Source organism: Plectropomus leopardus, chromosome 15 (assembly GCF_026936395.1).
Source record: "Plectropomus leopardus strain MGB_pleo_1.0 chromosome 15, ASM2693639v1, whole genome shotgun sequence".
In the NCBI taxonomy this organism is placed as follows: Eukaryota; Metazoa; Chordata; class Actinopteri; order Perciformes; family Serranidae; genus Plectropomus; species Plectropomus leopardus.
In genome coordinates, this window is record NC_142190.1 from 28,633,837 (window position 1) to 28,778,015 (window position 144,179).

Consider the following 144,179-nt stretch of genomic DNA (forward strand, 5'->3'; position numbering starts at 1 on the left):
AATGTGAGTTGGAGACGCTCCTTAAAGTATATTTTTTGTGCAAAATGGATTTACAGTTTCCATTTGTTAATTTCATAGATCGCATGCATCATGCACTACAGTTGTAAATGAACGCAGCAGTGCGCTGGGGAAAAGGTGAGGCTGATCAAGTGATTTCAAACTTTACGCACATGTTTATTGACATAATTTCTCAAACACAAACAGGGGCTTGTTGGAAAGCTTGTAATTTGTAGTTTAATCTGAAAAAACCAGCAAGTCACTAACCAGTGACATTATGTCTGTGAAGACATGATGATATTTGGGGGCGCACATGCTGAATGCGCATCAGGGGGATTAATATTAGGACAATTAAACGAATAATTATTTACTCACCTAGAAGCCACCCATCGCGCACGTTGCCAGCTTGTAGCATGTTCCCAACCATGCTGCTCGTTAGAATGAATGAATCCTGCGTTGATCCAGGCCATCTTGCCACATTGTTTGTTAATTGCATTTGCGCATCACGTATGATCTGTACATTGATCAGATGAAAATGCTTCCTGTTAACATAAATATATTCATCTTTTATAGCAATGTGTATGCAGTCGAGAGCTCCGATTACATTAGGAAAACCGGCTCTCGCTGCAAATTGCGCTTTAATGTTGGCCTATTCAGCTGCATTGTATGGGAATTTGATATACCTGGCTGACATGTGGATAATTCCGTCCCACACAGCTGGCATGGCTTGGCTCAGGGTCTACTGTCACTGTCCCGATAGGTCGACCAGCTTCCTCTGGAATGCCCCTGTCGCTAGGAAGCCCGGTGTGGTCAGCATCCGTATGAGCAGATCAGCGCATGGCTCCTCACAGTTCAGGATTGCCCTCGGAAAACTTCAAACGGCTGATGAGCCACTCGTCATCGTGTGCCCATTTGCAATATCTTCTAATAATGCTAATTGTTGTTAACATTATTATCTGCAACATTTTGTGCATGCTTTTATATCCACTCATCTAATTGACGAAGGTGGATGTGTTAAAGTTCATCAGTGTGTCTCTGATGTGCACATCACTCAGAGGAGTAACCATTTTGATATTGTTAACAGTGTCCCAGTATCACCTATAAGTGTCGCCAACGGATCAAAAGCAGTAGACATGCATATGGCAGCCATGAAGCTGGCGTGGAGCACCACACATTTCCACGGTCATTTCACTCTTAATACATCGGAACGTGAATGTGGAAAAGGGCGAACACCATGCTTTTGTGCGTATGCACCCTTTGTACATGAGGCCCCTTGTCCATTTGTTTTGGAGAGGAAGAGACCTTGGTAGATAATTTGGCTCCAGGTGAAAACATACTGAGTAATGAACACTGAAGGAATCCTAACCGACACAAGTTTCAGCTGTATTATACACTATATAATACACACTGTGCACTAAAATCATTGTCTCATCTTAAGACAAAATGACCATATGAAATCTATGAAATGATCCAACTGTGCTTCTCAAGTATATATATATATATATATATATATATATATAAAGGATTTCAAATTCCAAAATGGACTGGTTTGTTTTCACATACACTTTTTATTTTGCATCAAAGGATTGAAAAAATGGCCCAACTGTATGTGGCTGCGTATTCCTGAGGGCAAACCAATCTGGCAGGTAAAGATTCTTCAAAGGGAGAGCCATCACCAGAACAATGATCAGAACAAAACCATCCAAACGAGTGGAAAGACATCATGTCGTGAATCTCATTGGCAGAAAAATGCTAATTGGCTGCATTTTATAAACTGGAGAAGGTTTTCAAAACATCTTCAAATTTGGCAGTTGATTGAGTCTATACATGTTTGTATGGTGATGGTGAAAGTCAATATCCATTCAACAATGTAATACATTAGAACAAATCTAGTATAGTTTCTTTGATGTTTAACATCATATATATTGTTCTTTAAACTCTGCATCTCATTCGTCTTCAGGTGACATCAGGATATTTTGGCCTGGACATTTCCCTTCACTGTCATATTGTCCTTTCAATATTGCACTGTCACTATGTCATTGTATGTAATTGGAAACAAAATTAACAAAACAAATATATATATAATTTTTTATTAACATACTCTTTTTTTTGGGGGGGGGGTGGCAGGGACATGCCACCTATTTTCCTACATCTTTGCTTTGGATATCACAATTGATGTGTTGCTTTGTTACCATAACATAATGTTCTGTTAACCATTTTACTGAGAACTGTTGTTAGTATAATGCATAATAGGATTCCCAGCAAGTCCTGTGAAACACAGTTTGTTGTATTGGCTTATTGTTTCCAAGTATTTTCCTGTGTTTTTTCCTTGTAAATCTCAGTATATGAGTGTTTCTTAAGACAATTATAGTACAGCCAAGTATATATCTTCTGTTTAGGTTCTGTTTAACATAGACATCCCTCTTTGCCATTATGATTCTCCTCCTCAGCTCAGCTGACAATGGGTTTGTGCTTATTTTCACCAAAAACGCTCTGTGCAAAGTACATCGATACAGTAGCTTCATCAAAATAAGCTAAAAGTTTGAGCATTAATGAAAAATCATTCACAGTAATAAATCACAAAAGAGACAACATTGGGTTTGGCTTGCATAGCAAAGCAAAAGGAAGAGAAAAACATTAAAAAATATATTTACAAATTATGCAAGTCCTTTTACACTTTAGTTGGTCATTTTGTTGTGATTTTTCTTCTTTGTCTCCACTGTGTGAATCTTTGTACACCATGTGACAGAAAAAAAAGAAGCGGACATATAACATACCGTTTACTCTTTTGAAGAGGGGGGATGAAAATAACACTGTGAGACTGGTGTCTGTGTCTGTACATGACATTTACAGCTCTGCATTTTTATCTTGCACTCTGTTCCTTTGTCTTCGTTCTGTCTCCTCTCTGTCTTCCAAACATCATTCTGTGTCACTCGCAGAGAGAAAAATCTCATGGCGCTTACAAACAAGGTGTCCTGGGACAGGCAGCAACTGCAGGGAATGATGCTTCACAAAGACTCTGGAAGAGCAGACACAGAAAACCAACAATGTTAAATTTAGGTCAAATCAAATTTTCTTAATATCTATATATCTGTATTTCTCGATTCCACATTCGATCTCAATTGTGGTATCATACAACTCTACTTATTGAAAATGGTGGAGCCATGGAAGGATCACTAAACAAGCTAACCAGGCACAGGCCAAGGGGCCCAGTGTATCAGTGAGACACAAAATAGCTGCAGAAACAAACACAATGAACACAAAGAAACACAAAAAGTCTAGAAAGAGATGCAAAGAAACTGCAAAGACACAAAAGATCTGGAGATGGACAAAACAACCACACAGAAACACAAAATATCCAGAAAGACATGCAAAGAAACTGCAGAGACACGAAATAACTGCAGAAATGCACAAAAAGACCAAAAAGGAAACACAAAATACTTTTAAGAGATGCAAACAAACTGCAAAGAGACACAGAATGACTGCAAAAGTCATTCCATGTATCCCTATTGAGATGTATATTATATAACTGCACTGTAATGCTGTCACAACTGACTAGAGGACGCAAATCTTGGTTGTCTTTCCTTCTTTAAAATTTGTTGAAGAAGTAACAGCCATAATTTAAAATTTATCATTTATTCTACAATTATTAAACTGCATGGCGTTGTCGTTTTATCAATCAGGGTAATGCAAAAAAAACAAACAAAAAACAACTAAATGTCAAGAGTAAAATCTGAATATTGTTTCTCTCTGCAGATATGGTTGATATGTGTTTGCGTTAAATTATACCATGATGTGTAATGAGCACACAAATGCACCCTTGTGAGGATTAACACCTACAGTGTTCCCTTTTCTCTGTGCTGTTTGTTGAAGGATGCCCATTGAGGGAGGGATCTGTGCCAGGTCTCTTGTGGGAACCTCTACCCAGGGTGGCCCTGTTGGATGTTGTTGTGCCGCTCCAGGAAGCCATATGCTGACGCTCCAGCGTCGACACGGTCACCATGCACTCCTCAGAGGGGTCTGAGGCCGCAGCTGCCCACGAGCTGTTCATGCGGGAGCCCACGCTGTGCAGGGACTTCATGGCCGGTGTGTGGGCTGTTGGAGTGGATGGTAGATGAGGGTATTTGGCAAAGGATACAAATGAGACATCATGATAGAGGCGCTCCTGGCTGAATTTACAATAATAAAGGATTCTCTGGCAAACAAAGGCAGGCGGAGAGAGTAAGAGACTTAACTCACCGTCTGTGTTGGTGTCTCTTCGTCTGGGTAGAGTCCCGACCTTGCCCGTCTGTGGTTTGAGGCCAGTCAGTGGTGCCCTCTTGTGGCCAAGGCTATGTGTGCCCTGCTCACCATGGTCTGCTGAGCCAGAGCTGCCTGAGCGGCACTGCTGCGAGCTTTTAGCTGCAGAGAGAAAGTTCACAAAGATAAAGATCTGGCTAAAAGTGCCTGAAGAAGAAGGGGGGGTTGTAACCTTTTTTTCGTATTTATAACTTGATAAACTGTTTTTGTGTTGTGTTTTTTGGCTATTTTCTTTGATAGGGCAGATAGCCTAAAAGGGAGGAGAATGCAGCAAAGGGCTGCTTGTTGTAGTGGAACCCTCTCGGCTGCTGAAGACTCACTAAGATTGTTAGATAAAGTTTGTTCAGCTGTCATTCAGTCTTAGCTCTTTTTTTGGGGTTTCAACTAATTCCTCAAGCAGAAGGGTGGCAACCTCTGAGGCTGGAAAAAGGAAGCAGATGCGGAAGTGCCAAAAGTTGCAGTTCATCAAATGTCCACATAAGGCTGACTCTGAAACAAAATAAATCCTCATAGACCTCCACATTAAATTGTCCAACTTTACAGCTGAAATAGACATGTTTACAACCTGGTACAAACTAAATGTAACACATATTTAACATTTAGAAACCTGAGCAAATTGTCTCAATTTCTTTCAAGGAAGGCAATGACCAATTGAAGAAGAAGCAAGAAATTAACAAGAAATTTGTAAAAAGTACAAGAAAATTATGTTAAAATTAGCAATTCAATTTAATGAAATATTCAATTTCATTCATTTTTAAAAATATATAACAAAACAAAATAGAAGAAGAAAGTTAAAAGGGGTCTTAAAATTTGTAATAGTTCTTTAATATAATTTAATGATGTAATTGTGATAATTATAAATGTAATTTTCCCCCAGCTTTTTCTTTTTTCCCTGGACATTTTTCCCTCTCTTATTTCAAAATAGTTTTCTATCAATTTTTGGAACATTTCTTACCAAACCTATGGGTGACATCACAGTAGCTACTCTGGTAGCTCTTTATAGAATCTATGGTTGCAACACCTCTTTAAAAGGTATTACAACCATCTCTATTCACATCAGCCATTGTCAAGCTAACTGTAGCAACACAGCAATTTGAAATGAGTAAAGATGAGTTGCCTCACATTTTACCCAAGTGACTACTCTGTAGTCTGCTACAAGTTACACAATTCTAACTTAAACAGTATAATTTCTAACAGACTAAGACTTGGTCCAGAAGTTACTTTCATACCTAAAAGAAAACAGTATTTTAGCTGTAAAATCTGCACACTTCATTACATAGCTATGAAATTTAACATGTAACTTTAGAAAGGAAGTGGTTATGCAATTTACATGACTCACAGGTAATCCCTTCGCGGTTAAAATGCTGCTGTTACAACCCTGTTGTTACAACCATACCCGCCTTCTCAGATGGGATTGTACAAAAGGAATCAGCTGGTGGAAATATTACTACAAGTGAAATCAACAAAAGTAAGAAATCAGAACAATTATTAAATGTTGTGTCATACTTGTGTTATGACAACAGCAGCGTATGCAGATGAAGCAGCTAGTAGCTCCTCAAATCCCTGCTATATGTTTTGCTATATTTTTCTATTTTTTTTCTACTCCCCTTTTCTTTGATAGAGAAGCATTTATCAACATCGGGAAAAGTTGTATGAGGTTTAGCCTGAATGCAGCAGACCGCAAGAGGATCCCCAACAATGGCATACGCCAAGTGTAGAGTGGAGAAACTAAACCGAACTCGACTGGGACCGAGAGCTGTTCCTCTATCAAGCCGTCTTCTGGCTAATGTCCGGTTGCACGAGAAAAAAGTGGATGAGATGCGATGTGATTGAGGCTCACAAAGAAACAGAAAATCAGAGACTGCTTTGCGCACATCTTTACAGAGACATGGTTAACACCTAACACCCCAGATTAGGCTATTGCACTAGATTGGCAGACCTTGTTCAGCGCCAACAGGACACAAGACTACAGCACAGAAATTGTGTGATGCCATCAGTAGCAACATGCCTGAGCAACTGCATGGAATTTTCATAGTAGCTGGTGATTTTAATTTCATTTTTTACACTGTTTAAAAAATGACATAAATCTAGCTTGTACCTTGCCTTGTACCTCGTTAAACACACGTCTACATGTGATGTTTTTGAAAGGAGGATTTGAGATGATTCAAATAACATGGGATATCTGTGAAACAAAAGACACCTTAGGTCCATGTTGGACCAACTACATGGACCCCAGGAAGAGTAGCTGTTGCCTTGGAAACAACTAATGGGGATCCACATAAAAAGCAAACCACTTAGCATAAATTCATTGATAACAGCATTACTAAATGCTTCACAAGAAGGTCTCAAAAACTATTTGTCTTTGTTGCGGCAAGATAAGTAGCCAGCTCTATGATGTTCAGAACCTACACTTTTGAAAGTGTTCTTTAATACTAACATTATGAAAATATGTAATGCTAAACAAACCATTTAAAGCATGAATCCACAACTGTAATATGGCACCCCCTGTGGAAATACCACCACTTCACTCTCTTTGTTCATGATTTGTTTCACTGGACTAAGCCTATTTTCTCAGCCTGCTTGTCTTATTACAACTTACAATATGTGACAGCTAAACATGACACGATAAACTGTTTGCATTGCTAATGTTTGTCAATATTTTTAGTCATACTGACACATATTTCACCCTGCAGGGGGTTATTAAAAGTGTCAAAAACACATATTCTCAATGCACGAGTCAATCTCTTAACCTATCAAACAATGCTAGAGTCTAAAAATGGTACAGTTCTGTCCCTGTGGGAGAAGCCTTCAAGTTTTTCTCTAAAGAAACGCCTTCAGACAGAACTATATTTATAAATGCATCAAACCTTAAATGTTGGATGTGTGACTTTTCAATAGAGCACTACGAAAGTATTTTAAAATATTCTATGCTATGTTTTTGATGTCTATGTAAGAATGGCTTAAAATGACTTTACACAGGCTGTCGGAATATCTCTTTGACAAAGAACACTTACAGAGAAAGAAGGTACCTATGATTTAGACAATGATGTCTGAATAATTTTGAGCCTATACACCTTCTGTGGTTGCTTGCTACATAAAAACATTACTAATGGACTATGTAATATTTGAAAAGATAACTACTAGACAGCTTGAATGTGAATGATTAAAAAGGCTATTGTACGCCTTGGTCTTTGTTCTGTGCAGTGTGTCCGTAGGTGATAGTTCAGTCAGCCAACAGACTGCACAGTGTTTGCTGCCTCCGTGGTCCAAACCCTAATGACAGACAGAGTGTTGATATTGGACCATTCTGCAAAGCCCTGGATTATGTTAAAAGATGATGTTCTGGAACATTCAGCGCTGTTTTTTTTTTGTGTATTTTTTTTTTAAACACATTATTTTACTCCTTGAATATCTGTGCATGGCAGCGAACAAGGATTTGTAAAGGAAAGCTTGTAGTTGAAAAAAAAGCCAAAATTGTTGGCCAGACACACAACTCTGACCCCCAAGAATTCATTTTGCCTCGCTACATTATGAACACACTTCTTTCGGCACTGCCACAAAGCATTGTCATGGGAGTTAAATCATGTACTGCAAAATGATTTAATATTAATGCAATTTCTTGGGCTGAGTAGCTGCAGCCTCTTTGGCTACGTGTGTGTGTGTGTGTGTGTGGGGGGGGGGGGTATGTATCTGCACTTTTAACATGATCTGTCCAAAGCTATTTTACATCTACATAATAACACATTTTCGTATTAACAGCATTTGTGTTTGCATCTGTGTCTTTGTACATGTGTTTTGGAATATATTCTCCATTTGTAAGTAATAATGAGCAGATAAAACAACACTTGAAAGATGCTAAGGGATAAATATGTGACACTGCATCACACTGACCCCAAAATACATTTTCAGTTTTATACAATTTTGGAAAAAGGAGATTCAAAGCTTCTTATAAAATCATTTTTGTTTATATGCTCCAAATATAAAGCAAAATCCCAAACGTAACATCATGACTGTGACATGTGACTTCAAACTTTTCATTATGGTGGCTGCAAAGATTTGTGACAGAGCCCTCTGGCCTTCCAAAGTGAAACAGCATGCTGCACTCTGGGGTGAAATATGCACAGAAAAGCCTGAGGACCTTCCATTTTATAGCCAGGAGGGTAAAGAAAACAACCACACCTGACAACAGGATGCAGGAAGATGAGAAAATATTGATTATGTCAAAAGAACTGTGGTCCGTTTGACAAACAAAGTTAGCATACAGTTAATAATAGACCTAACACAACCAAGTTCACATACTCGATTAATTATTTGAAAAGCTCATTTGATTCTTTTGATCTGTTGTCCCGTACAGATTAAAGGAATATGAATAGCTTATCAAGGAATAGACACATATTCCGTCTGTCTGATTGTTTCAAAGGTAGAGAGTCACCCTTTTTTTTTTTTTAAATCTCCCTTGTTTACTATTCTGATAAATCTAACTTGAATTTACTTTGGTGCTCATAGTTTTCGTTATTGAACTGAATTATTGAAATGTGGAGAATTTAAAGGGTGTGTAGGATTGCAGGAGTGTGTAGGATTTAAGTATCTTAAGTTCCATAAGCTTGTGGGAAAATTAAAGTGGCCAATGTGAAAATGCAAAAACAAGAATGGCTCTATTTGATTTGTCCATTCTGGGCTACTGTAGAAAATGAAAGACTTCATGGAAGAGGACCCAATCTATATGTAGATAGAAATGGCTCATTTAAAGGTAACAAAAACACAACAAGTCTTGTTTGATTAAGAACAAATGAAAACATAGTATTTTTTCCATATTATTACATTTCTGCTAAGGATTCCCTTCAATCCTACACACTGGGCCTTGAACCAAGCTAACAATGTGTAGCATGTCAGTATTGACAATATTTTAAACATTTATTTCCATATATTTCCATGCGTGATGGTAAGGCTAGTTTAGAGCTAGTTCAAGAGGGTCATAACTGGTGATCAGGTGGGTTTTAAAATGTTGTAATACTCTGAAAGTCAAGATTTTTTTTATTTGAAATCAGATGAAAGCTTTCTGTCCTTTACCGCTGCATGTGACTATAATGTTAGGTCTGTCATTTATAGTATAGTTTATAGGGAAAGGGGTGCTGAGTAGGACCAGAGAAAAGTTGATGAGTGTTTGCTGTGAGATTGTCATCATGCCTTTACAAGCTTCAAAAGTGTGATTATTATCTGAGTTTGGCAATAAATATTCAGAAATCCAAGGCATTTACAAAGAAACCAAAATTACCAAAAGACAAGTCTTTGACAAATCCAGATTCATCTAGAGATGAGCTGACTGATTTTGATAAAGCACACCAGATATTTTAAATCTGAATATTATGTACATGCAACTTAATGTAGCTAATGAGGTGACACCTTTTATGAACACATCCTTGGATAGAGAGCTAGCTCTTAACCCTTACGTTGTCTTGGAAGTAAAAAATGTCCTGCCACTATGTTTAACAGCATAGAAAAGCCCCTAAATGATCTTTTTTTTCAACTTGAAATTTGATGACTTTTCCTAGAGTGACCCCAACATGAGAAGCAAAGTGAAACATTGCCTTTGTTCATATTTCCAAAAAAGCCGGAAACCAACAGGGGAAAGATCTTGTCTTAGGAGTTATTTTTGTCCTTGCAGTTATAAAAAACAAACAAACAAACAAACAAACAAACACACACACACACACACACACAGAAATACATCTGCAAAGTCCTTGCACACAATCTTGTATACTGTCCTAAACTATACTATGTTGCTAAAGACTGTTATTGTTTCTCTATTATAAAATGCAATCAAAACTACTTTTTGCACGACATACTGTATATTGTGAAAAAAATTATGTTAACACTGATGCGGTACCTAAAGCAATAATAATAATAATAATAATAATAATAATAATAATAATAATAATAATAATAATAAAATAACAAAACCTCTAGTTTAATAAAGAAAACAATTCTGACAGGTGTGTTATAATAAAAACGAGTGGATTCCACTGATTAAATGCAGTCTTTCTGTGCCGTGAAGAGGGAAAACCTAGATATTCACAAAGTTTGTGATGAATGACAGGTTGTGTCTTTATGCAAAATAGATTTGGGGTTTAAAATTCAATCAAGCTTTTTTATTTTAGGGGTTTAATGAAGGTGGGTCATTTTTTGACCCTTAGGACAAGTGGTGTATACAGAAAGTTAAGGGTTAAACTCTATGTACTTTAAATAATAATGAACCTAATTACAGCTATTAATCTTAAAAAAAGACAATCGAGTTTCACTTAATGTTCTTCTGTCATCAACAACATTCCCCCACCTTGTAGTCATTCATGTTCTATTGCTAAAATGTATGTATTGAGATATATATGTACTGAAAAATATATACAGGTATGTTTACTCTGTCATGTTATCCATGCACTTATTGTGGATCTACCTGCATCTCCACTGGATACATTTCTCAAAGTTTCATCATATTTTGCGCAGCATAAATGATGTGATGAAGCCCTTCAATTGTGAGCTTGCCTTTTTTGTCTTTTCTTTTTTTTTTTACTCTCAATGCCCCGGTGGTTCACACATTAGAAAGCAACAACTTCAGTCAAATTCATTTTACCGCATTTAAAACATACCTGAGCCCTCTAGGTTATCCACGCTGTGACCAGGAGTGTATTCAAAGCCACACAGATTCTTTGACACCACAGCGTATCTCTCATCCTCCTCCTCCACATCCTCGTCTTCCTCAGAAAGGAGAGTAGCTCCCAGATCAGAGCCCAGTGTACTGGACATGAAGTCCATTGGAGGGATGGGGGTGGTGGACACGTTTGGACTGCCCTTCAAGTGCCTAATTAATTGTGGAGTAAATACTGTATATTAATGAAAAAAATACATCAGAAAAAAAATAACTGAGGTCAGAAAATTAGCAAAAATACTGCAAAACAAGTTCCAGAATGCAGAATTAGCGCATATTCAAAAATAGGTGGAGATGCAATGTGCAGAGACGATGAATGCCTGCAGTGATTTCACTGATTACTTTCCTCAGCGCTGGTGTGTTGTGCTAACACAATGGAGTTGTAATTGGGCTGGATAAAGGATATCTGGATGGGCAGGGCTGTCACCAACATGCCTGTTATCTCCCCCACAGCTGTCCTCCATGATGGCTCACATCCCGCCATAGAGGAGATGCATGCATAATTACCAACTCTATTTACTGATGTCAGAACAGCATGTTAGACTAAACCCAGTCATTACCCTCCAACACGTGTCGCCCCTGACTTGTCAAGTTTTCCAATGCTCCATCAAAGGTGCAATCAATGCAGAGCTGTTTTTATCGCTCGCAAGGAACACGGACCGCAGGTTTGGGGCTGACACATGTAAATACCAGTATTATAAGACACTCAAACATCGGCCATTGATATGCAAAACCCAAACTATCAACGGAATGAAATGAATAAAATTACAGGTATCTCTCCTGCTGTGCAAAGCAAAGGTATCTGAAGTAAAATTGTGACGCACACACACAGTATAAAACTTTCAAGTGATCTAAGAGTCACACATTTTTTATTTTTTTCACCCCCAAAAAAAAAAAAAACAATTTATAGTAGGTCTCAAAATTCAGTTAGCTGGAGCTTTAAGAAGATCCTTACCATGCCTGCTTGGCCACCTCGTATTGGTAAGCCCTGGTCAACTCATCCAAGTGGGCCTGCAGAATGGATTGCATTTCCTCATGGTGGGCAGAGCTGAGTGAGGAAGATGAGGGCTGACTGAAGGAAGCAGCTGCCGGAGAGGAGGATCGTCCTCTCAGGGGAGGTGTGGGACCTCTCTCTTCCTCGACCTCGTTGTCCAAATTCTGATGGCGGTAGGTCTGGACGGACATGGGTGGGGCCCAACTGTTGCTGTCATATCTGGCATGTGGAGAAAATGTTTTATGTATTAATCATCAAACTGACATTGCTGAACAGCTGATTGAATATAGTTGAGGAGGATAGGAAATGTGGAAGGATTTAATTGCATTCCTAAGTGAATCTAACTCTATGCTAAATGGATCAAAATGATGATAATCTGTTTTTCCTCGGCTGGCAAATTTAATGTGTATAGCAGCTTATTGCAAATCATTTTTTTTGTTTTATTTCATTAGAAAAATAGGCAGCTGAAGTTCTGTGTGAGCATTTTGTCATCCCAGAAGATGTTGGTATACATGTACTGTATGTACTACCTTTGAATGTTTCATACGTATCATATCAATGTTTCTAATGTGAAATTATGAGCCGACTTTGTCATGGGGAGGTGCAGGAGATGGTGGATGGTGAGCTTGTATTCATGATCTCATTCTTTCAGTCACTCATTACCAAGTTACTGATAAATGCAGACCACTACTCAAGAGTAACAAAAACAGTTGTGATTTAGCCAGTCATTGCTGTATTTCTGGTGGATTTTTAGGCACCAGCTTTGGGTGTTTTGAAGTAACCCATTGCTGTGTTTCAAGTGCCTTTTGAGGCACTAAACATGAGTGTTTTGTAGCAATGGGACTGTGTTTCCAGCAGAAGTTTAAGGCACCAAATGATTTCCAGTGGGATTTAAGGCACCGAATGTAGGTGTTTTGGAGTGACCTGATGCTCTGTGTCAAGTGGCTTTTTAGGCACATACAATGGGAGTTACTTAGCTCCCCATCACTGTTTACCCAACAGAGATAGTTTCATGAAAAGTGTTTTTTAGCAGAAAACTTCTGCTTTTCCAGCCGGGACTGTGCCCCCAAAACCTGCTATATTAACCCAAAACATGACCAAGTAGTTCTTGAACCCAAACCAAACCCCACATTATCCATAGTGTTTCAGTGTACCCGCTACCTAATAACAACAAATGTATCATATCTGTATTTGCAGAGTACTATGCCCCAGTATTTTCTTCTGGTTTCTCACACACACATATACGCCACACATTCTGGGCACAGGTGCAGGATATTGTGACCTCTGTCTTTGCATGCGTTTCTTCTGTCAGTGTGTGTGTGTTTTTGTGTTTGTGTGCATCTGTTCCAGGGCAGAGATTGATGAGATATGAATGTAACTTTACCCTCCTCCGTGGTTTTCCTGGGGGTAACGGTCAAGGTCAACCTCAGTACCAGGGAGAGGATGCATGGGTGGTGGAGGCAGAGGCATGTTAGCCCAGCACGTCCCATTTGATTTAGAGGCCTTTGTCCCACCTTTCACCTTCTTTTTCTTTCCAACCTTTACACCTGGGGGGAGGCAAAGAGGGAAGAAAGTTTAGGCTCCTCTCCACAATGCTGAGAAATCCCTGTACGCCCAACTCATAAATATTATTCTACACTGATTTCACATAGCACCGCCTTAACAGAATCTTTCTCTCTCTTCTATCTGAACTTTTTCAAACCTGTCTTCCACCCAGCGTTCATTATTTCTCCCTTTTTGTGTGCCGACAGCACATTAGGAATTTTTCTAAATGTTGACATTTCTTAAAGAGGCACCAAAACCTGCGGCAAACCACTTTAAGTTTCTTTCTTACAGCTTCCCCACTTGCTCTACTTTATCTCCGGTAAGCCTGACATTTAGCTGAGCACACAAGCCATTGTGCATCACAAGAAAAGTACATAAAAAAAACCTCCATGACTTTACTAAATGTATATACACTGCTTAAATAACTCTGAACACTGAGGGATTTTCCGCCATCACTAATCAAGTTAACCCAAAGAAATGCGTCATGATTGGGTGACATTTCTGGGCTAGATGAGCTCCCGGGGTAGAATTGTGATGAAGACAGAAGAGTAATTAAGAACATTATCCTAGGGGTCCATTTTCAGTGAATATGTAAATAAATTCCCTCCTTTTCAGTTTGCTCTTTCCCTGGTTTACTCTGCCAACTCCCTTGTAGTAATTTCGCAGAGAAAAAACCCTACTACCTGTCATTTTATGTAAAAATGTTGGGTGTTCAAGCACCACTGCAATCCACAGAGACACCAAGATACACACACAAGAGCAAAAACATCACACCACAAAAAAAATAGTTTATCTTCAACATGGCTCGTACCGCTGCCAGGGCGTCTGTCAGTTAGCGAGTAGCCCAGGTTTGCTATTTCCTGCTGGGCTTGGAGAGAAGCCTTCCAGCGGGGATCTGGCCTGTCCACAGCCAGCTCGTGGAAGCTGTTGGACTGCAGTATCTGAGTGGTGGCGTAGGGTGTGGGCTGAGTGCCTCGCGCTGGGCTGCTGTAGCCTGCTTTCCCCATGAAGTCAATACTGCTGTAGATGGCACCATCAGACAGCATGGTGCCCGTCTTCTCTACTGCCGCTGACGGTAAAACATCTGAGACAAAAGAGGAGTGTGACAGAGCAGGGATAGAAGGGAGGAAAGGGATCATGGAGAGATAAGTTGACATGAAGTTAACGATCTTTAAGGTCATTAACACTCCCTGCTGCGCTGGCACTCTGTATTAGTTAAATACAGGTCTCAAATGGACTTGATATAAATGAAAGTGATTATCTACTACCACAATTAGCATGCAACATGCTGTGGGAACCCAGTGGAGTGTTCACAAGAGGGATATTCAAACAGCGCTAACCTTCAGCTCTACTGTCTTGCACACATAAAGCCTGCAGCTCCCTAGAGCTCCAACAAGCCGATGCACACAAATACACATTACACACGATCAATCTCAAACAACCTCGAAAAATGCACAATGGCAGCCCATGAAAACAAACGACAGGCAAAAAGTAGATGCAAACTTAAGCTGAAATATCAGGCTTGTCAAATCAAATTAGTAAAGTATAGCCCTCAAAGGCTCTTTTAATTTGTGCGCGTGTTTGTTTGTGTGTGCATGCTTATGTGTGACGTGCTGTCACTGCACTTCCCAAAGGATGAGCATCAAAACTGTCTGACCAGGCATTGCTAAAACTGTATTTTCCCGACACCCCAGCATGTTTATGTTTCTTACCTCCTCGGCCAAAGTTGCTGCCGCCCTTCGGACTCCCCAAGCCCCCGTTGGCTGGGAGGCTCGTGGAGGGCCAGGAGTCGGCTAACCAGGGGAGGCCTGGGTCACCCGCTTTTAACAGCCCTGGACGGCTGTATTTGTAGAGAGAGGGGGCAGAGAACCGGTGACATGGTCAAAGAAGTATTTCATTGAAGTATTTCAAACTTTCTGCAATAGAAAGGTATATATATATATATATATATATATATATATATATATATACACATATATATATATATATATATAAAAATGTTACGTGACCAGAGAAAATACAGAAAAAAGACACTTTTTCCCCAGCAGACCCATAAACGCTGCCATTGGTGGTCGATATAACGCAAAAAAAAAATGTATCTGAGGAAACATGCAATACAGTAGCAGAATCTTGTATTTTATTTGATAAGCGCTGCTTAGTTTTACTGTTTGATCTAGCTATTACAGCTAAACAGAAACAAACACTAAAATGTGTTTCTAAAAGCATTTTAAACACAAAATAGGCAGTGAAGTCATGTTTTACCGTCTGAGCTGGTTTTTTTTTTGGTCTGTTTTTTCTGAGTAGCAAACAGTAGGCTGCCTACTTCCTTTTACAAACTATCACTCTTACAGCTGAACAGGGTGCTAAAATATGTTTCTAAAAAACATCTAAGGTGGGAAATATGAAACTCAATAACAGTTTTTATTTGATAAGCACTGCTTAGTTTAAAAGTTTGATCTTAGTTTTGCAGCCTCCCATTTCATTGCGTAGGAAGCAGTATGGCATCCACTTTTTTGTTCATAAACTCTCCTATTACAGCTATGCATGGCTAAACTAAAATACATTTCTAAAAACATTTTAGCAACATATTATATTTTTACATTTAAGACAAAAAATAGGCAGTGCAGTTGCGTTTTACCGTCTGATCTGGGTTTTTTGTCTCTGGTTTTTACTGTGCAGGAAGCACAATGGCACCCTCTTACTGTTCACAAACTCTTGTTATAACAACTATACAGGGCAATAAAATACGTGTCTAAAACATTTTATGCCAGAAATAGGCAGTGCCATAACATAATGTTAATTTATATTCCATCTGCACTCCCTTAAAAGAGAGAGAGAGAGAGAGAGAGAGAGAGAGAGAGACAGAGACAGAGACAGACAGACAGACAGACAGACAGACAGACAGAGGGGCGGGCCAGTGTTTTGGTTGACTTCTATACTCTTTGTGTGGTGGCAGAATGGGTGGCAGTCAATACGAAAATGCAGAAGTACAGATTTTAGTTCAAGCAAAAGCCCAGGAGGTAAATTTGGGAATCTTACGATGGCAAGAAAATAGCCAGACTTACTCATATATTCCACTCATATATTCACATATTCCTCTTACCTATAAAACAAGTCAATTCAACCAAAAAAGTCAAAGAGTACTAGCCACTCATAGTGAGAGGAGGTCGGGTTATTCCTTCACTTTCCTAGGATTCTCAAAATTGGCACTGGTTCATATACACATACTACACACATTGTTTTGACACAAAGCTGTTTGAAAATCTGCAGAGTATCCCTTTAAATATCCAGCCGACACCGTAACACTATTGCTCATTTTCTTCCTGCTGCATCAACAACAAATTGATGTGAAAACTCATTCAGCATATTCTCGCCTGTGGAGCAGCCCTGCCGCACAGGCGACAATAAACAACAGAGAGACATAAAATGGCAAGTCTATAAATCAGACTTCTTTCTCCCCCTTAACTCCACCGCCCCTAACTCTCCCAGGAGAAACAAGGCAGGCCTAAATACACACTAAATCCACTTTAGAGCCTTAGCACAACAGAAATTTACATTTTAAATTGAGAATCATGGACAGCCCCTGGCAGATCGGCTACACTGGAGCACTGTCTCCATGGCAACAGAGACAGCAAAAGCCCATTAGGTGGTTTAGGAAAGCTACCGTGTCATTTTGTCTTAGTGAAATACAACGGTCATGAATACAGGCTTTGACTTCAAGGTAGGAAAGTTGTGGGCGGCAATTCAGGGAGAGAGAGACAGAGAAAAAAAGACAATTTACAACCACTTCATATCAGCTGCTGTAAAAAAAAAAAAAAAAAAAGGCAAAACATCCACATGCCTTGTGCATCCTGCTTGCATATGTTTGCTTAATGTGCAGCCACACAGTGAATTTTCCACTGAGGCTTATTTGCCAAGTGCTGAGGGAATTGTTCACAGCTGACTTGCTTGATGGCTCAAAGGTGTTCAAACAATTACATCAATAATTTCCATTTTAGAATACACAACCATACATACATTTACATACATTTTGCTTGGGAGCACATGCCAACACCAACACATGTGGAGAAGCACACATGCACACAAAAGGCAAGAAAGTGTTTATTTTTAGTCCATTATTTGCAACATTTGCTCTAGCTCTGGGCTTATCTGCTTGCTTAGGTGTGACAAACTGGAAAAGGGAAACAGGGAGGGGGGAAAAAGACCTTCATTCCTCCTTTTTTTACACAATTTGATATTCAGTGGATGCAAAGGTAACTTTACTTTGGGCATTTTGAGCCGGCGGGAAATTCTCACAGCCGCTGAGTGGAGTCTCAAGGTCCAACACTTTGTTTTTCCATCTCCACACACAACCCACCACAGTGTGCAGGACGCCAAGCGTTTCCAAACAGCACATTCATCACCTCTCCCCTCCTCCAGCGACCTCTCGCTCTGCCAACAACCTCAGAGAGCCAGCGAATAAACCCCTCACCTGCATTAATTGGTAGCGCTCACTTCAAAGGAGTGATTAATGATTTCATCAAGTGTACATCAGTGCAAATCATACACTGCAATGAATAAGCAGCGGGCATATTGGAACATGTATGCAAATTCCTTTCATGGTGAAAAAAGTCTTTATTACAGGTGTTACAATAGGCTCGTGTCACTGAGAAGGCTGGTTTTTATAACTTAATTTAGATTCTTACCTTCCATTTCCGATCAGGCCTCTGTCTCTTTGGAATGTAACTTGTGGAGAAAAGAGAGGGAGGGACAGAGAAGAAAAGAATTGCAATTATTTTGTCTAAAAATATGCCGCACCTCCATCAATTTGAATGACTGATACATTACTGCTGTCAAGAAGTTAGGCAGCTAAATTACTGTGATATTTGAATATGTAATTCACAATGTTAAGACGTACCTGCACGAGTAAAGGTGAAGGACTGAACTGCAATTGAAAGAGATGATAAAGTGTCACACTTATTGATATCAGAAAGATGCAGCCACGTCGTCATGTTCAAAAACAGTCATGAAAGCAGGTGCGGCCCTTTCATCTTTGCTTTGCTTGTTCATTTATCACTGATGGAATGTCAGCGCTGATCACATTTTGATGAAACCCCGGGCGGTAATGCATCTAACCACTGCACAACCCAATTGACAGAGAAAATGTTGGCACGGCACATTTCTGCACACCATGGATATGTTACATTTGCATGTTTTTGTGTAGCTGATATGGGAAAACTTTGTATTTTAACAATGCTGTGTTTAATGTGTGGACTGGTTTAGGTACAAAAACCACTTGGTTATGGTTAAAAAAGACCATGTTTTAAGATTTAGTTTTATTTACACAAAAAAAAACAACAACAACAGATATACAACAACAAAAGAAGACAATGTTGAGCAGGTGAGATTTAGAAACCCCCTAGGGGCTTATAAGGAACCTCACCTCAATAAAGATAATAAATACAAATGTCATGAAATAAAAAAAAAATTAGACAAAAACAAATGTAAAGAAAGCAAAGTAACTCAACCAAAAGCAAATAAAAAACAGACTCTAGAATCTGTTTTGGCTTAAAATACCCAACTTTGGGGGCAATATGCTTGCTGGAAACACAGTGAAGGCAGTAATATCTCCCTAAAAAAACTGCTTTTGTTCCTATGTCTCAGCAGAAAACTAAAAAATTCTTTTACAAACAACCACTTTCTGCGGTGATGTCTAGGTAAAAAAACAGCCACTCTTTCTGTTACTATATCTGCAAGAAATGCAGCAAGGTCTTGGTAAAAAACAACCACTTTCCATGCCATTTTCCCAGCAGTAAATACAGTAATGTCTCGCTAAAAATAACTGCTTTTTGTGTCACTATTTTGGCAGTAAATGCAGCAATGTTTCAGTAAAACATTGGAGAAACGACGATGGGTTGCTATAAAACACCTACGTTTGGTGCTTAATATGCTGTTTGAAAAACAGCAATGACTCACTAAATCATAACCAGCTTTGTTGCTCAGTCAGCTCATAAAATATCCGTTCAGACAATAGTTATAACACAAAAAATGTGCAAATGTAACATATACGTAGTTTACAGGAACAAACAATACCAACATTTTCTTCTGGGGACCAGGCTGTGCATTCAGGCATTTTCTAAATTGCCCTGATTGTCCTGAGGGACAAAGTTCAAATGAAGGTGACACATTTGACCCCTTTTTGCTTTGGAGCAGCTGCATCATCATCATTTTCGGTTTATTTTTATTGATCCCAAAATACAAATTGGAGCATGGAGTCAGTCTGCTGTGTTTAAGTATTTAATATAAATATAACTCAAGTTAGCTAAAATCATATTCATCTCTTTGATGCATTTTACACACTTTTTATTCTTTATTTTTTTTGATGATTTTAGCTGTGTTCATGCATATGGTGTACATTTTGGCAGGATTCCGTATTTTATGTTTAACCTTGAAAATTCCAGCTCAGCTCCTACAATAAGTCTAAAAAACACTGTGTTAACAGAATTTTTATTCATACTGTTAAATGAAAAAATGTGCCATTGAAAACTACTCAAACTGCCATCAAAGCACAAAAACATGTTGATGACATCATTTTTTACCATAACTGGCATATGGAGAAAATACATGCTTTTTTCAAATCATTATACCAGGCTGTGATAATAAAAAAAAACAAAACAACTTTGCATTTAGTATATTAAAAATAATGATTTTTGTGTATTTTATGTCATCTAAAAACATAGTAGTATCATGACAAAAACTTGGCATTTAATGGGTTAAAATTCTGAAAATTAATGAATATTTGACATTTATGATTAGGACTAATGTTGGTTACAGTATTAACTCAAAAGAATTACAAAATAATATTAATGTATAATATTTCTTAAACTTAATTTGGAAAAGTGCATTTTGTGCCCACAGCAATATGAGTGTATGTAATACTGCATGCCCTAAAGCTTAAACATACAATATATACAGGCATGTTTAACATTTCAATAAATCATAGCATATTTCATACTTTAACCATTTCTGTAATAAAGTTGCTATATTTCCTCTAAAATAGAAAAGTGGTGTTTTGGAATTAAAATCCTCAATTTGTTTCGAGAGAAGGGATCAGAGCAGCAGCACTCAATCACGTAAATCCCTGCTGAATTAGGAAAACACGGCGCTCTCTCCCCAAGTCACCACCATGAAATCTGCAATACACATTACAATAATGGCACACAGCTATATGTGCTTGACTCACGGAGGGATAAAGGAGTATTTCATACGTAAACCTAGACGCGCCTCATGTTAATGTGCAAACAACACCAGCCATGGTCTGATAATGGAAGGGGATGTTAAATTACTTATCTCGCATGAATGTATTAGACTGTTGAGGTGCGGGGTGCTGATGGAACTCAGCGCAGTTGATGCACATCAATGCACAGTGAATTAAAGTAAATAGGGCCTATTTCCATCTGTGCCGAATATATTTCCTTTGTTCTGCATTTTAGCCAGCTCAAATGGAGTCACATCTGTGATGACATCAGCTTTCGTTGGAGTGAGAGAGGGGCCCAGTGTGCTTTGAGATTTTGTGTTGGTGCAGAACCATGTAAATTGATTTTTTTTTTACCTGCATAGTTGCTGAGTCCCTTCCTCTTTTTTCTCCTCCAGTAAAGCCAAGCGCTGAAACCCATGAGGACAATCCAGCAGGCCCCTCCCAAACCGGCGATGAAGGCTGGCTGCTTCACCACATCTGAGATGCTATTGTTGCCCTCCGATCCCGTCATCACGTCCCTCAGTTCTGCACCTGCACCCACAAACACAAACAAACACATACACACACACAGGAGACAAATGAACAAATATTTCTGTAATCAATTCTGTTTCCATTGTGCTCCAAAAGAATGTCCACAGCAGCAACAAATATGAATTAAATGACAAAATATCTGAAAGAAGAGGACAATGTGAATGAAAAACAAACCAACAACAAACATTATTATTTGTGTATTTGTGTGAATGGGTTCCTTTTGGTTGGCTAACCAGGAAACTCAATTATGTAAAAAATAAAATAAAAAATATTTTTAATAAAAGCAGAGTATCCATTGTTCAGGTCAAATCATGCACTTTAGATAGATAACCACGAGAGTGAATATAAAAGACAGACGGAGCAAAGGAACAGCTAAGAGATGAGACCATGAATAAATGAAAAAACAACACACAGGGGGCAACTGTGGCATAAGCACAAAAAAAACCCCAACAAAAACACAGCATCAGTGCATCCAATATGTCGGCAGAGTAAATCAATTCAGCAGAGCACTTATCAACTTGAGCTGCAAGACACAAGATTGACAGAGCAGCTCTGACAGAGTTTGATTTTCTGTTGCAGCTACTGTGCTGTGAAATTAGATTCACAGTCTCCAGCAGGAACCCCCCACACACCCCCTCCATCATTAAGCTTCAGGCCTGTGTTTCCCTTTCTCTGTGCGTTAAGGGTGTTATTATATATCAGTCAAAAGTCACAGATGAAGAGCATCTGGCCTGGGCTGCGATATTGATTCTGGGCTTATATACTCTGGGCATCCTTTAGCCATTTGATAAGATGTGATAGGCTGATAAGCTCCTACAAAAAACACTGTCTACTTTGTTAGCGCCAGCTGCCCACATATTGAAGAGGATTATTGATATGGCTAACAGTACTTGGCACGGTGTTACCAGACACTACTCTTAATGAATCACAATTGATTCCTCGGTAGACGTCTGCGTTGTGAAGTGCAATCTTCTTTCTTCAAGTGCAATAAATTGACGAATCATTTCTCCAGACCCCCCTCAACCCACCCAGTCTGTGATGGAGACCTCGGACCCCCATTATGAGGTCTTTTTTTTGGACTCTAGGTTTGATGTGTGTGAGTGGATTACCCAAGATGATGAGCTGGGGTTTGCTCTTGACCCCCACCCCGGCGCTGGTGCCTGCAGCCACCTCCACATAGTACTGCACTCCGGTCTGCAGCCCCCCGACCACCACTGAACGGATGGTTGCATCCACAGACTTATTGACGTGAAAGCGGGTTTCGTTGGCCAGACACCAGATCTGACAAAGACAGACAGAATTCATTGTAAGGTACAGAGCATTACTAAAATATTCCATTTGGTACAGTGTGTTAGATCCCACCTTGTACTCCTGGATGATGCCGTTCTGTTGGTCGGAGGGAGGAGGGTCCCACGACACGCTGATGGACGTGCTGTTATGGTTCCCGACTGTCAACACTGTCACTTGCTGTGGAGGCGCACCAGGTGCTGATGGGTCAAAGGGGGTGAAAAGATTACAGAAAGCTAATAAATCAGAGAATAAAATGATTAAGCACTGGGGCATTCAATGTTTCTCAGGTCATGAACCCCTTAGCTCAAAGAAAGCAACATACATTGTATAGAACTGAGTGGCAGTTGACATAATTTTCTGAATATTTAACCCTTAGGGCCCATTTTAATACTACATACACTCTTATTACTCTGCACACAGAAAGTGCTTTTTAAAAATAAAGCTTCAAAAAACATTGCACATTAATATTAATATTATGTTCAAATAATAAACATCAAATATCAAATGGTCATTAATTATCAGAGTTTTTTCCCTTTAAATGCCAGGTTTTATGACCAAAACATGACAGTTTTCGTTAACCACAGACCTTATTTAAGGCATCTAACCAAAAATTCATTAAAAAAAACAAAACATTGACTTTGAGACAAGGGAACTGGGAGGGCAGAAATACTAACTTAGTTATGGTTTTTAGGACTAATTCCTGTGGCATACTATGTTGTGTGCTGTAAATTAAACTTATTGGTTTTTGTCTTTTTTTATGAATGAGCTGATTCATCTTTACTAAAAATATATTTTATTTATGTTAATATGTATTTTCAGACATATTTTATTTCTGACAAACACAAAACAACAACTTCAAACCTTAATTTGGCGGCCCCCTTTGCAGTAACTTTGAAGACCCCCTAGGGGTTGCGGACCCCCCGTTGATGACCCAGAATTCATTGTTTTTCAACAGAAAAGTCAAAGAGGGATTTGTCTCACTCACTACTTCAACTCATATTCATACAGCAAGCCACACAACATGGTATTTTCTAAGCCAGCATGGCAGATGGCGACCAGAGCACTTCATCTCAATTCCATATCTTTATGACAGGATTTTTCTTTTTTGGGATGCACTGAAACCTAAACAAAAAAGTCACCATTCTTTCATTATACTGAGTTTAAGATTCTATTAGCTTACTGGCATTAAAAGTTATACACAACAAACATTGAGGACCAAACTGTTCTTTACTAATTGCAAATCTCATGATGACAAGCAGAGGGGCAACTTAAAATGTGAGTAGAATTTCCTCGTCCAAGAAAAAAAATGACTGAGCCCACTAGCTAACATCACTCCCATTATGGATTAGAACCATTACCACTACATGAAAATGCATTCAAAATAGCTGTATTCAATTTTGCATATCTTATCCCACTGAAAATGGTCAGTGTCCATGTCCTGTAATGAGGATTTTGAGATGGCTTGTTTACAGAAATATGGCATTATGCCTCATGGTGCCAAATTCAAACTTTCTCTTTAATGGGCCTTCTTTTTTTTTTCAAATGTACCAAACTGGACTGATAACCTACTCGGACAGATTGGCAATTTAAAGAGACTGCGGGCAGCAGGAGGCAAACACCATGTCTATGCAACTGAGCAAATCATCATCTCTCACTGAACGGACCACACAGCCGCTCTCGGCACACAGTTTCTCATGATTCCCATTAAAACCATCATTATGTTCTGACTGAGTGGATGAAATAACTACTCTGAACCCAATTAAGGAGCTGCGAAAAGAGAATGCTATTTGCAGTGGATCCGTGTAAGCAAGGCACCGAATGCCAGAAGAGCCAGAGCAGGTGGGCCATGACGGGATTGTGTTGTTTGCCACCTGGCCAGAGAGCAACATGGTTACTGTGACTTCTCCACATGGGATTGGTTCTGTAAATGAATGAATTTAAAAATGCTATGAACATGTGCACAGTGTGTCAGTGAGGCAACAGCAAAGCGCAAGTGTAATGGTAGATCAGTCATAAAAACAGGACATATTAGGTGAAACAAAGAGTTTCTGTGCCTGTCCTAAAGCTGACCTTTATGAGGCATTTTACGTCTTAAAGCTCTCTGGCTGGGTTAACTCACAAAGTAAATGATGACAAAACAATAGATTTTTCTAAATTGAAAAGATGAAACAAAGATCCCACAATGCACTTAAAAGAGAGGCTCTAAACAGATATGGCATGTGTGCAAAATATTTGACAGCCTGGCAGTACAAAGGAATTAAATCTGCCATACGAGAGGCACTTTATTTCTATTACGTTTAACAAATTGACTCAGCCCAGTTTGAGGATATCTATATTCAGCCGTTTGGACTGTATTGACTTTCTGAAGCAATTACTGTTAAACCAACTCGTGCAGATCTGTACTGTCACAATATCGTGATGACTCCACTGTTCAGAAAGCAAAATGACTATATTTATATAAACTCTGACACGTATGATGTAGTATTTATGCAGGGATACCATCTGGCACGGACACAAATAATCTTTTCTTGAAATAATCATTAACTATTATAAATTCAGGTGGACTATAGTGGGAGAAAGTCAACCTTTACACATTACTTGGATTGCCTACCGACACTCAAAAATCAATACTTTCTCTGTGGCTCTAATTTCTAAGGCAATCCATCATCTTTGTAAACCAAATTTCACAAAATCAAATCTATTGAGGGGGAAAACAAACAACCACAAACATCCAATAGAGCCCATATTGCCATCAGTGTTGGAGCATTGTCGAGTTTGCAAAACTTTAGCCAGGAACTATTAGTTTATCATTTCTCTTCTGGATTTGATTTTTTTGAGGAAAAAAACCCCACAAACCAGTTCAGTAGCCAGAGGCTGGACTTTTGCATGACAACATAAACACAGATTAATAGCTATTACCACAGACTTAGTTATGCACTCAGTTTTACATGGTTTTTCAAGCTATGACCACACCAAAGAGGAGATTTAACTTAAGGCTTAAGTTGGTAACTTTTACTGTCACATTTACTTAAACTGTCAAAACATCAACACAAAGGTATATGAGACAGATAGTCCGATGATTAAAAAAAAAGGTCTGTCCACCACTCTGCTTCTAATGGCATTTACTTGAATCTACCACAGCTCACGAAAGCAACCAATCAGAGCCCAGGAGTTTCTAACGTGGCTGTCAATCGTGTCAATCACTGCTCGTATACTTAGGCCAAACTGTAAAACAAGGCAGCAAGATCAAATATGGCTTCCGAACAGTTATTGACATGATTGACAGTGGCGTCAGGGGCTTGTCTCTGATTGGTTGTTTGTATTCACGTACGGTAAGGCCATTAGAAGCACTACAAGGACACGCAGGAACATTCTTTTTTACAGACTGCCTCATGTACTAGTGTGAGAATATGGTGACTGTTTCTACAAATATGATGAGATATTTGTAAGAAAAGTTACCTTCTGCCTTACTACTGCCTTAACTTAAAACTATGTGCACATTTTTGGTAAGTTAATGTGAATGCATTGTCATGCACATAAGCTCCAGTTCTGCTGTGATCATTCCAGCTGTGCTGTTTCAGCAAAATGACCGAGCATGCCCCGTCAGTCAAAGGTTTACATTAAGAGAAGACAGGAACCATTAAGTGTAGTTCTGCAATTTCCGTATGTACGAGAACAATCCCTGAGGATGAATAATGGCTATAATACCAGTAATGACTCAGGATAACATTGCAATAGATGGTCACAACAGCAGAAAAAGTCAAAGAGTATGCTCTTAATAATGTGACTAATACTGATATTAAGACTGATGAACAAAGTAGGTAGAGAGTAATTTAAAGCAATTAATGCTTCGAACATCTGAGGGAACGTTTCGGTTTGTACTCACAGCTGTGCAATTAAACAAAGGCACTTAAGCTGCTTAATGTCCTGATACAGGGTATAAAGTGGTAAACATAACCTGGTATGCAAATGAGTGCATCAATTAGGCTAATTCATTCATGAATTAGCAAACAATCCAACAAACCTGTCTCCGTATAACACTAATGTAATGTAAAATAAACCCTATCTAGCAGGATCAGGGAATACTGTTTCATATAAGTTGGACTTTCTCTTCATTGACCCTCTTGGTCTCATAAGCATGTCCTCATCATAACAGCTATATCTGCATCCATGTTTTCTTTCATTCGCCGACAACAGTAGTGGAATGCCGAAGATGACAGTGATGACGTCACAGAGCGTACTGCCTCTGGCCACATTGCTCACACCAACAACTCATCGAAGGGATGTGAGGATCATTAATCTTAGTATACAATTTCCCCGTGTACGCAGTGGGAGACACCAGCTGTTTTGACCTCGGCGACCCCTCAGACACCCTCTGCTAGGCTTTCACAAAGGCGTTGGCACATTCCCGATCTGCCTTTGATGGATAAGGGACTGTTTTCTTCTCAGATTCTGCAGAGCAGCACATTTCTGGGCTCTGGAGTATCAATAGATCAAGCCAATTTTTTCTCTATCACGATGCCTCATATCCAAGATCCCAAGTAACTGCACTCCAGTCCACAAAGACCTCTACTGAGCCTTTGTGGCCATTTTAATTGGGCTGCAGTGAGGTGAATTCTCTTTGTATTCCCCGTTCAGAGCCATCCTTATCCTCCTACTGTGAGGACGATGCATTAATGGCCTCATGATGACTTGCTCTCACTGCAAGCCATGTTCCACACAGTCCAGCTGGTGCAGTGCAATAAACTCTGACGAGGTCCCCCTAACCAGCCAGCCAGCACAACATGGCATCTGTGAAGCAAACATGCAAGCTCATTCCTGACCTTAGAAATAGCAGTTTGAGAAAACAATCCCAACGCATGGGTGAGCTTTTTCCAGGGCTTTCAATCTGTGGTTCTTATGAGTGGATGAAGTTTGTTCAGACCGTGTTGAAGAGAGAGAGAGGGGTGGGGTAAGGCTTTTGATCAGATCTACGCTCTTTGTGTCTGCAGTGGTGGCATGATTGGTGGCCAATATGAAAAATACAGCCTGTAGTTTGAGCAAAAGCCAGAGAGCCAGTAAAACTCTGCTGGATGATGTATTTTACGTCATCCAGCGGAGTTTTCACTTGTTCAGTTGTTATGGCAATGGCCATGAGACTTGTTACGATGTCCTCAATAATACTTTCAGTACTTAGATGCAGGACTGAATGCTGCAGAAAGACTTTTCTGCCTGCTGCCATTAGGCTTTTTAATGCTCTAAAATTAACATTGTTTTTAATTGCTACACTGAAATTTTATGCACTGCATAGTATTTATTAAAATTAGATATTTTTTCATAGAATTCAGGGTTGTTGTTTTTTTTAAGTATTTATTATTTAGTACTTTTTTTGAAAAGTTTTTATTTTTCCTGTTGATAATTACAGATGTGCTTGTATGTTATGTGTGGTTGTGTGTGGTTAGCTGTGAATGAACCGCCATAACAAATGTATTTTTTTTCTCTCGCTTTATTCATAAGGCACACTTGAGCTCCATTTTTATTTATTTTTGCTAATAGTTTTTTACAATTTGGCAAACTGGGGCCAATAAAGGCATCCTGAATTAGTATTTTGCGGCTCCTATTTCTAATATACTAGAGGTGGGTGATATATTAAATATACTCCTGTTATCACGGATTGTTCCTCGTGCAATATATAAAATGACTATATGGCGAACACACACACTGTTTTGATACAAAACTGGTTGAAAATTGTATCCCTTTAATACTGGATAAAAAGCCAATTTATGACAGCTTTTGGCAGACAACTAAAACCCTGAACAAGCACAAAAGTGACCAGTTCACACAAGGCAGTTTTTCCATTACAGATTTGCACAAAATGTAAGCAATAAAACTATAAAACTGTCAATTAAACACAACTGCAAGATGACTGCGTTTCCATTGAGTTATGTTTTGTAACTTCTCCTCTTGCGATAACATTCCTAAAAGCATGGTTAGCCGCAACATTAGCCGCACTTGCCGTCATTATTTCAATTGAAGGTGATGTAGGCATGTTATGCGAGTGATAATGGAAAGAAAAGCCCCTTATACATGGGACTGGTCACACATGAGGGATTTCTGGGAGGTGATAGTCCACAATGTCACAGAGGAATTGTGGATTCAAAACTTCTGGATGATCCGCTCAATTTTGGAAGAGTTATGTGATGCAGTAACACCTTTTGTGGCTCCTGCTGCATTATGAGGGAGCCAGTTTCTACTGACAAGGACATAGCCATAGCATCTGAAATACCACCTCATTCGAACTTTTTTGCAATAAATGGAAGTTTTTTTCGAAATTGACATGTTTCCATCAAGTGTGTTTCATATTCTTAAATTCAATTTGTGTGATTTTAGGGTTAATGGAAACCTGCCCACATACCATGTCTTTTACTAAAATAACAGATTTCTCTGTGTTTGAACATCATTGGAAATGTCTGAGATGATGTAAGTACACAAGCCAACAAAATATAAAACACTGGTCTCATGTTTTTTGACATTTAATAGGGATAAGTTAAATCTTGTATCTTTAACCTAAGAAGAATCAGTAGCTGATCATTTGACCTACATGATTTGATGACAAGGCCAATATTAAGAAGTGTTAACTCCAATAAATTTGAGATTGAATCTGTGTGTATGTGTGTTTGTGTGTGTGTGTGTTGATAAACTCGGGGTCATATCATGCAGGTCTGGTTGGTGTGTGACAGAGACATGGCAGCAGGGGTCTACAGAGGAGCAGAGAGAGTTGAGCTTATGTCAGAGGAGACAGTTTCGGCCCTCCCTCTCTGCCCACCAACCCGCAGAGGCCCGGGCTTGTCACAGACCCCCACCGCGCTGTCTGGGAGACCTGTTTTCACACACAGGGGACGTGGCACTGCAGCAGTATGTATGTGTGGGTGGGTGTACTTGAAATGCCATTATCCTTTACTATGGAGCCATGGAGCCATTACTAGCGGCAACTAAATATAAAAGTAGGTAGAACCATTTACAAAAGAGCATTTCCCTCATGTGTAAGTAACTAATTTGTACATCCCATGCAACATAAAGTCAGCAGAGCAACTGATTATTGTCAGAAATGTGAATTCATTTGTCTCTTACCTTCTTCCATGGTGCGTGCTGTCATGGATTCACTGTCTGCACCCTGGAACTCATTGAAGTATGGCCGCACTTTAATCTCATACACGATGCCTTTCTTCAGCCCGGAGAGAGTTATGTCCCTCTCTGAGGCGACCTTCAAGTCCTGTATCTGCCATGGCCCTGGGGAGGGCAGCCCTGATGTCTGCCGGTACAGAACACGGTAGCCTTGAATAAACTGGGATGGATTCTCCACCTGTGAGGAGAGAGAGCAGGATGAAGACATGCTGTACGGTAATGATGTGGGAGGCGGCGTACATCTGTGTGTTAAACTGCTTTGGAGCCATGGATCAGCATTCACATTGTGTCCTCTGTCAGTGACAATGCATGCTTAGTTAATCATACAGTTTAATTAGCAGCAGAGAGGCAAGACACCACATGAAGAGAGTTGTAGTGTATTTGCCAAAGCTGAACAGCACCCCAGAGTCAGACCTTCAGCACAGTTTGGACTCAAAACACTGGATCAAAATAGCCAGTTTTTTTTTCTTCTTCTTCTTTGCTGGTGCATTTCAGGGGAAGAGTAAAATATGTAACACAACTCATAGTAATGGGTTGTTAACAAGGGCAGGAGCAAGAAAAGGCTTTTACAAGTGATATCAAGCAGCTGTTTATCATCACACCAGTCCAAATAGGACGGATCTCTTTTCCTCTCCTTCTCTCTCTGTCTCTCTCTCTCTGTGCAACCTCAGTTTGTGTGGCATAAAGAAAATGATTGGTGACTCCAGAAGCCTTATAAACACATGATGTAGCACCACTCATGTTTTTGTTCTTTTATATTACTTGGAAAAGAATTTTTATGGTCGAGGCCATGATAAAAACAAATTACCCTCATCTTTGTTCACTTTCCTGTTGTCCTAGAAGATAGCCACAGCATTAATCAGGAAGAAAATAATCATGACTCTGAGTGTCATAAAATTGTACTGGACTCAGTCATGATGGTATGTGCTCTGGCCAGTGAGCTACAGAGCTACCCAGAAGTTACCCTTTTTGTATAGGGAACAATTCCTAGACATATATCAGACCTAACTTTGAAATAATAAAAATTAGTTAACCAATGAATTACCCAATTAAAAGATCAGGAAAGAAGTTTAGGGTCAGGTGAGTTTATTTATGAATTACTTTAATTAAAAACAGTCGTATTTGACCCAAACATGAGGGTTAATGTATATAAAAATAATACTGACACTGGGACCATGACAACTTGGGACCCTGAGAAAATAAGATCCTGGAAACATTGAGCCCTGAGAACATAGGACCCTGGGAACATAGAACCTTTAGAACACAAGACCCTGGGAACCTTACACCCTGGTAACATGGGACCCTGGGAACACAGGAGCCTAGGAATAAGGGACATTTAGAACAAACAATGCTGGGAACATAAGAACTTTGGGAACATCGAACCCTGGAAACATAGGTGTTTGGAAACATAGGACCTTTGGAAAACAGGGCCTGGGAACATAGGACCTTGGGAGCATAGGACCATGGGAACCTAGGACCTTGGGAATTTAGAATTTTGGGAACATCAGACCCTGGAAACAGAGGACCTTGGGAACATGGGAATTTCAGAAACATTGATCTGCTCCGGTTACAACTAGGAGAGAGATGCTTTGTTGCGCTTGTCTGATCTGGCACTTGACATTTGGAAAAGTAACAGACTGCCCAATTAAACTACACTGAAATATAAAATCATTGGAAATAGACATTTGTGCAGTTGCTCCCAAAGGAAATGAACAGGACAACAAAGACTTCTGACAAAATCCAACAGTACCCACAAACCACTTCAATACAGACACTTTTGCTTGACATTGGGTAATGAATGAGTTGTGTTTCGCCCAAATGGAGCCTGGTGTACCAATTTGGGTTGTCCACAAACATAGGTTTATCCTGTCACTGTGTCAGGCTGCAAGCAGAATCACAGCACATTGTTGTCGTCCAGACAAGTATGAAATAGCAGACTAGTACAAGCCCATCCTAGGTGTGTCATTAACCTACAGCAGCAGGCAGTGGGGACACCTTGCCAACAGAGAGAAATAACATTTCCCAGATAAAGGACTGACTGCAAAGTGCCTCCAGAAGTGACACATGTAGCACTTAATGGTGATGTATTTGTCCTGAATAGAAACATTAGTCTTGATTCCTGCATCACCTCAAACCATTCGAAATTGATGGAGCACCAGCTGCTCAGACTATGAATGTGTAGCCATCCGTCAATGTTTACTCCGTCTGTGCACCAGCTAATCCAAAACATAGTGTCATGCCAAGTAGAAAGTTCCCAAACAAGCTTAGGCAAGATTTGCTTTGCCTCTCTGAAGGTAAATCCACTATAAATCAATGTACATTAAAAAAAAAAGAGTTATACAAGTACTTACAGTCCATGTGACCTGCACTGAAGTGGAGCTAAGGACCACGGGGTTATGCATGCTGACCACCACATCCCCCAACTCCTTCTGCACGCGACGGTGGTCTACTCCCTGTGCTGTGGGACTAATGTCTGGGAGAGAGAGAAATGCAGGCATATAGAGTGGAATATTGATGCCTATTAATAAAAATTCATTACATTTGCATTTCTGTACCTTGAGTCCGGACAGGCTCAGACATAGGGCTGGGGTCCCCAAGGCCTTGAGCATTGACTGCCCTTATGATGAACAGGTAGACGGTATTGGGTCGTAGGTCTTTAACCGTGAACTCTGTGGTCTTCACATGGTCGGCCACTGTCTGCCAGCTGTTACTCACCGACTGACTGTAGAGGGAGCATGATTAAATCGAATTAATTAGGAGGAATCTTTCCATTGCTACAGAGGTAATCTAGACAGTATTTAGGACAACGCTGGTAGACTGTGCAGCAAAAGACTGGAAGCAAAAAATCATATGTCAAACAGTAATGACATGCCATATTCACTTACGAAATCTTTAGAAACACTTCCTGTCATTGTCAAAAAGAGTAATCAGGGTAACAATCGCTCTATGCCTTTGTAGTCATTTCTTTTTGTCAACTATTTGTTAAGGAAAGAAAAAAGCTAATTCTCACTTGCCAATCATTTTCTGCTTGACATGAGCTTTTATTTGCCAAATAATCAGCATTCAAATTTTAAATACCAGAACAGTTTTCACTCTTGTAAGATGAAATGTAAGAGGTAAGCACTCCAGTATATTCATCTTAAACTGGCTTGATTTAATGCTCACAGAAACACACACAACTGCCATGAAAGTTTGGGGTCACTAAGTGTAGCTGGAGGACATAGGTCACAGACATACCCAAAAGCCTCGATGACATAGGAGGACACCAGGGTGCCCGCCTCTGGCCCTGGTTCCCATGACAACGAGATACTGCTCTTGGTAACATCAGTGACCTCTGGCTTGGAGGGGGGCCCTGGGAGGGCCGTGGTGTTGTGAGACATGAAGTCCACAAGGTCAGTGGAATCTGACAAAGGAGGGAACGTAGAGAGACACAATGAATACCTGCAAGTGCAAAGCATGCCAAGCACTGCTGTGCTTAATATGCATGAAATTGTTTTCATTTTTCATATGAATTATTTGTACTAAAGCAGACCTCTGACATCCAAGTAGGCACTCCATGATGTTTCTCCACTGGAGCTGGTGGCAACACAGGTGTACAACCCCACATCAGACATCTGGGGAAGACAGAAAATATTGCTAATGTTAAAAAGGACAGTAGTTTGTATCATGACAATGTGGTTAGTGTGTAAATGAACTATGTAAAAATTCCCTCCATCTTGCCAGTGCCCATGATCTTGCTGCGCATCTCGCAGCCTTAATCCACTGGATGATGCCTGTTCAGAGGATTTTCGCTGGCTCTAGGGCAGTTGCTTAAAATATAGATTGCACTTTCTCATTTTTGTATGCCCAACACTACAAACACAGAAAGTATCAAAGCCGACCAATTTGACTAACCTCAGGTCAAATTGTAAAAGTAGTTAGTGCTGATCAAATATAAACAACATGTCAAGGTTTTCATATTCCTCACTAAAATGTCCTCAGAAACACATATATACATTAGTGCACTGTTTGGTTGTAATAAGAGAATTTGTGAACTGGAAGATGTCACCATGTCATTTCCTGTATTGTAAAAGGCTGACAAAACTCAGTTCATATGATATTTTTAGCAGTGCTGGTCAAAAAAGAACCAATATTATTTTACTGTGTTGCCTACTTCTTGGCTAAAATGTCTTCAGACATGTTTTTAGCTTACTGTTTAACTATAATTGTTTTTTTAACAGCTGGCTGCCATATTGTTTCCTGTTTCAAAACGAGACATGTATAGCTGCAGTTACATTCCATTTGGAGCCTACACGACATGTCCCCACAAACCTTACCCATCACCACTACAAGAAAAACTCACCAACACGATGGTTATTTGACCCATGCTACAACGCAACATGAAGCCAAACATATCAATAATGTAAAATATTAATTTAATTTATTCTTTACACATCAAAATGTGATTTACCCTATAAACATAAACAAGTACAAATAACTAGATGTAACTCTAACTTTTTCATTAACCCTAACCTTGACTGCCTCTCTTTAGAGCCAACACTACAAAGCTAGCTAAACACTAACTTAGTATTTTCTTCAGGTCTTCTTGTACTGGACCAAGGAGTGAAAGGGGCTGGTCATGGTCATGTACTGGTTAATAAAAATGGTCACACTTGCATTTTGTCAGTAACCAGTCAGAACAACTACTGGTGCGCTGCAGTGCAGTACATTCTGGTAGTTGAAGGTTTTGGGCTTTTTTTGTTTCTTGTTTTTTTTTTTTTTTATCTCTGTACAAAATCAAATTTCACCTTTTCATCTAATTTCTCTGGTCATGCAGCACCAATTTCAAAACTATTTGCAACTTTCTACTTCATAGACTGCCTAGATTTATGAAAAGACCATCTTTCCAGCAGGGAAATACTTCTTTAAGGCACAAACAAGCTCCCATTTTATCTGCAACATGGCAGCTTTAACAGTCTGATTTAAAAGTTGTTACAGAAATGAATTCAACACGGGAAAACAGAGAGTTAGGTGAAGCCATCTGTATGAAACTGACCCACAAAGACTTTCTCTGTAATACAGATAATACAGTTTTTAGGCTGTGCTCTGTTGCCATGTTCGACTGAATCCAGTAGACTTTGTAACTCTGATCCCAAATGGTTTCTACAAGCTCTTACGTCACTCTGGGCTTAAGAAGGAGGTTCTCAGCTAGTAGTACAGTAAAAATGCATTAACCTTCACTGGCCTGCATTTGGCTGGAGAAAAGCTAGAGAGTGGAGAGTGGATGAGGAAACTTTAACACCAGCCAATGAAAAAAAAAAGAGCCCAGTAAGAGCTTACATTAATTTTCTTAATTGATTTCCTCCAATAATAGTCACCCACTATTCCCAGAGCCATCAACATTATCATCATCAGTGCTGACACAGGGAATAAGAGATATGACAATCTATTTTATATTGGCAATGCCTTAGGAACCACTCACAACTATGCTATCTCTCAAGAGAGAGTAGAAAAGAGAGTGACACAGGAAGAGCACTTTGACACTGTGACAGGACACTGTATATTGCACTTCCTCTATTATATTACCCCTTTCAGACTACTCTCACTTGTCCCTGTCCTTGAGTCCTTGAGTCTAACTGCTGCCTCAGAGATTCAGACTAAATAGCAGCGTTTAACAACTCATAAAAATCAATACTCCCCATTTATCTTTTAAAGGCAGCCTGACTGCATTTGTCCATATGAATTACATTCAGCTGACATCAGCTGGCAGATGAGAAAATTTCTCTTTTGTCTTTCACATGCAATAGAAGCACAAAAAACTCATGTGTCTTCAAAAGGTTTGGTGTTTTATGTGCATAAATGAATGTAAAACATATCAAAACTAATAAATAATGAAACTGAGAAATAGGAGTCTTTCCAATTAAAGAGGAAACATCACGTCGCTCTGTATACATGTAAGCAGAACACGAAATGTGTGCAAAGTATAATTATTTGCAGGCACCAGTTGTAAGTAGATTCAACAGATATGGTGCTGCAGAAATTTTGGGGTGAAACACTCTCTCAAAGACTAATTAACAATCCTTTGTTTTTATTAATTAATCCGCAGGTTCTGATAGGACCATTGCCAGTGAAACTTGATTGCTGCAATTCCCTGTGCCAATTCAGGTAAAGGAAAAAGGAAGGGAATTTTGATTAAAGCTTACACTCCCCCTCCAGACACATTTTGAAGTATGTAAAAATACTAATTATTTTATTATTTTATTTGTCCAACACGATTTTTCCACAAAATAATGATGGCTGCAAGAAAACTGACTCATTCTCCCACACAAGGAAATTGTGGATCTGGCCTCCACGTGACCACCACCACTGCTGCTTGTGCTGGGTTTCGCTTTCTATTTTCTCTAGCACTGACACAGCCCCATTAAGGCTCGGCTGCTGACCAGTGAAAGAGCAGAGTGCTTTAAGATGGCTAACACTGGTGTTGGAGGAAACATCGGAGAGATTCAGCCATACATGTCTGAGGCACAATGTGGCCCAGAGTCCAATGAGGAGTCTTTTGTGCACCGAAGCTGGCAAATGTTAATCGTTATGAAACATACAATAATATCTGCTATGATGTTGCAGTGTGTTCACATTGGTGTTTGCATCCAAAAACTGAACAATTTACCATATTTGCTGTCAAACTTTCTCTATACTGATGCTACACATGCATATTTTGCATACACAGAATCTGATAAGACAGGTTCCTGTTTGTATTTCAAGTATTAGGCCTATGACTGATCACATATTAACAGCAGGTAAACAGGTCATATGGAGCAATGGAACACATAAACTGATATACATTCTCAGAACCCATTGGCTGTTGTCTTATGACAGGTCAGCTTCGTATTATTTTCTTTTTATGTATCTGTATTGCAGATAGAGGTTAGCAGAAATGATTGGTGCACCGAAGAGGAAGTCTTGGCTACACCAGATCAGTCCAAATATTGTCCCTCAGATGCTTATCATCAGACCGATAGCCAATTGAGATTGTGCTAATGCTAACTCTGCTTTCTGTACTGACAAGTCTGCTCTGCGCTGGAGGTGTTGACATACTTAATCTAGCTCGCCCACAAATGTTTGAATCTTAGATTTCAGGGAAATGCACAGATGGAGGAATGTAAATATACCTCTCTAATGACAAACTTTGCACAGATACAAGGTAGTATAGTAAAGGATCGAAATTTTAGGTAAAAAAGCAGAAGAGAGACACATTTTTGAGTGGAGCGGGACTTTAAGCCTCATTGTAGCAAAGTTACTGTGATTCAAGTTCTAAGGTTAAAGCCAAAGTTGCAATAAAGAGATTGTCCTTTAATTCTATACAACATATAACTAAGAGGCCACTGTGCTACACAAAGCTACATGTGAAATGCTGCATGCTTACTCCTGTTTATACATGCATATGTCTGTAATCCACTTGAACCCACCCTGGTATTCTGGATCTGAAGACTGCCATGCTCCAACAGAGAAAACCGTGGGTCCTTTCCAAGCAGACTGGCCCCATTCTTCCGCCAGGTGACTGTGGGCTCTGGGTCCCCAGATGCCTGACACCTGAGTAGGGAAACACCTCCCAGTGCCTGCGTTTGGTTGGATGGGCCCTGCCGGATGATGGGTGGAGGGCGGTCCTTCAGGGCTAAGAATAATAATCAAGCAACAGGTGTTATTTTTTGAACACACTTTTTTAAATGCTACAATTTTTATGTGATGGTCTTGGCATGTAGAAACGACTCTTTAACTGGTTAGATCTTGCCAGATTTATGGTGAAAAAAAAAAACAAAAAACATATGACCTTATCACAAGGTGTTAATCTGTGATTGCAGTAATTAAAATAGTGACTGCAGGCTCAAGATGTTAGGGTTCAATCTGATGGATTTGTTGTGAGAGGAAGTGACTGTTTTTGTGAGCCCTTTTCCACAGTTAGGCAGTGTGCTCATGGCACTGCATCACACCTTTGAGCTTTAATTACTAGGTGAGGATTAACGATGCTTCACCCGTGGTGCTAATTACCATACCTTCTTTATAACACCTCTCAACACATTCATGCCTGTCCTCTCTCTTCCTACTCTGACTCATGGTCGCACCTCCTCCCTCTTGGCATCGCCCCCCCAACCTCCGACACACACAAAAAACTAAACTCTGAATTGGTATGCCAGTCAGAACAACAATACATCTCTTTTAAAGCTTTTTAAAGTACGTTATATCATCCAGAAAACAGCCTCTGCACTCAGCAACAGTAATTTCTCGAGTGTTGACGCTCTCTAGGCCTTGTAACTACCCACCGCTTCCAATTTCCTCACTGCTGCTCTCCACTGTTATCAGGTCTGTCTCCATTCTTACAAGTGTTTACAGCGGGTTTCTCCCTGCCTTATCTTCCATTGTACCTCCTTCAGCACAACGAGGAACAGGGCAACTCGAGCAGAATAGCAGATATATCAACTAGAATTACAACTAGATGCAGGTACAGAAAGCAAAACTACAAGTGATATATACTACCGATTACAGAGGCTGAATTGTTTGCATTAATGCAGCGTTACAATAATCATCTAAACTGTTGCTGACAAGCTTTACTAGGATCTCACCAACATATTTAAGTGTAATTAACAAGAAATAAAATATTCCATAATCAGTCTTTCATGTGGAGCTTCAGTTGAACACAAAATCAGTCTTTATATTGGCTAAAGACAGACAGTATTGTATTTTCAGGAAGCAAGCGAGCATTACCCCAAGCGATTAGGAAACCAGCAGCAACATCATATTGCTTTTCCTAATTTAGCTGCACTCCTGTAAGAAATGCAATCATACACTCCAGCTGTAGTGACAAAGGCAATAATGAAATGTTGCTTTTTCAGATTGTTTATCACTTATCACTACCAGAGGCTGCTCAGCCTGCAAAATAAACTGAATTTTTTATGGTAGGTTTGCAGATAACGGGATGTTTGGAGCACAGGTGGGACCAAGTCATTGCTTTGCAAGTCACAAGTAAGTCTCAAGTCTTTGCACACAAGTCCAAAGTCAAGACAAAAAAAGTCCAGAGTAAAGTCTTAAGTCAAGCCCCAAACTTTGAGTTTGAAGTCCTAAACAAGTCATAATCCACTCTTTGCACTCTTCACCCCGTGCAATTCCATTTTCACAACAGGGTGATCATGATTGCTTTCTAACATTTGCATGTTAATTGTAAAAAAGTTTGTTAAAACAAGTGTGACTGAACTTCATCTAAAAAAATAGTGCTGACATTGCACTTGCATGACATATATCACAACAGAATTATTTTTGAAGGTTTCTGTCCTGTCTTGTATTTTTTACTTACATTTTATTAGAAAATGTTGATACTTTTAAAGTGATACTGTATTATGTTGCACAATTTATGTCTAAATAAAACAAAAAGGTTAATGTTAACATTAGCTGATTCAGACAATGCAGGGAAATTAACTGATTTGTAGCACACTTTAAATAACAAACTTTTTAATGTTTGGACTTAAGTCCAGGTTAAGTCACATTTGTGTTTAAGTCCAAGTCTTTTTGGATTTTATCAAGTTAAGACTAAAGTCATTACATTTTTGATTTGAGTCTGACTGGAGTTCAAGTCATGTGACTCTACTCCACACCTCTAGCTGGGAGATCTAACTACTGGTTGTATGACTGCTACTACACCAAAGCTCATGACTGGAGTTGAAAGGGAACTCTCAAGATCCTGGTCTGTACTCTTTGATCCAGCATTACACTGTTAGAAACTTAAGCCTCAAGGCTGCCTCAGTGTCTGAAGAAATCAGTCAGACAGGTTGAGGCAATAGTACACACAAAATCTATCTAGTATTAAACCCCCTGTAGGCTTGAAATATGGCTTTGAAAAGAGTGAAGCTTCTCTCGAAGTAGAGAGCAGTGGCCACGTCCAGCTTGGAGTCCCAGCAGTTCTAATGGATTCTCATAGTGACCCAGTTTCAGATCCACAGAAAACTGTCAAATGCAAAAACTGGCTAAATACAAAGCCTCTGTTTCAATTCTCACAAACAACCTTCCATAGCTTGCAGGCTTTTGCATGCAGTATTGTGTCTCACATTCTTGAAGTGGTCAGGAGAACTGCCCTGTACTTTCTGATTCTACATGAGAATCCCAATAGCTTCATTGTCAAGTTGCAGCACGTACCATTCGCTCAAGTCCAACTGGATAATTAAAAGGCCTGTCAGTCAAACATCTGACGCAACACCCAGGATGGAGCACTAGGCTTTACCTGCACCTTCAGAAAGTTTACATCCAGTGCAAGACCCTCTTGGATGCCCCTAACCTTAAGAAATGCTCCACTTGGAATCATGCCAACTTGTCGTTTAAGCCATCAATCAACCAAATTTCTCCCATCCCTCACGTTCTGCACCAAACATTTTGATATTGATCCATCTCCTCTGAGTGACAGAACAGGAATCGTTTCCTCTCCAGAAACACTTCAACAGATGTTAATTTAATAATGTGTGGGAGAAAAAGCTAAGAAACAAATGGAGAGAAGGGCATAAACAGCTCCCAGCTGGCAGCGGCTCAGCACTTAATGTTGACATTAAAGCTTCGTCAAAAAAAGAATGTTTAAGTGTCTCTCCATCAAGGAGACAATTTGATTTCACACAGTTTCAGTCTTTTCAGACCATTCACATTTAACACAAAGGGATGATAATTAAAAACGGATAGTTGCGGGTGACTTGCTTTTAGAACATACAGATTCTTTAAGTGTGGGCAGACGATTATTAACTGTTTTACTGGATAGTGCTATAATCTTATGTGTGTGTTTTGTATGATTTTAAATCCCAGTAAGCTTAACAATAAAAATGCATTAAACACAACTACAATAGTGACAAGGCTATCAAATTCCAATGCATGTTGTTAGAACGCTACTCTGACAACATTGCTCGAAAAAATCTTGTGAGTTCAGGATGCTTTGTAAAATAAATTTGATGGTTCCACAACTTAAACTAAATAGGCTCTTGAAGAAGAAACTGGCTGTACAGTCATGATAGGAACATGAAAAAGAAGTTGGCTGTTGAGAGCAGCTGAAACTGTTTCAAACTGTTGTCATTTCAAGTTTATACTTTGTCCATTGCCCAGAACGTTCTTTTTGAGGTTAGGGAAACATTCTCTTTAAACATCAAAAAATGTTAAAAATAATTTATTGATTATATTACATTTTCATTAAAAATAAAAGAAGTCTGTAATCTAAAGCCTTAATAACATGTTCTAATGTTGCTTTGAAAAAAGGTTCTTCCTTTGTTCTCATGTAACATTGTGGGAACATTTCATTGTTGGAACATTTTATAAAAGAACATGATGATCTGTCACTTCTTCACATCAACAAAACATCCTGAGAATGTTCTCAGAGTCAGTGACATTATGACTCAGTCAGCATTTAACCTCATTTGGAACATCATATGAAATGATAAACATCCTTAGAACATTCTTTGAACATTTGATTAAAGTGTTTTTTTCAAAACATTATTACAACTTCTAGGCAACGTTAGCCAATGTTGTGGGAACATTCCCTGCCAGCTGGGGATTCTTAGAAATCAATCTATAAATCAGTGGTGCTTCTGTCACCCAATAGTGATTTTAAGAAATCCCTCCAGATAATACCATGAGTGGAAAAGTAATGGTTTCATTCTGGTGAAATTACCTGTGTACTGAGCCATGCAATCATGTGATAATGGTTTGTGTTTACTAATAATGTGCATGTGTTTCCCTGATGCATACAGTAATTAACGCAACAGGGCGTAACAATACAGTGTAGGTTCAAAATATTTAAGATAATTGGTATGAGCACATGTTGGTGCTGTTAAATCACTTACTCTAAAAAGAAAAAAAAAATCCCATAGTTTTTATGTTTTAGTAGGTGTGTGTCCAGCCTTACCGTCTGCTACCTCTAGCTGGGCCTTGGCCATGATGCTGCCTGCTACAGTGAGAGCCTGGCAGATATAATACCCCGCATCAGAGCGCTGCACAGATGAAATGGTCAGCTCCCCATTCACGGACACAGAAACACGGCTATCTCCCTGTGTTGGCTGGTTGGGAAACAGGAGATCCTACAGGGAGTGAAAGTGGGAAGCAATGTTAATAAAATGGAATGGCACACTCACTTGGTTGCCCAAAGGTAAAGAACCTCAGAACTGGAAGCTGCTTTTAAAAAAAGAAATTGATTTTTCTCTTTTCATTCATGTTGCAGGCATATGTTCCATCTGAATATGAGAAATTTCTGTAAAAATTCAGCACATAGTTGTTTTGAGCAGATACTATATTTTAACAAACCCTTCTGATCTTGATATTCTGCTACAAACACAAATCTCTCCAATGCAATAAATTGTTTAAGGGGACTACTACTGCACTATTCCTTCACTGTCTTTATAAAATGTTACGAAATAATGTGCAATTTTTGACTCTTGGGTAGTTTAAATTACATTGTGCTGTCAAGGCTCTGAGAAAGTCATCTGGAGGATTTACTCAACTAACGCAAGTAATTTTAAGACCCATAGTTGTCTTAAATAATATAGTGCCCCTACTAGTGAGGTTTACTTTACAAAAAGGATGATGGTTTGGTGCAATCACGTTACATACTAAGATAAGATAAGATAAGCCTTTATTAGTCCCACAATGGGACTAATGCATATATATACTGTGAATATAAAGTTAGGTTTGGGAAAGTAGAGGTTATGTACGTTAGGTTTAGGGGGGAAAAAATGCCCGACAAGTCACTATAAAATAACTTAAAGTTCAGTCGGTTTCACACAGGACACAAACACCAGTTTCTTGGTGGAAAGTCCTAGGTGTTTGGCTGACTGACCACCCCAACCTGCCTTCTTACATGGATTTTTGCTCCTTACATTACTTCTTCACTCCCCTCAGAGCATTCCTCACATGACTGCTGCCTTTACAACTACATGAGTTAGAAAATATTGTCTCATGATTATGTGCATGATATATAAAGTCTGGTGCATTAGTTTTCAATGGTATACATGCGAGCAATGCATGAGAAAAGCCAGGAACAGGAACATTATACATAATTTGATTTTATGCAGATGATACCGTTAACACTGTTTACTGATAACTGTGCCAAATGAAGTGCTGGTTATCTTAAAATGTTCTTGATTGGGACAGAGTGACTTAATTGTATTGTAAATTTTATATGTGGTCAACACAACTGACTTTAAAAGGATCACTGTTGTGTTCAAGACATTTCTTCAATTTACCAACATATTCCGACTATTACGTACAATACAATTTTAAAAGTGGGTCAATGACTCTTTTCTACTTGGTCTCAATGGCACTTTACCCCCAGAGTGATAATCCTGCTGTAATAACCTGCAATCACGGTCATGAAATTGAGGCATCAGCATTGTCCATTTCTGCACCCCAAGCAGACAAGCTGATGGGCAGGAAAGGACATTAGCCTGCATTCATTATGTCTAATGACTCTAATGCTGCATATGACATTGTTTCTTGCTAAGTGAATTGGCCGGTCAGACTGGTGTAGATTGGTGATAAATGAGCACTTCATTATCTGCATGTGAAACAGAGCCACATTGTGCTGTCCTCCAGTTTGATCCTTTTAGTCAGATTCATGCCATCTTGATCTTTCATATTTTAGATACTTTACTTGGGACGCTGCTGCAGAATTTCTGTTTTGATAGCAAAGTGGACCTATAAAGGAAATCATGCACACATACAATACATATTAACAAGTAAATTTTTGTCAAAATCAGTGTCCTCACCTGGCTACCTTCTCGCTGCCAGAAGACAGTGGGCTGAGGTTTTCCCCTGGTCTCGCAAGGAAAAGTAGCTGTTCGTCCTTGCGCCACGATCTGGTCACGGGGTCGCACCACAAACTGGGGCGCCTCTGAATTTAAAGGTAAAAATACACCATAACACAATAGCAACACATATCCATAGACCTTAAAAGCACATATTATACAAGGACTTGTATGCTTGAACTGAAGTTCCAGCTGAAAGCTAAAACATTCATGCGTTTTAAGCCTTTATTTCTTTAAAAACTATTTCTTCACTATGCCAATCACACAAGCCATTCATCCAGCTGCAAGAACATCAGAATGAATGATATTCTATTAAGTGTGCCTGAATGTTCTTCTGAATTTGAGTTTGTTTATTTTTACTTGAGAAAATCAACCACAATGTATCTGGACTCCCTTTTTGAAGTAAAGTGAGGTGATAAATTCAAACTGCCAGGGGAAGTCTGGGGTTGATAGTAATCATGTAGATATGCATGCCCAAAATTAGTTTGATGAATGTGTTTTGTGGAATGCCACAACAGTACATGCATACATGTGTGTGATCAAAAACAGAGAGAGAGCAATGCATGCACAATGGGATCAGCTCCTACTTACCTACGGGGCGAGCTGGTGACACAACAATGGTGTGGGTGAGATTAACACAGAGAGAAGGAGAGCAGAGGAGTAGAACAGAGGGACAGAAAAAAAGAATGAAAATCCAAAATGAATGAGATGGAGTTGGGTTTCCATCCATGAAGTTAAAGGGGGAAGGAGGATGGAGCTCAGTCACCAAAAGCAGGTGATGGCATGGGCCGCAAGGAAATGGCACCTTGGCAACGTTAGGGGGAGGGCTAACCATTGCCAAAAAACAAATTTTGTCATGTCCCAAGAATAACACATTCACACAGTTAACAGATTTGTTTCTGTGTGTCTCATGTAATTAAATTAGGCCTTTGACAAGGGCAGGCTGAGAGTAAATTAAATGAACTGAAACTCATTAAATAGCAAATTATAATTATTACAAAATTCAAATCAATGACATCTGACTCATTGTCATGTATTTCTTTCCATGCACCTTTATCATCTCAACATCAGTCTAATAAGAGCTTTAACCAGTAAAATGTGACCTGAACACTAAGAGAGACATTCAATTAGGTTTATTTTTTCTGTATTATTGATAATTTCCTTTGAAAAAGGCTGTCTTTTTGAAAGAAAAAAATGACGTGAAGCTTTTGTATTAGTGATTTGTTTTAACTCACTACACGTCTTATTATTATTATACCCAGGCACAAACACAAATCTGGCTATATGGGATATATTGTTCAGCATGTCTTGTTTGACTCCAACAACAATCTTTAAGGATAAGTTGGATATTTTCTTTTAACCCTGGGCCTATTTTCCCATGTTTTTGTGTCAAAGTGACCAACTGAAACAACAATTGTTGAAATTGCTCCATTATTGAGCAAGAGTGTTGCAGAGGGCAGCAGCAAAACAGCATAGCCATTAGGGGCATCTTCGCACTGTCAATTTATGTCCACAAAAGTGCTTTATTTTGCCAATGACAAAATCACATTATTAGTATAAGTGTCAAACAACATTATAGAAAGCATAAGACCCCACAGAGGTCATCTTTTTGGAAAAAAAGAATATAATCATTTTTGTTTAACCAGGCCAGCAATCACTATTGCCAAACAAACACACCAGACTTTATGTAAATAAACAGTACTTTTATCATTGCAAAAAAAAAAAAAAGAAAAAAAATTGCTTAATCTTTCCATGGCCCCAACAATCACCAACTCTGGTTTGGTTTAAATAAATTACCCAGTTTGATGTGAAAATATGCTGGCTCTATAAACACTAAAATAACTTTTTTTAGATGGGGTCTGGCAGAATTTGTGTTGGCAGTCTTGCAATTTTGAGGCTGTTTCTGGTTCAACAAAAAGGATCTTACTCAATTACCAAAACGTCTATCTCTGTAGAGTTCTCAGACACTTAGCATCATAATCTGAGCTTGTCCATGGCTAAAAAAAAACAAGCACTTTCATTGAATGAAAATTTACAGTGTGAACAAAACCCAAGTGTTTACACTGCAGCCTTTTTGGCCAGAGATGGCTGCAGCGCTTTCACTCAGTGCTAAACCAATTTCAAACATACTTGCTCCCACTAGTCATAGACACAAAAACATGGGAAAATAAAGTCCATAGTGGAAAGTAGCAATGTTATACTTTATGCTCAGGTCAGGACATTTTTTCCAGGAATAAAGCAGTTCATACATGAGCTATAGGAACATGTTTCCAATTCATAAAGTCAAAAGTAATAAAGAAAGAATGAAAAGTTAATGTTATGAGATCTCTGATGCACAGTATGCATGATAATGTATGATATTAAGAGGTTAAGAATGTGTTATTGGTTGATTCTAAGTCAGGTTTACTCATACTAAATTGTATGGCCAATGTTTTCATGCTCTGCAGTTATAATGACAACGTGAAGAGCAGAAAGCAGAGGGAATTCTCATTTGTTAGTAGCAATATATGTATTTTTTTTTATGTTTTTACAATATCAACCTTTGCTAAGAAATAGCTTCCCCACAGTGATATGGTGTAAATATGGAGTGAGTGGGCTGGATGGAGAACGAGCCCCCCAGGAGAGGTCATAACAGTTCACTTAAAGCTGGTTAGATTGTTCATATCTGGAGCCTGGCTGGAGATCTGGAACAATCAAGTAAGTCTGCCCCACTATATGAAAGAAAAGCTGAGGCCAGGCCCTGCCTTTCAGCAGGGGGGCAATAAGACTCGTAAAGTGGGCAATAAAGGACTGATTGTCCTGTGGCCTGCTTTGGGAGACATAAAAAATATCAGGGATGGGTTATGAGCTTTGCTATGAGTGAGTCCACAAGCAGTTACCCACCTCTGATCGTCAGGTAGGCCGAGGCTTCCAGTTTACCCACACGGTTCTCCGCCACGCAGGTGAAGGTTCCCTGATCACTGACTGATGCTTTCTTTATCCTCAGCAGGAAGTCGTCTTTTTCATATCTGATGTCGTACCTGGCGACGCAAAGGAAAAGCGACGTCAAGTTGAGTGACATCCCAGGTTTGATTTCATGAAACGGGGAAGATCAATAACAATTATGCGTATCAAAATGCTTATTTTAATATAGTAAATACAATCAACAAACACTGAAATTGAATCAAGGGTTGCGTAAACTCGTGTGATGTTTTTCGATGGAAGCTTTTATAAAGGTGGTGTCATTTTTGATAGAATAAAGACAGACTTTCTACTACAATTAAGACTCCCTGCTGCACACTCTCTGCCACAGAAGCAGAAAAAGGGGAGCAATTATGCCGAGATGAAGGCATGGCAAAATGAAAGGTGCTTTCAGCTGGAACCCTGACTGTTCCACTATTTCAATATTTATAATGATGAGCCACCCACTGTGGTATGGCCTGTGCAGTATGATATACTATATGTGTGTGGGAGAGAGACGGAGACAGAGGTGGGGGAGATAGACAAACAGTCTGAGAGTAAGGGAGTGGCACAGTCTGACAAACTGAATTTGATGAATGAGCCGAGCAGTAAGAAATGACTAATTCATAGACATGTTGCATGCATCAGTGTGCATCTACCAGTGCAGCGTACTGTACGACGGCAGCGGTGCAGTTGGAGTGAGAGAAACATCTCAGCTACCAGAGTTTAGATAAGCGCCTCAGAGGGGCTACAGACAGAAAGAGTCGGAGAGCAAGGAGTCGGACTCGCCCTCTCTGGGGTCCCTTTTGGCGTGAGAGATCCTGTGAAATTGTCTAGCCAGCCATACTGATTTAGAGATGGGAGGCAAGTCAGGCAGAGAAATGGCACAAGGGGTGAGAAAAGTCACATTTGAAAATAGATGTTCCAAAGGGTGTGGGAAGAATATCGATGGGGTGAGGGGGGGCTGTGGTGTCTGTCCAGAGTCTGCTGAGGACTCCATTCACAGCACATCTCTGACCCAGATACAGGCTTCCCAGGAGGCTGACGGGTTTACCGAAAGAATGAAAGAAGTGGAAAGAGGGAAGTGAGGCGCGGCAGGTCTGAAAGTAGGACATGTTTCTGGAGTCAAGGGGTACTGAGGTAGAGGGCACAGAACAGGTGGGCAGACGGACCCGCAGACAGAAAGACAGACACTTAGTCTACCTCAAAATATATTCTGACACACCAGAGAGGATGCTGTTGAGTTTTAATATGGCAGCAACGACTTGTAACAGGTGTTACTTCAACTTGTAGCTCTGGTAAATGCTTAGCTTTTTTAGGGGATGACATTTTTTACCTGCCATGACAACACTGCAACGATTGGTATTGTTTTTCGCCATTTGAGACTGTGTGTGTGTGTGTGTGTGTGTGTGTGTGTGTGTGTGTGTGTGTGTGTGTGTGCCATCATGGCAAAATGTGGTCTTGATAATGCCTATTGTAGCAGGAACTCAAAAGCTTTTTTGAATATTTTGGGAGGTGGATAATCCTTTGAAGCCTAAGCAAATTGGCCAGATTTCTTTCAAAAACATGGGAAGAAAATGAGCAAAAAACTGACCCCAAAAAACAGCAAGAAAGTTGTAAAAAGTACAAGAAAATTAATTAAAAAAACAAACAACCTACAAAACAAAACAAAATAAAAACAAATGAAATAGAAAGTTAAAAAGTGCTTAAAAATCACTTCTGTAACACAATTTTAAATATATAATTATGATAATTATAAATATAGTTTTTCCCTCTTTTTTCCCATACTACCATAGCATTTAAAAAAACTAAATTAAGGGGGTAGTGGAGCTGTAGGAAGGGAAGGGGCTGTTGCAGAGAGAGAGATGCAGAGGGACCTTATTAAAATGTCTATGCTGTCGCCTTTGAAGTGGTCTATATCTTTTTGCCATCATGTGCTTTTCTTATACTAATATGTATATGACTTACTGTCCAGGGGCATGTTTTAATAATTGCTCACAAAAAAAAAGAAAAAAGCTGAATAGACCCGTCCATGTCAACGTCATATTTCAAAATTTCGGCTGTATATATTCCTGGAGGCCCAGGAATATATACAGCTGGTTGTAAATAGCCACATTGACGATTTCAACTTGGGTGCAAATAGGATCTGTGTTATTTTTAACACTTCACTGGATTTAACATGAATCAATCCATGAGCAGTTTACATAAGCAAAAGAGTGCTTGCCTATTTTTTGTGATTAAATTAAAGTGTGCGATACAAACTTATTTATTACAGAAATTAGAAGTATTGTTCAATGAAGTCATAAAATCACTTAAAATCCAAGTGAAATCACATCATTGTTAGTAGTTTTATATTATTAAAAGGAATAAAAAAGGTCCTAAACTTATACTCAAACCTGGCAAAGGAATTAAAAGGCTTTGATGGATAGCCAGATTGCATAATGAGACATACTGTAATTAAAAGTATAAAGCACTGAGCAGTAACTACTAAGCCCACATGACAGGCCGATAATGACTTAAAAAATAAGTTCCCTAATGGGACTGCAAGGCAATTAACATGTGCTTATGATGTGGGCACACAGGGGTGACTCAAACCACAGGAACACCTTGTGATACAATCCAATACAACAGCATCATAAACTACCAGAGAAATCACCACAGAAATTAATCAACATAGACTGGAATTCATAAACTTCACACAGGTACTACTCCTTGTATTGGATTGCTTTATATGTTTTTCAATATGTCTGTTGACTTTTTTTGTGTCTTGTGCAGACACATAAAGTACAGTGGGACTTGAAAGTGAGAATTCGTCAAAACCAATCAATGGACAGACTTTCATCTGTTGTTAGTGTAATAGTTCAAACAGCAAATAATTAGATTCTCTGCAGCTAATAAATGATTGTTGCAAAGCTGATGAAAGTCTTTTTTTTTTCTTTCTAGTTGGACTCAGTAGCTGTGCTAAATGTGTCAGCATACATTCTTTATGACTTTTATCATAAAATAAACACACACCAACACACAATCATGCACACACAGACATACTGCATGTACGACACATACACACACATTCCTCACCTGCCGCGGGGAATGTCCACGTCCTCCTTTTTCCAGCGCAGTGTAGGAGGTGGGTCACCATGGACCTGACACCTGAACTCTACACCCTCGTCAACTAAGACCACCTGGTTCACAGGCCGCTGCACAAACACAGGTCTTTCTGCATGTGGGCAGCACACATAACACGGATGCTAAATATACTTTTGACAGAGTGGTAAATACTGTATGTGCTAGTGTGCAGTAAATAACAGGAAAAAGTCATGCTTTATTCGTTCTTGACCCAGGCAAAGAGAGTGTTTCAGGCTTCTTACCAAACACTGAGAGCTGAGCTTTTTCACTCTCTCTCTCCCCAACCATGTTGGCTGCCACGCACACATATATCCCCACATCACTCTTTTTGGTGTTTGAGATGGTCAGCTTTCCTCCACGAACCTGAAAACAAAAAAAAAAACATGTAATACACAACATATCCTCATACAATGGTTCTTATATCCTACAATAGTACAAATGCAGCTGTTTGGATATCTAGCAAATTAGCGCCCAACCAATTAGTGCCCCTATTGGTAAGGTTCAGTTTGAAAAAAGAATCAAGGTTGGGGGTCATCAAGTTACATACTTGACCTAAAGTTACATACTTAATATAAAGTTACATGGGCTTAGGTTTATGAAAGTAAAGTTACTAAGGTTGGATTTAGGAATGTAAAGTTACTTAAGGTTGGGATTAGGAAAATAATCATAGTTGGGCATCGTCACTTTAAGAACTTCACATGAAGTTCCGTAGGTTAGGTTTTGAAAGGAAGGTTAGGTTAAAGAAAGAAAGGGGGTTGGGTCTGGTCCACATGAAACACAAACACAAGTCTGCTGGGAGAAAGTTGCATGTTTGTTTGACCCTTCAACCACCCATATCTGCGTTCTTACATGGACTTTTGCTCTTTATACTATTACTGTCTTTACTCCCATCAGCTAATTCTATATGTGATCGTAACCATCACGATGACATGGGTTATATAAGAATTACTGACTCATGATTATGAGGGTTAAATTTTAATTCTCATGATAACAGGTTTTATGCAAAGTTTGGTGTATGACTTTTTTGTAGGTATATGAACAGTGCATGAGAAAAACCTGATTTACAGTGAACCAGTTGAAGACAAAGTGCTTTCCACTGTAACAGCTTCAGGTAAATGTGAACAGGTGAATTGTTGAGTGTGTGCCTCAGAGTACATAGGTCATGTAAAAGGCAGCAGAGTGCTCCCTTGGGAGTAACCCACCGTGATCCTGTCATCTTTGAGGTCAAGGCGAGCTTTATCTTTCCTCCAGAAGGTGGTGGGTTCAGGATGCCCGCGTGGAGGCTGACACTCGAGACTGGCAGTCTCCCCGACTGCCACCACCACATCCTGTGGGTTCTGCCTAAAGTCATCGCGTAACACTGCAAGACAAAACAAAGAAACAGGGGGTTGTTACTCCTACTGTATACAGTGGCTCATTCAGTTGATTAGCTTGAAGTTTCATTAAATACCAGGACATGAACCAGGAAGTCTGTCTAAGACTGAACTCTCTTGGGCTTTCTGACCTCTCCTGCCTTTTTCTAATGTGAGAGCCCAAAGATAATTCTATCAAGTTGACTGCCTCACAGGGCGCTCAGCAATCTCTCTGACTTTAATAACACAGCTGTCCCCCTGAGGGTCTAAGCATGGGCTCGTCTTTGATCTCAGTAGCTAAATGTAAGAGCGTGTAAAGCCAGGTAGGATTAACAGTACAATATACATGGGAAAGACATTGAGCAGAAAAGCAAGAAACATGAAAGGAAAGTAAAACTTTGGAGGCAACACAAAAGGGGAGGTCAAACAATAAGTCAAAGAGCAGGCATAAAATATTCAAACCACGATAAATTTTTACGGCCCCATGACAACCCCTGAACACAAATCACCTTGCGTCCCTAAGAGGGAAACTGTTGTATAGTTCAAATAACCCATTGATATTGTTCTTTATTCCATAACACACATTATTACATTAATTCTTATTCTGTAAATCCACAGTGGTAGCAGCAATGCACACATTGGAGCAACTTGGTTTGAAGCTTGTGCCACAGGAAACCTTATGGAGTTCAAAATTGAAAAAAGGTTCATCCTCTGGAGAGCATGATATTTGTTCAATCCATTAAAGTTAAAGTACTTCCTTGTGTACAAGTACAATATTAGTGGTAAAGTATAAAGCTACTGGCCTGATGATTGTGCTAGAAGCAAAGTCAGAGGGTCACCAAATCATTAAAATTCATCCTCCGGGAACCTTGAATAGCCACAGAGAATGCTTTCAACACAATATTAAAAAAGCAATAATCAATACAATCTCTTCTGCAGTATCAAATGCTGCACTGTGGGCTTTAAAAGATCCAATTTTAAAAGTTATTATTTCGACTAATAAAACATACCCGTTTGGCTGAGAGATTTTCTTTTTCTGAAACCTTGGATGAAAACTGCAGTCTGAAGATATGCCTGTGCTTTGTAGCAGACACAGCCACAGACCTTGTGAAACAAGGCTGCACCGCTGCATGTACGATTTGGAAGAGAAAGCAGCAGTGGCCAGGGATACTGACAGCATCACTCCTTTAGCTTTATGAAATGACTAGGGAACAGGTGCAAGGTCTCATTTAGGACCAGGGGTAAAATGGTTTCAAAATATCTCATTAAAAGCAGCAAATGTCACTGAGATGCTCTCGTTAGAGGGTTATACTGTTCTGTTTGAAAAATGTAGTGAATGTAAACCATACATTCCTTTAGCTGAAATCAATACTGTAGCTAGAAGAGGTGCAACAACTCATTATACTGAAAAAAAAAAGAGCCTGGAATTATCACAGCAACTTGAAATACAGAAATGTATCAAAACACTGTTAAAAAATCTTGCACATACAAACCTTTAGTTCATTAGAATACTTTTTATCAGCAGTTATTTCTGCATTCTTCTAAAGTTGGACAAGCATTTAATATATCTATGGCAGGTGCTGTACTTGGAGTTGTGTGTTCAAAGGAGCGAAAACATCAAGAATCGTCAAGCAATGCCTGTAAGAGCCATACTCATGCATTTTGAACACAGGTGTGAGTTATGCTGCCGCAAAGTTGAAAGGTTACTCCTTCAAAACTTCCTAATTCTGTCACAACTGCTATACCAAATATCAATATAAAAGCTGCTGCTTTAAGTAGCTCCAGGAATGACTGCACTGTAAGCCACCACTGCAATTATGGTTAAAAATAGAGATTGCGATTTGGATCCTGCTATGAGTAGTGCCCGCTTTGCATTAATACCTTATGACATGTTGTTTTTGTGAAAAGCCTTACTGTGGGCCAATTTTGAATAATAAAGTGACTCATGTGACAACAGTTAAAATAAACTGTGAAAAATAAAAGAAAACGGGTGCAAGGAATTAAAATATTTTTGTCAGCCTGTGAACAAATACTGGTTGCTAAATGTCATCTCCCATTTCAGATATAACAAAAGTAGACCTCATTAAAATTCACTCTTGTTGGAGGTAAGATCAATTAAATTCATATTTAAGTGCTTTTCTCTCAATTATGCCATTTATGTACATCAGCTAGTAAAGTGATAGACAGTGCTGTTGCTGGTTTGTCACAAAAAGTCTACTGTTAATCAAATGCATGGAGCAAAACTAAAACTAAATGATAGTTTGTAAAACACAGCACAGAACGAAAACACTGGCTCGGTGTTCACTTCGCTTTTCATCCTCATTACAGCCATAAGCTGTTCTGCTGATATACTGTAGTGTGAATTCTAAGTCCCACGGGACACCTCTAGTGAAAAAGAAAATCAGGAAGGAGCCAAAAGGCCCTGCGGCCCAGCTGTCAATCACATCCAGTCTGTGCGGGAGTAAATGAGTCTCAGTTGCAGACTCTACTTTGGCACAGACATATGCCTGGCTTGGCTGTCGTATGGTACGGTGTGCTTAGTGACCCATTCTATACTAAAAAAACTCTCATCCACTCACACAACTACCTTCCTGTTCCTGTGTTGTCACAATAAAGATGATTCTGTAACAGCAAAGCTTGTCTCAAGAGACTATGGAAACCAGACACACACAGGAAAAACTGTTTAATTCAAGACAAGTAAAAACCCAATTATGCAAAAGTAAGGCAGAGCATGGGTATTGTGTCATATTTAATGGTGCTGAAAGTTGAACGGAACAATAGCGCTTATGATCGGTAACTATGACACAAATGTGAAAACCCTAAGCTCACAAAAGAGACAAATATTATGTTGTCTGCTAGAGGTATGAATGCTCAAGGTCTTGGCCATTTTTCCATCACAGAGTGTCCGTTTATATCTCGGTGGAAATAGTCAGACTGCAATTATTTGGCTATTTATACTGATCATGAAGACACATTACTATGGATACCACTGTATGCTGTGATTGGCTTATACTTTCATAATGAGGCCTTGAGGTAGTCAGGGTAAAGAGGTCATGGTTACAGATAGTACTAGGCACACTGATATTCTCAAAAAAATTAATTTATGAGAAAAAACTCACAAATATTGTGAGAAAGTCAGGCACAATATTAAGTGCAACTAAGTCCATGGAGGGAGTATGACAGGGTGGATGACTGGGTCAAGCAAAGGACTTTCACTCAGGTCACTGGGGTTCACTCCAAAGTGAAGCCAGTGTTGGCTTATTATTAGTAAATTTAGCTGACTTGTTATTTCTAGTTTTTAGGATGTATACAGCTGATGAATGCAAACTGTGCACATAAACTTTAGCAGGATGGCTGAATAGACAGTGTTAATGTTATATTTTCATGTGGCTAGAAAGACCAAAATATACACTCGGATTTACATCCCAAGAGTAAAGAGTAGGGGTAAAATGATACAATGGTCTGAATCAATATGTTGATTCATGCATCAATGATCCAATATCATTAATGCTATGTTGAAATAACAATACATATTGTCATCCTAAAGATATGCCTTTATTTTGAAATTCCTGTGCCACGTCACCATTTTCTGTCAAAGCGCACCGCCTTCCTGAACATTCAAACACTGCTAGCAGCCTAGCACCAGTCAGATAATGGTTAACGGCCAAGGAATAGAGAATGAGGGTATGTGCTGATATCGTTCCATATCAAATCAAAATGGGATCTGGGAAGACTGTAATATCGTTAATTACTGTATTATTCCCCAAATAATTGATATAATATAATGCAAGTTATGATTTTCATCCCTAGTAAATAACATTGTGGGCTAAGGACAGCTGGGTGCTTGCCTCTGCCATAATGCTATATCCCAGGGTGTAAATAGCTAGATCGGCTGTTTTGGGGGTTCTCAACCAAAGGTCCGGTGACACCTTGGGTCCTTGAGGGAGCTCCAGGGGTCCCCAGAAAACCTGGGAATAGTTTATCTTCACTATTAAATTCACTACACAACTGCGCCCAATATAAGTGAGAGTTTTAAGATTCTGATCATAGTTTTCACTTCTTCCATGGTTATCTCCACTATAGTTGACAACTATACAATGCTGGTCCTCATATCTAACAACCTAAGTCGTTTCAGATGGAGGTCCCTGAAATTAAATCTTATTCAATGAAGATTTGTGACCTAATGTCTATCACTAATTTAGGTGTCCTTGACACAAAAAAAGGTTGAGAACCAGAGAGTTATTCAACCATGGGTGGCATCTTCCTTGCTATTATAGCTACCTCATTTCGGTGTCCCACATTTCTTCATTTCTCCTATACTTATAGTCTCAATTTCAGGGAAATTTCCAATTTGCATATCACCCCAAAATGACTAAAAAATATGGTTTCTATTTGTTTTAATGATTGATGGTGTACATAATAAATCAGGTCTAAATAAATTGGAAGTGACTGCTTAATTATATGCAACCTCCTGGTAATAGGCAACTGCAAATTTGAAAGTGTATGGGGGTGGGGTCTTTGTCCAAATACATAAAAACTGTTGGTCCTGTGCTGGTGATTTATTCAATACCAGCAGTGTGCATTACCCCACTGCAATGACAGCTAGCCAAAACCCCAAACACTGCTGTCAGTGTCTCCTTCCCTTTCCTGTCCTCACCGAGATGCCTCTGCAGATTTTCTGTAGGTGGTGTTCATCAAGGCGTGTGGGGTGGGGGTGGTGTTGTTCTAATCTATTGGTCTCAAATGGGGAGCCCCTGTGGAGGCAGCACCCATGTGTAGTCTGTTGTCGGATGGTAATTATTTCAGATGGCGGGGCCGCCTTCACTGCCTAATGTTGTCTGATTGAGTACTGCTCAATTATTCAAACAAGCCATTCAGGGGGCTCACTCGTTCACCAGTTTCATTTATCAAATCAGAAGGAGAATGATTTGTAAATGGGCTTCATTTCATGGCACAATGGGTGGTAAAATAATGTGACAAGGTGGAAGGAACTGAATACAAATAACTATACAGGGACTCATTATATGATTAATAGGAGAGGGGGGGTGGTTGTGTGGTTGCTGCGCATTTTTAGATATTCCATCTCAGCATCCTGATTTCTTGAGACCCTCTTCAGCGACAGCGGCACTCTGAATTTCATTTCACAATTTCACTAGCAGATCCGTGAAGATCCCACTTGAGATCTTGATGCGTGTCACTCAGCTCGCAAGCTCCCCAAATGATTCAAATGTAGAGTATCAACTCCATTCAGTGGCAAATACATGGATTCAGAGCATCCTATGCATTCCTACACAGCGGGTGATGTTTCAAAGCGTTGTGGTACATTTATCAGACAACGCATTCATTATCTTGTCTGGTACTCTTAATGTCTTGTGTATCCATTAAGCTTGCATACATTGCAGTGTCTCTCTTTGAGTATGCAAGTTGCTGGGTGTTATGACATCACCCTGCTATAACAGGAAAAGCAGGTAACAATGCTTTGTTTGTATTTTAGTCACTCTGTCATGGATTTGGGAGGGCAGTGTCAGTTTGTCTGTCAGTGGGTGTGTGGTTCCACTACTTTGGCCTAGAGTGTAATGAAATGCCACAGAACCTGGACGTTGACAGTTATGACGGGAGCTCTACCTGTCACATACAATATGCTCGGGCTGTCAATGTCAGTCTGTTGGTTGGTCCACCACTTTAGGCCAGACTGAATAGTTAAACTATTCAGTTATTTCCTCTATAGAGGAGGGATCCTTCTGACTGTGCTGGTCCCTGACTAATGTGTTTTTTTTTTTTTTTTTAGTGACAAGTCTTGACAACTATTGCACAACAAAGTGAAGCACCAGGAAATGCACGCCACCAAAGGTGAACCCACATGACCACAAAACATGTCTGTAGCCCACACTGGCTAAACAACCAAAATTGGATTTTAATGATGGACAGCTGCAGGTTTCAAGTGACAAAGAACAAATGAAGCCTGTGGCTGGAAATGTGGTGAATGAAATGTTGCCTATCACCGTGATGACAATGTCCCAGCAATACTATTCAAGGGAGGCTGGGAAAATGATCTTAGACCCAATGAGAGCTCTGGAGCATGACACATGTGCAATGTACCCAGGGCTGCAGTTTTGGAGGGTAGCATCTGATGGCGCTATAAATGAAAGTATGGTACCAGACCTGACTGAACTTTTTGGATATGCTCACATGGATGGCAGCCAATGTACAATAGAAATATTTCAAATAGCAAACCTTTGTTTTTGGTCTTTTATTAAGGATCTTTTCGGTAATCACAGAACTGTGATTCTCATCCATATCCTAAGAATATTTTGGACTGCAGGCGCCTCTGTGAAAAGAATCTAACACCCCCAGCTATCTTCCGGCAAGTGCATACCACAATTAGAAATACAAATTTTTTGGGGTGTAATCAAAAAAGTAGTATAATTGTAATTGTATTATAGTAATAGTAATAGTAATTGTTATAATTTGTGTAATTTGTTATTTTTTAAAAACAGGCCTCACACTGCTCCTCAAAATGAAATATTGTTTAATCAGGTGTTTTTTCTACACCTTATAGGTTTATACTTGCAAAACTAATGGCATTCCCATCGTCCTCCGCTGTTGTCGATGTTTGGTGCTAATTAGCATATGTTAGCATACTTACATGCTAAACTAAGATGCGTTAGCTTTTTTGCTCGAAGCACCTCTGTGACTCTTAGTGCTGTTTTAATTATTGCAAGCAGCTCAAGTGTGACTGTTTGTGACATTAGGGGAACCTTAACATCAACCAGGTTTCTAACTATCCCCATTATAATTCACTCCTACAATATGTTGTGTGGTTTTTAATGTCTCAAACGAATAAAAGTGGCAATTAAAAGCCATTGGGAGCCAGTTTCAATTTAATGATATTCAAGGGTAAACAATATAATGCAAAAATAATACAATATGACCAAGTAGACAAAACACAAAATTAAACAAAGTGGTCATTTTGTCATGTTGTGTATATTCATGCACCCGTGAAGAAAACAGAATATGCAACCTCTTAATTGGAGTAGAATTTGTTTCCTAATTTTTTTCGACCTATTAATTGAACACTAATTGAATCAGTTCATAAGATAAATTTATTGAGAAAGATGTTCATTCACTCCATAATGCAAAATGGTAAATAAACAAGGTGTGAAAGACAGATGGTGATGGGTGACAAAATTACAACCCAATTAACTCATGCAGCATTTTGTTTATTTTGTAGAAATCCACTTGTTTGCTTTTGCATGCTTGTGTGTGTGAGTGTGTGTGTGTGTGTGTGTGTGTGTGTGTGTGTGTGTGTGTGTGTGTGTGTGTGTGTGTGTGTGTGTGTGTGTTTGTGAGTGCGTGCGCACATGCAAATGCAAGCAGGCTGGTGTTCCAGCAGGGGAATATTATAACTCCACCCAAAAGAAAACTGTTGTGGTGGTGCTGTAAAGCAACACTGCAGAGGCAAAAAGAAACAGAATTGTATATGAGGAGAGATGAAGACACTCACACCTTGTGAGTGGTTGTGTGTAACAGATGGCTGTATTCCATTAGGGAATCACAGATGCACTGAAAAAGTGATGTGCTGCATGTGGACAAAGCTCATCACTTTGCAGATTTGAAAAGCAATCAGGTGTATTCTTTATATATTCAGTTTATAAATACAATATGCCTGAGCCTTATAGTGCCACACTAAGGATTATACTGTTGTAAGGCTTTATACAACTACTGATTCAGTGTCCGAAAATGCATCACAACAGCTAAGTGATTTCTTATGACAGTGGTCTGCTAAATTGTGCTTTAGAGTTTGCTGAAGATTCTTTTTGAGCACAATAGCCTGTAGGGGAGTGTCACTTTCTCAACAGCAGTCAAGGCTGTCCCATATCTGTCACATGCAGAAAACGCACACTGACGCATCTGCAAATACACACACATGCATAAACAAAAAAAACAGCTGCCTTGGTCTTATATCACAAACTTTGCTGATGACCACAACATATCATCGCTGCTCAAGAGACAAGATACAAAAAGCAAGACAGATATGCCGACGCACAATCAGAGGAGGGAGGAGGGAAAAGAGTGGAGAGCGCTATTTACATTGGGGATTTTTTTCTCTCTTTTTTTGAATAAATAAACAAGTTAACATGTCTGTGCCCTAAAAAAGTCATCAGCAATCAGTCAGGACTGCGATCAGCGGGGAGATGGGGAGCGTTTACACAATGTCCCCTGAGGCTACAAGCCCAGCACAGACGTACATTACCTATTATAATCCTGCTTCCCCAACAGCAGGGCACGACATGAGTGAATCAAGGCCCGTTTTAACAGATAGAATATGGTACCCAGCATGTAGAAAACATTTCAGTTGTTAGCATGCATTTAAGGATGCCTGGACTATATGCTAATGACGAAAATAGGGCATAAAGGGTAAATTAATATTGGTTTTGAAGGGTAAATTGAATCCTTACACTGATAAAGTCTCATTATAGTAATTTATTGGTTCTCGTCCAATTACCGACTCCAATTATTGGCCACTACTTGGGTGCATTTATGGATTAAAAATGTCTTTATTCAAACATATTTATCAATAATTGGTACCACTAATGGACAAAAAAATAACCTCAAGTTTATTTCCGTTTTTAAAAACCAGACAGGAAATCTAATCGTGGAGACAGCATGAGATCAGGACTTCCATAGTAACCAAAGTCAGCAGTGTCCAAAATTACAAGCAGGCAGCTAGAAAACTCTAGCACTGCTTCACTTTGCTTTTTTGGCATCATTAGTGTCGAGTCCAATTAGCGTCAATATGAAGGTTGGAAATAGATGCACAGTGAAAAGTGGGTGCGCCTCCGGCTGCGTAAAATTTAGCAGAGTTTTTAGATGCAATTTAGTTTCTGTAAACTGGGGATGACTGTAGCTGAGGCAGAATTTAATTGTGAGATGTTTTCCAGCTGTTTCCTTTTGGTCTTAACTCCTTAAAACCTGGACAGACAACATTTTTCTCGTTTTACTTGTGCTGCGTTCTGAAGCCTTTCATAGGTTTTTAAACCTTTGAACCGTGACCGAATTGGTTTGATGTCTTCTTGAAAACATGGAATAAAAAACAAGAAGCAACTTGGCAAAATATGTCAAGCAACTTGCAAGATAAAGTAGATTTAATTTTTTTCTTTTAAAGCTTGAGCAAAGTATACATTTACGATATTCATAATGATCATATTTACATATTTAAAATTATTTTACAGATTTTTTTTTTTCAGCACTTTTTTTCAGGTAATCTCTTTGTTTTTGTGTTTTACTTTTCTTCCTTTTTTGTGCTGATTTTCAGGTCATTTTATTGTTGTAACTTTATACTACAATGTTAATGTTAATTATGGGGCAATTTTTCTTTAGTTGCTCATTGCCTTCATCTGATTTGTTTTTCAAAGAAATCAAGCCAATTTTTTAAGGTTTCAAAGGGTTAAATATTTCTTTGTTCTTTTTTAAATTTTTCTTTGTACCCAAATTTTCACTGAAAACAACCACAGCGCCCATTTTACGCATATCTTAACCTCTCTCTCCATGAGATATTTGAATATGAATTCCCAATTTGGGGTAAAACATATTCGTTATGCATTCTTTGGCCTTTGAGTTTGGAGCCAGTCACCCACCATCAAGGGTTAACAATAAACGCCCCACCATTGTCATGTTTAATTAACCTCCATTCTCCTGTCATGTAATGTAAATTGAAATTGTGGATGGTATAGGAGGAGGGTCCTCCCTTCCCTTCCCCCTGTTTTCCACCATCCCCTCATCTCTCCCTCGCCATGCCTCTAGTTACAGTAACAGCATTCCCTCAGACCACATTTCCACATCTATAATTAATTACTCCTGTCTCCATGCATTTCTTCACTGGAACACATTCATCTATCTCTCAGACTAACCTTTGTAAAAATCTACCAAGAACTGTAATCCCGATGCACATTTGTGTGCACGGCATTATGCAAACATTTGTGCATGACCTCAGTTCATGATTTTGCATTTAAAGATGCAGAATTCCTCATTAATTGTAATGTTATTATTTCCTTAAGGAACCTTTCCAAGATTCCATTGGGCTGGGAGGCACAAATAACCTGTGTATATAAATGTGGACAGTGTTTTAGCTCAATTTGGATGAATATGAAGAGTAAGAAGAGGAAAGAAAACATTTTAAAAAAACAATGGCAAAAAGCAAAATACAGAAGAAGACAATCGCATTATTTCTTCTCAAAGACCATGGATATCATAGACCCTTACAGCAATATTGCAGAGATGTACAACATGAGCTGGAAAATGAGTCAGGGATCAGAATCTAGCCTTTTATCCGCCTTGTTTCACTAAAGCTGCGGTCACCCAGAGAGAGGGAGCTTTCTTGCATGCACTCGTCTTCTCCAACTGAAATTATGCACGCTGCTGTGTTTCACGGTCATCATCACAATGGAATGAAATAGATGAAAAAAGCTAAATATGTTCTCTGGCAGACCTTTAAAGGTTAAAAAGGCTTAATCTGTTTTTCTACACCTTTCCTATAACTCCCTATAGGGTGTTGTAGTGTATTGCCTTGACTTTAGTTGGATCTAATGGAAGAAAGTGATGTGAGAGAAAGAAAATAAAATCATCTGTGATAATCTGTGCGTCTGCACCATCCTGCGTGATCAAACACATCTCCTGATGGCCACCAGAGATGGTGGTACTAAGCTGTGTTTACCACAACACTCTGGTTATACCCGTCTTTGCATGTGGGTACATACAGATGGGCCACAATATGTGCATGTTTGCATAGTATATAGATATGTGTGATTGCATTTGAATAAATGCTTGGAGCTATGAAGCAGGGCAGTGCACCCCCACAAATGCTGGCATTCGGCACAAAAGAAAACTAATTAATATGGTAATGTCATGCTTGCACATTAACTGATAATATATGGTATGCTTTGTTTGCACTGATTTGACCCTTGATCTTTGGATGAGAGAATTAACTGCAATGATCAAATATGAGAGTAGTACACAAGGTTCATGTGAACTGTAGGTGATGCCATTCATAGACACATGGACCACCCATCTGCAATGTTACACACAGGGTGGACAAAGACTGCTATCAGTCAGGGTCAATGTGAAATCTAACCAATACTGGATTACTAAGGATATAGATTTTGCTATTTGAGAGTTTAACAAATATGATAATAAGCGTGTTTACTGACCAGGAGGAGACTAAAAATGACCCCAAAGGGACACAAAAAGACCACAAAGACATGCAAAGGAAGTGCAAAGATGCAAAAAATAATAACAAAAATGAGCAGAACAACCACAAAGAGGCACAAAATCACTACAAATGACACAAAATGGCCAATAAAAACGCAAAATTATCTTAAAGGGACACAAAACCACAAAAAGAGACACAGGCAGACTTGAGTATTGTATAACACAAACTTCAGAATTGTGTGCATAAGTCACTTTGAAAGCAGGCTGATTTTCTATGCATATTTATCTATTTATTAATTGATTGCAGTGCTTGCTATTGTGTTGTTTGTATTGTTTTTTGTATAGCTTTTAACCATATATGGATATTTTAATTAATCTTTTCTGTTTTTACTTTAACTGAATTTCGGTTGTAGGTTTAGCTTATCTTAAAATGACTATAAAAGAGGCAAAATCCACAAAGTCAATGTGTCTTTCTTAGACAACTCTTATAAACTGTTTATATATTTTCATACAAAATGCAATGCACCATTTTCAGCATGATCATGAGCCAGCGGTTTATTCATAATCCCTGTTTTTTGGAAGGCTGCAATCATGCGACCAATGCATTTACGGAAGCAAACTGGAAAGTGGTCCCAAATGGTCTCGTAAGGAGGCAGGTTGGGGTGAGGGATGTGTCAGAAAACACAGGGATTTTTCCTCCAGACTTTCCCACAGAGACTAGTTTTCGAAACTGTGTGAACTTTGAGTGAACTTTGCATCATTTTAAGGGTATGTCCTCAACATGTTTCTTTCCATAAACCACAGTAATTTTATGTTAATTTCATGTATGTAACTTTATGATATATACTCAACATCATTTGTGGAGCACTAATTTGTAGGGTATCATACAAACTGTTGTTTTTGCATTTTTATAGGATAAACCGTTCTATGACAATATGTTGGCCTTCTACATGTCTGTGCCCAGGGGTCAACTGTTTCATAATCCAACTATGCGTTTCAGTGATCTGAACACAAGTGGACAACCGAGACACACTTTGCCATTCACACCTGTGTCCATCTTCTGTATCCAGCTAACCACCTGTGTACAGATTTTGTAACTGCTTACGTCACATATGCTCAAAGGTCAAAGGGCCTCTTGCACAGTTATTACAGCCACACTCTTGCTAGCTGCTCACTAGCATGCTTGCTAGTGTTAGTAGTTGTGTGGGTAAAGCTTGAAATATGGCTGTCACTAGAATTCAATGCTTCTCCTTCTATAGGACAAAATGAAAAAGGCATCCAAGGCCAATTTGGCAATGCATAAAGCTATAAATAGGGCAATAAACGGTTAAAAAAGGCAGCACTGTCTGGTGGACAAACTATGTAAGGCAGCAAACAGGACAAAGTTAGAATTTCTTGTCTTTTATTGGTCAATATCTGAGAAATAAAGATCAATGCTGATATATCAGCAGAGTTTATCAACCATAATTCTGGGGCCACAGGTAGGTTTTTGTTTCTCTGTGTGATACAGTTACCCCGCTGAACTGCTGCAGCTTTTATGTGTAGGGTGTTTGCACAGATAGAGTTGTTGTTGCAGCGCTGCAAACCACCATTTTCCATGTCTATTTTTGCCAGAAACCACGAACGTCACATAGAAGAAATAGGCAAGACTCCAAATCTCTAGATGTTTTGCAGCTGAGGAGCAGCTGAGCATGCTTGAGCAGCGCTGCTCACATTGGCAGTAACATGAGTGATGAAAAAGTAAACATTAAGAGGTTCTAAATCACACATGCATTGCTTAAGCATGCAGTGTGGCCTGGGCATATGTCACCTTCCATGAAGAAAGATGGGGTTTCAGGTATATGTCTCAGATAACCTAAGCTCCTCCCATCCCACTGCAGCCCCCGTCACCAATGCTCCACTGAGCAGCTTAGGAGATTATTCACCCCAAATCTCTCTTAATCACATCTACAGTATGCACGACCCCTGGTAAACCCAACACCACCCAGCACAGATCCTGTACGTACATGGTGAGCAGCTGTTGGTGGCTGCTGCGGCTGACCCACTGCTCTCTTAAACACCTTCTCAGGATCTCTCTCTACCTCCTCTGTCACATACAGTAAAGTGTCTGAGCAGATTAAAATGCACAATCTATCAGAAGAAAGACTGCCGTGCCACTTGAGAAAATGGCATACATTTTTTATATATGACATTTCCATATACGGATAAGGTTTGGCACATCAGTCCAATCTTCCAGTGATCGCTCATCATGGGGTGATCAGTCTCCACCGAGAGAGCACGCTGTTCCCCGTGCGAACACACACATGCATATTCATGCGCTCGCTGGTGACACACACGGAGGAAGGTACGTGTGCTAACACAATCACACACAGCATCTCTTCCTCTCTGTCACACACACACACACACACACACACACACACGCACACTGAAGATAAAACTGTTCAATCCATCAACATCTTTATGCTGCAGACATTCACGTTTCAAGTTAATCATCTATCTCTTCATCCTCTGTCAGTCTCCCTCTCTATTTTTTTTCCCACCCACACATCCCCTTTATAGTACGTTTTGTGAGACAAAGGAAGTGGCTTTTTCCAGCTCTGTTTATCCACATACCTCAGTACCTAAGTCCCAACCATCATTCTCCTCCATAACAATCTTCCACACACTGCATCTCTCCCTTACCACTAAAATGCATGCAATGTTTTACAGGGGTACAGTTGAAAGAAAATTCAAATCCAGCAGTTTGTTATTTAAGCATTGTGTGGTGCAGTGGTTGACAAAATAACTGTAAATACTGACATGGCTAATCTCAGCACAGCTGTTAGTATTAGGTCCTTTAATCCTGGTCCAGATCGGTGATGTGCTCACACTGGCTTGGGGACAGATGAGCAATAGCCACCAGGCTGCCAAGTGGGCTAAAGGCAGCAGACTGGCCTGACGCTCACTTTTAGACATGATAAGCTGTGAATCTGCGGGTCCTGGACAGCGGCTCTAAACAGTACAGTCTTTGTGTTGTATCATGCAGACTTGTGACTAAATGTGACTGACTCTGCTGCAATGTCACACCATAACTCAGGAAACTCAGAAGTAAAGAAAATATTAAGGGTGGATGACATAAACACACACAATATTGACACATTTTGTTTTTTGTTGGAACCAGTGATGAAAGGTTATGATTTTGCAAAACCACAGATGAGATACTAGCATTTTTTATTTTATTTGCAATGTAACAACCCAATCGTTAGAAAAAAAAATGTCTATATTATAAGTTTCTGCAGACCACAGATATATGACATTTGCAAGTTCTTATGTAGCATCTCAGAAAAGCTTTGTTAATGTGTGTTAAGGTTTGGGTAAAAGAAACCCCACTTGGTTATGGTTAGGCAAAAAACAAATCTTGGTCCAGTATTTTACCCGCTTACCCAATTTAGGGGGCATAATCCTATAAGAGACGGCGGCAATGTATTGGTTAAAAAAAATGTTTCCACTATTCTATCAGAAAAAAAGCTTTTTATGCCACTATTCCAGCAAGAGAATCAGCAGACTCAGTAAAAACAACAGCTTTTTCTGCCACGAGCCTGCCAAGAAATGCAGTGTTGTCTCTGAAAAAAAGAAAGAAGAAAAGCTTTTTTAGCCACTATCAGAGCAGGAAATGCAGCGATGTCTCTGTTAAAAAAAAGCAACTTTTTGTGCCACTATCCTGGCAAAAAAAGTAGCAATGCCTCAGTAAGAAAGCACTGCGTTTTCCCACTAGTCTGACAGGAAAGGCAGCGATATCTTGATTAAAAAAAACAATGACATAAAACAGCTTTTAATGCCATTATCCCAGCAGGAGAAGCAGCAATGTCCCAGTAATAACAATTGTCTATTGGGCCACTATTCTGGCAGAAAAAGCAGCATTGTCACAGTAAAAAAAACAACTGCATTTCATGTCACTATCTTGACAGAAGAAGCCCTAAAGTCTCAGACAAAAATCAAATGCTTTTATTTGCCAATACCCTATAAAAACAAACAAAAAAAGACAGTAATGCCTTAGTTTTGTATTTGTTGGTCCTGGAACAGTGGTCTGCAGCTTGGCAGGTGCCTCACCTTGGTTTCATTGTCTCCCCCTCCATCACTTTAGTAACACTGATATACGTATAAAACATGCAAGTGTAACAAGTGGTAAGCAGAAACTTAGATTGCCAACATTTACATCGCCAACATATGCTGCCGTGCCACCAGACTATGGAGCAGCCTCAAGTCATCCTTTAAGTCCAAAAGATGTAGCAGGATGAAGGACAAATCTTCATTTCATTTATTTAACATATGTTTAACATGAACTGATTAATATTTCTACACGATAAACTATTAAGTCACAGTACATTTACAATGTTAATAACACGAACACATTGGGGTTTTTTTGCTTAATTGTCTTTAGTTTGCTTTAAATTTGTGGGACATTTTTATGAAACTGAACTATATGTCAAAAGCAGCTGCCAATGCACAACTGAGCTACTGCTATTGCTGTGATTGGTCAAATGATTTTCTTTATCTTTGTCTTTCTGTCTTTATATTGGGGTTATTAAAAAAAAAGTTTTAATACTGATGCAAACAGCGCACAGCTCTGCAAGCAAACCCACACGTTACATGTACCAACACTGTTTGCTCAGATGTTCTCTATATAAAGAAGGATGTGACCCATTTGGCTTCCAAGTCCTGTGCTTTATCTGTTTTTATCAGAATCAAATCATATTTGTTGATGCTTTCATAACCTGTCAATCAGAGGTCTAACCGACGTGCTATCACTCATCACCGAGAGCGTCCCCTGATGAAATAAACCGCGCTACACTGGGTTTTTTTGGGGGTTTTTCTGCAGGCAATATAATAACCCTTTAAATCATGGTAAAATGACTGCTGCGAGAGGCTGACTCTGCAGTATGAAGTGCTGCACTCTTCTGCTGCTGACACACTGGAGCCAGTCTGCACCGACTTTACTGTCTGATCTGCATACGACGGCCGCGTGCCAATCGTCTGTGGTCAGATGGACGAGAGAACGAGGGAAAAAAGAGACTAGAAAACATCTGTGTCACGTATCAGAGAGAAGGTCGCAAGTGTAAGACGTGTAATAAATGACTGACAGATGCAAGCACATACATGGATGCCAACGCGTATTCTCTAGGTAGAAGGCGTAAGGAAACAGAAAATCCTGTCTTAATCTTCCGGATAAGGAAAATCAACCAACACTCCCACAGCAGACAAACAGACAGTGCAAACAAAATATACCCAGTCGGCTTCCACAGCCTGTCCTTTCTCTACTCACTACTGATATTCAAATATTACTCACTGAAATGAAACTATTTAATAACTGCATGAATCCTACAAACTGCTGTATTTACCTGTATTTACAGAGTCTATAATTATTGTTATTACTAGGGCTGTCAAACAATAGTTTTTAAAATCACGATTAATTGCATTTTTTAATTGCATGTTTTCAAATCAATTATTTTGCATTTCAAAGCAGTTTTGAAGCCCATAAGCTCAAGTAATTCTTACCAGATTGTCTTCATAAGGAATCAAATGACATAAAAAAAAACTGCACGGGACTGCATGCAAGGGGCCCCTGTGAAATGACCATACAGTTTTCCCATGGCCAAAAAAAGCATTATGTAAGGACCTTAATCACATCACAATTAACACATCAACGCTGAAAGCCTTAATTATTACAATTATGAATTACAATGACCCTTAAAGGAATGAAAACAAATAAATGAAAATGCTTGTTTGCTTGTGGGTCAGAACTTAAATGCCGTTGCAAATGACTGTGTGACACTTGAGCTGGATTTGACTGTGTGTTTGCATATCACACGTATAATAAAGAACAGTATAAACCTGATTGAAAAATGGCATGTAATTAATAGTTTTTTATAACTTAGTTTATATGTAAGCAGCACTATATCATGTTAAAATTGACTATGGGAAAGAAAAACGTTGGTGCTCAGCTTTTAATATAATGTCCTGTGTAGGGACGCATGATAATATTAGCGCATAGGCTCCAGTCTGTACCTTTAACTCACATTCATACACTTACTTAAGTCACCGCTGATGGAGCGGGGAAGTTTGGTTTGCGTGCTTCTTTATGAGGTCAGATTGGGGTAAGGGTGTGTGTAAGTCAGAGGTTACTGAATGGAGGTTACTGAGTCAATGCAGATGAAACCAGGAGTTGGCTGGGATGTGGAGAAATTATTTTGATTTTATGATTGACTTTTTATATTTTCAAACTTTTTGTTGATGTTAGAGATTAAAGTTAAAAGCAGGACATAGCATGACCTGCACAGAGATATGGTTATCCCTGAGATGTGCAAACATATTTGATGTTTTTCCTCCTTTGGCATCCACTTTGCATCCACATTTATTGCAAACTGGAAATCAATCATTGAGGATGATGCCCTGTTTGTTTTGGGGATATCCAAACTTATCGCACATGGCTGATTTTGAATTTTTTCCCACGGGGGATGAGTTGTGTCAGCCTCGCTTCTTTCTGCTTTTTTGTGTGTGTGTGTGCTTGTGGGCAAGCTGACAAGTCTGACAGGCAGTTGGGGAGGAGAGACGATGGGCATGTGGAGGTGAGATTCTCAGGTGGTGGCTTTTTTTTTTCTCTTTCTTTAATACCAGCATAAAACAATGTACACGGTATGATAATTGTCAATTTACATACCTTGGTATACCATGAAACTAGTATACCCCAGCAACCCTAGTCTATAGTGACATTTAAATCTAATTCTGCAGATGGGATGAGTCTGACTAGCCCATTACTGGCCTCAGACAAGCTTTCTCAGTGTGTGTAGGCAGCAAAATGCCTGAATGAGTGTAACTGTACATTTAATAGGCTTTTAAAAAACAGAAAGTTCGAGAAATGCCAAAACAAATTAACAGGTTGTTTTCTTTTCCCTGCTAATTATTAAATCATCTAATCTTCTAGGTAAGCACCCAGATGCTTTCAAAAACATGGCAAAAGGGACTGGAGTGTGAAGATATTTTCTTCTCATTATAATGTCCTTCTAAGACGGTTATTTTTCAGAGCCAAGTTAAAAAAAAACGACACCCAAGGAGGACGAAAAGGAGAAACGCAGAAGGGGTCAATCAATAAAAGTTGGCTTTTCATAGTTAATAAAGCTGTATTCGGCCTGTGCTCCCTCCACTACAAAGACAGCACTTATGATTGTTAAGTTGCTCCAATTACTGGCTGGCAGAGGCATTTCAGAAAAGCACCATTAACCCCGGCATCGGAAGAAACAGAAAACAGCCGGGTGTTTTCTCTCAGGGAATGTAATTGATGAGACACCGTGGAACAACACACCCACTGGAGCATCCAGTCCCACGGCAAATTATTACTTGGCTTACAGTACTTGTGGAGTCTACCTGGTTGCTGTTTTCATGATATTTGGCGCCTGGCTATAGCATAACATACTGTGCATCCAAAATGTTCAATATATCAATGTCAAAAATCCACCTCTGCAAGATAAAACATGTTTCCTTTGGTATAAAAAGATCAAATAGTGCTTCATTTCAGCAATAATTAACATTTCTGGAGTGAAGATTAACATGTGGAAAATGTATGTGCGTTTCAGCCTTTCCTGGCAGCAATGATGTGCATAAACACAGTTGCATTCAAAGTGTTTTTAGCAGACAGCCTAATCCACACAGCAGCAGAGGAATCATCCTTCAGACTGACACGCAGAGTCCTGAGCCCCCGCTCATCACTGACGCTTTTTTTTCTCACAAATTATCAGAATCCAAGGCTACATGTATATAAACTGTTTCTGTATTAAAATATGTTTATTAAAGGTTAGAATTCAATCCAGAGGGTGAGCAGTGTGGAAGGTAGGGCAGCGCAAACACTGTGGCACTGTCACCAAACAGAGACTTGAGTTTGCATGTTGTCCCTGAATCTGGTCTCCTCTGGGTGCTCTGGATTTCTCCCACACTCCAAAGTCACACAGGTTAAGTGGATTGGAAAGTGCCAGTAGGTGTGAATGTGTTGTCAGTCCATATGTGTGATAGCACTGTGAAAGAGTGATGACCTGTCCAGAGTGAACCCTGCTTCTCAGCCAGTGTGTGCTGGGAGAGCCTCCATCCTATTTAACCTATGCAGCGGAACATCTACTGGAAGTACTGGCACTAATTTTGTGCAGACATTCATGTTCCCCAGAGGATGGATCCTAATCTTTGACCAGTCCTGTAGCACCACAATGAGGTGGACATTTTTGGATTTAGGGAAATGTCTCAGTGTCTGTTGGCTATATGATAAAGACAATCCCATCCCACTCAAAATAAACTGTGGTCATCTGACCTAAGCCATCCTCAGGTCAAATGAAACTCCTCTAACATTTTTGTGTATATAGTGTAATACTTGCTAGGGATGCTGGATAATATCAGCATGTTATCGGTGTCAGACAATATTGTCTTTCAAATGACATATCGGAATCGGCCAACATGCTGATTTCCGTCAATATGACAATATAGTGCATCTAGTGCCATCCTGAGGTCAAACTAAATTTCTTGAATACTTTGGTTTATATCGAATAATATTTGCTAATTTGCCAATATCTGCTTGTCAGTGTCTTGTGCTGAATCCACACTTTCATTATCGCTTTTCAGCTCCTCCAATTTGTTTATTTTGGTGCCCTACATTGCGTTGACGCCCCTCTCAGCCATGCAGACGAACACAAGGCATTATCAGATGATGTAGATTAAATAAATAATATAGGATAATATGAAACGACAGACTTTTTTTTGTTGTTGGATGTTACATTTCGGCATACCGCATAGCCCTAAATGCAACTGGTACTGGTATGAAGCTTCAGCTGTTGACACCTAAACATCCTGCTCTAATTGATAAGGTTACACTGTGTGACATTTTATCAGTAAAAGTCAGGTGTGAGGTATTCATGGATATGCCAGGGTTCAGTAGGGTAGATAGAGCTTAAAAGTCTTCCATATCTAGAATCACATCTCTGGCCCCTGTTGGCTTAATGGACCGAATCCTATGGGAGCTTTCACTCCCCTGTCACTCTGCCGCACCACTTCTGGCTCAACAAATGCTAAAAATATTACAGGTGAGTGGACTCCACATTCCCTTGGAAAAAATTCAAAGGCTCTGATTTATTCTGCAAGAGTGAGAATCTTCTTTTCAGAGCGTGCTTAAGAGCTTGTGCAATCTCATCCACCTCGTCAGCCATTTGGTGGAGGTATTAAACCCCCCCCCCCCGCTCATAATCTCTATGCTGGGAGATAGGGGCAAAACATAATCAGCTCAGATAACTAGGCTATCACAGAGGTGTAGGCTTCCATCATTTTTGCGCCACATTCCTTAAAAAAGAAACTCCCTTTTTTTTTTTAATGGAAAATTTTCACTTAGCTCATTTGTCTTCATCCTATGGAGGCCGTCGGAGTTATTGCCAAGCAAAACAGGATTTCTTTGTGTCCTTATCATTTAATTGATCAGTAGAACGATCTGTAATAATGAATTGTTTCCGAGCAAATTCCTAAATTACAGAGCGCAGCGTGTAGTAACAACTTCATTAGCCAGGTTTTTTTTTTTTATCAGAATGAAACGTTCATTATAGTGTTAGCTCGCACCCAGGTTCCCATTTGTGATAGAAATATTAAAATTAAAGCAATATTTCATCAAAATCAACATTCCTTTACAAGCAATTACAGCTGGATAAATTCCGCCCTGGACTGTTTTTACTTCTTTGTTTGAGGAGTGTGTATGAATTAGTCATAAGACCAGTGATCCCCTTGCTGCTAAATAGGTTAGAGGAAAGAATATATAATTATGTATGAGGGAAAGATGGGGGTTATGAAAGACAGCTCTACAGATGAAAAACAACAGAATAGCAAGATGTGCAGGGGGATACAATGTAGACACAGAGAGAGTGTTTATTCTGGATGGGTAGCTGTATAGTTTCAACCTTGGTGGGTGTGCTGTTGAGTGCTGCACGGCTGAGCTGAGCTGCAGTGCAACTCGCCGTGGCTCACTCTCGAAACCCTCACCCACAGAGAGTTCCCCCAACTGTCACATGCCACTGAACCACAGTAAACACCACACACAAAAGACACACACTCACGCACACACACACACTGCAGAGCCATTTTCATTAACAGAACCACTGGCACACTCAGCCCAGCTGGTCCCTGAGTCGACACTGGAACTGCACATCTGGTGTCATTGCTCTGTTAGAGGGAGGCCATCTGGTTGGATGGATGGAGGGAGGGCGGGGGGGACAGGAACAGAGACGGGGAGTCAAAAGAGATCGGGGGAGACAAGGAAAATGGGACTCTCATCGATACTGTGCCGTTTGTGCATTCACATGAAAAAATGGATCTGTTTTGTCAGATGCGCTGTATACTCTGCCTGCATTAGTCCTCTTCCGAGTAAGAGGATTAGATGTCAAAGTCAGGTTTGCACTCTGAGCATTTGGAACTAATGGCAATGAACAGATAGCATGTTTAATGGCTCTCTGCAAAACACACGTCTTCTCAACATGAATAATGCCCTCTCTGTATTGTCCTTTGGCTTCCACGGGTAACTTAATATTACATAATACATAGATACATTAATAATTCTTAAGTGTTTGGATGTGACGTTGCTGTACATTTTAACATCCCTGTTGTTCGTGCTCTAACACATGATGTTATTTAGTGCTGCAGTGCCTACCAGTCGCTTTGTATGAGAACAGTGGCTGCTGAAGGCACGCCCTTATAGAATCCATGCAACGCTCCAATTAACTCTGTGGGGCTGCGTTTATACTTGACTGCAAACTATACATGCAGAGCTGTGCAGCGCTGGATTGTGCATGGTGTTCCACAGAGTGGCAGAGATGCTCCCAGCTACAGCCGCAAGTATAGAGCCAATAGAGGCAAGATCAAGCCATGACAAAATCATCTCAAGGCTCATTTGAAGTTGTAAGTTAGGTATGGGATATGCGGATACTGTGTTGAATTTCTGTTAAACAAAATTTGATTGATTCAACTAACATACTCACATAAAATATAGCCTCATAGCAACAACATTAACCTTTGAAACTCTCTTATAGAAGCGCTCTACCGGTGACCAGTATTTTTGCTTGTTTTGATGTAATTTCTAGAAAGTATCTTTAAATGCTTATGTACCTAAAAACCTCAAACCTGTGCAACCTAAGCTAAGTATGCTAAAAATGTTAATAATTATAGCAATAACAATCATGTCATAAAATAAAATAAAATAAAAAGAATCTGTTTTTTCATCCCATTTCACAGAATAAAAACACCAAACACACTGATGCAAAGATTTTTAAACTTGGAATATTAAACTCATCAAACCAATCTTTCTTATTCTATACATTATGTGTGCTATGTACATTACTTAGTTTTTGATGTTTCATTTGTCTGGTGCTCTGTGCGTTTTTGCACTGCAAGAAATGTAGCACAATGACATCATTTCAAGTGTACAGCATGATGACAGGGAAGATGGAAGCCCTAGGTTTGAAGGAAACTGTTTTCAGATCACAAAAATGAAAAGAAAACCTGCTACCCTAAGACATGTAGGTACATTTCTGGATCGGTGCATGTCAGGCTACGGCGTAGGGTGCGGCGTAGGCTATGGCATAAGGCTGTGGCGTATGGTGTGGCATAAGGTACGGTGTAAGGTGCGGCGTAAGGTACGGTGTGAGTTGCAGTGTAAGGTACAGCGTAAGGTACACTTTAGGCTACAGCGTAAGGTACGCATCTACAATCCTTGGGTGTAGTTACTGCAACGATTTAATACATTATCTTTATCCCAGCTTTCATCACCTATGGATGCACTATCACAAACCCAGAATGTAAAGTGAAGGACCCCGCAGTGATTTATAATCATACAGAGGACAGGTGCATAAGCAGAAAACTACCTCTGCCCTCCTGCTTACATTAATAATGACTCATGACATCCTCTTGTTAATTTTTACTGACCACAGTTTGACCTCAGTACCCATAGAGACCATGTGACACACATTTACGTCTCACATTTCTGCTGTTGTGAGGCAAACAGTTGGAAACCCTCAAATGCCCCAGCAGTAATGCACTTATATTCTACGTTAAGGGACATGTAGGATGCACACATGCTTGCAAACATACACCCCTACACACACACGGAGTGCCTCCTGCCGCCAGTGGCCGACTGAATCATGCTCTTATTAAACCTTGATCGGAATTCGAGCTCGGGCATTATCCACTTACAGTTATTAATGTTGCAGCTCTCCTGGGAGGGCAGAACGGGCAGGGAGGGAGGGATGTACGCCGCACATACATATTCTGCCATAAAGGCTCTGTGAGGTAGGATTGTTTACATTTTGTGCATGGATGAGGTTTGCATTGTTTCAATAACTAGAAAAATGCTGCTGCTGTTGGGTAAAGAATGCACATCTACTATAAAAAGAGATACAGAAAGCACCCAGCAGAACGTAATCCTTTAACAGACGCATTATCATCAAACCAATCAGGAAAAGTGGTGAGTACCCAGATACGATAACCCTGCACTAGATGCTTGATGAGACATAACAAAATTGCTCCTAAAATCCCAGCCTCAAGGGAGACAAAGAAATGGAGATTCTCATTTTACTTTTCCAGTATACTTAAACCTCAGCCCGTTAATTAGAAATCCAAAGACATTCCTTCTTTTGACAAAGTTAATTAAAAATGTTACCAGCTCTATGAAGAGGTATGTGGGGGAAAAAAAACCAACCCATAAGAGTAAGAGAAGAGCGAACGATAGGGAAAAAGGAAGGGAAATTAATGGAGGGTTCATGTTGCACGTACATCAATGGCAGACAGGAAGGCAATTAGAAGATGTTAAGTGGTTTGCTGATTGAAGGTCTGGTAGTTCTGTGAAAGATGGAGAGGTATAAAAAAATGGATTATGCAGCATTCATATATGCTGCCATGTTACAGAACTCAGATGAATTTGCATTGCTTCCAGGCATATGAGCTGAGAGCGATGTCAAGACAACATGCCAAAAGTAACCTTGTACACCAAGTCTCCTGCATCAGCCGTTAGAATATTTAAGATCTTTGGATGCATTTTACCAGTTGAAATTGTTTTATTCTCTTTGTTTTCCTGCTTTTAAGATTTGTAGCTTTAATTAAAGTTCCTCCAAACTGCATTGTTGTTTCTAAAGGAATCTGTTTCCCTCATAAACAAAGACAAAGGTTGACTGGAAACCAATTTAAATTGCTGCCACCTACACGGATGCCTTTTAATTGGATAGAACTAATAATGCTGGTGTTTTTGCTGTGTTGTAGGGAAAAACACATTTTAAGAATGTACTGTAATCTCCGCAAGGGTCATCAGTGTTCACACAATCACATCAAATGGCTGGGAAATGGAGCTCACAGTGAGCAAAATGTTTTCCTTCTAAATTTATCTGCGTCAGTCAGTGACTGTAGGAGGTATTATACATCAGATGACTGTGAGTTCGTTATCTAAAAACAACTGGCAACATTTGAGACTGAAAAGAGAAGCTAATGCGTAAGGGTCAAAAACTGCATTTTTTTGAGTGGCCACAATGCTTTGATTCTTTGATAGGTGCAATGGCAATCAACTTAAAAATCAGTAATGAAATATTCATTTTTTAAAAAATATAAATGCATTACGCCAAAATAATACATAATAATTATTTTTTGCATCTAAAACCTGCATAAGAACAGAGTGGCTAATTTATAATATTATTATTATTTTAAGTACATCTACTGCTGTCCTAGTGCTGTCTTGTCTTCCATCAAATACCAATGATTTGTCATGCTCGTTGGCGTCTCATAATGATGAACAGGGCATCCTTTAGCATATCCATATGATGCACAGCTATAACACAATGTAAGATTTGGTTAATGTTGTGAATGGTCGTGGTTAGGTTTAGGCAACAAAACTACTTGGTTCATTTTAGAAACATAGATCGTGTTTTGGCTTTTATTAAGTTTCTTACATAATGTCAGAAACATCACGTGAGTTAGGTTAGTGTGTGGAAACTATATGTAAATTGCATAACATTACATTAATACAGTTTAATTATTTTTTGTTTAACAAGGGACATAGGCAGAAAGGAGTTGTAACTCTATTTTTGAACAACATTGACTTTTGGTTTGACACGGGACACAAACTGGTCTAAAAGGCCCTCTACATAGGCAGATAATCATTTTTTTAGGTTTTAAGCATTCTCTTTTTTGGCAAAAATTAGTAATTGCATTATTACATTTAATCAGAGCTGTAAATGCACTGTGCAAACCAAGCTACCAGCAACCTTTCATCCAAATATGGTCTGGTACCAAAAATCCAATATGACAATGACATAAATACCAAACTCAAGGCTCCAAAACTAAGAGTCTACAAACCAATGGGTGACGTTACATTAGCTGTGTCCATTATTTATACAGTCTATGGCTAAAAGATGTGATGTATCCTTAAAGTTTCCACAAAAAAAACCCCTTCTCTTGTACCAACTAACTTCAGGATTTGCGGTTTTGGCAGTTTGTAGTCCTTTCTAATCCTTAATAGTCCTTCCAAAAGACACAGTACCTGTATGTACATCCGCCAAACCGCATGAATTTTCCACCCGGGGGATGGTATGACACCAGCAATGTCTTACTGCCTGGACAACACAGTGTGATACAAGGGGAGTGGTGGCTGTTGAACGTGAGCCAGACCAGCTAGACAGGGGGAGGGGAACGCATGCTGGGAACGGGAAGCGACAACTGTGGCTGGATCTGGCTTTGATGAGGAGGCATGAGAAGAGGGGAGGCTCAGTCTTCGAGGGAAGCAGGTGTGTGAGGAGGTGATAAGGACGCTGTGGCAGGCGCTACACACACACACACACACACACACACGAAAACAAGCACACGTGCACACATACATGCAAACAAACAAACACAATCCTGCAAATACCACTTGCTGAAACCGTTCATTCAACTTCAACATTAAATTTAAATGGCATCCCTTCAAATAACTGAGCTTGCATTGCTGCAGAGCTGAACTCTCTGTTCCCCGCATCATAAAAAGACAGAAAATTATGGTGTAAGAAAGAAAAAGTGAGATGAAGGGAAAACCGGTTGATTTAAGGAGCTAATATTGTGGTAAACACTTCCTTTCTGGCGGGAGAGAATGTGTGTGTTCATTGGTGCCTACTGTAAGCACTTGTACACATATACCACACACATATACATTAATGTGTGAGAGTTAAAGCATCCCTGGGGAGTGCTTTGTGGCAACGTGCGGTACCGAACAGTGAAAAGTAATTTATGGATAAGATATTTTTTTTGGCTGGCTTATTTCAGAATCCATTAAGATTAATTAAGTGTTGCTAAATGTGGTGCTATAGAGTTCAGATTCCGCAGATGCATTCTAATCATTAGCTCACAGTTTATTCAGGCAGCTTAACAGCTGCTAATAGCCTGAGCGAAGCCAGACCAGAGTGTTCTAATGGTTAGAGAACAGCAAGTATGGCTGTTGGACTGTTGGACGGTGAATTAGCGATCGAGAACGTCTACCGTGGCGTTAATGTATGAGCCGAGGTGTGTGGATCTAAATCTAAAGCACACACATCAGCGTGGTGTGCACCTGACTGTGCTTGTTAATCAAAGGCAGGGAGAGAGTAAGTGAGACAGAAAGGAGGCAATTAGACACTCTGTCATCAAATATTTGATTTGTTTGGCAGGAAGAGTGCATTAAACAGCGAAGGAGACACAGCCAAGCGCGCTCAGCCTACTTCATATCCACTGTTGTTTCAGATAGACTTTCCACAAGCAATTAGCTCCAATCAGGGATTAATTGAGCTAACACAGAAGGAGAAGGCTGGTTTTGGAATTGTTCTGCTTTAGCGTTCGCCCTAAGTCCAATTAAAACATCATTTCATTGATTGCCTGTCTGCTCACTATAGCTGTGCATGAAATTGCAGGCACACATTTGTATATGTGTGTGGGTCTGCATGAGTGCCATATTAAATCTCTATCATCAGCCCACACTTCTATGGAAACTGAAAGATCATATACTGCTGATGTGGACTGTGTGATATAGTGGGAAGCTTCAGAACAAGTGAGCAGGTCCCAGTCCACATTTTCTTTTACAGTTCATTCAATTTCTCATGTAAGATGTTTTTGTACTGTCCTAATAGATATCTGCTCTTGAGAGCAGTTAAAAGAACAGCAGTAACAAAAAGGCAGCATACAATACAACTTTCAAACATTTACCAAACAATTATAATAATGAAATATATTTAGAGTAGGTTAAAGTAATGATAACTAACACTGGCATCTATGTCTCCTCAAGAAGGGCATTCTGATGGCAAAGCCCCAAGGACTTAATTACCTTTTTAACACTATGGGGGACCATTTTCAATCGACAGCCTGTGTGACTGAACCCTCCAAGGGGTCTGGGGGGAATTTCCCTTCCAAGAGAAATTTGAAGAAACTGGACAGCTGAACTGACCATTTTAGAGCATTTGAAACAAAATCTTAGGTTGAGGATTTTTTTTTGCTTCAATTTTTAAGTTTTGACTGAGTGCCGTTTTAGGGAGCCAGCATAAGGTAAAGAGGCTGCACAGGAAAAGTGCCACACACTATGACTTTTTTATGACTTTTTATGACATACTACTCTATTAATGTTTTAAGACATACTGTACTGTGACTCTTGTTTGACCTTCGTCATGACATATTAACACTTAGAAATAACCTATATAACAATCATACTACATTGTATTTTCCACTTTTAGTGTTTAATGTTGGGTGTTTCTACCCACAGCATGGCTTCCACTGGGGAAACCAAACACAGTTGGGTGCAGAAATCCTTTTTTTTTCTATGTGTCTCTCTGTGATCATTCCGTTCCTCTTCTCCGATTATGAGGTTTTAATGGGTCTGTGAATGCAGTGAAAACTTTTCATGGCTATTTACTTTTTTATCAGCAGAAGTTTGTTGAATCTGAGTCATGGAGTGAAGAATTGAAGAACAAACTGTTTAATTATCACATTCAAGACCTCCTTTTGATCAGTTTGTGGTTGGGACAAGCAGACCTGCTGCAGAGGTAAGTGAAAGTAACTCCCTTCTGCTGCTTTTACACTGCAATGTGTGCAGTTTTCATGGGAATGAAGACTGTTTCATTTAAAATAGTTTGGAGAAACAGTATCCAACATGAAAAATGGATACATTTACAAATGGTTAAGATTCACTTTCACCGCGCTGGTTTCTCTGCTGCTCCATCTGTGCCCAGAGTACCTGTGTCTCTGCCGCAAAATAGAAATAGAGAGAGAGATGCAGCTCCAAAACTAGAAAAACATATGTGGTTTTCTACTAAATAAAACCTTGTTTTTTCTATATGTGATGATTGTACCAGTAAAGCACAAATAAATGAATTTGTAGGAAACCCTGTATCACCGTGTAACAGCATAAATGACCTCTGATCAGTAAATTAGACTTTTCAGAATGGACAAAAGAGCTGAGCTATGCTTGATAATATGAGACTGCTTTAAAAGATCAGGAGTAGCTTCTACTAATCTGATCTAAAAAGCCTTTAAAACACTATTACCAAAACCAGGTCAGGCTTTCCACCACACAATGAGCAATGACATAAATTATCTTAAGAGTCCACTCTTCTGCATAAGAAATAATTAATTCAAACAGGCCTACTCATAAGTTAAATGAAATTTGTCCAGCGATAAGATTTTGTTTATTTATAACAGTCCCTTGTACTGAGTCTGGGCAAGATTATAAATGAATCCATATTAGACACAAAACTTAATATTTACAAACTTCTCTCTTCTTGTGGGAGTCAAGGAAGTATAGTCTTGTAATAAAAAAGCTAATATCGTAAATACTTAATGAAAACATGAATTAATTCCATAAAATATGCAAAGCAGACAAGAAAAATGTCCATATTTGATGGTGAAAGTCATCCTGTGTGGATGACTGCACAAGGATAGACTTGTTGTTGTACAGAAGCTGGTTATCTAAGACAGTCCAAGCTGAGCTGGGAGAGAAAAGGAACGACGTCTTTACAAGTGCACTCACACAAACTTTTACCCTGAATTGCAAGTAACGTGAAATTAGTACCGTCTGTGCCACTTAAGCCATCTTCTTGGGACATTTTGAGCTTTTTATACTAGTCCTGTCAGTTTATTGGTAGGCTATAATTATGGTATGTTTTAATGTAATATTTCTTTGATAATGGGGATCCGTGTGTCATAATCATCTGCTGCATCATTTTTGTTTTGGACATATGACTGTGCAAAGTGAGTAATAAGGCTGGCTGTGGGCTGTATGAAGCAGTAAACAAAGAACTTTAAATTAGCACTTTCAGTTGTGTCTCTGAAGACAGTGAAATTTTATTATGGAGGGTGGCCATTACAGTCAATGGAAAATACAAAGCCCCTACTTATCAAATGCTGTCAGCACTGTCTGAAACTTTGATAGATTGTGACTGAAACTTATAATCTATTGTTCATATAAATAAAAGGTCCAACAGATAACACCATCCCTGCTGTGAATACACAAACTCGTGTCTCCCTACATCACCATCTTCTATAGTTACTGATAAATCATGCATTATGAATGTCTATGCAGTAATGTTCTATCAGACCAAAAGCTTATTTTTCAATCCCAAACGTATGTTTTTCAGTACCGTCATAAATACAGGCACTTATCTTTCTATTAAACTTGCTGTATGTAGTGCACACAACGCACCACCAGAGCTCAGTCTGGTGGAACAGGCAGCTGAGCTAAAAGACACCACGACACCGAGTGGTGGAGGGAGAAGTTACAGGATTGTAAACAGTCGGCGGCTAGCAACTGCAGACAGAGATGTTTTTTTACATTTAACTTAGTTCATTAAGGATTTATGTTTGACTGAATTGGAGCTGGTGATTCTTGGAGCAGTGGACTCACAAACTAGATTACGAGCAAGTGTAACCAAGATAATTAGGTCAATGAGGGAATTAAGCCTCATCAATCTTCTGTGACCAAGAGAAACTTAAATTCAAAAGGTGTACAGATGTATTCCTCTGTTTAATCGAGGACATAGGTGCAAGAATATTATTTTTCTTAACATTTTGTGGGTTTCTGTTATGCATTTATTAGTCTGAAAAGCTGAAAGTAAGTAGTACACCTGCTTTGTTAGTGGGGTGTTAGTGCCACACAACCATACCATCATATACCATATACCTATGGTGACATTTCAGGAAGATATGAAGGCTTGAAGTATTACATGCCGCCCAAGCCTAGTGTGCCTCTTTACCCCTTTTCCAACAACATGGAATTCGCAGTTTGACAAAAAAACTTTTTGCTTGCAGCTCAGAACCAACTTCTGGTTCTGAGCTGCAAGCAAAAAACAGTAGTTTTTTCTTGCATTGCCAACCATGATGCCATCAGTTTATATGTCATATTCTACAGGTTGCAAAGAAAGGATGGAGAAAACAACAACGGAGAAGTCAAGTGAGAAACTGTCAGATAAAAAAATAAATACATTGTGTGCAGTGGTCTCATTAATAGTTGGTCCAAGCTTGTTTTTCAGGGGGTAAAAACAAATATCTGTAATAACAAAAGTTTGCAGGTAAACAAGTCATCTGATTTTGCTACTACTGTTTACCTCTTCTGTGCATTGTACACACCCCTCATTGATGACACATCCTTGATAAAAATGGTTCTACTCAAAACCGATTCGTGAGATGGCACCGAGGTTCCAAAATTCCTGAACAGAACTGGATTAAGAGCCAGAGCTAATTTGTAGGAAAAGGGGCGCGTGCGACTTGTGAACAAATAAAAATGAAGTCCTCTGCAACCACAGCAACTGAAACTTCACGTGTTTAACTCTTGCATTTTGATGGTCTGTTGAATATTTTGAAATTTAAAGGACTTTCATTAACCCTGATGTACAGTAAGAGAACCACACACATATCAAGATTAAGTTTTGATAAGGTCATTTTGGCTGGCAGAGGATTTCCCAACTACACAAAAATACACTTACGTATATGTAGAAATGTTGCTACACACAAGTGACTGAACATAAAAGCTCAGAGATCCCAATCCATTTCCTTACAGATAAAGCTGATATTGTAGATTGGATTTACTTTGGAATTCAAAGGCACAAAAATCATCTTCATCTTCGGCCCATCTCTTTTCTTCCCCTCCCGTCCTTTTAGCTGTTGGTATTTTCACCACACAATGAGCAAGCCCGTTATCACTTCAGTCCACACAAACAGTGCTTTTTGCCTTAGCAAATTACACAAATGGAGTCATTTCGATAATCTTCTTATCCATTTTCCACTCCACAAGTGGCACACCTTAAAATATAAATTAATTATAATAAAAGCCCCAAAATTGTGAGTTTCTGTTCTCATAATAGATATGCAACAGCTGCTTGAATGGATGGTTAATTAGATTCTTATTTTTAAAAAATACAAAAAAAGCTCAACCAAAACTTCTAATATACATAGGCAAGCTCAAGCAGACTGTCTCAAAGTTTAATACATGTGATTGTGAATGCTTCAGTTGCTCCAGCAATAATCAAAAGAGATGTTTGATTCCAGATCAACAGTAAAGGTAGGTCAAGTGATAGAACATTAATTGTCTTGTGATTGAAAGGGAACATGTTTGATATCCAAACACTTACATCTACTTTGTCTTATTGGATTGTCCTTGAGCTAGCTCTTACTCATGAGGATGTAATTCACATTCTCAGAATTGCCACAAAAGAGTTTGGATATTTAATTCATTCCTTCATCCTCGCTTTATCACGATCTAATTAAGTAAATGTGGGGTGTTTTATCGCTGCTGTAAGTTTATTTTGAAAATGATGTATGCATCTAACATGTAGAAACTGTACATTTCCTGAGAAAACAGAAGTAGACACAACACATTTAACAGGCATAAACTGGCATGCCGTCCTAGAAAGTCAACAAAAGATTCAGTAGACGTGTAGACGTGTAGACGTGTAGTAGTAGACGTGAATGGCACTGACCAAGCAGCGATATTTGATGACCTGGGATGAGAATGTGTTGAAATAGGACTTCCTAAATCCTACCCCTTTTCGCTCTGTGCTCTTAGCACCAATGTCAGGTAGGTTTGCTTTCTGCTTTTTCTGTGGTAACATTGAAGAGATATGGAAAAGGACAGAGAGGTTGCTGATGCATTTTTAACATTACTTTAGTTATTGTTAGCCAGAAAAGATAAAGGCTAATGTTACTTTATTTATGTTATCCCTGTAAGGCTAAGTGCTGCTCCAAACTTTTGGTGTCACTTATTTGGATACACACGACATTTAGCATCCCATCATGAGTATACCCTTTCATTGTATACTACAGTCCAGTGATACTCAACTTATGGCCTGGGGCCAAATCCTGCCCCTAATAGGCTGCCGGGCATGATTCACAATCAAAATAAAATTATTCACACAGGGAATTTTCGTACTTTTAGTATAAATAAGGTGCCAGAGTACATAACATAGCATAAAAAAGAGTTGGTTTATTTTATCCTTTTAAGCTCCCTTTGTCCTAAAACCTTAGAAATGTTCTTAAATATTTGAAATGTCCTAACATCCTTGAAATGTGCTATTATCCTTGAAATGTCCTAAAATCCTCGAAAAGCCCTAAAATCATAAAAACCTGGTCAAATCTGAGAAACATCCTAAAATCCAAAAAATATGCAAAAAACCTAGAAATATCGTAAAATCCTAAAAGTGTACTGAAATCCTTGAAATGTGTTAAAATTCCAGAAATGTGCTAGAATCACACAAATATGCTAAAATCGTTGAAACATTCTAAAATCCTAGACACATCCTAAAGTTCTAGAAATGTCCTAAAACACTAGAAAAGTGCTAAAATCCTAGAAGCATCCTAAAATCATAGAAATGCCCTAAAATCGTACAAACATGTATGGGGCTGCTGTGACTAGCCCCTGGTCTCCTGTCATCTTGCAAAAGTGGCAACCAAGCAAAGCAAATTGAGTATTCCCACTGAGGTCCTTGCTGCCATTTTTTAATGGCTTAATGGATGATGGTGTCACCACATTCTTTTATGTTGGGCTTGTCCAACCTAGCAACAGAAGCATAACGAAGGGGTGCTTTGGATCGATCGAAAAGCAAGGGTACGTTAGATTTAAATTAACCAAAGTTAGACACATCCTCACAACAGCTTTCACAAATAGCTCTGAAGGTACTCTTCTTTCCTTCTTTCCTGAATTGTTTACATCAGCTCTAGCAGTAACAGTGAGTGAAAAAGACAACAAAATGACTGTCACCCCTCTGTCATTGGTATTTGTGTAAGGTCTTGATCACAATTATAGCCTGGGGCAAGGCTAAAAGAGCACCACCCACCATAAATTGCCTCATCTCTTAGCTACGGAAGCGTCTGCTACCCAACAGGCAGCGGAAGCTGGCAGGCAATACAAACCAACAACCTGATTATTTCAGGGGCTTCGTGACCCCTCGTGACTACCGCTTCCCCACAAAACATCTATCACGGGAAATGATGAGGTGTATGTTTGTCTCTACTTTATATGCATTTCTGCACACTCTGACAGAAAGCTGTCAGCTGTGGAGCTGGAGTGATTTTCCACTGGCATCCATGGAGAAAATCCTGGTTGGATTCAGAGCTGCCTGGCTTTTCTGATGTGTAAGAGTGCTGGAGACAGGCCTAGCAGGTTTAAGCAGATTAATTAGGGTGTAGCAAAGACTGTGAAAAAATCTCTCTTCCATAGATGCTATATCCACTGACACAGCTTTGCATACCAGCAAGTCCCTGAAATGTGCGCACTACCCCCCTGCATCTCGCTCTTACTCACTCATAGACACACAAACATCCCGCGCACACACATACACACACAGGAGACACTGTTGGAGGGCAAAAAGTCTGCCATGGCCCCCACTCATCCTCCCTCTCTCCGGGGTTAGTCCAATACCCCTTCCCTCTTTCCCTGAATGTGTTTATCCTCCCTGTTTCCCTCTAACTGTGTTTTTGCTTAGAACACATTTCCCCTTGTTAGCGCACCTGCAAGGAAAATGCTATTCTATTAGGGATGATTTTCACTCCCTGTCTCTTCGTGAAAACATGGTTGCCCATGAGGTGCACAAAACAAAAACATCCAATATGAGAAAAAAAGAAACACGGCCAAGGGATTAGCAGCTGGGAAAGTGGTGTAGTTTTAAAATTCAGAGCTGCTGCGAAACACCAATAATGATGCAAGTTGCTTCCTCAACCCTTCCAAACCTGAGCAAATTGGCTTGAGCAACAAAAGAGAAACAACCCAAAAATTTGCAAAGAAAAAAGTAAATGTTAAGAAGTAAAAAGAAAATTACTAAGGAGAATATTTTGTAAAAAAAAAAAAAAAGTCTAAAAATGTTGTAAGAATTCTGTTACATAACTTTAAGTATGTAATTATAATAATTAGCCATAAATTAAGTTTTTCCCTAGCTATATGCATTGTTCTCTAGCTTTTTAAAAATAATATTCTAAATCTAATGAATTCTTGTTTGTGGAACATTTCATACTAAGTTGGTCATTGGCTTTTTTCCCCACATTGTTGCAAGAAATTGCACCAATTTTCTAGGGGGTCACTGGTAAAATACTTGAGGAACTTCAAAAGAAATGAGATACAAATCAGCCAGAAATTTGTGAGTACTTACAATCATAAGTACAGAAAAAAAATTACCAAATGTTCTAATTATTATTAAATGTTCCCCTGGCTTAAAAAAAAATCCCTTCAATTTGTGGGACATATCTTGCTAACTTGCTCATTGCCTTATCCATGTTTTTCAAAGAAATCACACCAATTTGTTTAAGGTTCAAAGATGAAAATAGTTGTGAAAGGTTTCTGAAAGCAGCACAAAAAAGTGATGTTGCTTCAGGTTTCAAAGGGTTAAATAGCAGACTGGGTGATGCTAAAGAAATCTGCAAAGTGAAAATAAACCCATCCAAACTGAGACCAAAACTTGTTATTCCTTCTCCACACCCATTATCTTCCATCTTATCTCCCTGCACTGATTGATATTGAAGAAAAGACAAGGGCAGAAAATAGAAACAACCCCCCACCGCCGCCGCCACCCCACCCTGAATCCTCATCACCATCATCATTTTCATCATTACATGAAATATGACCGAGAGCATAATCCCACAATGCCGTGCAAATGTCGACGTGAGTTAGCATCAAGAAGACACAAGAGATATGCATGCATCATCTGGCCAGGAGAACATCACTTGTGGGGAGACAGCCAGAGGCCCTAAGGAGGAGATGTGGGGAGGAGAGGAGAGAGGAGGAGGAGCGGGGAGTGAAGAGGGGGAGAATGAAAGAGAATAGTAGAGGCAGAGGAGTAGAGGGTGCAGAACAACTGAAGGGAATTGAGAGGGAAGTGAAAAGAAAATGAGGTTCAATATTAGGGAGGGAAAAAGTCTGAAATGAGTGGGATATTCACCACAGCACAGGCAGGGAAATAATACAGAGGCAATCAGAGAAAATGGAGGCATAATATCCCGGCGCTGCATAATCTCCACAGATTCAACCGTAATGCATAATCTCCACAGGTTCAACAATACACCATGTGCCCTAATTCTAGGGCCAATTACAAAGGGTGGCTGTTTGCTTGGTTTGCACACTACACGGGTACGGATTTGACTGGGAGGAGCTTGATTTTTTGAGGTTTTGAAGGTTTTGCAGACAGCTGGGGTCCCCATGCATGCAGCATTCCTCCCCTTTTGCCTTCCATATTCTCCCTAATGCCCTTCACTGACCAGATTAAAGCCCAAATGACAAACGCACAAAGGCTGGAAACATCTGTTCTGGAACACACTGTCCATCCCTCCCCATGCTGAGCTCTGTTGGTCACTCCTCAGTTCCAGTCCCCATGCGGACAACATCTGCAGCGATGGACTAGTGCACATTAAGCACTGGAGCATGAGACCAAGCTAACCCAGTAACCATGAGAGAATCAGCCACACAAGTGCTTTAGAAAACTGCTTTTCACTGTAGAATTACATGGATGTTACCTTTATTCTTTCAACTGAAATATCTATTCTGACTTTCTTAATAGTGTAATACTGTAAGTATGGTAAATGGTAAATGTTTTTGAATGGTAATTTTTTTGGATGGTAAATTTTTATGCTATGAATGAATATGATTTGGACTCAACACCAGTGTTGTCTTATCCATATTTTCCTTCCTGGGGTATAAAGGGTCCCTGCAGAGAAAAGGGTAAAAAGAATAAAGGGTTGCTGCTCCTACAATCTACCAAATAGAGCTTTCCACTTACCCTCTTTTTCTTTCTCACATCAACACACATGCAGGTCTCCAATAACCCTTTTTATTCCGTATATAGCAGCCACACTAGTCTCTTATGAGAGTAAAGAAAAGTACCGGTCACAACGGAGGAGCTTTTGAGTCTTAGCCAAAAAAAAAAAAAAAAATCACTTCTACTACAAATGCAATTACACGGTATGCCATCCTACATTGTGAATTAGTGTAAAGTGTCTTATAGTATGAACTTAAGCCAGTATAGGCCCTGTAGCTCACGGCATGTGCTTCCCATCACTTTTAATTCTGATAAGGGATTTTTAGACCTGCGGCAAGGGACTTAAAAGTCCTCACAGTATACAATAAATGGAGCAGAGAAGCAGTGCACAAGATTTCAGGAGGTGGAAGGCACCCAAGACACTATACTAGTTGTAAACTCTACACAATAAATGAGTAAATATGTGAGCTAAAGAACTAGACATCACCAGGTCAGTGGGTGGAGGGGAATGAAGGAAACTAGGTAGAGCTATGTACTTGAATGAGACATCAAAATAGATTTTTTGGTGTGAAGGACAGAAAAAGACATAAAGGGAAGCAATGCAAGGCGGATAACAGCTCAGAAATACCTTGATATCAAAGACCTCGCTGTGACAAAAGCTGACTGCCTCAAGATGCTACGTCTTGGCCAAAAAAGTTGCACATGAACACATCTCAAAGACTACAGCCAACGGCCAATCAGCACAAATGCTATGCACTTGCATTACTCTCCATGTCAGCTATACTCATCATTCAAAAAGGGCAAACCTGAATATTGCCAGGATGCAAGTTAGCCATGACATGACAATTTTTAAGAAAAAAACCCCACAAAAGGCCAAAAGGTATTTTCGCTTGCATGAGGTGGTTTTTCAGGTGATTTGAAAAAGCCATATTTCTGATAACCGCAATGGAAACACTCTTTTTGCCTTTTTTAGGTCACATGATGCTATGTTATGGAATGTCATGAAACCCGCCTACTAACGCAAATCTTCTGGAAACATTTCTGCTAGAGAGCTCAACGGCTGAAGAATAAAAATCTTTGCTTATATGACAAGTTTGTTTCGACATCACTTCCTCTTGGCTTAAGCCTTTTGTTTACTTTCCTCACTTTTTATTTTTCTTTCCATACTCTAAAATGAACTGCCAATTATTGACTTCCTTCTCTGACAGGCTCCACAATCTCAGACGCCAATTCAACATGCTGGATCTGCTGGAAAAAGCCAACAAGGGTCAACAAGGGCCAACGAGTGCCAACAGTGCTTGACACACCCAAAGACAGAAGCTCACCAACAGCCAAATATTAGCTTGGTTTGTCAGAGCCGAGACTAATACCTGTAGATTTCAGGGAGGAGACACAGGGAGCATGTCTCCCTCAATTTCAGGAACATGTGCATTTTTCCCAATAAAAACATGAAAGAAACTAAATACTCTTACATTGAAAAAAGACACACACAAACCTTAATTGACAAAGAAAATGCACAAATGAAAATTGTGTTATTTTCTCTAAAAAATTTTTGTGTTCCCCCCTCCCCCAACGTTTAAAAGAAACATTCGCCCTTGCAAAGACCCCTGGTACAACAACTGTGAATCCACCCAGTCTAACCCTCTGCCCTCGCAACACCCACGGTAAAGATCACTTCACACAAACACGTGTCGGGTGTTGATGGGATCTTATTTGCTGTCTTGTTGCAATTATTTCCTGAGCACCGGTGGAGAATGAATTAACACACTTTGACGCGCAGCACATGGTATAGAAGACACTGACAAGCCATGGAGTGGTGCTCACTTTGTCTTGTAAAGAGCATTTATTCATAAAATAACCTTAACCAGGTAAAAAGCACATAGAGACACATGCTTGAGTGTCTGAGCTTTGGGGTTTGTGTAAAAGAAAGACGTTCAGTGGATTTCATGAATTAATCAAGCTTCCGGATATTCCCTTTCCTTTTTACTCACTGAGGTGTATACTGGGGAAGTCTGAAGTCATCTTGTTTTTGCCGACCCAGCCCTAGCACTCTACTTCTTGTGAATCAGAGAATATGATGGATGAAGTTGTTGACTTTTTCTGGGCAAAATGATGTGATAGAGGTGAATGAATGGGTGAACGGAAGTCTGGAGGGTGACACTTAGCAGATATAACAGCGCTTTGGCCTAGATTGGTGGAATGTTGGGTAGGTCACATGAATAATGAACAAACTACAGAGTCCCTCTCGCTGCCTGATGATGTTCTTCACTCGCATCACCCCCTGCCAGACTGGAGACCACTGAAGGGAGTGGAGAAGCTGAGTCAAATTAATGGCATTACACCATGAAAAGACAAGATATTTCAACACTATGACTAGCTTCCAGTCCTGTTTAACATACCAGGAAAGAGTGCTGCATTATAATACTATTGCATGTGGTTGTGTCAATGTCCCCGAGTGTTTTCTTTTTTCCATAGTAACAAATGTGCCTGAAGATGCTCTCTTCCCCACGCATCAAGTCAAGTCTTTATGCAGAGATTGCACATCAATCACTGCACAGCAACAATTACAAACCATTATCATTTTGCTGAGAGACACATGACTTAGTTTCACCACACTCAGATGCACACAATCACACACATGAGTAAAGGCACTCATGACCACCACATACATGAAGTAGCACAGGGGCACATGTCAGTTTGCATATTAGGAATGTGATTTAACTTTCTTTTTCTTTTCTTTTCTTTTTTTTTTTACCAAGGTATATCAACTGAAAGGAATCAGTGTCAAGTAGTATGGAAATGTCTCCATTCAAATGATACCTGTAATTGATTCTTTTTGCATTAGCGTTCTGATCCCAGACAGTCACAACTTCTCGCCAAATCGCCAAATATCCCATTGCTGCGTCACTGGACCAAATCACCTCCCGATTTCAGCTCAATGTCCATCTAATATGTTTTAACATTTAAATAAAAAACTAAACAAAGAGGCAATCACATGGACAGCTGTTTCAACAGCTGTTGTCACTTCAACAACTGCAGATGCATTTGTTACTCCAAAAACACCGGTTAGCACAAAGAAGCAGCACCAGCTAACATCCAACACAGAGCTGAATAATTGTCCCGATAAATTGACATGGAGACTAATACAGCGCGGCTTTGTCATTAAACCATTTAATAACTGTTAGGTTACATTAGCAGTATGATGCTAACAGTTTGCTCTGTCACTGTATTTGTGAGGCTTGAAAGAGTCTCACAGTCCTGTAACCAGAACTCACACTCCTGCAGCAGTAACTAATACACATATAATGTGTGGTGTGGTAAAGTTGAGTGTTGTGTATTGACAGAGTTGGCAGTTCAGCAGGGGAGGAAATATAGAGAGCAAAGGCTGTAAGGTTGTACCTGAGTCCATGGGGTGGGTGTCCAACAATTTGTTAGTCGGAGATTCGGATTGCTAGTTTTTAAAGAACTCACGTTAAATAAAAAATGGTACCATTTGCTATATATGCCATCAAAAAGCAAACCCATCTCCATTGTGATTTTGTTTTTATTTTATATTTAACAAAAAATAGTAGCAATCAACAAAATAATTGTATGTCTTATCTACCTTTACTGTAAAAAACATGAATAAACTTTAAGAACTTTACAATTAAACAAGAATTTTCTTGCTGTTTTTTGTTGGGTTTTTTTGTCAAAAGCAGATATGCAGTGGTTATTGTTGGGTAATGTATGCTGGTATAGTCCAGTGTCAAATCTATTTGATCACCTGATTTGACAATTCAATAAATGGTAGCCAGTTTAGGCATGGAATTTGGCAATAGGGCACAATAGTACCCACCGGGCCCCTCTGGAACCACCTTAAACCAGTGAAGCTTAGTGTGTCATGATGTCACCAAAATATTCAAAAGTATGGCTACCAATGATACATGCAACACCATACACATGATTGGTAATGAATGAAAGACTCAATTGATATCAACACCCAGCCCTCTAATATTGGTACCTGACTTTAAATAATGGTGGAATAGCATGGCTGCAGGGAGTACAAAGGAGAAAGTTGCGCCCAGCTCCAGCTTCCATTGGTGACAGCAACAATAAGTTACAGCTGTATCGGTAATAGTATGAAGGCCCCATTCAAGGTCTGCTAATGGAGTAGCTTAAGCCAGCGCCAACTCATCTAAAAGGAGATGTATAGTCATATTTCAAATTCAAACATTGAAACATGACCGCATTAAATTATAGCCAATAATGTATTGTGTACGGCATCACAATATACTACCTTGAAAGGTAGACAATGAAGTGTAATGAATCATCTTGTGATCCGTCATATTGAAAATGGATTTGCCTTTGCCAAGTCCCCAAACACAAAATAAAATGATCAAATGTTTTTGTATAGCATGGGTGGATGTAAATCTATCAGGTATGGCACAGAGGATAATGGAAATTATATTATTGGCTGTATTTAAAGGAAATATCTGGATGCATTTTTAGCACAGTCTTTCCTATGACGAGTGCAACTCAAAACTCAAGGCTACTCTGACAGTAAACATATTTTTTTCCTCACTGTATGAGGAGCTCTGTCTGTCAGATAAGGATGGAGTAGCTGGCAGCTGCACCCTTGCACACTGTTTTGCTGGAGGAATTTCAATCTGTGGGCAGGACACCTCGGGCAGACAGGAATATTTGGTTTATTCATAACAGGGATCCTTAGTCACAGGGTATGACAGGTGCAAGGGAGCAGCTTGACCTAATGTAACCTTTAACAGAGTTTTGCCAATGACTTCCTGAACACAACCACTGTTAAACTAATGGATGGCAATGACTGCTGCTGTCTTTAGATTGGACTCCACAGTGAATACTGCCTGCGTCTTGTTAAAGGTCTCATGTTATAAAAACTTGTCTTTTGTTATTTCGAAGCAGGTATAGGTGCTATAAAAATACTGTGAAAGTATCAAATCGCTCAATGAGCAAAGAAACACAAACAGTCAGCATTCAGAAAAAGTGACTTAAACAAGCTGCTAGGACTTCCTGCAAATAATGATGCCACAATTTTACTATACAATGGTAAACTGCTGCTTCAGTAGGCGGGTTTCTATTAAAACTTACTTAAACTTAAGTGATATTTTTAAAATGTCAATAAAACACGATTGCGAGATGACTGTGTTTCCACTGAGTAATGTTATGCGCCTTCAACTCTGCCGATAATGGATATTCAAAACATTAGCATGTTTATTTCTCTTACAGCCACCACACTAGCCGTTATTTTTTCCAATCAAAGGCGACGTAGGCGTTTTATGCAAGTGATAATAGAAAGGCAAGCGCCTGATATGTGGGAGCGGCCACGTCTGGGGGATTTCTGGGAAGTGATTTCACAGAGGAATTGTGGATTTAAAACTTCTGGATGATCTGCTCAACTTTAAAGGAGTTATGTGATGCAATTACGCCTCTTGTAGCGCCTGCTGCATCATGCCCGAGGGAGCAAGTTCCTACAAGTGCATAGCCATAGCATTTTCAAACTGCCTAAAATACCACCTCATGTGAGAGCAGAAATGTTTGGGTTTTTTTTTTAGTTTTTTCTAAACTTATGTGTTTCAGTTTGGTGTATTTTATACTCTTTCAATTTGCACAATTTAAAGGTAAATGGAAACCTTCCTACTGACTAATCAGAACAAAATGAGCTTTTCAGTAAGGGCCCTGAAAGGGACAGCTACTAAAACAGAGTGTTTCAGGTAGAGGGTTAACACAGGTCTATTCAGGTATTAAAGAATACAAACATGTTCTTATAGAAACTCAGAATACAATGAATGCATCTGAAAATAAGTATTATATAGGACCTTTAAGGAATTCGAACAGTGGCCCTAAATTTGATGATTCATTTAATAAGACAGCATCTCCAAGATGTTCAATCATTCATGTGAAGGCAAATTAAAAAATGAAATCAACTGAATACATTGAGATAAACGATACAATTTAACCATATGTTTTGCTTCGATAGACTATTTTTTTTAAATTTAGTCAGCACTCAGTCAGTTTTTGTAATTGAAAAATGCTGATTACCAAATCTCTTTTGTCCCATTTTTTCTTGACAAAATCATTATTGCTTCTCAATGGGGGACGAGATATAATGGTGGAGCCGGTGTATTATTGAAACTGAAATTCAATATGCACATTATTTGAAAGGGAGATGCTGATTAAGTAGAATTAGTGCAAGAAAATATTAGAAGTGGGAGTGCCAATAGGAGATAATTTAAATTAAAGCCAAATTCAAATTAAAGTCAAGTTTCCTATTGCCAAAGTATTACCACACATTTAAATTGAAGTCAGATAAGATTCAAAAGAATGACATGACCACCTAAATGCGTACCAGAACATAATAGACACTCAGTCAGTGGCCACTTTATTAGGTACACCTATCAATATAATACAATATATACCAACAGCCCTGCCATAACATATGTCTTTACAGAGCTCATAATGTTCAGTATTTGCTGACTTTGTCAAAATTACATTATTGAGGTCAAAGCTAAAGGCGGAGAAGGTGTTTCTAATTTTTGGTCTTTCTCATTCACATGGGCACATCAGTGGGGCAGAAAATTAGAAACACCTATTAATAGAATGTGTTCCAATGCTATCACTGACTGTGACCATATAGCTAAAATATATAATTCAATTAAAACCTTTCTGAGAGTGTCAACAACAATTCAACAATATATTATCATAAAAGTAGACTTTATAGCAGAACAGGTATATTTGATTGCATTAGACTGTACATGTGTATCTAGTAATTTGGCTACAAAATCATTTTGGAATTACACATATGAAACTAAAATCATTAAAATGACTCTAATTGACTCTAAAATGTAACATGTTGAATTGTATTTTGAATTTATACATGCATACAGCTATTTCTTAAGAGAATTAGAGGAGCTAGATTCAACACAGTAAATCCAGTTAGTATGCCTCTTCACACCAGGCATATGTTTCTTCCAACCAACTGTAAGAAAGTGCACCAGAGCTCTTAAAGGTGTTTGCATGGTCCAATTAACACCAGATGCTAGCCCTTAGCTAACTTACCGAACCTCATAATGCACAGACCTCCAAGGAGTAAGCATGGTCCAGTTAGCACCAGATGCTAGCCCCTTATCTCACTGTCTTCAGCCAAAAAATATGCATTAATTTGTTCCGCTTGACTGCTCTGGCCACCTCTAGATTTCCACTGTAAGAAGCATAGGACCACCTTTAACAGAGGAAGATAAATCTCCTATATGGTTCCAAAGCTGTATGGTATTGTTTTATTATTGTCCTACACCAATAAAAAAGACCAAATAACTAATGATGAAACATGCTGAGCCATTCAAAATGTTGTTTGGTTATTTCATCAGCCATATTACAGGCAAATATGCTATTATGATCAACCACAACACTGGACAGCAATTACAGTGAGCATTTACAAAATGCAAATAGTCCATTGGGATTCTGCTACAGTGATCTAAATGGAACACAGATGGTGATCAACTCAACATTATCATCATATGTACATTTGACTTGCTGTGTGACTTCACTAAAAGCAACTTACCACTGTATCGCAGCAGGTAACTTCCAGCAAACACTCACAGAAATTAATTCATTATGATTATATTGAGGCTAACCGACTATTTTAGCACAATTAAAGCTACTGTGAATTAGACATGGGCTATGTAGAGAAAATCATAATTTCTTATTTATTTTCAATATACTAAGAACTCCAAAGGCCGCAAGTGAGTTTTAGCACAGTCCTAAACTGGGTGAAGGCTAAAAATAGAAATAATAATAGAATAACAATAGAGTTCTGACAAATGCAGCACTTCACTATAAATCAGCCACTGAGTTATTATAGTTTTTGTTATTTAATCTTTTTTTTTGTCTTCTTCTTTTGTGAATGTGTATTAATGGAGAATGTAGGTTTTGTTAAATGGTGACATCTTGTAATTCCACGTGAGATGGGACAGATATTTGGCATGACACAGAAATAAAAATAAATTAACTGACAACAAGCCTTTAGTGTAAAACCAGGGAAAAAAACAACGTGATATTAGGATATCCAAAATCAATGATATATACTTTACAACATCTTGTGCATTTTTTTGTATTTCTGTGTGACTGATGGAGGGCTCTAAGCACCCTAAGTTGGAAAAAGTTCAACTCTGAACAGATAAACACTTTTTCTCTGCTGCCTAATTGAGAGAGCTCAGGGGGTGTCCTTCTCTACCACACTGTCAACAGCAGAAACGGAGAAAAAGGCTACTAGTGCTTATTACTGACCACCCGGAGCTACAGTATCTGATTAAACGGACAAAACCTGCCACGACATAAACAACACACATCAAGCTAAGAGGAACATTAGTGATGCACTTGAACCTTCGGGTAAATTTCAAGATTTGTGTTTGAGTTGCTGCTGTTTTTTTTCCAATTGCCTTTACAGATCTGCTGTAAACTGTTTTGTGTAGCTTGCTGGCACACAAGACACTGATAGCGGATTTTGTGCTGCCCAGCAACAGCAAGATGCCATCACAACAAAGAAAGTCTTGGTCAGATAAGGATCAGAAAAACAGGGTGGAAAAGATTTTTTTTCCCAGTGTGATCATCGACTAAGGCTTTTAAAGAATTAGAGTCTTGTAGTGAAGGTATACCGACAGCTTTACAAATCTTAGTTGTTATATGACTGCTCTCTTAACACAAATCCAACTACCCATCATTTGAAGCATAGAAAATGATAATGTTCATACCAATACATTTTGCAATTTGTAAACATATATTCTTAACCTAATGAAAAAAGGCTGAAGCCCCTTCAAAGTGTATATAAAGCTCACATACACTACAATAGATGTCACTGACTAAAAGAATAATACAAAACAAGGCAGGTTTCCATAACAGACTTGTGCAAAAAAAGCAATATTTTCAAAACATAGATAAAACACAATTTTGAAATGACTGCGTTTCCACTGAGTGATGTTTTGCGACTTCTCCTCTTGCAAAATAAAATTCCATGGATGTTGAAAAAATTAGCAGCTTTATTTCTATTGCAGCCACTGCAATAACCGTCATTATTTCCAATCCAAGGCGTTGTAGGCGTGCGATAATGGAAAGGCAAGCCTCCTATATATGGGAGTGGCCACGTATGAGGGATTGCTAGGAGGTGACAGTCGACGATTTCACAGAGGAACTGTGGATTCAAAACTTCCGGAATTTCGGCTAAAGTTTTGAAGAGTTATGCGATGCAATAACACCTCTTGTAGCGACTCTTTGATGTATATCATGCCCTAGAAAAGCAAAAAAAAGTTTCCATTGCAGTTTTGCAAAATTTGGCTTTTTTGAGTCCCTCGAAATACCACCTCATGTGAGCATAAAAACTAACCTTTTGCAATAAATAAGTTTAGAAAAATCTGTCTGAGAATCTACACCACTGCTAATCATTGACATATGCTCATCTAAAAACATAGTGGCATCATGTAAAAAACCTGGCATTTAAAGGGTTCAAATTCTGAAAAAATATATGAATATTTGACACTGATGATAAGGACTGACGTTTTAAAAAAAAAAAAAAAAACTTAAAAAGCACATTTTGTGTGCAGAACAATACAAGTGTGTTTAATATTAAAGCTAAGGGTTAACTTATTCAACATAAGAAAATCATTTATATCTAAATACAACTGCATACTGTGAAGATATCTGCTTATTGTGAAGGCATAGAGAAAATAAGAACGCTTATAACTTATTCTCAACACCTCAACAGCTGAAAAAAGGCAATTCAGACGAGCTGGGTTCACAAAACTCCGTACCGGCTTAACGAGAGCAAGGCTGAGGAAAGCAAACAGGGGATAAGTACACAGGAGGGCTGTTGGACTGGCAACAGATGGTGCAATGTGGCCAACCTATCTACTCACAAAAAACATTGACAATCTGCCTGGGAACACACTGGGCCGCCTGGCAGGCACTAACTTTGGATGTTGTCAATGGGTAAGAGTGAAATGCATGATTGATGGCAGGTTGCCACTTTTCCAAAACACCAGAGAGTGCCTCCCAATAAAACACCCTACTGAACCTTACTGTAAGTGGTGTGCTACATTTTCACAATCTCACCAATACCGCTAACTAGGTGTTTAATAATATTAATGGCTGACCATGCGTAACCTCATTTCTGGTATCACATCAAAAACCAGAACCCAGGCCTGAACAAACACAAATAACCTCATTTCCAATCCACCAACCACATGGTGTTTGCCAGTTTTAAAGCACAAATATGGAGGTGGGAGAGGATTCTTTCCATGTGATGCACTTTGGGAGCGAACACTATTTGATGCCTGGAGAAAGCGTGGCTTTGACTCTCAAATTATGCCAATTAGGCTAATGTTGTTTACTGCATAGTCTACAGTGCTGAATGGCTCAAAGGAACGGGCAAGGCTGAAGAGAACACAGTGACAAGGAAGCAGAGAATGAGAACGAGGAGGATTTCTCAACACAACACAAGCTGAGGTCGAATTTCTATCAACCTCTACGGCCTCAATTTAACAATGTTAACCCTTTGAAACCTGAACATCAGTTTTCTTGTGCTGCGCTCAGACAAAAGATTAAGAAAATGAACACAAAAAAAGAGAAAAGAAAAAAATGTTCACAAAACTACATTTATTTGTATTATAATACTTTTATATTTCAAATAATGGTCCAGAAAAATATAAAATATATGAATGAATACATATATTTATGTAACTTTCTTGCTTGTTTCTGTTTCCACTTTTATTTAACCATTTTCTGGTCATTTTAATTTTTTTTTTTTTTAACTAATTTCCTGTTAATTGTTGCCTTTTCTGCACATTTGTTTTGAAAGAAATCAAACCAATATTCTCAGGTTTCAAATGGTTAATAACATAATAACACTCTAAATTCACATCTCACTGCTCCAGATTTTGAATATGGTGAATTTTATAGCTGTACACAAATTGCATACGGTGTAAATCTTGCCTTAAGAATTGCTAAGTTCTTGTTAAAGTTACCTTTGACTATAAGCATGGGGCAGATGGAACAATGGCACACAGTATGTAAGCACAGATAATCCTTACGTGCTGCACTTTCCCCACACATTTCAAAATATGTGTGTGGCCATGATGTGCTGTTTGTTCCCCGGTCCATTTCACAAAAGGAATTTACAAGCACTTCTTGCCTGAGATTGCAGTCTCACAAATTACAGATAAATTTTGGAATGCTACGGGACTCTCACATGCTCTTGCATGGGTCATAATTATGCTGTTTGTTTTGATTAGTGAAACGTGAAATTGAGAGAGTGGAAACCATCTCATGTTGCCAATCACAGCTTAGTCTCTGATCTTGCTAACTAATGAAATCAGTTAACGAACTAATTCTCTCAATTGGTATCTCTCCTTGTTCTTTTCTTATGAGAAAACAGAAATGCACAATATCTTCTTTCATTTTTAACTGGAGCTAATCCAAAAATTTGAAGTGTGAAACATTGCTGTTAGCAAATGTATCAGTCATGGCTAAATAACATCCATGTTGTTAGTAACTTGGCCAAAGGTCAAAATGAAACTTGGCAAGCTGGCAAAAGATTGGTTGTAAGTGGGAGAAATCAGGGTCTGGGTGATATGTCAGTCTGGCAGAAGAAAAGTGGATTTTGCACAATGTGTTGTTTGACTGATATAGAAAATAAGCTTCTCTTTGTTTTCTATTGCTCTGCTGGGAACTGTGCAATACTTTGTTTAGTGAGAGATAAAAACCGATATTGATTTAGTAAATATGAACGATGCACAAAGACTGAGTTGGCTGTTTAGATATGGAAAAATATGCCATTTGCTAGTTACTTGAAAAAGCCTGAGAGATGAGAAAAAAGCTCTTTGCCAAGATGCATCTAAGGTGTGTAACAGTTCTTTGTTATTTGAAAAATATATAGTAGTACTTTACTTTACTTTTACTTAATATAGTTATTCATTAACTACACCAGGTGCAATCCTCAAATGTACGTTTGGTCATGTGTGTATCTGTCTGTCAGCAGCTTATCTCGCAAACTGCTATTGCTATCTATTTATTTATCTCTTGAGCATGTATTATTTAAAGATGTGTTTTGTTAAATGGTAGCATTTCATAAGTCCATGTGAGATAGGCCAGATTTTTGTCATAACACAAAATAGCAATAAACTGACAATGAACTACAACAACAACAACAAAAAACATTGTAACATGCTGGCTGCGTGTCCATGAAATGTCAAGCCAATTTCAAGCAAATCTTTGAAATGTTGCAAAAATGCTTTTAAGGCAAGTTTCCATCCACTTGTTAAGAGCGAATTATCAGGCTATGCAATGTGCAGGTCTATCAGAAGTAAACCGAGTAGAAGTAAAGGTTGCAAACCTGAAACAAAACTAGTCAAATTGGTAAAATAACCCATCTACAAGTTAAAAACAATGGGGAAAGGTCATCAGAAATTTGTCCAACATTAGTTTTTTGAAAAAAAAAAAGAAGAAAAAAACAACTGCAAAACTAATATTTAGAGCTACGCAACTAAGCTAATGGTTAACATAGTAAAATCCTGCCTACTGGACATAATCATGTTAGCATTTTGATGTTAGCATTGAGCTCAATGCACTGCTGTGCTTGAGTTGCCCTCAGCCTTTCAGAAACTCTGTGGCTGCAGACTTAAGTGTTAGCTTTTATTTGACCAGGTTTTAAATATTTGTCTTTGAAATTTCTGCTGCCAATCCCAACACTTACATCTGCCTTGTGCTGAATTCGCCTTCAACACAAAATTGCATTACCTCCTTTTTTGCATGGAGAGCTCTAACTTTCTGACATTTCTCAAGTTATGTTATTCATTACAGGCTCCTTTTTATAGAATTAGACTCAGACTTTAAAGAATTGATCTCAAGCATTAACTCCACTCATTCTATAAAAAAATTCAAATAAATGTCCAGCGTATTTCTCATCAAACTGAGCACTAAAAAAAAGTCCAGACAGTAGATTTATCTGGCATTGTGGCTGCTTAGTTTGTTGGCTGCCTGTGATGGGGAGGATTTAATTGATGATTGTCTGGCTGAGTGACTATACTTCTAATTCACTTAGCGCAGTCGAACAGGGGGGGCTCATCTTGCTCTTGAGTTTTGTGCTAATGAACACCCTTGCATCCGCGCCCTTCCACCCACACCTCCCTTCAACACATCACTGTTAATGTCTTTCTGTCCCTTTTTAATAGTTTGCGGGAGCTGTTCTAATTCCATCAACAGCCACTCACTCTGATGATTAATGCCAGTCCACTGGTGGCCTGGAGGTCGCACAGTTGTTTGTTGACGTCGCTCTGAAGTAGTGCTCAGCTGCAGCGTCTGAATAAACAGACTGAAGATGTGAAAAGCCTGCTCGGCGGTTGGCCGTGTGCGATTGTACACATTGACAGCAGGTGACTGTCGATTATTAAAATTACATACTTGGATGTGAGAAACAAGTGACACGTTGCAACAGCACGAGCAACACAATGAGTCTTGTTTATCAAGCGAAAAATACAAAACCTTCTAATAATAAACAGACATGGCCTCATTTCTCTGTGAAATGGCTGATGTTATCAGTCGTGTCAAATATGCACACAACGAGATTGTACAGGAAATAGAATTTCAACAAGGGTGAGAATACTCCAGATTTGTTTCCCTGTGATGGTCTATCAACTGAGGCAGTGCATGTTCGCTTTCTGGCCTTGGATAAAATTTGTTATTTTCCAGGGTCTTCTTTTTGGTTTTTCTCATTTCCAGTCTGAGAAAAACATAGTTGAGAGTTCTAATGTCTGGTTGGCTCAACAATTTTCAACTAAAGCAAGCTATGTGTTCAATTAAAACCACTTCCTCTGTAAAACCACCATCCTGGAAAATGTCTACAGTATGCTACAATATGTAGCCAAGATGAAATCACCAAGCAGATGGAATAAAAGTATGTTCATACTGTCTAGACATCACAGTTGTATTAAAATGAAAAATAAATGGTAAAAGATCAAGCAGCATAACTGTGAGAAAGAACCTCAAAAGGGCTAAAGCTTTAAAATATCTGTTAGCCCTTAAAAAAAGGACCTCATGATACTGATTAAAATTCCTCTGAAATAATAAACTGCATTAGCTAGAGCGTTTTTTGTTTACTTGCTTTTTTTGTTTTGTTTTTTGCAACAGAAAGCCATGACTTCTGTCTTTGTCGCCATCACATTGTCCGCTTGTGATGACGTCATTATGTTATGCTACAAGCGCTCCAAAAGTAAGTGAAAACCTGCAGTCACACTACAGACCTAATTTGCTATAGCCACGGAGGATTGTTGTTCCTATGATTCTGCTTAAAACTGACTTAGAATAAAAGTATGATAGCTTTTTTTTTGCAGAATACATTGTAGATAGATTCATTTAAACCTCTGAAACCTGAGAAAATTTGTTTGATTTCTTTTTAAAAAAAACATGGGAGCTCAAATAAATTATGGAGTGTTGAGAGATATTTTGATCTTTGATCAAGTTTCTATATCTAGAAATCGTTCGGATCAATATAATATCTGTGTTTTTTTTTCAAACTCAATGAAAAGCCTCATGCCCCATTTTTGCAGTTTTAATATTATGACATAATTATATATATATATATATATATATATATACATATATATATAAATTATTATGGTTAACTGACTTTTGGCTTGTGTTGTCAGATTTGAGATAAATGATGCATTTGAAAATACATTTCAATGGCAGAGTTCAAGAGGTTTACGAGTGACAAAGCTATAAACAAAAATAAATACAAATAATAATACATGATCAGAAAAAAAGTTATTACCAGAAATTTAAAGACATTTTGGGTGTATTTTTGTCTGATTTCGTCATATTCTGCTTTGTTTGCCATGTTACCAACAGTCAGTTTCAGATCAATACAACACAAGACATTCAATATGATTTTGCTCGTTTTCAGTCTATTGATTATTTGTCATGAACTCCACTGTGCAACGTGTATGAAAAAAACAACTGTGTAGAAAAAAAAGTGTTTTATTTATTTATTTGACTAAGGCTTGGTTAATTTCTCAGACTAACAACTGTTACGAGGTATATTATTTGTTTTGCCAGGCTGCCAGATGTAGATTTGTCTGGCTTATCTACATAATTTACATTTTTCAAGCTTTGCTACCATCTAAAAACAGCTGAAGTGTTTTGCATCACAAGGAATGAATAATGTCCCTTCAAATTTAAGTCAGACTGAAGCTCATAAAATGCACGACGAACCACCAAAATTGGGCTTGTACAGCAGAAATGTACCCACGGGAGCAGCGCCCCTCAAGTTAGCTACATTTTCTAAGCCACTGGTTGAGACACAATGCTACAGCCCATTAGAAAAATTTGACTATGTGTGCGGACTCTAAGGAAGAAGAACATTTTGAGCCAGGCTCGCTGTCAGAGCATCCCCAAAGCACTTTCATCTACCCGCCTGCTCCCACCCGCAGCATAGCATGACAACTTTGGCTGCAGCAATACTGGCAGGATCCTGCAGTCCCTGAAGGAGTCATGCGATTATGCATCCCTATAGCCATGTTGTTCTGAATTACACAAAGAAGACTAGAGGCTGCCTTGGACATACTGCTTTTTATGTAAGAGAAGCCTAACAAAAAAACATCCTATTGACATTGTCTGCACAAGAGGAGACAACAGAGCAAAGTAGGTTAGAGCTGTTATTTCGACTGGCAAACAAGGTTAAAATCACTCAATTTGTGGGTAAAGTTGGGAGCAAGATATCTGGATGAAGCTTCTCCAACTAGAAAATGAACTTCAAAATATCCAAGGCTGAAAAAGAAAAAACCCAATTCAAATGTGATTTAAATTTGACTGCTAAATTGCACAGCCTAAGCAATCATAATGTTTCCATTTAACTTTAAAGACCTGAAAATCAGGCAACTGAAAACCACAAAATATTAAAAACAGCAGGTTATATAGGAGTATTAAGGTCCTGTAGTTGGTCTGCATGGTTACATATCAGCCAAGGAACACAGAAACTTACTGAAGTATGAGATGCACTCCACTGTGTGAACACTAATCACTCAGAACACCCCATATCCTGATGGTATTGCCCATATATACTGCAGCAAAATACATATATACTCATGAAGAGATCCAAACAAGTCAAGACAAGAACGATAAACCCAGCTGACGTCAGGAAGACGCTGAATTCATGACAAGACATGATGAAATGAAAATTGGGTTGTTGATATTTTAAATGTAGCCTGTTCTTATTCCTATCTTATCAAATAATGCCGCTTGGTCAGTTATTTCAGCATAAAACACCACCTAAAAGGCATCTTTTGTGGTGGCATGATACACAGCTGGGTGGCATCAGTAAACATAAAACACCACTGAATCTTTTGTAACGGTAAAATATGCTGACGGGCAGTGTCAGTTTATAACACCACCGTCTGTTTGAAATGCTGCTGGTAATGAGGTAATAAGGAGGTAAAAAGTCCCTATAGGGCAGGCTGAAAGGGTATTGGATGAGTCAAACAAACCCCAGACTTTCACCAGTCCTGCTTCCAGTATGAATGTTGAGCTAAACCATGATGGGTTTTTTTTCTGAACCTGACCACATGCTGTTGTTGCACAAGGAAATAAATATAAATACTATGCCTTACCACAGTTTCAAGTATATTTTGGGAAAGACTGGATTTAACAAGCAAAAACTGTACATTTCTTGTGAAAACTGAAGTGTATTTTGAAAAGACACAATGCATGTAATAGGCATAAATTGACACACCATCCTGGGATGTCACCAACAGATGCAGAGGGATACTATGAACGTCATATGTAGACATAAAAGTCTACACAAGTGGCATTATTTGACCATTTGGGATAAAAATGTGTTGGAACTGAACATTGTTTGGATGTTAACTAAATGTCATTATTCTAGATTGAGATGACAGAGAAGACTTTGATTTTGGTTACCTAACAACACAGATTAAAATTGACAAAATATCAATGAGATCTGTGGTCAGTACTCTTCATCAAATTGATGTTGGCATCAGACATTGTCCCAACAATGAATTATGGTCACCTGACGTCACAACCTTAATTCACCCAAATACGAATTAGATAATACCCAGCTGGCTGCCTACATCTACATTCAAGACTCAAATGACAACTGCTCTGGTGCAAAAACATTCCTGATATTTACATTGAGCTCCTGAGGTACTTGATATTTGCCACAATATATTGCCATTGTTATTTCCCCCTGCATATTTGTTGCTAATACATAAGTAGTGCACCTCTCTTCCAACAATAGGGGGGAAAAATGATTTGTCAATAATAATTGCAGCTCCTACACTTACAATGAATGTGACAATTAATTCAGAAAATGAATGCCTGTTTGAGCTGCAAAATACAAATTAGCTTTATTGTATTTAAGGGGAAGCAGAAAATCCCCACAAAATCACTCTGACACAGTCATTGTGTTCATAAAGTCGGCCTCTATTCAGTCAAGGGAATCAGTGGAGCGGCTATAACATTTGTCTCTTGACACTATAACGACAGTTTTGGGTCTCTGGTTTCTTTATGAGAGAGACTTAGTCACTATCTTAAAATATAACTGTGCTGTTCAAGATGTGCATGTAAATGTGACATACAGTGCAGTGTAAATTCTGATTACAGGGAGACAGGGATACTGTTAAAGCAACTTTAGCACCAGATAGTATTTAACTGGAATATCAAACACCACAATGTCTCATTTCATATATAAAAGACAGTTGTCTCCTGTAACATGACATACATATTCCTATTTTCCGACATGTCCTTGAGCATTAGTATTTCCAGGACAGTTCACCACTATTGATTTGAGAGAAAGGAGAGGAAACAGCACCAGTAAAATAAGACAATAGAAACACAAGTGTCTAATGTGGAAAAGGCAATAAGACAAAGGGAGGATGTGGTGCACAAAACGGCACAGAGATCTCAGATAATGTCTCGACTGAGTCGCTATTAGGTTCAGGGCTCTTATCTCAGCCCCCCCCCCCTCCTGTTTCATGATTTCCCCAGAAAACCAAATACGGAATCCAAAGTGGGTGACAAATCAGCACAAGCCAGAATAGCACTGTGAAGACCATATTTCTTATTGGGAGAGTCAATTTCAACTTCTATTACAACAAGCTACATGATACATTATAGCTAATAACAATTTATTTTTGATTTAAAAAAACGTGTACACTGAAAAAAATTTAACACTTTTGTTTTTCCTCTCGAATTAAAGATGTAAGATTTTTCCTACGCACGTAACAGACTTCTCTCTTAATTTTTGGTGGTGTTTGTGGTCTGTGTTCGTGAGTACCTCCTTTTCCATGATAATCAATCCACCTGACAGGTGTTGGATATCTAGATGCTGATTTCACAGCATCATTACTACACAGGTGTGCCTTGGGATGGTCACATTAAGATGGCAGCCTAGAATGTGCAGTTTTATCTTTAATAATGTTATATTTTATATATATATATATATATATATATATATATATATATATATATATATATATATATATATATATATGCAGGCATTGTGAGCAGATTCTTGCAACATACAGCTATACATAAGCTATACATTATCATTCCACATGAGGTCATGGTGGCGGATGAATGGAATGACAAGAGGCCTCTTGATCTTGTTATGGTATCTCTTTTTATCTGTAGCATATGTCAGCCCATACCATAACCCTACCACCACCATGGGACACTCTGTTCAAAGCATTGACATGAGCAAACTGCTCACCCACACAACAGTATATATGCAGTCTACCATCTGCCCGGTAGCGTGTAAATTGGGATTCATCTGTAAAGAGAACACTTCCCCAAAGTGCCAGACGCCATCAAAGATGAGCAGTTGCCCACTCAAGTTGGTTACGACAGCGAACTGCTATCAGGTCAAGACCCTCGTGAGAAGTACAAGCATGCATATGAGTTCCCCTGAGACTATTTTCAAAAGTTTGTGTGCAAACTGTTGTTGTGCAAACCAGTTGTTGCCTCAACTGTCCAGGCAGCTGGTCTCAATTTTGATGAAGAAGCTGGAAATGGAGGATGTGAACTGGTGTGGTTAAACATGGTATGATGTTGGTTGGATGTACTGCCAAATTCATGGTCATAACCTAAGAGACAGCTTATGGTAGTGAAATGAACATTCAGTTCACTGGCAACAGCTCTGGTAGGCATTTATGCAGTCAGCACATCAATGGCACGCTACCTTAAAACATGGTCTATGGTTGTGATCTTGGTTGGATGTGTTGCCAAATTCACAGAGACAACTTTGAAGGGGGCTTAGGGTATTGAAATTAACAATCTGTTCAAGGTCTAACAGCTCTGGTGGATATTCATGTAGACTTCAGGCCAATGGCATGCTCTCTAAAACATGGTCTACAGTTGTGATGTCGGTTGGGTGTACTGTCAAATTCATGGTTACAACATTGGGGATTGCTCATATTAATGAAATGAACATTCAGTTCACAGGCAACAGCTCTGACAGACATTCCTGCCAATGGCACACTCCTTTAAAGCATGGTTTTTGGTTGTGATGTCGATTGGATGTACGGCCAGATTCACAGAAATGACTTTGGAGATGGCTTGCAGTGGTGAAATGAACATTCAGTTGACGATCAACAGTACTGGAGGATATTTCTGGAATACTCCCTTAAAACTTGCAACATCTACAGCATTGTGCTCGCTAACACAAATTTTAAAAGATTTGCAACAAAAAATAATGAGAAGTAAGTCTTTCGTGTCCTATTCTTTGATCTTTAATATATACTCATGAAAAATGGGAGCAAAAATCTAAAAAGTGTTGCGTTAATATTTGTGCTCAGTATTTATAAAAATAACTGGGCAGTTAAATGTTTTGTAAATTTGCCTGGAATTCTCTCTTTTCTGCTTGTTTACTACATCTCTATGAGAGTGAGAATCAGAGAGCAGGGGAGACACTGTGGGTGTTTGTGTGTGCATGCATGTATATCTGTGTGTGTGTCCGAGCGTGTGTGCATCTTGTTCATGGCAAGAAATCAGCTCAGTTTAGCACATAATGGAAATGTGAATAGCCCAGAGCGCCTCTCTCCCACACAGGGAGAGAACTGGCTGGGAGCAGGCTGCATCTTTCCAAATCCAAACAGTGAGAGAGAGTTAGCTAGGTTAAAATCCTGCCCCCCTTTTTCTCTCCCTCCCTGGAGCGATTCACAGCTCTGCCCATACATTACTCAAACAGGTCATCCAAACAGGTCTCACTAGTAGTCAGAAACCATATTCACACACATGTGCACACACATGTTATGCACACGGATAAGCACACACTTGTAGGTGAAAAGGTGATGTTGCTCATATTATGACAGATGACATCTTATATACCTCTCTCTTAGCATAACAGCCCCAAAATGTTATGCTTAATTTAACATAAACTCTACCTTTTTTAGATGCAACATTAACACTTTTCACATTTTAATGCACCCTGCAAAAGGTTACCAACCTCAATACATACTGCATGACTATTTTTCCATTTTTCTGTCATGCAACACTGCAATTCCTTTGACCAGGGCATTATCTTTGTGCCCGGAGGGATATGAGAAAACTCAGACTTACATGCTACTTCCAGAGACGCATTCCGGCTTACGGCCTCTCCCAGATAGTTTCGGGCCACACACACATAACTGCCATCATCGGGCTTGCTCCGTCGGCCATGGATGATACGTAGGAAGAAGAGGGAGCCGCTGGGCAGCAGCATACGGTGGGAGCGAGGGTTGTCGCGGTCCGTCTCGACGCGCTCCCCGTCTTTGTACCATTCCACTGTGGGGGTTGGACGGCCCTCTGCTTTACAGTTGAGAGTGGCTGGTTCCCCTTTGGACACAATGAGGTCAGAGGGGTGCTCAACAATGCGGGGAGGGAAGTCTTCCTGGCGAAGACGAGACCCTGGAGTGGAGATGAGAGAGTAAAAAATTCCATTAAAGAAATTAAATACATACACATAAAAAATTCAGTTAAATTTCGCTGTAGCAGGAACAGCACTATGTTTGGAATAAATTAACTGTTTAGTTGGCAAGGACAAACATTTGCTAACTAAGTATCTCCAAAATATAAATAGTAAATGAAAGGGACTTGTTGATTACCATACCACTTGTGATTAAAGGGACTGGTTTGGATTTTTTGAAGTGGGGCTGTATGAGGTACTTATCCATAATCAGTGTATTACATACAGTAGATGTCATTCAGAAGGCCCCATTTTGGAGAAGCAGGCAGGAGTGCAAATATGGAAGCATCATGTATTTTAGACAGCTAAAACAATTAAAATTTGTTTACTCACAGTATTTTCACCACTTTACGTGCTGTCAGACGGCAGTTTCCAGTACTGAAGCTGTTGTATTGCTCTCTTTAAAGTCATCAGACTCCATTAAAAAAAAAAAAGTAATTTTAGCTCATCGAACACTGGTCTGCTGAAACACTGATTAGTTGGCATGTTTGTGTTATTGTGTGACTGACTTTTAAAAGGGTTAGTTTGAATTTACCAAGGTCATGATTTAAAATTGCTGCTTTTTGTCAATGGAGTCTGTTGGCTTTGAAGAGAGCATAAATGGAGAACTGATAAGGGCTGTCTGACATAAAGATTAGATGGAGAACAAATTCTCAATATAGCATATATTTAAACTGTTAATTTTGTTTGTTTTTTTTAGGTGAAACTTTAAATGGCTATAATAGATTTTGTTGTGGTCCCATTCATAACAGCACACTGCTTAGCTTCTGTGTTGGCAATCCTGCTGCTTTTCCAAACTGGGGTCATGCTGACATACATAAACTGTACGTAATACACTGACATATTCCATACAACCCCACTTCAAAAATCTAAACTATCCCTTTGAAATAAGGTGTCAATAAGACATGTCAAATTATATCTCTGAAATTGAGGAAAACTTATGTCAAATGCTCTTTATTCTGTAGCTTTCAGCTCTTGCTCAGACTGTATTTTCACTGCAGTTCAAACTAGAAACATTAGATGTACACACATTCATGTACGTGATTGATAGGATAAAACTGAGTATAATTTCATTCCAGTCCTTGAAAGGCAAGTTGATTAGTGTCGGGTTCTTCCTGGCTGCACTATATGCCGTGTTACTACACTCAGGCTCACATATTTACTTTCACAGACAGAAGCTGAGGAGTCATTACATCTCATTAGCTTTTTCATTAACACGTTCCATCAAACACTGACATCATCAAACATGTTGTCTCAGTGGGTGTAGAACAGCCATTTTTTTCCCTTTTGTAATGTAACAGTGTGCAAATGCAACATCTATAATTCTTTCCTCTTTAAAGGCTATATTAACATTTATGATATTAAGATTTAAACTGAGTATTTGATAGTCAATCCTCAGCAAATGTCATGAGAGTAATCCTGATAGGAATAACATCATCATTTGTGCAGCAGCAACCCAGTGAACAGCCTCCTCTGCTTGCTCTTGCCATTTATTTGGCCGTGTGAACACCTCGGCGCTGTTTCTTAACTTGCACCTCTAAATGTCACAGAGGAATGACCCAAATGTAGCGGCACTATGTTTGTTTACAGACCTGACAGCATCACAACTCTCATCTGTTTCATGGTGTGTGAGCACATTATAATATCTGTGTTAAAAGGTCTTTCACGTTGTGTAAAACAAACCTAGAAAGATTTCTGAGCCAATAAAACAGACTTTCTGGACAGTCATTAGGCAGAGAAATTAATCAGATAGAAATAAATGAAAATAATGTTTAACTCTCTTGTCTTTTTGCCTCTGGCAGCAACAAATTGTGCAAATTGCAAAGGCAACTGTAATGATCTGCTGCTACACAACGACAGAAATAAAGCTGGAAATGTGAGTAAAATTGATGTCTATAATGTTAAGAGCTTTGTTGACAGAAAGCATTCCATTAGCTGGCGCCAACACACCAAACAAGGGTGATACATTATGTTTTTAACATGCTTTTAAAAAGCTATGCATACGTCTCTCGGGTAAGTGAAATTTGGACGCACAAACTAAACACACAGTCCGTGGAATACTGACTTCTTCTAATTGCTTGTCCCATTACTCAGTCTCCAATGCAGCCTAATGTACAGTCTGAATTGTGCTGTCAGACAACAGGATTGAAATTAGATGATTTAAGTTGTGGGTGGCTTGGTGGCTCAGTGGTTGGTACTGTCATCTAACAGCAAGAAGGTCCTGCGGGGTCCTGTCAGTCTGTTTGCCTTGTGATGGACTGGCAACCCATCCAGCCTGCTTTCTGCTCAATGCATGCTCCAGCACCCCATGACCCTGAATATAAATAAGTGGGGATGGAAAATGAATAGATGGATGGATTTTTTTTCTTCTATGTGACTTCTTGAATAAAATGTTGGGATTTTAAGGACTTCAAAAGTCTTGTATTACCAACTGCAAAGGTTATAATTCAATGATGTCTTAAAATAAACATTCTTGGTATGTCTACAGTTAGCCAAAACAGCCAAAATGCATCTTATATCATCACCTAGGACAGCCTAAAGTTGTTAATCATCAAGCTTTGCAGTCTTTTTTCTTTTTCTCTCCACCAGTGGGCCTGTTTATGAGGATCTGTCCATGGTGCTGAAGCCTAAACTCAAGGTCTTGCAGGAAAAATGCTGGTCAGGAACATGTTAGGGCTTGTAAACAGGGACCACTCTAATAAAAGTCACTTTGAAGTGACATCTGTCAACCGGTTGGGTTCAGAGGAACTCGATTTCGGCTTATAACCAAAAGATTAACTTGACTGTCAAGCAGAGAGCACCTGTCTTTGTAGTCTCTTTATCATTTGATAATAAAGTTTGACATGTCACAACCACAATGTCAGCCCAAGTTCTTCACATTTAAACTCAGTAATGTTGATAAAAGACTAGGGTAGATAGATGGAAATAGTTCAAATGTGCACACTGTCTTATGTGTAATATAAAAAGAGTATTGTGCACAGACTGCATTATCCTTTCTGATATATCACAGATTTACCAACAGAATTGCATCAGACATAGTCAGAGAGACAGCATCAACTGCTATTACATTTCCCTCCTTACAGATATTTGGATTTTAACTAAATCAAAAAGACTGAAATGTACGCCTAATTACCCGTTTATCACACATATCTGCAGAATTAATTGCAAGCTGCAATAGCCTGGCAATTAAGCTTAATTCTGTGAAGCTGGTAATGTTTTTTCTTTTTTTTTTTTTGCAAATGTGTCAAAAAATGTGTTAATACCCCATGTGTGATACAGAATGGTCAAAATATTAGAAACACCCTTCAGCAGCAGTCCAATACCAATTACAGCCTCCAAAATAACCAGAGTTCAACCAGGGCGCTTTTATCAACAATGTTCACTATAAGCTTCACAAAGACACTGTAGGATTAACTGCAGAGCCATTACTTCAGCTTTATATTGCACATACTGTATGTGCTGTACCAAATAAAATGGCATAACAGCAACTCCAGTGTCCTGGAACCACCCACGCCTACACCTGCACTTCACTTACTCCACTGACACAGATTTATGTTATATGGGCTACAGGGGACATGGTGGTAAAAAAAAAAAAAAAAAACACTTCATGATAAGGAAAACACTTCCTGTCATGGAGCTTAGATATGTCTCAGAAGTGCAGTTGTGCATATGTACAGTAGGTCCACTTATTGTGTGAGTAACCTGGGGTGAATCTCCAGAATATACAGTATGAGTAAGCATCCAATCTATGGCATATTAGCTATCTCAGCCATAGGAAGCTCTATCATCTGCCTCAGCAACCTTTTTGCATTAAAGGCCAGTGAGAAGATGACCTAAGATAAATCCATTACAGCAAAATGTGAGATGATAAATGATAGGTTTGCATACACTTTTTAAGGCTTATACAAGCACAAGGCAACCAGCATATGAAATCCTGGGAGTTCAATTGATTTAAAATGAATTAATTAATGTTTTTTTTCTTTCAGAATACAAAAAGTTTAATGGTTTTTTTTTTGTTTGTTTGTTTGGTTTTTTTTTTTTGTAAGGGCACACTTTTCAAATCACAATATAAATAAAGATACGGGCTATATCAAAGCTGCCAAAGATGGTAGACTAGTCCAGTAACAAATGTGTTCAATTAGGGCAGCCCTTATGAATAAATAAGCAACTTTCGTCTACCTAAGCCATTAAACAGTTGGCCTGGCACATTGTCTTGGAGACTAAATGAACCAGCTGTGGTGTGGCGCACTGGCATGGTGCATTTATGATTTTAACAACGAATTTCAAAAGAAAAACAAAATCACTATACATCATGTGGACGTGGATGTGCATCTTCTTGGTGCACTTGAACTGACATATACGCTCCAGGTCACAGCTCAGTTTGTTTTTCCGAAGCTAGGCATAAGATCAACCATAATAGGTGTATTCATGAACTTACCGTCGGTTTGGGTGTAAAGAAGTCCACAGAGAAATAAATACTGTAGAGGACCCATTCTGGCATATTGGCCCCGTAAGCTATCGGCGCATGAATTCCTCCTCAAGCGTAAAAAAAAACCAATCAATCAATCAATCCTGTTTCCACTTGAGCGACTTTGTTAAAATGTACAGTTTCAAGTTCGCGAACTCAAAGAACCGAATCAGTGATTTCTGAGAGACAACGTTCACATGCCCGTTCCTCCTCTCCAAGAGCGCACACCAGTAAAGCAGCGGTCTGTCGATTCGCCCGACACGTTTGGAAATTTCTGCAGTCACCAATTGCAAACATCACCGACGCCCAAAGACACTCCGCTTACTCACGGTTCCCCCGTCCGACCGCATTCTCCTTGTCACACTTTACCGGGTCCGACCGCCGTGAAACGCATCCATCCTCACGCGGGACAAGTTGGAGGGCTGATGAAAGGTGGGAGACAGGATTCAGTCAGAGGTGAGTGGCTGCACGGTGCAGCACAGCGCAGCCCCTCCTCTCCACTCCGCTGCCCGGGGAGAAACTAACCGGCGAATACAACATACACACAATAGATGTGAACGCCAAAAACTCAGCAGCACTTTGGACAATTAGAAGCTGATAATGATACTCATTAGTGTTTTTTTTTTTTCCTTTTTTTTCCTTGGAGGCAATTTGACACAAACAGCTGATAAATCCACTACAAACACACACTGATCAGGCAAACATGATCAGTGTGTGTTTAAATGGAAATGCTTTGGCTATTTTGTTGGTCTGGTTTTGTTTGAATGGATTAGATGTCTTCCCTTTAGCTTTTACTCATTATTTAATTGTATTTAATAGCATTGTTGTTCAAAAAATCATTACATGTCCTCTTCTTATACAGAAGTGTGTTAGTTTTTTGTTTCATCTCATCGGTCAGTTCGCTTACATGATGTTAGAAAAAGACAAATTGTAGTGTCAGTCTGACCACAACTGGACTTTTAAAATACATGCAAACATGTCTGTACAACAGAAAGTAGACTTTCTCAAAGTCAGACCAACGCATCTAATAATGCGGTTGGAGGTTGATTTACTGTTCCGTGTATGTGACTCAATCAGACCTGAACTGGCTGAAGTGTTCTACGCATACTTCATAGTAACCACGCTGGGGTTTGACCCGGAAGTCGAAAAGCACAAATTTGTAAAGGAGAGTCAGGAAAACAAAAACATAAAGTCAAGTGCAGCGTAAACATGCAACCCGTTTGCTGCCTGCAAACTTATTTGGTATGTGATGTCATAGGTCAATCGGAAGAAGGTCCAAAAGCGACGGGCTGGGGGGGGCTGGGGCAAACTTACATCAATAAATCAATTGTACCCCAGTGCTTGCATACTGGGAAAAGGATAGTAGTCCAATTTAAATGGCCTAATCAAGCTATACTATCAGTAAGACAGTTTCTTACAATCATGAACATCAGGATGCTGTTCTGTGCAAACATAAAGGTAAGTTTTTATATAAGCACATTTCAGCAACAAGGCAACTCAAAGTGCCTTACATAAAACATCAAAACACTGAGACATAGTGCAAAAGAAACCCATTATAAAAGGACCATTTAATGCAATCAAAACCTTAATTAATGAGCTACAGAATCAAAACTTAAAGCAAGCTAAAAAATGATTAAGACGTATAAAATACAAAAATAACAGTTATATTGCAGTGAAAGATACAAATGAATATTTGATTCAGTAAAAGGCAGTGTTAAAGAGAAATCTTTAGCCTTGATTTAAATAATGGACCTGCACTTGTATATCACTTTTCTCGTCATTCGACCACTCAAAGCGCTTACACACCATGAGTCACATTCAACAATTCATACACACGTTCACACGCTGATGGCCAAGGCTACGTTACAAGGTGGTACCTGCTACTCAGTTTTCAACACACTCACACCTATGGAACAGCCATTGGGAGCAATTTGGGGTTTAATATCTTTTACTTTGATATGTTGACTAGAGAAGCCAGGAGACGAACTGCCATCCTTACGATAAGAGGACGATCTACACCTGCACCGATGAATTTAGGACTTAGATATAAGAATCTTATATTTGCACCAGATCTGCAGTTTTTTAGGTACCAGATATGCGGTGCATAGTAACTAAAAGCTTCTGACTCTGGGGACAAAAGCAGACCTGTCCCAGACGACCTGATGGTTCATAGTGTAGCACAAGGTCAGAAATGCACTTGGGCCCTCTTGCTTTATAAACCAACAGTAGTGTTTTGAAATAAATTCTCTGATGGACAGAAAGCCAGTGTAAACTGGCATCCACAGCACTGGAATGATATGATGCATTTTCTTTGGTCTGAATGAGCTGCATTTATCTGATCTACATTGGCTGACAGGGGCAAACGTGCTGCAACTTAAGAAAATACATTGAAATCCACAAAACTCAAGCAAATTAAGAAAACATCATCAATTTGAAGACACGTGCAGCATTTAGAGAATGTGCTGCAAATCCCACAGTCAACACATTAAGAAAACACTGCAAATACCACAACACAACACATTAGAAAAACTTTGCAAATACTACAACACAGCACATCAGAAAAACTCTGCAAATACCACAACACAACACATTAGAAAAACTCTGCAAATACCACAACACAACACATTAGAAAAACTCTGCAAATACCACAACACAACACATGAAGACCAGACTGGTCTTTATTGTTAGTAAGTGAAGTCATTATCAAGTCTGATTGGTGTGGTCTATAGTGTTAGTTAGAAGTATCTTAAACACAGGGCCATAATTTTTGTTTGAAATGCAGTGTTCAGGCAGTTGTTATGTTGTTTTATTTTAATGTATAATCTAAAATCACCCATTTTCTTATATGTATTAATTTATCTCTTTTATTTATTTGTGTATTTATTTGTACTTGTGTATTTACTTATTCTTCTATTTATTCATTGATTCATTCATATATTTATTTGTTTATAAACTTATTTAATCATTTATATATGACAGCCTGACTGACTTGTTGAAAGAATATGATTCACCAGAACGGAGCTTTTATTTTGAAGACAGCTTCTATGTGCTCTTACCAAAATGTCCATTACATAAACAAAACCAATAAATATGGTAGCGGCCAGTTATTCTGTCTTTTTCAGGGTTGAAGATGTCTTGATTGCAGTAAAACACATTTGCACTTTAGCTCATTTTCTACTACCACTGACGGAAAGCCAACTGAGTCACAAACCAGAGCCAAAAACATGTGCATCAACATTAAGTGTCCTACGGAAACACTTCTATTGTCTTATGATGTACTGTAGTGCATTGTCTTATTGTGTCTGGTATTTGCAGTGTTTTCATAATGTGTGGATTGTGGGATTTGCAGCGCATTCTTCAAATCCTGCATGTCTCCAAATCAATGATGTTGTCTTGAGTTTGTCGATATGCATGTTTGGCTTTTTTTTCTTTTCTTTTTTTTTTTTAAAGTTGCAGTGTGTTTTCCCCTGTCAGCCACCGTACCGATCAATTTTCAGTAAAACCTAAAGAAAGACAGCCTGCCAGGTTTACTTTTATACATTCAGTAAATCAGGACAATCCAATTAAAAGGAAAACACACATTCCCAAGCTAATAAGCTAATGCTCTAGTGTGCGACATTGCAACTGCATAATACAGGTCTGTCACTGAGGCAATTTTGTTTATGCAACAAAAGAGGCAATATTACTGTAAAATAATGTTCTTTTTCTCTCTTGTGTACATCATCCTGCCAAAAAGCACAATGCATCAAGTCAAAGAATTTAAACAAAGCCCTCCAGTTTTACCAGGATGCATGTTATTTTCATGCTCATGCTTGAAAGAGCTTTTATAAAAGGTGTACAGATGTAAAGAAATGGCACTTCATTCCCGCCCACTGCCCGAGGTGCTTCTCCCGCCTTGTCGTCAATACTGCTCAATATTGTCAATAGCCTTATAAATGCAGCGGCTCGCCGTGAGACGAGAGCGAGATGGGCTGTATCAGGTGTTATTGATCCAGAGGGTGAAATTAAACCATTTTTGGCATTGTGTTCATAGCAGCAGATTGAATAGTAATTGTGGACGATGGCTAAATCTAGTCCATATGAAGGGGGGGGGGTAGTAAAGTGAACACAATCATTTTAATTGGAAAGATCTCATCCATCAGAGGATGCATGTTTCTGTCAGATTATAGCGGCTCTATTTAGTTTATGGTGTGAAGATGTCTTGCTTCTCCATAGCTTTCTGGTTATGCTTCCCTTTTTCGAGTCCTTAACCAAAGTGATGTGCTGGATTATTTAGATGGCATTAAAAAAAGGGGGGGAAAAAAGAGATAAAATGTTGTATTTCTGTTCTTAATTAAACCACAGTACAGTGGGGGATTTTGGTAACTTGTCACAGACTGTTTTGCAGATTTTATGCCGAGGATGACCTTAACCCGTTGCACGTCCTGTCTTTCTGAAGTGCAAGGAGATAATAAATAGGCTTTTGGAGAAATTAATAACCTCACAAAATCCATCAAGGTGAAGTTTAATGATCTGAGAAGGGAACTTCAAGAACACGTTAGTGCTAATTATACCAAATGACTTAATACACAGAGATGCTGCTATTCATCATAAGCACTTACTGTTGGAAAATAATGTTAGTCTCAATCTCATATTACTGTCCACAGAGAATTGGGAGAGTAAGTCATAGAGACAGTGGGAAACTGCAACGGAGCTAAAGCCAAAATGGTAATGGCGGTGTCTACATGGGAGAGAGATATTAAAATGTTCAGTCTGGAGGCTAAAAATGTGCCAATTAATGAGCAGCATCCGGTGACACAGTTAACCCTTTGAAACCTCAGCATATTGGTTTGATTTCTTAAAGAACATGGAGAGAAGGCAATGAGCAACTAAACAAGACATGGCCAAAAACGTGAAAAGTTACCCAAAAAAAATCCCACAATATAAGCCAAAAAAAAAAAAAAGAAAAAGAAAGCAAAATAAAAGTCAAAAAAGGTGACCCAAATGACCCAAAATGTGATTAATATAATTGATGATAAATGAATATAAATGATATATATATATATACATATATATACATATATACATATATACATATATACATATATTTTTTTTTTTTTCCTTTTTCCCCCAGGCTTTAAAAAAATGATGTCACTGCTGGTTCCAAGGGTTAAAATCTGCTCAACAGTGTCCTGCTGTTCTGAGCTGGGATCTCCAGTTTTTGTCACCATGCCATGTGTCACTCTTAGCCCTGATTTTGCTTTTGTTAGCCTGCTAAGAAAGCCACCGAATATAGGTAAAATTCTGTAACAACAAAATATTATATATATTTTCAAGCACGCCTTACTTTCTTGCTGCACCTGGATGGAATCAGACATCATTATATGCACCAAATTGACTTGCTTTTTTTCATAAATTACAACACTGGATAAATACCATACATTACAGAAGCTGAGTTACTGTATACTCTGAGATGCCATTAACTCGCCCTCTTGAAACAGGTAAAAGTGCTTTCGTGGTTGCAGATTGGCAAAGGCATTAAAATGGAGAAATCCAAGAGGAAACGACAAGTGGCATAAGTAATTGCATAAAGGCATTCTATATCTGGCATAAGGTCAAAAAAGAAGACTGTACATTTATCGAATGAGGTGATTTGATGTTTATCTTTGAAGCTGAATAAGATAAGAGAGGCAGAGAAAGACTCCATCTCTCATCACACACAGAGACAGATATGTTTCCAGGCAACGTGGGACTCTGCTGCCTTTTCTAACACAAACCAAAATCAAAAGGGCCACCGAGTCTCATCAATCTACCTCTCTCTACCGCTCTCTCTCTCCGTTGATCACACATAGAAGACAGTGTCAAGGTCGCAAGTTGTGTCCGCACCATTACCTACTCATAACCGTGTTTGTCCAAGCCAGGAGTGTTGGAGGTAACAGATGGTGTGTGTGACAGTGTGTTCAACACCAGGCATGCTCAGCCGTAGCGAGAGTAGACAGAGTAGACATGTGTCCTGACCACAAAGCCCAGTCCTCTATACAAGTGACAAAGCTCTGTCTAACAGCTTACAACGTTCAGTTCGGTGGATGACTGCAACAGTGCCTTGAAATTTACACCAACTGATTTGAGAATTTATACATTTTGTGCAACTACAAGACTTTAAAGAAGATGTTTTTAAATTGCACCATCAAAATATTTGAATGCTGCTGTTGTGGGTGAGCCTGTTAAGACCATCCTAATGATGTTTTACTTTCTGGACTTGCTGCTGCCCAAAATATTAAAATTGAATGCAAAATTTAAATCCAATCAGGGATCAGCACTGTAGTTTACATTGTAAGCAAATCTGGGACTGTCCGGGAGTTGTAGTTAATGATGTAAAGAGCAGAAATATATTTACATATTTTTTAAGCACTTTTTTAGGTCATTATCTTGTTTGTTTTTATTTTTTACTCTTCTTTTCTGATAATTTTAGGCAATTAACTTGTAACAATTTCTTGCAGATTTTTGGGGTCATTTCTTGCAAAGTTACTTATTGTCAATCAAGCCAATTTGCTCTGTTTTTTTTAAAGGGTTTATAAGTGAAAATATTGCAAAATAGAGCCGATAACAGCAATTAAATAACAATGCACTCCCAAGTTTCTCGGAGGAAAAGGGGTTTTCACTGTTCTTCCGACTGGATTTGGAAAAAGCTTGATTTATCAACTGGCTCTGTTGATGATGAAGATGTTCCCTGGTACAGATCCAATGTTCATCCTTGTTTTGCCACTGATTGCGCTAATGGAAGACCAGATATGAGGCTTTTTTCACTCTGTTTAGCATCAACATGTGTCTCGAATATGTGATCATAACTTGATACTACTAAATACAGGTATAAACAGCCACCAAAATGCTTTGCTGATTCAATCGGGACACTTTTGACGAGTTAGACGAAGTGTTGCATGACCATACACTGTTTTGTTTTTTGGAACACCTGTCAATTTATGCTGACAGTGATGTCTCCAGCTGTACTAACACGGCTGCTAATGTGAGCAGCAATCATGCTACAGAGCAGCTAGCAAAGGTGTGGACATAAAAACATTGTGTAGGGCAGTAATAAATGGTAAATATGGTATGGTCAATTTTAATTGTATCTTTAGATCCACCATTACTACCTAATGTAACAACGTTTTTGTGTAGTAGAGGCCAATGCTAACATCAGGATTGGCTGAAGGAGTTTTGTTGTCAGGACACTTACTTAGGGCCACTGAACGTGTTTGGGGAAGCAGCAAGTCCAGAACATTGAGATCATGTCATCAGGTTGGTCTTAAAAGACTATAGCTGTTTGCTTTATGCCCAAAGATAATAGCATTTGCATTGTGTTGCTGCAAAACCAGTTTGAATTTCAGTGACAAGTTCATAGCACTGTGTTTAACATACAATGTTTCAAGAGTGTAACCGAAAAGTGCCATTTTCCTTTTGCTATCCAATTTTCTATGTTATGACAAACACCATAAGATATCCAATAAACCCTATATATTCCCTCTCCAACCAGAAAAAAGTGAATTTTTTATACTTTTTTAATATACCTGCTCCCCAGCTTTTATTGTGCTCCAATATCTTGTTTCAACAAAGAAAGAAATCAAATATAAGACAGAGGAAAAACTCTGTATATTGTTCCACTGTGACCCTGAGCTCTGTTGAGCAAACTTCTCACATAAACATTAAAACCAGTAAATCAAGGGATTTACAGCACTACCGATCCTACTGAGGCTCCTGCTTTCAGCTCATCATTGTGGACTGCAGTGTCACTCTGGCTCTCAAATTGCTCCATATGATAAATAAAGTTGCAATTTATTGAAACTTTTAAGCTCTACCTGAGTTCACTTATGTTGTAATGGATTGTACAATCCATGAGTTGCAGTGACTTGAGTCTTTGGTGGCTATAGCTAGTTTCTGTCTTGAGCGTTCCCTGTTATTGTTGAGATTCAGTTTTCATGGCTGTTCTTGCTTCCTTAAAAATGCAACATGAGGTAGACAGGGTTATGTGGAAAGAGGAACAGTGCAGGCTGACTGTGGAAAACAGGCCAGCTGTTCAAGGAGCAAATCTCTGTAGAGGACTGCTACACAGCACCACAAAGTAGACTTTGAACCAAATCATGAAAACTGATATGGTAGGCTATTGCGCCTGGGCAGTATCACTGTGATACCGTAGAGCCTTATGGAGTAAAAAAAAAACTACACAAGTTGGCTCCAGTGGTTGGTCACCTGGTGAAAGAGAAGATGCTGGATCAGCCCATGGACCAATTTTCTCTCAATATCCAATAGATGTCCCTAGGTAAGGTGCACTGAATTGTCTTTAACAGGAGGCCAGGAGCCGGTTCATACACAAACATCAAAAACATTTTTTAGTACATACGATAAATGGATTGCCTGTTTTCAACCTTTCTAAGTTTTGTTTTCATCAGTCTTTGCCAAGAAGGAAATCCAGTCACAAAAGCCCTGCTCAGGTCAGCTGTATGCAGGGATGTTTCTAATATCTGAGGACATTCAGGAGTAGTCTGGACCTTTGTGGGGAGTCTGGAGGATCCTTTTTTTATCGCACTCGATTACCTTATTTTTATTCAAAGTACCAAAGTCAACCTCGGTGCAAATCAACTTATTACCAGCTGCAGTGGTGGTGCTGGTATTGTTTTCATCTCGTGAGTCCTTTACCCCTTTTACACTGCATGTTCAAGGTGAAAATATGACACCCTTATTCTGAAGCCCCATTTTCTATAAAAGTTACAGTAGCAGAATGGGGAGGACAGAGCTCTCTCACTTTTAACTTGAAATTAAGGTAGTAACACCGCCAAATCGAGGTCTATGTAAAAAGGGACAGCTGGTAGGACAGGGAGAAGAATTTTGATGTTATGTTTTGCATGTGACCTACCAAAGGAGATTTAAAAAAAAAAAAAAAAAAACAGATAGCAGAAGTTAGTGGCTAACTTAAAAGAAGAAGAGGGACCATAATTGTCCCAACACTGGGAAACAAACAAACAAACAGGAGCCATCTAACAGGAATGGGAAATGACTGTTATTGCCGTGTTATGCCATTGTTGTTGTTTATAAAGTGCTGCCAAACCATATGTTTATGTCACACGAGAGGCTAACACTGTTGTGGTAAATGTCACCTTAGTCACGCCTCTTTTGTTTCTAGGATGCCTACATGCTAGCTAAAATCACATACCGGAGCATGGAGCAGCATGATGCTGCAGTTGTTTGGTTTTGTGTAAGAATGCAAAGGCAGCAAGTAGAGACCTAGTAGTGGCCCCATAGCGTAATATGTGTAAAAAGGGCTTGTGTGTGCTTAGGTTATCAAGGCAAAATGTCGCCTGTGTGACACAGAGAAGCTGATTTAAGTATTTTGGTGTCTATATGTCTGTCTGACTGTGGACAGATTTTGTCAACGCAATAGCATCACTACCTTGCAAGATGCTGTCACAAAACTTTACAAGTGTGAGGTTAAGATCAAATTGAAGGCCAAGTTTAATGAAAAGTGAGGTCCAAGCAAGGGGCCAGAAGAAGGGGGGTAAGAAGTAGAGAAGGGAATGCCACCACAAGATGGTCTCTACTTTTCTTAGTAAATTTCTTTTCAAGAAAATGATTGGCAGGTCACCAGGAGCTCTATAAACTGAATATCACTGCTCTTGGTTGTGTGCTGCTTTACAGAAACTTTACATACTTTGTATGGCAAGTCAGTTATTAACTAACTGGATGGGTTTTTACCATCACAAAGCAGTGGTCTGGTTCTTGGACATAACATTTGGACACAATTGACACTCTTAGTGTTTAGAGTCAGCAGTTCTTCAAGCAGGAAATCTTCATGTTTCACTAAGATCTGCTTTCTTTAACATTCTGAAACTTGAGCAAATTAGCTTGATTTCTTTCAAAAACATGGAAAGAGGGAAATGATCAAATTAGGAAAAATAACCCACAAAATAGGAAGAAATAAGCATTAAAAAAGTACAAGAAAAGTACCTACAATTTAAGAAAATAAATAAATAAATACATAAATAAATAGCAGGATAGAAATAAAAAAGGAAAAGACTTGGAGAAATTGCTTAAAAATTATAATAATTCTGTAACATAATTTTACATATGTAGTTACAATAATTAGCTATAAATATAGTTTGTTTTTTTTCCTTGCTTTATTCTTTTTTTCACTAGACATTTTCCCCTAGCTTTTTAAGGAGTTGGAGAGAAACTGACAGCGCCACATTCGCTAACTAACCTTGACTTTTGATCAGACTGATACATAATTTTGATGTCTTGGTTAACCTACCGAGTTATTATTTATTAGCAAACACTAAATTCAAAGTATTAATTTGAGCTGCAAATATAGTGTAGGAAGAAGCACCATGATAACCATGAAGTACCACAATTTCCTGAATGCAGACTGTTCTACAAAGCTGAATCTGCACCATACCTCTCGGGACACTTTTGAAGTAAAGTGGAGAGGACTCTTGAAATCAAAGGTAGACATCACAAGACGTCTCCACTCAAGAGATGCAGCTTTTTCTCTTGGACACGAGTGGTGTTGTCCATGCATTACGATCACTTTATTCTCTTGCAGTGGACACATTGCTTCCTCTGTATACCTTCACGCTCCACAAAACTCCATTGAACTCCTGACTTACCTTGCTAGAGTGGAGCGAGAGAAAGACCCAATCCTACCGACTCCATTTAAATGCTTTCAAGGTGAAAAAGGCCCATTCAGCTTCTTGAAGTGGAAGTGGTACTTTGGGGGACACTAGTGAAGTATCTCTCTAGCGATAAAGACGTGTAGGAGGAAGAAAAGGGTTTCTGTTAAATCAGGCGCAAGGACATTTACACCATTTGTTTTTCCTCTGGATGAGCACAGGAAAAACAATAAAAAAACAGGGAAGAAAATGCTGAGAGCAATATGAAGGAGAGACCCAAGGAAGCCTTGCGCTCTTAACATTTTCAAAATGGCAGATAATAGACTTCTCCCATGCGTGTAAACATTGCATTTCCATAGAAATGGCCTCCTTCTGTGCCTCAAACGGGTAGTCATGGGTGAGAGAGTTATGTAGCACTAACCTCTTAATCTTGTTAGATGTTTCAAAAACAGCATTGGGTCTCTGGTTTAAAAAAGAAGAAACAGAAAAAATGCAATAAGACGGAGTCTAAAAAAACAAAAACAAAACTGTTTTAGCCATTGGAACACTGCTTCTAACGGTAGGATACTTTTAATCAATCAGACTGATGTGACAGCAGGCTACAAGCCAGACGTCATGTTTAGACCTTTCATTTTAATATATTTACTCTTATTCCATTTTAGGAATAGGTTTGAAGTCACTTGTTTTATATGAATATCAAACAAGAAGTTTGACCTTAAGTTTAATCCAAATCCAACATTTGAAATAAAAAAAATGTATATACAGCCAGCCACGTTTTATCTTTGCCAGTGTTGCTGATATCTTACTTGTCAATATTGCTTCCATTATAATGGGAAAAAGGTGATTGAGCAACTTGGTAAGAAATGTTCCATGCTGAATCAATCACCCTGATCACAGTATAGTGCATTTCGGTTAGATTCATGTCCAAAACCTGATCCCAACTTGCTCTGACATCATGCACACATGGGCAACAATGACCTCATGAGATGGAGATGGACGCAGTCTTTAGAGCCAGGTGCCGCAGTGGCTCGCCACCAACTGCAAAACTTAACACCTGGCTGTCACTGTTTAGTAGAAAATCCAAATTTTCTGTGTAATTGCAGTAATGTTAACACCAGATTTTAGGCTATTATTCTCATGTTGTGCGATAAAGGTTTAATCTGTTAACAAAGACATCTTGTGTGGTTGAAAGTATAAATGAAAGTATTATAAAGGTTATAATGTGGTTTGCAAACCACAGGTATACCACAGATGGATAAAACATGATGAAAATATTTCTGTGACATCCTGATTATTCAGAGAAGGCTGCTAGAAACTGTCACACTTGACAGCTGCTTCTGTCACCACAGGCTGCTGCTGCCGCCTGATCTCGTCTACTTTCCACACGAGGCGCAGATCATCTCGAGCAAGCTTCTGTTTCTGTGACATATGTTATTTTAATACATTACATGCCACCATCATGTAATGCTGTGTGAAGTGGCTGTGGTTTTCAGTGCATTCCTATGAGATCAGATTGAATTTTATAGATTTTATAGATAATAGATAGATTATAGAACTTTAGAAATGTGAACCAGGATGATATCAGCAGAAGCTTTTGCTACTTTTGTTTGGACAATATGAATAGATCATTCATTTTAAAACATGGTCATTTTATAATTTATAATTCAAATATCACTTTGAAATCAGAAATGTTCCAATATTACTCAACCCTTTGAAACCAGAGCATTTTTTTTTTTTGATTTTTCAAAGACTTGGAGAGACAGCAAACAAACAAAAAAGGAGATAATCCTAAAAATAGCAGGACATTTGTAAAAAGAATAATAATAATAATAATAATAATAATAATAATAATAATAATAATAATAATTTACCTGAAAATTAGTAAATAAATAAATACAAATCTTGGTAAAAGTGCTTAAAAACATGTAATTCTGTAACAATTTTAAACATTTTTTTATTTTATTGCAATAAATATATATTTTCCCTAGCTTTTTTTTTTTTTTAACATTTCTTGCCAATTTGCTTAATGCTTTTTGTTCTCCATGTTTTTGAAAGAAAATGCACCTTATTGTGCAGGTGTCAAAGGGTTAAATAAATGCAAAAGGTTTCCAAGCGTAACTAAACCTACAGCCTTAAACTGAGGCTAAAGGAGCATAGCACAATCTAATCATCAGGTTTAGATATTATTGGATTGCTTCATGTTTTCAGAGAGAAAAATATAACAATTATAGTTTTACTGGATTTCACTGAAGAAGATTATCCAACATCTATTTTCCACATTCAGATAAAACTAATTTATCTGATGATAACTGAGGTGAGTGATAGCAATTATAATTTTAGTTTCTTATTAGCTTAAAGCCATTTTAAGTTTGTGTTTTTCATGAAACCCTAACAGTGCAGTTCTGATCATTTACAAGTTGTATTAATAAATACAGCCCAATGATTCATATTCATATCAAGAACAGAACAAAATCTAATGAAAGACTTGTCTCACACTAGAGTGGCATGGGGCTTTATACCATCATTGTGGCATCTGTCTGTGTAGGCACAGTCTTGAGAACATAATAACTCAAGAACAATGCATGCCAGAAACCTAACACGTACACCACAGGTTTCCCCCATAAAACCTGTCATGCACTTCTCTACCGTTGATGATCTGATTTGATTTTGGAGGACTTTTACTGCATGAATTTACATTTCAGTGAGGGGGAAATGCATTCATTTCAGACTATACTTTCAGACTGAGGCATCACTGCAGTTTCTGAAGACATAGTTCTCTGCTGGATAAATGGCAGGCTGCTCCATTAATGGGGTCCTGTGATCCAAGCAGAGTAGTTCAGGTGTGTCAGGGAGTGGGAGTAAGAGGGACAGTGAGTTTGACCACCGATTTTGCGCATCGCTTCCAACTTTATGTTTTCTGGTCAGTGTTCCGTGTGGTGCTGACCTATGGTCATGAGGTTTCTGGGCAGTGACCGAAAGAATGAGAAATGTGGATAAAAGTGACCGAGGGTTTATGGCCTCACTCTGCGTGACAGGGTGAGGGATTTAGTGATCCAAAAGGACCTTAGTATTGCTGCTGCTCCTTCACATTGGCAGAAACTGCTAAGGTAGTTCAGGGTGGATGCAGGGCATCGCCAAATCTAGCAGGAAATGTAGTGAGAAGAGGTTTTTTCTGTGGTAAAAGATAATTCCTCCATTGTCAAACATTGGTCTTATTCAAACTAGCCTATTGTCACTCCCACCTGACAAAATAATCAGTCAATCTTTGTGTTGGCATTAAACACTGACACAGCAGTGTGAAACCCACCGTGGTGTGGCAATTCGTAATGTCATGGGATGGCAGAACTTTGTAATCCAGCAGGCAAATACCATAATATAAAGAGCTAGAATGCCTCTATTGAGGTGGATGTTTCCATCAAACCCTAGACTTTCACCCTGGAGCCCACTGTTGGCTTCCTGTCCAAATAATAAGCCAAATGGTGCCAAACGCGTTGTTGTGCACATGAAAATAAAAAAAGTAAAGTGTAAAGTGTTTTTCTTATGTTTTGAGTGCATTTTGAAAAACAGTGTATCTAACAAGCAGAAACAGAAAGTTTTCTGCAAAAACAAAAGTAGATTTTGAAAAGACAATACATATAACAGGCGTAAATTGAAATGCCGTCATGGCCATCAACAACAGTCACAAGAGGGTACCAAGGGCGTCATATTCAGAAGTAAAGGTCCACTGACTGAGCAGCGATATACTGGGGTTGGGATGAGAACATCTTCAACATACACAATTAGATGTGAAACTAGGGGTTGGAACCACCAGAGGCCCGATGAGACAACATCACCACGCTACTACAATACAGTAAATCACAATTTTAAATTTGTTGCAATATGCTAAGTATAGCTCTTATGATTCCAAAATTCATTAACTGGGTTTAATAATCAAAGTTCTGCTTGATTTTCGAAGGACCGATGGATAACAGAATAAATAATGAAAAAGGAAATCAAACCAGAATCATTTATTTATAAGTAATTTTAAAGTCAAATGCACAGTACATAGCTGTTTATCCAGTAGCAGCAAGAAGGGGAGATCCTATCAACTGGTTGACACCTAATTTGAATGGCAACATTTAAAAAAAGACATATTACAATAAATATGGGGGTATAAATTGGCTGATATAGGAGGATGCCTGCTAAAGTTATACAGACTTACACAACACAAAGGTTTACTTCAAGGTACTACATGTAACTGATGGCTTTGGCCTATTCAACTCCAATGACCTTTACAAATGTTCAGACATTTTAAGATAGTTTCTTTGTGCAACAAATACAGTAAGTCCTGACATAACTCAGAGCATTACATTAGAGTCAATCTTATCCCCAGTGATGACAGGAACTTGGAATAAAATGGAGCTTAGCTTACAGGTGACTCACACATTTAATACTCCTGACTCTCAACCTTGGAAAAAAAAGTGCACTACACAGCCAAGGGCACCGTGTTGTACAGTGTTGCTGTCTGTGAGATAAATGGCAGCAGACGTATACTCGCATGAAGCCTACTGCACCACCCTGACATTACTCAGACACTTGCATCGCCACAACATTGAACTCAGTCCGTTCTGATCTCACCATCAGTCTTAACAGAATGGATTGATGGTGTTACAGTGGGCCTGGGGATGACAGATGACTCATCATCACCTAGCTGTGCTATTGTTTCATATACATAATGATTCATACCCCATGAAACAGGCTCAGCAGCACAATTCAGCTGCTGGTTATCGAGATTTAAATTGGTTGAAGAGGCAGATATGAGCACTACGAACAGAAAGTACAGCACTTTTTTGTTGACTTGATAGCCAGTACTGAAAACAAAAGTGTTTGCAGGAGGCACATGTATGTTCTGTTGTCACAAATGCAGCCCAGCTGCCTGAGGGAAATACAGTACTATTGCATGTTTCACAGTATCATATTGACATATTAAGGGAAGTATATGAGCTAACTTTTCACTGGGAGGTGAAGGGGATGGTGGGTGGCCTATCATGTGAAGTCTGCCAAACTGCAGACCACTGTTGAAGACCAACAAAAGATGTCATAGGTTGTGTTTTAATGACCCAATGCTCTTTTTCCAGTGACATTTTAGCCAGAAAAAATGCGAGTATCCTGTTCTCACTACGAATCGTTACATAGCGCCGCCCTGTCAGTGCTTTCAGTGTACAAGTGTGATGCCATAAGCCACCTTCTGCATCCAACTGGAACACGGCTGGACAGTGTCAGATGAGAACACGTTCGGACAGAACCCGATGCGTTATGATACACTAATGGTTGGGAGGGGAGTTGGATGGGTCCCACAAACAACTAACTTTCGTGGGGGAGTCCAGAGTTAGCATCCCGTATGGATGTGGGTGTTGTTTTTTTGTATTGTTTTTTTTACACCTTACTATGTGCCTCTTTTGCCGAAACCTAACCATCCTTTGTCACAAAGGCAGTTGTTTTGTACTGAGCCATCTTTGCTGTTTCTGCTGGGATAGTGTGACAAACAGTGGTTGGTTTTTTTTGCAGACATGCTGTGATTCTAGCCAAAACAATGCAACAAAAGCAGTTGATTTTTTTTTTTTTTTTTTATCAAGCCATTGCTCCTTTTCCTGCTAGAATAGTGCAACAAAAAGCAGTTGCCTTTCACTGAACCCTTGCTGCATTTTCTGCCAGAATAATTTGTTTTATACAAAGACACCCAAGACACTTCTTTTTTAGCATATCCAAGGTTTTCAGAAACATACAATGCCAACATTATTTTCTAGCATTGGGGTTGCATGGATGTCACCTAAAGAGGTTAAAATATTGCCATAGCTTTTGGGCTAAATGACTGATTTGGAAGAAAAAATAAAGATAAAGACATATTACAAGGAGGAAGATGTTTCCTTTACATGATTTATGTAGTTTCCAATCTTAATGGCAGGACTTGCAATATATCAGTAATAAAATCTAGAGCATGAACACACATCTGAAGTCCTTTTTTATACTAAATTTATGCTATATTTTTTATATTTTTGTTCCTGTATGAGTATATCATGCATAGATGGAAGCCTTACAGTTCCCATAAATAAAAATATTACATCATGCTGTGACTACAGGATGGTTTGCTTACCCATTGCCAAAACCATAATTATTAGATTTTTATTAATTAGATAAACAATAAACAACAATAAACAATAGATAATAATTATAATACACCTGCTGAATGTCTGTAACATCAAAATCATTTTACCACACAATACCCCACAACACACAAACACACAAATAAAAAAATTGAGGTAATAAAGGACTTTTAGTTTGACAAAATTAAAAACAGTTAGACACTCTAAAAATTCACCAGAATGAAGGAAATTAAGTGTTTGATGACCCAAATTTTCAGAGGATTCACGCATTTCCTAAAAGTGTTTGTCCCTCGCTCTTAAAACAAAACCTAAGCCCTTTTCAAACCAGTTGGGAAACAATAAAAGGCATAAATTCGAATGGTTATTATTGGCTAATGACAATGAAAAGTTCAAACACACTTCATTCTGCCCAATATTTTGGCTAATGTTGCCACATTGTAAAAATGTATCACCTTACCTTTTAGTTAAGCTGCCTACTGCTCTCCTTTCCCCTCGCTTTGGAATTCTTCCAGTATGCAGGACCGGTGGAACTGAAGCTGGAAGTCTGTGGAGCCGCCTGAGGGTGGTGGACAGTTAGAATGAGTTAGACAGGTCTTAGTAGATGTTCATTAAAGAGATCAATGACCAAAGAGAAGCTCATTATTAAGGGCTAAATCAGGTAATACACTTAGAGTGACAGATAAATGATAAGGTTTAGAAAAACAGGCACTTGTAAAGCTGTTTAACTGAGTACATGAAGAAGACATTTAACCCTTTGAAACCTGAACAAATTGGCTCGATTTCTTTCAGAAACATGGCAAGAGGGCAACAAGCAACTTAACATGAAATGGCCCAAAAATTGGCAAGAAATAAGTAAAAGGTTACAGGAAAATTACCTGAAAATAAGCAAAAAAAAAAAAAGAAAAAAAGAAAAAGAAAAAAAAGAAGAAAAGTGCTTAAATTATTATTTTTTTCTTTTTTACTGACATAATTTAGTAACACTGACATTTAAAAAATACAGTAAGTTCCTTGTCTTTTTTTTTTTTTCGGCAGTTTGCAGGACATATCTTACCAAGTTGCTCTTTTTTCCCTGCGTTTCTGAAAAAAATCAAACCAATTTTCTCGGGTTTCAGAGGTTTGAATGTAAATGAAAGGTGTCTTAATTCAGTACTAAAAAAACTGATGTTGATCCAGGTGTTAAAGGGTTAAACGGGATTGCAGAAGAAAGGCACGCCTCTGTTGGAATGGGAAACTGAATTTGTGACGTGTATCTTTGTTCCTGAACTTAGTTCATGTTTTAACTTCATTTGTCATCAGTAATAGTAGCCTTTGCTCTAGTGATGCCCCCAGGTGTCACTGCAGCCAAACTATACTTCTTCCACTCTCCACTGATGTCAGGAGCATGAAGTGAAAGGCACAGGCAGCCTCGATGGCTGGCCGTAGTGATAGAGAACGTTGTCAAGAATAGTTAATGTAACATGCCATCTCTAATACCGCACACAAGATTAAATATTGGCTGAGTGAAGTCCTTTAGTAAATGAGAGCACAGTACTTTTTTTCTCTTAACGTAAGACTGTTGATTTGTGTGATGAGTGATATTTTCGGAGGCTATGTTTGTGAGAGATGATGATAATATGAACAGTCAGATGGATTTTTTTCTGCTGTTGTCATTAGGCCTCATTTTGTTTTGCTGTGTTAAATTCAGATAAGCTACCTGGAAAACAAAGCCATCACAGGGCTTAGTATAAATGACATTGTCTAACTCTTTAAAACATAAGCATTACTCCTGAAATTTTAATTAAATCCAAAACAGTGATGCATGGCGTACGTGGCAGCAAGCCAAAGGTAGGCACATAGACAATGGACAATATATTATGTTGTATATTAGTGTGTAATAAAATACTGTCTAATATCATAGAAGAACACCCACATTTAGTTCGAAATATGGACAAGAGCAACCAATATGAGTAACTTATAAGTAACTATTAACAACACTGCTGAACATTAAGCATTTCCTCCATGAGATTTAAGAAAGTGGCAGCACATATGCATCCTAAACTACATCTTGTTTTCATCAACACTATACTTTAGTGTTGAATAATCATACTTATACTGTATTATGGCAATGCAAATCTAGTTGAATATCAATGCAACTTTAAAGATCAATGGAAATGTATCAAATAATATAAATGATAGATATAAATAATAGATTTAAAAATATTTAGTTTATTATGACAGCTGGTTTCTTAAAATATCACTTTTTATTATTGCGTTATCTATTGTTTTGTGACCCAAACTGCCTTGCATACCATTGCTGTCGGGCATAAACCTCCTATCTCCAAAATTTACTTTACACAGTGTGTGCGTGTGTGTGTGTGTGTGTGTGTGTGTGTACACACACACACACACACACACACACACACAGACAGTGTAAAGTATATATACACATATATATATATGGTATATACTATGGTGAGCCATAGGAGGTAAATAACCTTCATCTGCCCTTTTGACTTAACCCATTGTATGGTTTTTAGATTACCATTTAAGTACTTTGCTGTTTTTTTCCTACAAAGAACATTTTAAGTTTTTTACCCACCCAGTCCTTGTGTGCCTGTGCACCTCACTTTCCCTTTCAGTCAAAAACTCACAAAGCTCAACAGTTTTTAAGGGGAGTCTGGTTCTGTGTCATTGTACTGGATCACAGAATCTGACAGGCAGCAGAGTTTCGTGTAAAAGTGGGTTGTGGCTGTGGTTGGTTGGTTTAAATGAGCTGAACTGGATTAACATAATTGCTTTATTATCAATAGAGAAATAAATAATTTACTGTTTGGCCTACATGTTATGTATTATTATCTGACTGGGACATTAGTTAAGCCACATGTTACTTTGCTATATTTCAAGATCCCCCTGGTATTTTTTTGACACTTAACAATACTCTGCTCTGTCATTCTTCATCACGATTCATCATCACATGTGTGTACTGTAGGATACTGGACCAGAATTGGCTCAAAACTACATAGCTGTGATGTCATAAAACCCTGTTTGTGTATCAACATGCTGGGATTTAAGGTTTGCTGTAGTTTTTGATGTCCATTAGCACTATGAAGCCGATTTTCTGTGACAGGGTCACTGTTTTGCTTATTCTGTGCATGTGCATTAGAATCTCTATGCATGCAATACACAGTCCTGCTATGATCAACAAGTTGTAGTGATCCACTGTATGCAACAATGACACAGCAAAGGCAGTTAGAAGGAAGACTGCTAGCATGTAAAAATGGATGTAAACAACTCTGGATGTAAAATACTTCAGTGTTCTAATGAGGAAGGCAATGGTTTTAATACATTTGTTAGACTTTATCAATATTTTTTGGTGAGTAACACTGAATGTAAACTCCACAGAGCACCTTGGTGATGGATAAACTTCCCCCCTACAGAAGATTAATCTTAAAACAGCCCTCCAGTGTCAAACTCTGCCCATACATCATCCTGCTCAGTAAAGCTCAAACATCACAGTCAATGAACAAGAAGAAAAACACATTTTTGAGTGGAAGGGCAATTTAACTGACTGACAGCCCTAAAATATGATTGTTGAGCTGGTATAAAAAAGTGATACTCCAGATTTCTTGGACCCTTAAACAACATTTCTACAGCTAAAACAAGGAAACAAACGCTAACTCCAACAAGCTGCTGTATTACACCGATACTGACACTGCTTGCTCACACCCTGCCTCATCACTAACCTTGTGACCCTGTTAGCCCATCATCTAACCAGCACCTTCGTAACTTAGGCTACTTCTCTTGTGGCGATGGCTTCTGCACAGGAGAATACTGTGGCATCAGAAAATCATCAAGACTTGGAAGATGCATTTGAAGTCTCAAATTTGATGTATTTTCTTAGGATCATTACACCTGCATTGGAACAGAAAGATCACCTATTGTATAAGTACAGGATAGAGTGTGGATACTCAACCAGGGCCAGCTTTGAATAAACATTAATAAATGATGTTCAAGGTTTGTTCAGGTCTGGGAATAAATAAATAATTAAAAATAAATTAAAAAAGAAAAAAAAAAGGCATATTGTTTTGGGGTCTCAGAGCTCAGTTACTACTCTCTCGAGCTTTGGTTGGGTTTGGACTCAAATGTGCGGTCCAAGTACTCTAGTGCAAGACACATATACGCTATACTGGACATGAACTTATGCATGAAGGATTATGTCAATCCATCATCAGGAGCTTCCACAGAAGTCACCACAGGACACTCTGTCAAGTCTATGGAAAATATTAAATGGACTGCACTTGTATAGCATTTTTCTAGTCGTTCAACCAAGTGCTTTTTACTACATCACATTCACCCATCTACGCACATGTTCATATATTGGTGGCAGAGGTTACCATACAAGGTGCCACACGATATTCAGTAACCAATCACTAGCACTCACACACCAATGGAACAGCTATCAGATGTAATGTGGGGTGCCCAAGGATACTTCCACATGCGGACTGGAGGAGCCAGGATCTAACCACCAATCTTCTGATTAGTGGACAACCCACTCTACCGCTGAGCCACAGCCAAACCCATTGGAACTGTTCAATGTAGAAACTTAACTGTACAGAGCACATAAATTTACTTTCAATGATAAATAGACGATAAGAAAGAACAAAACAGTACCAGATGTTTGCAGCTTCTAAGTTCATTTAAGACAAAAGGGGCAAAGCAAACACCCCAGTGTCAAGCTGGATCTGACACTCTTATCTGGTAAATCAACCAATGCAAGCACACTCCAACTAATCTCTTGATCCATATAGCTTGTCCAAAAGACTGATCATTTGACTGAGTAAGTTCTCGCTTTTGCCACCTGCATCCTGAGGCCAGCTAATTATTCTGCTACAGAGTTCAAATGCTTAGCAATGATTGGTGCTGATGTGTGTGGAAACTTGACTGTAAACAGTACACGTTATTCCTCTGGTGAGTGTTTACAATCCCCCAGAGCACTACTCCATTTATTACTGCGGGTGAGCACTTACACCCCATGAAGTTACTTTCGATGTTTAATAAAGGCAAAGAAAGAATAACACACTGCCAGATGCCGATCTCCTGAACCCCAGTAGGAGACTGAATTTTAGTACCTTTCCCATGAGCTTCCATCATCACCATTGCCAACACTGCTGCCAAAACCGCTCCTAATCTTCAGCGAAAACATGCAGAGAAATTGGAAGTATTATTATATATTAAATATATATGCATTATTATATTTAACGATGAATTTATCATAGTGAAGGAACTAATTGTTTTGATGTTTTTTTCAAATGCCTTGAATCAACTTTCAACACGTTTTCATCTTAACTTGTCACAACTTGCTGATGAACTCATGCTTCTCATATGACGTGGTTACCGGCAACGTTATTACCCGACGCTGTCCTTCAGTGTTTCGTGCGCACGCGACCGGTGCATTCCCATCTGACAGCTTTTGGCATCATGCTCGTACCTCAAAAGCACTGTCAGAGTGGTGCTATTCGATGAGTTCAGAGTGAGAGCGGGCTGCTACATACTTACCAAATAATTTTAGAACTCAGCAACTGAATTATTAATATCAAGTCCCCAACTGGTCAATTTGGGGGACACAAAATCTACCAGAGACCTTTGAGATGTACATGTGTCAGCCAAACATACCTGAGAATGGGAAACTGGATGATCCCTGGTGTGCAGATGCTAGGGATGGATTTGATAGACCTATCCCTCTAGATTACCAACTGTTTGTCACAAAAGTGGAGGATATTTTACCCTCTAATGTGTTCCTCCACCGCATACATCCATGCTGCTGCAGCTAAATCCACATTAGGCATGGCTATGTTGAAGACGCCTGATCAGCTCTTGAGGCTGCCTTGAAGTATGAAAGAATGGGGAGGGATTTTCTCTTTCCCTTCAGGGTGGATTTATTATTCCCCAGTGAATAACAGTCTTTGGCACTGCCAACATTGACCCTGAAACCTAACTGATGAGTCAATGCTACAGTGAGCACCCTTTGAAAATAGTCTTTTTTAGTTAGATCTCCTGAGTTTAAGTTTTTGGTTGGAACTGTTGGAAATTTTGAGTCGTGTGTTTCATTTGTGAACTAGATTTACCTCAGCCATTGAACTGTTGAACTCATCACATGGTACCCACAGCACTCTTATTCTTGGATTTGCTCTGTCTGCCAAAAACTGCACTGTTATTCTGTCACATGCTGTTATGCTGTCTTTTTATGTGGAGTGACTTGAGTGTTGCATATTATTTTTGTCAAATTCTAACACTGTCTGGCACACCTTAAACAAGAGAACATTGCAGAGAAAGTGGTAACTGGTAGACTAAAGCCTTTTTACTTTAGATCTTCCAGATGATTATTCTGTTTTTCCATCTGCTGGTTTGGATGGTTTTAGTGGACCTGTTAATTAATTTGAATGAGAGACCAAAACCATTTCTTGTACTAGATTGTTAACATGTTTGTAAAATTGGGCATTTTAACACTTGAGTCTATGCATATTGGCTTCTGTAGCCAGCCCTAAGTGGCCATTCAAGGAATAGGGTTCTTTTGGCACTTCTGTGTTGGCTTCATTGTTCAGCCCTAAAGATTGCTGATTGGCTAATATATTGGCTTTGCTAACTGAACTAGGAAGGTGCAACTTGGCTGACCAATAATTTCTTGATAGTGAGAATAAAGAAAAGAAAGCATGTGGAAACAAAGTAAATATGTCGTTTTCAGTTGGCCTCATTAAGGATAGCCTAAACATTGCATGATTTTCCTAAAATATAATCTATAGATTAAAACAAAAGTAATCCCTCATAATGATGACTTGTGACCCAGTAGGAGCATGCAGCCGTGTATTTAACTGAAAAGACTCTGTCCTCTGACTTTTCTTAGTTTCTTCTTGTTTTCTGTGTTCGGGGCAGTAATGGGCATGCACCCTCACAGCACTCAACTGAGGTTCGGTAAAGACAAGGTGCCAGACTCTAAGCAACAATATGAGAGACATAGCACAGAAAGAATGCAAATACTCTATAGCAAGGTGATATGCCAAACGAGAGTGAATCTAGGGTTGGATTTCACTTTCGCTGGTGAGCACGTGTCCAAACACTACCTGACAATCCACCAGAGTATACCTTTAATGATGTATCAATTGAAAAGAAAGCATCTAGGATTTGCATACTAATTTCTAACTCTTACTCATTAGGCATCTTTTACTACATTTTAAATTTTCATCTTTAGCTGTGGGCAGCAGAGGATGCATTCCAACAGCTGGATTTCCCCTCATGCTGTCTGCCTTTCAGTGTGAAGAACAAAACCTAACTGTAGGTTTATAGCACTAGAAGCATGTTTGTGTGAAGCACAGATGATTTTAGGAAGTAATCAAGGAGAATGTGCCACAGCTGTGGGTACTGAGCAGCTGTTGAAGTATTTATTTTAAAAATTTTGCTCACCATTGGCTTCCTGTTTGCTTGTTTTTACAGCATATTTCCCTCCAGTCTGCATCTGGATTTCTGAAGTGACATTTATTCATAATTGAAACTCAACATTCCTTGTAGGCCACTTTTAAATATGATCACAAGTCAGTTACTGTGGCTGCACATTTATGAACTATTTACTGTTTCAGTTGCACAGAATAGAAACACATTACAGTATGTTTGTCCAACCTCTGCCACAGGCATCTGCCTTGTCTGCCACTGCTGTTTTCATCGGCTTCCCAATGCAGCAATTAACACCAGCAGATAACAGTCTGTACTGCACTGCTGCCCCCTACTTATGGGCTGTGGTAAACAAACCATATATGGGAAATCTGACAGCTTTTCTGTGAACGCAGTAGTCGAGAAAGACATCTGTTTCACAAAAGCAACACATTTGCTGGCTCTACCAGCCCCAATGTTCACTAAGTTGTACAAAATAGTTTCTAGACTTTGTTTGCATTTTTTTTAAATATGCAAGACTTCAGACATATCTTGCCATTTCCATAAAAATCATCCATTCTATCGCAAACAATGTACAAAAGTAAGAATGACAGAAGCCGTCAGCAGCAGCCTCCAGACACTTGTTCATTCAGCGCTGTTGTTTCGGGTGTCAAACAGACAGGAGAAAAGCTGATACATAATATACAATAGATGGCACTCTCAAGACTGCAAAGATGCAAAGGAATATATCTGACACGTTTGCATTCGTTCCCAGGAGAGGTGCTGCTCACGGCACATCTAGCTGGAAAATCAGCCTATTCTTGGATTATTCACAAAAAGATGTGCCTTTCACATGCATAGGATGCTATGTTGTCCTCAGAAATAACAAGTACTTTCACCTAGTGCTTCTTGTACCTTGGAATATTCTATGGACAAAATCTAACCCTAAACACGTTCTTTGTCAATGTACTTTCAAATAGACATTGAGAAGAAAAACTGTTTTGAAGATGCTCACAATCAATAAGATGCCCTAACCCTAACCCTAACCCTAAAACACATTCTGTGACAATTCACTTCCAGGTAGACTTTGAGAAGAAAAGCTGTATTGAAGATGCAAGACAATCAATAAGATGAATAAAACCACCACGTTCTGGTGTTAACATGCAATTGGAGACGGGGGGGGGGCGGGGGCTTAAGGAGTCTGCTTGAAATGATCAGTGCACATTCTTGCATCAAAGGTAAATAGCTGGGTGGCAAATAGAGGGAAAAGGGGTAGTCTGCACAATCTACACAGCAGCCAATACTAATAAGGGAAAGCTAAGCCGTTAGTGAGGCTTAAAGCAGCTTACAGATGAAGAGAGTCTCAATTTGGCTGCAATTTTTTTTCTCTCTCTCTCTCTCTCCCCCAAACACTAAAATCTTGTGGGGCTTAGTAATTTCTTCACATATACTGTATGTCAGACGGAATGAAAGGAAATCCAGCTCTGCTGAAATGCATCCTCCGCCACCCGCAGCTTAAGTTGAGCACTTAATATGTAGTAAAGGGAGCTTAATTGGAAAGGAGATGTAGACACTTTCATTCCCAGCTGATGTGATTTTAAACAATGTTAACATTAATGCAAGTGTACCATCCATATCCAGCCATGTCTCGGTGAGATTTAATTTTCTCTAGGTGATATGTATTTGAAGTCAGACTGAAGTCGACTCACACAGTTTAGTTGGAATCTGCAGATGAGCAGTCTACTTGCAAAAAATCCAATTATAGTGGCAAGAAATGAAGTGAGCATGTGAAGTTATGTGCTGTTCTGACAGAGTTTTCTTTATTTTTTTTTAAGTTTAATCAACAGCATCTTCTGTCCTGTGCAGGATATATCCACAATGTCGTTTTCATCTTGTTGGTTCATTTGCTGCTGCTAGTCATCGTGATGTATTTCAGCATCTAAAAACATTCTTGCACAAATTAAAAAATAGGCCATGCATATTCATCTTAATCCTGTCATGGACTGCCGCCATATAAACAAACTACATTCCAAAAGCCAAATAAGTGCAATCTTTTCATTTCAATCCAAAACCAAAAATAGTAGCATTTATAGATATTTTGTCAAAATTCATATTGCCCCAAAATGTGATATTTACAGGTATTTTTTAGTTTCCTTTTCCTAATGTTTGCGTCACATCTGGCTGCATCTTAATTGGCACTCATTTATCATGTACCAGCTATTTACATCCTTCTTATCAGTTAGGTTTGCAGCATTTTGTCACATCCTCACAGCCAATGAATCTGCATATCCAAACAACAGCACACGCTGATTTGAAGCCTGTCGGTTATAACCAAGCTGCTCATCATTTTCTCTGAGTAAACCAGGTGTCTCTCTCCTGCCTTTTCCTTTGCATAAAGCACAATCACCACAACATGTGAATTTCCTGCAGATTTTACTCTCTGCATCAGTTTTGATTTTATCTCCATACCCTTGCATTTATTTTATTGTTTTTACAGTTTGTCTTTGGTTTTGTTGCAATATGCACATGTGGATTTTAATTTTCATGTCTTAATTAGTTAAGTCAGCTTGCACAGCCATGCACATTTTACAATAACAACTGGGGAGTAATACACAGGATGCAAATTTTACTTGCTAGTTCACTGACTCATGATTTAGATACATATTTTTGTGTCATTTTAAGCTGGGAAGGTAAAAAGTCTCTACTTAGTTTTTCACTGTACTTGTATTTGGATTGTGAGCACTTTTAGCCATGCCTACAGCATGCTTTTCCTCCAGCACCACGATGAGGTTGACATTTTAGGTTCTGACTAAAATTGACAAATGTTGGATAGATTACTTTGACATTTGGCACACCTCCTCATGTTCTTCACAGAAGGCTTGGGCAGCGTCTGTTTTTTCATACCTTTCTGACATTTCACTAGAGCATATGTTATACAAAGGTGCGAAAAAACAACAACAACAACAGCAATGAAAAAGTGAAATATGGGCTACTGGTATTTATGTCATTGTCTAGTCTAAAATGCTGTATTTCTAATATGCTATTAACCTACTTTGACAAGTCTTGGGTTTAAATACATAAGGCACATAAAAATGAATAGATAGGAAATAAGCACCCTTCTTGCTGGGAGACCCAATAACACTTGTTGCTATGACAGTTTCTGACACACTAACAACACGCTGAGAGGGGATGATGTGTTGGATAAAATTATACAGCTAATTTGTAGTTGAAAGGACAAGGTAAGGTCATCTCAAGGTAAAGTTATTTGTATCAATACTCTCAAACAGAAGCAGAGGTATTTTTCTTTTTTTGCTTGTCCCACACAGCCTGTCCTCCAAACTCAGTGCTTTTAGTGTATGAGCGTGACGCCAAAAGAAACCTTCCACATCCAACTGGAATACGGCTGGATGGCGTCGGATGAGAACGTGCTTGAACAGAACCGGTGGTGTTGTATTATACACCAGCAGGCAGCCACACAGCGCTAAGTATGTCCACATACAACACGCACGGGCCACGTCACTTGAGAACGCCGCCAGATGGAACCGGTCAGGTGTGCATGAAAAGCTGAAAGGCAGCGCCAGGTGATAACGCTGCTGGTAACAACATAATATAAGGTGCACAAGTGTGCTTATAGGGTGGGTCAGTTAGGAGGTGGATGGTTCCCACAAACAACCGACTTTCATGTGGGAGTCCAGAGTTCGCTTCTCATGTGGTGAGATTTTTCGTTTCTAAATTGTCTGTGGTTTACCAACAAATACCTGCACAACTACTTACATTTCCACGAGCCTCAGATGTATATTGTATTTACTCCTAATAGCAAATCACACTAAACCAAGATTGTGAACATGGTAAACATCACAAGGGTTCATTTATGATTGTTATTGTACAGTACAAGGACAATATTTGTGTATATGAGTGTTGAAGATTACAGTGCAAACAGAAAATGTTAGTAGGAAGGTAGGGTTGTGGCAGGTTAATATGTAAAACCGGCTTAAGAAAAGGAGAATTCCAAGCAGAGCGAAGGAGAAGCTTTGAATAAGTGGTACTGATGGTCGTGCAAAAGGTAATCTGCTTAACACCAGTTTGTTAACTTTGCCATTGTGTGAGCTCAAAGCTTCACTGTGCAGAAGTGCAGACTCATAGAGCTGCTAGATTGGCTGTAAACTCCTGGCATTGTTTGGACATAATTTACTTTAAACATTTCAAAGGCAAATTTGTGTCTTGAAAAACCAATAAGTATTTTTTGGTTACCCCTTCAAATCTTTGATTTAATGGTAGCTCAGTTGGGGATTTTGGAACACAGTGTTCTTAAAAGTGAAAATACCATATCGTGGAAGAGAAGGGCTTCCAAGAGGTCTGGGGAGAATTTACAAGAAAACTGAAAGGACCTTGACTGGAAAAAGGAAAACTTCTACAGCTTGTGATGAGAAGAAATCACACAGCGGAAAAGTCAAACAGAAAGGCTATAATATAGATAGGCATAAGTATTTAGCCTAGCATTCTCTCCCAGGCAGCATCACAAGGACCTAGAAATATGAAAAGGATGAATTGTAGAGAAAAGGAGTTCTGCTAACCTAGGACAGACAACATAATATCAAGATACAATACAGAGAAAGTTTAATATAAAAAAAATTAATTAAAAGGAAATCATGAGAAGGATTGTACTATTAATAAAAAACAGACTTCACCATCCTCCTCTCGAGTTCGTCCCTCTGCCAATTTGACTCTCCCATCAAGCGTGACAAGCTGCTGGATATATGCTATCAAAGAACTGAACTCATGCGACCTGCTATCCCTTAGGATGAAGTAGCACCCTTACAAGCTCACTTAGAAGCACGAGATAAAGCGCGTCACGCACCCTTCACGGCAGGACACACCGCAACGCTCCCGCTCCCCACAGCTACGGCCCCCCCTGCTTAATCTAATCAGTTCGAATTAACCTTAATACACAGTGTGCCCTGGGCTTTTGACTCTGCGGTATCTCACTGACACACCTTGTACAACTTCACCACGTTCCCCCTGCTGAATAACTGCCACAGAGCCTAACTTGGGCTGACACATGGGGACTGAGAAAAGTTCATTTGCAGATAACTTTGACAAAACTTAAATCAGGGGATCATGAGGAATCACTGGAGTATGAAATGAAGTATTTTGATTTGCAAAAGTATCAAATAACCAATTGGGGAGGATCATTTATGCTTAGTCCACTTATTGCTTATTTTATTCCAACAGCTGAAATGACATGTTTTCAGGCACAGTGTGGGGACACATTGAAGAAAGCACGATACAGTCACGACTTCTCATGACTAGTTGAAAAGTTGTATGCTTGGGCATTGTCTAATTTTTCATACTGTCATACCTTTCTGAAATTTCACCAGGGTATATGATATATGAAAAAACCTAATATTCTTTCCAATTTCTCCTTTTGAATTCCACTCTCTCTTAGTTAAGGAAGATTTATGAGGCTTAATCGCCTCGTTAATTCATCATTAAACAATCTTCATTCAAACTCAAAACCAAATAAAACCCCCACCCAAACCGTCTTGGTTACTCTTGTTAGTGATCTGGTACATCAGGGGATACTGTTTATCTATTTGGTGACTTAATATTCATTCTATTCTAGCTTCTCATCCTCTTTTTTTCTGTAAATAATAATGTAAATTTGTAGATATCTGATTTTGAGTATGTGCATATACGTTTAGTTAATCTGAGTATAGGTTTAGACTAATAAGGAAGCTGGCTAGTTAAAATTCAATTACTTATGGAAAAGGGCTGGCATTAAACAAATTTGTACTTCTCACACTTTTCTGAATATGTAAACCAAGTCATCATGTGTTTGACCTTTTTTTACTTTATGTTTATCATTGTCTGTAAATATTTCTGTCTGCCTGTTTGTATAATCGTTACTTCATTTTCTTTTTTACATGTTTGCTATAAATCAAATCAAATCAAATGAACAGTCCAATGTTCCAACAATCGCCAGCTCTGGTTTGGTCAAAATAAGTTCTCAATTTACAAAGTATGATGTAAAAAACTTGCTGTTATTCCCCACGAACTCTCTCTGCCTGCAGGCCGCTGGCTGTTAACAGTCCTGTAACGTAACCCCTACCACAAGGTGTCGCTGTGCAGCTCAGCTGGCTGTTCCACCAGTATGGACTGGAGACTGAGCTCTGGTGGTGTATGCTGTGCACTATATACAATGAGTTCAATAGAAAAATGTTTGCCTGTATTCACAACAGTATTAAAAAATATACCTTCAGGTTTTCTAAATGCTATATTACTGTGATTATACTGTGATTCCGCCCAAGCCCAGTTGGTGGCCTTAAAATGCCCAGGGGTAACCCACTTAAGAGATATCAACAGCTAAAAGCATTCACCAGCCAGTATATTAGGTACATAATTACATTATATTACACTCATCTTGCACCAGACTGGACACCCCTCTGACCTCAGAACAGCCTGACATCTTCAGGGCAGAGATTCATCTAATTATCCCAGCCAAAACAGCACACAGATAGTAGCAGGATGCTGGTCACTTTATACAGTGCGGGGGTCATCTCGCTGCATGCTGATGACACTCATAATGAAATATTCATCTTAGCACAGCACACGGAGCTCTGTTTAACATTAAAACTTGGCCAGCGGGCCGCCTCTAGTCTTCATAACACTGATGGTGACTGTCTCACAGAATGCTGTTTACCATTTCAAGCAGTGCTGTCTGCTGGACTTCTCTTGCTCTACTGAATAAGGAAGACACTCCAAATGAATACTGTGGTGTTTGGTGTGCTTGTAATGAGAGGAATATGCATATTTTAGCTCTTTTTGTTTCGCACTGATTTGCCACTCAAGTTACTGGCGCACACATTAAGCAACACACTTGCAAACATACAGACAGAACATTTTTTTCTCTTTTTTCTAATCCAATGATCAGCACGCACAGGCCTCCTGAGGTGCTCTTGGACCCATTTGTCTTTGTCATCTCATTCTCATGGGATAATATTTGCAGCAATATGTCATCCAAGCAGTACAAGCAGTGTATATGTGTCCTCCCGCTATATATTCTTCAAATAAATAAC

At 39.0% G+C, this 144,179-nt stretch overlaps 1 protein-coding gene across 2 annotated transcripts; it reads right to left on the reverse strand.

Annotated features, from left to right (window-relative positions):
- Window positions 1–1,548: 1,548 nt before the first annotated feature.
- LOC121952281 (roundabout homolog 2-like) lies at window positions 1,549–113,427 on the reverse strand. 2 transcript variants are annotated; one of them, XM_042498853.2, is made up of 28 exons: window positions 112,893–113,427; window positions 108,070–108,396; window positions 50,825–50,982; window positions 49,865–49,985; window positions 49,575–49,713; window positions 46,440–46,576; window positions 44,148–44,159; window positions 43,518–43,642; window positions 41,663–41,834; window positions 37,206–37,411; window positions 33,293–33,374; window positions 32,998–33,163; window positions 32,316–32,482; window positions 32,112–32,233; window positions 29,707–29,938; window positions 22,669–22,793; window positions 22,416–22,587; window positions 21,130–21,306; window positions 18,436–18,462; window positions 18,224–18,263; window positions 15,251–15,378; window positions 14,350–14,622; window positions 13,378–13,540; window positions 11,955–12,212; window positions 10,941–11,152; window positions 4,237–4,398; window positions 3,838–4,092; window positions 1,549–3,016 (listed from the first exon to the last, which is right to left on the reverse strand). In XM_042498853.2, coding segments are annotated over exons 1-28 (4,215 nt in total). In that variant the 5' UTR covers window positions 112,948–113,427; the 3' UTR covers window positions 1,549–3,014. The 2 variants fall into 2 exon arrangements, with proteins under 2 accessions (XP_042354787.2, XP_087944602.1); XM_088088476.1 differs by lacking the exon at window positions 44,148–44,159.
- Between the last annotated feature and the right edge of the window lie 30,752 nt (window positions 113,428–144,179).

What these genes read in the sequence shown, in the direction of transcription:
- LOC121952281 (XM_042498853.2), bottom strand. Translation starts at nt 112,947, where the DNA reads ATGGGTCCTCTACAGTATTTATTTCTCTGTGGACTTCTTTACACCCAA. An exon ending in TGCGTCTCTGGAAGTAGCAT is followed by an intron (nt 50,983 to 108,069) that starts GTAAGTCTGAGT and finishes TTTGTCTTGCAG; the next exon opens with TGTTACGCGATGACTTTAGG. An exon ending in TATGTCATCGAGGCTTTTGG is followed by an intron (nt 32,483 to 32,997) that starts GTATGTCTGTGA and finishes CTCCCTCTACAG; the next exon opens with TCAGTCGGTGAGTAACAGCT.